Source organism: Rousettus aegyptiacus, unplaced genomic scaffold (assembly GCF_014176215.1).
Source record: "Rousettus aegyptiacus isolate mRouAeg1 unplaced genomic scaffold, mRouAeg1.p scaffold_m13_p_7, whole genome shotgun sequence".
NCBI lineage: Eukaryota > Metazoa > Chordata > Mammalia > Chiroptera > Pteropodidae > Rousettus > Rousettus aegyptiacus.
This window is the reverse complement of record NW_023416310.1, coordinates 105,052,814-105,174,709: the sequence shown is the minus strand read 5'-3', so window position 1 is coordinate 105,174,709 and position 121,896 is coordinate 105,052,814. Positions and strand designations below refer to the sequence as shown.

Here is a 121,896-nt window from a genome sequence, read left to right as displayed (position 1 = left end):
GTGGAATCCAGGGCTTATGACTCCAAGTCCAGTTAGTTTCCCTATGATGCTTAATGTATCACATCCTATTAACATTAAACAGTAACTCTTTGTTTCTGGAAAATAGGAAGCAGGTAAATTGTGGATTGTAAATGGTTAACCAAGAGGATTGTATTTCTTCTATGGTACATGATAAATTTGAAATAAATCCAAGAGGGTCAGAGTTGTTCCAATTCAGCTTTTACATCATAAAGGCGACACAGAGCCAGTTATTCCTTCCCACTGTTCTTTGTTGCTCTACCAGCCATCCCAACATGCTGAGTCCAAGCACACAGGCACCCAGCCAGAAGGTGACTAACACCATCTCTTCACACCCAAACCATGTACATTAGGCAAATAGCTCCTTTAAAACCTTGCTAGGCAAGTTGGTATCAGTATCATTAAACTACAAATACTCCTTTGTAATGCAGTTTTAGTAAAAAAACAACAAAAAACAAACCAAAAACAAACAAACAAAAAAATTGACTGAGAGGAGAGAAATTAACAGTATTTTGAGCCAACAAGGTCAGACCATTTGGGCAACAGTGATTAACCTCAACAGGGTTACGAACATTTTAATTAACATTTTTTTCCTCAAAGAAGTACTTTTGTAAACCACCTCATCTGTTTTCCCCTCAGCTTCAGTCTACTGACAAAGGAGAAAGTGACATTTTAAGATGTCAAAAAAAAACCTGATTTTGATCAGATTTTAAAAATATTTATGTCAACACAAAGGAAAAATACAAACAAAAATAGTTGTGTTGGAGTGGTAGGATCATTTTTTCCATTCTTAGGTTTTTAATTTTAAAAATATGTTAATAAGTAATGTATAATAAAACATAAATACTACATAGTAATATATATGTAGTTTATATTATATATTTACATTATATTTTTAATTTAAAATTTTAGATTTATATGTCTGTCTTGACAGAATGGGATTTAATAGATCTTTGGGATTTAAACAACTAGTTATGGTTTAATTTTTCACTTCATGTGCATCAGTTAAGATTCTTCCATTGCGAGCAACAGAAACTAACTCTAGCTACTTAAACGAAAAGAGAATCTACTGGAAGGGTACGGGAGAGAGTATAAGACCCAAAGGGAGGCCTTGGAGAAGCAGGGAGCAGGGAGCCACTGAGTGTCCACTCCCCTGATCGTAAGTCCTTGCCATTGGAATAAGTGAACACTCACGAACTCTGTGTCTTCTGTGCTCAGTTCCTGGGTTTAAGGTGCAAAATGCTCAGTGAGATTCTGCTTGGCCAAAGATGTGCCACGCTAGGATGTCCTGAGTTGAACAAAGGAGGAAGTTGAAAGAAATCTCCCAGATCCCCTTGATTTTTGTGTGGGAAAGCAGAACATGTTGAGGATCCCTTCCTACCATACAACACTCAGCAGTGGGCAGATAGTCACCCTAAAAGGAGATGAGAATACTGATCGGCAGGCCCAGTGTCCACTAAATAATAGATTTATTCTCACCACTGGATGAGAAGTTTGTGAGAACACAAACTGCCTTCCAGCAGTATTTTAGATGGACACCCACAGCTTTCCTCCTCACCTATAACAACCAGTGAAGACATGCTTTGGGCCTGACATTTTGGTGTGATGCTCTATGTATGGGGTCCCAACTCCTAGGTTGTGGACCAGTAACAGCCGGCCGGCCGTGGTCTGTTAGGAACCAGGCTGCACAGCAGGTGCTGAGTGGCAGGTGAGGGAACGAATCTTCCTCTGTATTTGCAGCTGCTCCCCAGTGCTGGCATCACCTCCTCAGCTCCACCTCAGATTATAAGGTATTAGATTCTCATAGGAGTGCCAGTTCCTGGTGCCAAAAAGGTTGGGGACCACTGCCGTATATAACTTGACCTAATCTCTACACTCAAATTATATGAATCCATTATCAATACCTAGTGCTGTGTTTCTAGGTCCTTCCCATCCCAGATAGTCCTTCTCCTTTTTATTCCCTTTTGATGGCCCACACAGCTTTCCCTGAAAACTGTTCTGTATTAACTGGCATTACATGAAAACGAAAAGGGAAGGAAATCCCCATGTTTGATACTGGTTAAACCAAATATACAAGTCAAAGTCTGTCTAGATCACTACAGATCATTCTATTCTGTTTTGAAGATCTTACTTTGAGATCCTTAAAGGCAACCATTAAACCACATATTCTTAGGAGGTGAAATGCGTATTGCTTTAAGACACAAGTGGTTTAACCGCATTTTTGATAGAAGTGAAAGTGTCGAAAATTTTATTACTATTCAGTTTAAAAAGCTTTATACCAGGACACAGGAGTGCTGCTTCTTAAAGAAGTTAACCTTTAGGGTTTGATCCTTGGTTCAGAAGCTGTGGAGCTTTGGTATTTTTTTAAGTACTTTAAGAATTCATGATCTTGGTCCAGGTCTGGCAATAGTGTGCCATTTTCTTCTTCCTTCAGGGGAGAATAGATATTGTGACCCTTTCAGGCTCTCAACACATTATCACCACACAAGTGACTCCTTAACCTCCTTAACATCTTCTGTGGATTACACTTTGCTCTAAATTGGCCTCAAGGCTCCCTCAAAGGAAAGACTGAAGGAGGGAACCATTGAAATTTCTCAAGATGGACCTTAAATGCAGTGTTTTTGTGTGTGTGATAAAACATACATTATTATAAAATCTACCATCTTCGATCATTTTTAAGTGGAGAGTTCAGTGGCATTAAATACTTTCACATTGTTGTACAACTGCCATCATCCACCTCCAGGATTTTTTTTTTCTTTCCAAAGCACAACTCTGTGCCCGTTTAATGACTCCTCACTCCCCTCGCCCTCTCAGTCCTTGGAAACCACCACTCTACTTCCTGTCTCTATGAGTTTGACTACTCTAGGTCCCTTATGTAAATGAAATCATACAGTATTTGTCTTTTTGTGTCTGGCTTATTTTTAAATGCAGTTTTGATACTCAGAACACTAGCCTTACAGTGAGTAAGGATACAAGTAGGTATGGCTGTTACTTCTAGATGAGTCTCCAACCTGGATCCCTTATACAATTCCTATGGACCTGAACCTCCTTATTTAATAGACAGGTCTCCTAATTATAAGGTTTTCATAGAAGCTTTAAATTCAGATGATACTAATCACCACTCTGGGTCTTCTCTGCTTTGAGAGCATCCTTGGTCCCAGACCAAGATTAGCAGCTGCTGGTTAGCAACAATCACCACCCTGGTCGCACTTACTGTATGGCTTTGAATTTTGTTGATGAGTCAAGTTTGACACCTAACAGAGTATCATTCACTCTTTAAACCCCTAACCCCATGTTTACCTGGCCACTTGAGAACTTTGAGCTCACCTTCCTTATATAAAAATATGTAACACAATGTAAATTAAAACCACAATTAGATACCACTTCACACCCATTAGGATGGCTATGATAAAAAAGAAAAACTATCATTGGTGAGGATTTTGAGAAATGGGAACTCTCGTAAGATGGTGTATTCACTATGAATAAAAGTATAGTGGTTCATTGAAAACTAAAAACAGAATTACTATATGATCTGGCAATTCTGCTTCTGAGTCTACACCCAAAAGAATTGAACGTGGAACTTGAGGAGACATTTGTACTTCCATGTTCATAGTAACGTTATTAACAATAGCTAAAAGGTAGAAATAACCCAAGTGTCCAGCAATGCATGAATGGATAAAATGTGGTATATCCATACAATGGAACATTATTCAGCCTTCAAAAGGGAAGGCATTCTGACATTTGCTACACAACAGGGATGAACCTTGAAGACATTATGCTAAGTGAAATAAGCCAGTCACAGAAAGACATATACTATATGAATCCACTTAAGTGAGGTAGTTGGAGTAGTCAAATTTACAGACACAGAAAGCAAAATGGTGGTTACTGGGGACTGGAGTGGGGTGGGGAGTTATTGTTTAATGGATACAGAATTTTGGTTTAGAAAGATAAAAAGTTCTGAGATGGACAGTGGTGATAATTGCACAGCAATCTGAATGTAAATACCACTGAACTGTACACTTTAAAAAAACTGTTAGAATGGTACATTTTGTTATGTATATTTTACCACAATAAAAGAGAGTTTAAAACAATGTCTAAGGTTATTTGATCATTATTCCCTGCTCCTAGAGTTTGTCCCCAAACATTATATTCTAGAAAGACAAAATGCAGTGAGTAGCAAAACAATGTTTCCAAACCTGGCCTGCCTCAGTTGTTTGTATTTTTCAATAACAAGTCACTTTAGCATCATATCCCCTCCCATCCTACTCCCCACCCCAAAGAATGCAAGTAGGGAAAAGAGTGCAAAATTTGAAACCAGAGGCAACATAACAAGCTTCTATGGGGCTAGAACAGGTTCCAGAAGCCTGTTCTATGAAAGGGCAGCCCACACAACACGGGGAGGGAAGAAACTCAGAGCTGTCACCAGAGAAGCCCATCTGTCCCTTCATGCACCTCACAGTGGCAGTGCAGGCACCTGCCAGGTGATCACCTGTTGAGGTGGCCCACCAGGAGGTATGGGCACTCCTTTACACTCAGAAGTCACCTACCTCACCAAAGTGGTTCTCTATAATGCTCAAAGCAGTCAGGGCAATGTGTTGGTTCTCATGAAGTTGCAAAGCCTCGATTCTGTCAACCCCACCAAGTTCTTCGATCAGGAGACACAGGTTTTCTCTCTCTGAAAGCTTCTCTGCTGCCTGGGGGTGGGAGAGAGAAGCAAGATTCTGGGCAAAAGCCCGAGGGGATGCAGTTTGGCCCATGGGTCTAACCAAGGCTCCCGCGCCAGGACAGGCAGTCTGGGCTTCACTTTTCCTACACTGACATGATTATCTTCCCGCTTTGGATATTTATGTTATGTGTACTTAGGTTTCTTTTCACCACACAAAATACACCATTTTTTTTTTCTGAATGTGCTGCCATCCATAAATATATCACTATTGCTATTTAGTAGCTATCCTCATTCTAATTAATAGAAATTGTTTTAAATAACAGTTTGAAAGAGTGTTCCAGCAATGCTATGTAAATGCAGGTGTTTTGGCCCTGCACTCTGAGCGCATTGAGAGAGAAGCCAGGAGGCCCTCAGTAACGGCAGCTGCACCACAGCAAACTGTGAAGTCCCTGGAAACAATGTGAGAGGGTTTAATTCAGTTCTGGTCATCAGATTTATCATGGGGCCTGCCTATCCATTCACTCCAACATGTGTCTATATGCGATAAGTGAGGCATACAAAACTAAAAATACAGATGTGATTTAGAGAAGGCCTTTTGTAACCCGCAGAAAGTATAATCTAGTAAATTATCAGAGGTTTACATTAGAGAAGATGTGCCCAGAAGCCTTGGAAAGTAACACAAGATCTTAATAAGCAAGGCTGTGCCAGGTTGATCATAGGATGACATTCTCAGCAGAAGGACCATAAGGACAAAGTTTTGAATGAGTAAGTGCTGTGTGTTAGGAGAAGAGGGAGTAGTTCTGAGAAACAGCATATATGGGGGAAGTGGAGAGAGATAAATAAAAAACTGTGGTGTCGTATCTGGAAGGCCTCTGCTCGCTTTTTTTATGAGTAGAAATAAAAAACCTCCTGTGGATCAAATTCATCCTTCTTTGAGCCATACTGTTTACCTGATGACAGTCTATACTGTTTGTCTAAGCCTTGACACCTTCTAGGTCTATCTGTAGGTCCAAATGAGTTACTGGTTTTGAGGAAAGAAACTAGGGCAGGAATCCACACGCTAGGTTAGCCTCAGAAAGAAGACTGGGCCATGGGGGACCACCCAGGGCAGCAAAAGCCCTGAAGAAGGATTTTGGACCCTAACAGTAAATGCCCCCAAAGTTACTTCAAAGAACCCAAGCTACACTCTGCTGCCCATTTGAAGCTTTCTGTCTCAGCTCAATCTTTCTAACGTACTGTCCCAAGTGCCTCTATCTTGGACTTCACTGGTCCATCAGATGTGATTTGCTCAGACTCTGCCCAGAAAAAAATCCCAAGTGTTTAATTTAAATGAAGCAGATGAAGTTACATTTCTATAGCTCGCAAGTGTGCTTTCACAAATTTGTTAGGTCCAACTTTGTCTACAGGTTGTCAAGTCTCTACTCTTTGTCTGTGTGATGTGCTCAAAGTCTCAGTGTCTAGTTAGTTGGGCTGTGTTTCAAATCTGTTCTTGACTCAGGTCTATTCTTTCCAAGACAGTTACATGAAAAGGGTGCTTCAAGTGGGCTTTCAAAAGGAGTTCCCTGGTGTTACTTTAAAACTTTTCTAAAAGACCTTAACCAAGATGGCACCAGATGGTCCCTGCCTCCTGGTATTCACGCCTTTGTGTAGGCATGAGAGTTGAATAGGGCTGACCTGTGTAATCAAGAGGATATTGTTGAAATGACACCCTTTATAGGTCCTAAAAGACATGGGGAATTCTACCTTGCTTTCTTAGACTATGTGCTCCAGAGGAAGCCAGATAACATCAGGTGAGGACACTCAGGTAGTCTTATGGAAAGGTCCATGTGGTGAGAATAACTTGCCAACATGTGAGTGAGCCATCTTGGAAGCTGATCCTGGAGACTCTATCAAGCATTCAGATGAGACTGAAGCCCTAGCTGACTGACATCTTGAACCTCATGAGAGACTCCGAGCCGGAACCTTCCAGCTGAACTCTCCCCTGATTCCCAATCCCAGGAACTGCATGAGATGATGTTTGTTTTAAGCCACAAGGGGTAATTTGTTATTTAGCAAAATAGAACTGACACAAATAGTACAAAAATATTGGCTTAACTTAACTTAGTTTCGGAAGTAAGGATTTTCTAGACTTCTAATTCAAAGCTTTGTAGTCCGTTTTCCTGGCCATATAGTTGAACAGAACAGGAGCTCCAGCATGGCCCCGAGGATCGATCCCAGCTAACTTCCTGCTGCTCCTTCAAGTGTATCCTGTTTTAGCCTTCTGAAAGGCTTAGCTGTGCGGCTTGCTGACTACTTTTTTTCTTCTTCAAACCTTCTCACTCAGAGTAAGTGACAAACCTTATGGATTTGGCCCCTGGAGCCTTGAACCTGACCCCCCCCCCCCGCCCCCGTCCCCACCAACCTTTCCTTTGCTCTGCTCTGGCCACACCCTCCTCCTGCTCTTCCTTTCACCTAGAATGTCCTTCCCCAGATACCCACAAGACTTACCCATTTCTTTGAAATCTTTGCTTTAGCATTATTCCTTAGAGAAGTTTCTCCTGACTATTGCATGCCAGAGATCACCATTCCCTCCTCACTCCGAGCCATCACTGACTACTTCTTTACCAGATATAGTTACCTACCCCTCCCTACCTGATGTGTCTGTTCCCCTCCTCACTACCACACAGCCCTATGAGACCAAGGACCCTGCTCTGCCATCTCCTGAGCATCTAAGCACTGCAGGACACAAAGACACTGTTTGAAAGGCCTCTTGCTACTGTTATCCATAGAATGTGTGGTCAGGGAAGGGATAGGGGAGTAGAGAGGAAAGATAATTCTACTTGGGTTTTAAAAACCAAATTGTTTACTTATGCCACCACCATTTACACACACACACATCCACACACACACACACACACGCACACACATCCACGTCAATGACAAACCTTAGTAGTCTTTCAATTTTGTTACTAATGACAAGTCAAAAGCCAATTTGTTAGCTTGTTTTTTTGAGTATGTTGTTGTGGCTGTTAATTGTTTGTTTGGCTTGGTTTTTACAGTTAAAGACTCTCCATTGAGAATTAAAAGCAAAATTTACCAATGTCAAAAAAAAATGAATGAAAAAAAAGAAAAACAAAAGAAACAAATTAAATGCCTTAAGTTTAGAGATTGCTATTTAAAGAAAGCAGCCTGTTCAGAACAGCTCACCTGGAGGAGAAAAGTGATGATGTCAAGGATGATGATGACAATTTTGGTGTCTTGGATGGCAAGCAGGTTCACCAGTGGCTCCAAGACTCCAGAGCGAACAAGCTGGATCAACTGGTCCACAGTACCCCCTGTTGTGAAGTTAGCCACTGCCCAGATGGCCTCTTTCTGGACTTTAAAATCTCCCTGCAAAAAGAGGACATTTACATTCTTTATGGAGCCTGAAGAACTCAAAGTGATGCTAACTCAGTTCAGTCTCCAGATAGGCTGACGATGGCGAGGACTATATGTGAAATTTGCACAGAACACCTTGGCAACTTGCCTCTAGATCTTGAGCAGAAGACAGTGTCTTTGAGATGCCAAGAAAGAGGCAGGCAGACTCATTCGGGCTTTTAGAGGGATGTTCTAGGTTCAAACAGACTCGTTTCCTTAAGTCAGGTTATGGGAAGAATAGAACCAAGGCAAACCAATCCAGGGAATTGATATAGATTAGAGATTATGTTTGAATTTGAGGTTACAGAGACCTATGTCTACATTTCTAGTCTTTCTGCCCCAGTAACGCTTTGGGCCAGAAACTCCATAGCTATGAAGTTGAACGCACAGATGTGATCTTGGGGACTGAGACAGCACAGAGGTGACAGAGGAAGGCCACTGAAATATCACTCAATTCATCCCTTGTATTTGTAAAAAGCAGTTGGCCCAGAGATATGGGAGTAATTTATCACAGATACTTCTATCTCTGGACAGAAGAATTATTCCCATTTTGTGGCCTGGGAAAATTGTGACCTCAGTTAAAAGCAAAAATCAAAAACCAAACAACTTAAGGCTCTAAGCAAGCTATAGTTCAAAAAGCACAGTTTGAAATAAGAGTATTTCTTGATTCATGACAGGATGTTTCTGATTAGAATATGTACAGACTCATAGTAGAACACAGGATAGGAAGTGTCTAATTAATTGGAAAATGCTGTGATTTCGGTTGCATACCTGGCCTAACTTTTCATAGTTAATGAAAACCTGGGGCCCACTACCCAACCCCAAGCAGAAATGCCTAATCAGGAAAACACAGCTCATCCATTAAAAGGTGGCGATTAGAAATGCTGGATTTTCTGTGTATATTATCACTTTAATCAAGGTGATTTTTATGCACAAAAGGCCATCTGCCTTCAGTGTATAATATCACCATAACTAGATATGTTTTTCTTCCTTCAGCAAAACAAAATCTTTTTCCTCCTTCGGCAAGTAGAGAGTGGATGGCACATTCTTTTAACACTACATACAGATAAGCCATTTTACCAGCTCAAGATTTTTCTGGATATTTGAGCTGTGGGGCCACCCTTTCATTGAACAATGCTTGTTTAGTTCTCTAAATTTTTCATGAGTTATCCAAAACGAGATGCCCTTACCCCTTCCTTTTTAAGGGAGAGCTAGAAAACTAACGTTTCATCGCTTTGTTGTGATCTCAATTCATTTGCTTCTTAGCCTGTGTCTGAATTCCTGAAGGACTTCAATACAGGGCCAGTTGGAAAGTAGCCTTTTGTGGTGGACACTGAGTGTGCCACTTACATTTTTTAGCAGAGCCACCAAGGGAGGCAGTATGTTGCAAGTGATCAGCTGCTGGATGTGCTGGTGGGGTCCTGCAGCAACATTGCTCAGGGCCCAGGCTGCCTCCCTCTGGATGAAGGACTTAGGGTGCATCAGGAGCTGGGGCAGCACGCCCAGCACTCCCGCGTCAATGGCCACCTGGGTCTGGTGATCTGTTCCAGTGACGATGTTCCCCACTGTGCGGAGGGAGGGGGTCTAGAAGAACAAGATTAGAAGTGTAACTGAATATTGCAAATTTATTACAGTGGAAAGTGACAATCACACCAAGATCTGTGCCCTCTCAAACATGAGTCATGCTATGCTTATGGCTGTCTGGAAGCCTGTGAACAATGATTACATCCATGACCCTTATTAATAAAGTACACTTATGGCTGTTGATATGGCTTAAAGGTACTTGACAGCCTCCCAACAGTTCTGGCTTGAGTGAGATAGAGGCCAAGGGATATCTTTATTAAGAAATATGCTGTCCCTTCTATATTCTTACACTGAGAAAACTGTGAAGTTGATTGTACTGTTTATAATGTAATAACATCTACTGAACTTATATTTATCACCAATCTCAAGTTTCTATTGTATATTTAATTGGAGCTAATGAGATCCCAATGGCATTTGTTGGTATCTTCACAACCCCCCTCTCAATAACTCTGAAGGTCCCAGGATGGGTCTACAAATGGGCTCAAGATATCTGTCCTAGGAGGAATGACTATGGATTTATTTCAGTTTCTCTGTACTGTAGTGGCAGCTCAGCACGGCCCATCAACAGTTCTAGAGTTTTCCTAGCCTATTATGCTGTAGTGAGTATCTTACTACTCAAGTGAGAAGTGGAAGTAGTGCCATAAGCCAATCACAGCCTTGCCAGGATTGGCATATTGGCCCCAAGTCCTCAGAATAAGCAATTTGTAGAGTTATAAATATGGGGTTATAAATGTGAACAGGCTCTGTTCACACTCTCCATGCCACCAGCACTAACCCCCAAACTAACCTTGATATCTGAGGACTATTATGCTAATCTCAGATTAGAGTATCACTGAGGCTGCATAATAATATACAGTATTAGGCACGGAAATCAAAAGGGGCACCCACATTTTAAATTATACTTTCAAGAAGTATATTATGTAAGCGACATGTTTTATAACATAGCAAAGCATTTGATACTGGTTTTACTTTTTACATATATCTGAAGTAGTCTTAGAGAACTGGGAAGAGGATAAGAAGGAATTTCCTTTTATATTTGACTAAGAAACTCAAACGTTACAAGAGCTTTACATTAATACACATACACACACACGCGCGCGCACACACACACACACACACACACACATTCTGTATTAGCCAATTTGTTAACTACTGGCATAGACCATTAGGAGGAAAGACCTCAAAAGAAGAGTTCACTGGGTGGAGGGATTATAGGCAATTTTAATTTGGTGCTTTTCTATATTTTTTAGTTATCAGATTAAGAAAAAGTGTGTTACCTAATACCCACTAGTATTTTGGATCAAAATAGACTCAAGAGTCTGGCTTAGAGAGTAGCAGAGACCAGGGAAGAGTAGACGACAAGCTTTGCTCTAGGTGAAGGATTAGGGCTGAGTGTGGAAGGTCTAGGGGTGGGGAAAGAGCAGAGCTTGCTGAAGTGAATCCAACTCACAACTCTAATTGGGATGCCCACACAGACAAATGGGACCTGGGATGTTTACCAAGACGTTGAGTTCTGAGCTGGTCATGAGATCAACCAGCCTGGGCAGGACTCCTGTGTCGACCACGTGGCCAATGCGCTCGTTGCTGCCATCGGTGAGGTAGGACAGGGCCCAGCAGGCATCAGAGAGGACCTCGCTGTCTTCGTGTTGCAGGAGGTAGGATAGGATGGGCAACATTTGCTTCACTGCCTTTTGGCAAGGGTACGGGTTCTTGTTTCGGCACAGGTTGGACAAGGTCCATGTGACGTTCCGCAGAAATGTAATCTGTAATGAGAAACTGCTTCAAGCATCAGGTGCAGGGAAGAAAAAATGCAAACTGCAGTATGTCCTTGCCATCTTTAATCAATATTATTGACCAGCACGAACCAGAGCATCTGAGCTTCAAACAGGAATTTTTTCTAGGTCATGATGTATACTAGGAACACAGAGAATGACCTTTATGCTTTCTATTCAAATGTTAGATGGAGGTTTCCTTATATTCTTCAAAATGTCCTTTCCAACTCCACTCAATTGATGACCTCATTTCATTTTTCATTGGCAAAACAGAGATGAATTGGGAGTTACTTGTTCTTCCCACCAGTCTATAACCAACATGTCATAACTACACTTCTGATCTTCTATTCAAGGATCAAGAGAATCTTACCCTGCCTGTGGATTCCATCGCTTTGTGCCCTTAAAAATTCTGTCCCCAGGATGACCCCTCTTCCCTGGATCACTCCTACCCATATAAAAACACCCTCTGCAACCTCAACCTTCAACTGTGACCATTGGCATCTTCCCTGCCATCACCCCACTTCTATTTTTCAGGGTCCATCCTCAAGGAGCCATCTGTATCCATCATCAACCTGTGGCTTCCCATCTGCGCTTCTGCCCCATTTAGTCTGGATTTGGCCCTTACTTCTTTGAAGTTGGTGATGAAATCAGCTCCTTCCAAGTCACCAAATCCCAGAGCTGCTTTCTAGTCCTAAATTTACTGTCCCTCTCAGTTGCATTTAGTAGCATCTATGACACCAAACCTGGTTTTCTATTGTTGGATGGGCTGTTTCTTCTCAATCTTCTTGGCAGGTCTGCCTGACTTCTGAAGGTCAGAGCCCCCAGGACTTGGTCCTGGGTTCTCCTCACACTCTAGGTCAGGGGTTGGCAAACTTTCTGTAAAGGGCCAGATAGTAAACATATTCACCTTTGCAGGTCCAGAGAGTCTCTGTTAGAACTAGTCAACTCTGCCTTTGTAACACTACAGAAGCCACAGATGATATATATGTAAATGAATGGGCATGGCTGTGCTCTACTAAAACTTTATTTACAAAAGCAAGTAGCTGGCCAGGTTAGGTTTGCTGACCCCTGCTCTAGTTGATCTTGCTCAGCTGGATGATATATGTGGTGCACAATTTTCTAGACCTTAAAATACACTGATGTTGCTGCAATGGTACCTCTCACTCACTTTGATTTAATATGTATGACTAAGGCTCTGATTCCTTCTTCCCTCCATCTTCCTCATTTCTCTAGGGCAGTCATCTAAATAATCTGACCCAGAACCTGGGGCATCCATGCTTTTTTTTCCCCCTCACTTCTGTATCTAGAAGAGTGGTACCCACGATCCATCTGCTTCACCATTTCCCTCTGCTATAATCCTACAACAAGCAGCCAGAAGGGTCTTTTTGAAAGATCAGACCATTTCACTTTCTGCCTAGAAACACTCTAAAGCAGGAGTCCCCAACTGGTAGTGGTCTGTGGCCTGTTAGGAACAAGGCCACACAGCAGGAGGTGAGTGGTGGGTGAGAGAAGCTTCATTTGTATTTGCAGCTGCTCCCCAGTGCTAGCCTCACCACCTCAGCTCAACCTCAGATCATTGAGCATTAGATTCTCATAGGAGTATCGGTCCCTTGTGCTGAAAAGGTTGGGGACCACTGTTTTAAAGGGTTCCTTGTGCCACCTGGATGATGTCCAAGTCCCTTGCCCTACTTCCCATCTTACACTACTTTCTCCTTGAAAACTCTCTTGGTCATGCTGGCCTTTTCCAGAATCAATCATATAAGATTTTCTCTCACCTTGAGGCTAGGTGTGTATTCCCTTGGCTTTTGGAAGCTACCTTCTCTTCATTTTTTGTTTGAGGCAAAGCTAGAACTCAAATTTAATTTCTAATCCAGGGAGTCCTCTCTTGTTGCTACATCAATCAATTTTGACTCTAAGGTTCAAAACCTAGACCCTGTTATTTAGGAAAAGAACTGGTGAGCCACTAATTCTATCTGTGCCCCTTGAATAGAGAGCTAAGTCACCTACTTTTGTAGGACTATAAGCTTAGAAAATCCTTAATGGACTTCTTCCAATGTTGCTAAAAGAAAGATCAGCCCTACTGTTTGCTGAGGACAAATTTGGATCAATTTCTACCCAAAGTGATGTTCAGTCCTAGGACTTCTTTATAATTGCCATCATAAGAGGCCAGGCAGTAACCACATAGCTCAACATTGATTTGGAAGAACTTCCCCAATTTCTCAACTTTTACCTTACGTAGGTAGGTTTTCTAATTTAAAGACACTCACTGGTGTGGTTGATGAAACCAGGGCCAGTAGATGTGGGATAGCGTTGCTTGAGATAACAAAATCTCTTAATTCTGGGCCATCACCTACAAATAGATAAGAATATGACATTCAAAGAAGGAACAAAGAGAATCCTAGGGCAGGTGACTTATTTTTTAAAAGTCTGTATAAAGGGAGAGAGTCCCAAACTCATTCCTGCATTGGGCGTGTAGGCAGTATAGCCCTGAACTGGATCTTGGGTCTCTAACATGCTAGCTGGGTGGACTGGCCTGGTGTGGGAAGCAGGTACCACACAGCAGCAATTGCCATAAGCAGAGTCTGTGAACACATAAAGAAGCCAGCCAGCTGGGCCCAGACAGTGCATTCTAAATGCTGAGGGCATTTTACAGCATGGTTCTCAGGAAGACGAAGGCCATTGCATACCAAATTGTCTTCCCAGAAGATTTTGGCACAGGGCAGTAGCTTCCAAATGCAACTCAGAACAAAGTCTAGAAGATGGCTAGGTGTTAGCCATCAGCTATCTATGACTTTGGCTAAAATACCAATTTTAGACCGCTAGAAGTCACCATTGGGCAAGGCATAAGTTACATTATACTACCCAATTTTGCCTGTTCCTTACTGAATCAAGCAAGATAAGAGACAAAGTTTCTGCAATAGGTGCCTTATTTCTGAAAGCATTTAAAAAGCAGACTGATTTTATATTCTGTTTGTTAATCCCAGTATCTGAAGTCCTTGGAGGTCTAATCATACTATTTGTTTTTGCTGACTCAGTCACAGTGGGGTGTTGATTCTCTGAACTTGAAATGCTAATATTTGGCTGATATTATTTTGTCAAAATCCTGAGAGACACAACTGAGTTAGTTTCCCCGAGGGAGCATTGTATTAATATTCAGCCAGAAATCCGGGAGCTTCCAACCTTGCAGCACTAACTTCAGCTTGTGGTTTCCTGGACCACACAGGGAATACAGCATCAAGTCCCAAATCTACAAGGCCAATTTTAGGACTATGTAGGCAAGACTTTTACCCCAAGCAAATAAATTGTTTTGTATGTTCCCTTGGCAACTTTCACTAGAGGGAGAATTCTTTCAGGGTCCTGGGTTATGTAAGGGTCTGTCATAAAGCATACACTGCATGAGCCAAAGCCTTGTGTTTTGTTCCCTGAGCCATTAAGACTTTAGGCTGTAGGACCTAGTACTGGCAGGTGATTCTAGGCAACCTGTAGCTTAAATATGCACTGTATTTTCTGGTTTCATCTTCAATTTCTGGGCTCTGAACTTGACTCTGAATTTTGGAAAAGCTGGTTGTATTTTTCTCAGCATTTCTAGGCATTTATACTTAAAATACCAAGTCTGAAATAATATGTAAAGGATGCCCAGCCCACTGTTGTCTTAGCTCCCTGAGGGGATAGTCTCACCTGCTATATTTCCAAGGGCCCACACTGCCTGCTCACACACAGTCATATGCGGGGAGGACAGGAGCCCAACCAAGGGCTGGATGGCCCCTGCTTCCACAACAGCCCGAGTCTGCTCTGAAGTCCCTGAAGCGATGTTGGTGAGAGCCCAAGCTGCTTCGAACTGCAGGCAGGGGTGAAGTGATGACTTCAGGAACTCCACCAGCCTGGGAATGAGCCCCACTTCTACAATCAGTTTTAGAGGAGGGTTCCTTTCTCGGGATAGTAATTTCCTTTGCAGTGAGAAAGAAACAAAACAAAACAAAAAACAAAAAATAAGTCACGCGAATCAGGTTGCTAGAACCTCCTTTCTGGATGTACTTGGCATTCCCAACTATCACGAGAGACAAACAGCTGGGTCAGAGCTACTTAATATCCTAGAGTTTAGCCTATAGCACTTTGCAGTGATGAAGCAACATTTTACCCTTCAGGCATTATCTATCACTGAGATTTCTGTAGAGGCCAATTCAAATTAAGCAATTCATCTCTGACAACATTTGTATATCTTAAGTTGTTTTCAAGGACAGTGTAGAGGAGATATTTTGTCTCACTTTTGGATGGAGTAGCCTTTCCTTATATTGTACGTGCATTCCGCTACTGTCAAGAAACCAAATAGGCCACTGGAGCTCATTTCTAGCCATGAACCTGTAAATAACAGAAGCCTGTTTAGCGATACCTGGCTGCCTGGGTGGCCGGGAAATATAGGTCTGGATCTGAGGCATTCACACCATTGATTATTTCTTGCAGGGTGAGGCTGACCTGCAAGGAGACACACATATTCAGGTCAGAGTTTCTGCTCAAAGGAACCATGGTGGTCATCTAAACTAGCCATCTAAATGATCAGAGCAAGCTGGCTTGAACAGTATGTCCCAATCTTCATGCTGGTCTATATTAGGGAAGAGAAGAACATTTGGTGGATTCATAGAACTCTTGAACACGTCTCGTGCTTTGGGAGAGAGGTAATATTTATCACCACTTGGATCCCCAGCACATTTTTACCACATGCAGTAAGAACATGCTAATGGATGTCAACAAAAATGATAGCGTAAGGACCTCCAAAAACTCTCTCCTCCATTAAAACAAGAAAACTAACAATAGTCAGACTCGACTTTTCAGAACTCTAGAAACTGACCAAAGGCTTGCAGCAATTTGTTTTATTCAAACCTAAGAGAGTTTTCCTATTTAAGAAAAATGTCTAGGTCTAAGTAAGAACAGTGAGCATTGTGATATTTTGCCTTATCTTATTCCCACCCACCTCCAGCTCCGTGGTAGCCTAGAAAACCAACAGCTCAGCAGCCACTGGGGAAGGCAAAATGAGTTGGATGCTCCCTTAAAATCTCATTCCCAGAGAATTATTATTTGACCTGTCCGGTAGTTTCCTGGGAGATCCCATTTGTAAGATTTTCTTTATTTTGACTCAGATCTCACACAATACAAGTCTTTTCCCTGAGGGTATTTGTCAAAAAACAAAGGAAGTTATTTAACTTCACAGCTGCTTGGGGAAGGGGGGGGGTGTGTTGAATAATAGTGGGGGCAAACAATAGACTAACCAAAAAACCCAAAAGGAAAAGCTAGAGAATGAGATGTTTATTGGGGCTTTGAAAGCTCTGACATCTTGAAAATCTAGAAGGCCCTATGCATATACATGGCTGTGTACTTGCTTACATAAAGCTGAGAAGGCCCTAAGCTCTCACCTCTGACTGGCTTTGATGCTACGTACAAACAGACAGTGAAAATTTAAAGCAGGGTTGTTAACTGCCTGGCTGAGTGTTGAAGGCATGCCATAGTATGCACACAGATCCCTTGGCAAAGACTGGTTGAACTTTTGGTTCCAAGGGTTTAAGGAAATCTGTCCAATCATTAACTGACCCCTAAGCTAACTGAACAGAGAACTCGGTGGCCACATAAGAATACAGACTTTACAAAACTAGTTCAGAAGTCACTGAACAAACAAATGACAACCAGCAACAACAAAAATCCTTGGGCCAAAGGGGATCTGATATCCCAAGTGGCCACATTAGATTACTGAAAATGACCAGTTGTCTAAGAAATCGCAAGACATGCAGAGTATGGCAGGTATACATGAAACAAAACAAAACAATCAATAGAAATGTCCCTGAGGAGCCCAAACATTAAACTTACTAGACGAAGACTTTAAATATGGTCAAAGTAAAGAAAACCATATCCAAAGAACTATAGGAAAGTGTGAGAATGATGTCTTGCCAAATAGAAAATATGATAGGAACTATAAATAGGAGCCAACTAGAAATTCTGGGATTGGAAAATACAAAAACTGAAATGAAAAATTCACTAAAGGGGCTCAAGGGCAGATTTGAACACAGAAAATAAATAATTGGTAAACTTAAAGATAGGTCAATTGCAATTATTCACTATGAAAAGATAAGTAAAAAAGAATAATGATGAAAATTAACAGATCCTTACAGATCTGTGAGACACCACCAAGTATACCAACATATGATACATAGTAGGATGGAGAGAGGGAACAGGGCAGAAAAAATATTTGAGGAAATGGTTTCCAAAAACTTACCAAATTTGATGACAAATTAATCTGTACATTCGAGTAGCTTAAAGAACTCTAAATAGGAAAAACCCAAGAGATGAAAACCTGGACACATCATAATCAAACTGTTGAAATCCAAAAACAAAGAGAGGGTCTTAAAATCAGCAAAAGAGAAGCAACACATCACATATAAGGCCTCAGTAAGATTGTGAGCTGATTTATCACCAGAAAATATAGAGACCAAAGAGCAGCAGGATGACACATTCTAAATGCTGAAAGAAAGACTGTCAAGCAAAAATTCTATATGCAGCAACCTGTAATAATACAGTGAAGGAGAAGATAAGACATTCCCAGATAAACAAAAGCAGAGTCTGTTATTAGGAACCCACTCTACAAAAGAGTTCTTCAGGTACTAGAAATAAGACAATAATTCAAGTCACGTTAAGAAATAAAAAACACCAGTAAAGATAAATATAATGGCAAATACAAAAATTATACACAAATATAAATGTTTTTGATTATAACTCTTTTCATATTATTTAAGATGACTGCATAAAACAACAATCATAAATTTATATGGATGGATACACGATGTGTAAAGAGGTAACTTGTATGACAATAAGAGCAAAAGGAGGTAGGGGAAATGAAGCTATATAGGAGAAAATTTTTTATACTATTGAAATTAGATTAACATTACTCCAAACTAGGTTGCTTTAAGATGTTAACTATCCGCAAGACAAAAACTAAGAATAATTTTAAAAATATAGCAAAAGAAACAGGGAAATTAAATTATTAAGCTAGAGAACATCTATTTAACATAAAAAACAGTAATGGAGGAATAAAGGCAAAAAAACCCCCCATAAAACATAGATAACAGCAAAATGGCAGACATAAGTCCTATTTTTTATCAGTGATTGTATTAAATGTAAATATATTAAATACTCCCAATAAAAAGCAAGAATTAGCAGCTTAAATTTTTAAAGCGTGACCAATTACATGCTATCTACAAGAAACATACTTTAGATTCAAAGGAACAAGTGGGTTGAAAATAAAAGAATTGAAAGCATTATGCCGTACAAACAGTAACCAAAGAGAGCTAGAGTGGATATACTAATATTATACAAAACAAACTTTAAGACAAAGACTGTTACTAAAAATGATGACATTTTATAGTAGTCAATTTATTCATCAAAAAATACAATAATTATAAACACATATGCATCTATCAACAGTCCTCAAAATACATGCAGCAAAAACAGACAGAACTGAAGAGAGAAATTAGGAATTCAACAATGATGGCTGGAGACATCGAATCCTACTCTCAATAATAGATGGAACACCTAGATAGAATATTAAGTTAACAGAAGACTTGGGCAACACGGCAAATCAACCAGAACTCCACACTACGGAACAGGAGAATACATATTCTTTTCAAGGGGATGTGGAATATTCTCCATGATAGGCCATGTGTTAGGCCTTAAAACATGTCAACAAATTTATGAAGACTGAAATCATGCAAAATATGTTTTCTAACCACAATGGAATAAAATTAGAAACCAATAATGGAAGAAAATTAGAAAATTCACAAATATATGGAAATTAAACAACAAACACCTAAATAATAAATGCATCAAAGAAAAAAATCACAAGGGAAACTAGAATATAGTTTTTTTTTTGAAACTAGAAAACCGTTTTTGAGATGAAACAAAAACATAAAAAAAAACTTGTAAGCCATAGCTAAAGCAGAGCTTAGAGGGAAATATATAGCCATAAATGCATACATTAAAAACATAGAAAAATCTCAAATCCATCATCTAACTTTATACCTTAGAAAAAAACCTAGAAAAATAAGAGCAAACTAAATTCCAGCAGAACAAAAAAATATTAAATACTATAGTGGAAAGAAATGAAACAAAATGGAAAAATGGTGGTGGTGTGGGAGAGGGGATTGTGAAACCAAAAGTTAGTTCAAAAGATCAATAAAAATGACAAATCTTTAGCTAGGCTGACCAAGAGAAAAAGAGAAGGCTCAGGTTATTAAAATGAGAAATGAAAGTGGGGACATTACTACTAAACTTACAGAAATAAAGATTAGAAACTAGAGGAACAAAGTATGCCAACAAATTAGGTAATCTAATAAGGGGCAAATCCTAGAAACACACAAACTAGCAAAAGTAACTCAAAAAGGAATAGAAAGGAAAAAATATTACACAAAGAGAAGCATAGGCCAGAAGCATAGGCACTAGTGAGTTTTACCAAACATTTAAACAGGAATTAATAGTAATCCTTCTTTGCAAACTCTCAAAAAATAGAAGAGGGAACTTTTTAGCTCATTTTATGGGTCCAGCATTACCTTGATACCAAACCAGACTAAGATATTACAAGAAAAAGTACAAACCAGTATCTCCCATTTTATTTAATGGTAGAAGACTGAAAGCTTTGCCCTTAAGATCAGGAATGAGAAAAGGATGTCCAGCTTTATTACTTTTATTCAACATAATATAGGAAGTTCTAGAAAGGTTAATTAGGCTAAATTAAAAATAAATAAATAAATAACAAACAAATAAATAAATGGCATCCAGATTGGAAAGAAGTAAAACCATTTCTATTTGCAGATGACATGTTTAGATGTAGAAAATCCTGAGGAATACACACACACACACACACACACACACACACAAATTTAGAACTAATAAATAAGGTTTAGGTAAGTTGCAAGATTAACATACAAAAATCAATTTTTTTTATACATTAGCAATGAACAACACAAAATTAAAATTAAGAACAATTTTATTTACAATAGCATTTACAAATCAACTATTTAGTAATAAATTTAACAAAAGTGTAAAATATGCTGAAAATCTCATAAATAAATTTAGAGAGGATCTAAATAAATTGTAAATCATCCTATGTTCATGAATTGGAAGACTTAACATCATTAAGATGGCAATACTCCACAAATTGATCTACAGATTCAAACCAATATCCGTTAAAATCTGAGCTACATTTATTGAAGAAATTGACAAGCTGGTTCTAAAATTCATATGGAAATATATGGGATCCCGAACAGCCAAAATAATCTTGAAAAAGAACAAAGTTGAAAGACTCACACTTTCCAATTTCAAAAGCCATCTACAAGGATACAGAAATCCAGTCTGTGTTGTGCTGACATAAGGATAAATACATAGATCAATGAAAGAGAATTCTAAGTCCACAGATACACCATCACATTTATGGTTAACTGATGTTTGCCAAGGGCATTAAGACTGTTCAATGGGGAGAGGATAATCTTTTCAACCAGTGGTATGGGGACAACTGGATACCCATGTGCAAAACGATGAAATTAAATTAATTCAAAATTTGAATTCAAAATTCACAAAAAATTAATTCAAAATGAACCAATAACCTAAATATAAGAGCTAAAACCACAAAACTCTTAGAAGAAAATCTTCATGACCTTGATGGATTCTTAGATATGATACCTAAAGGACAAGCAACCAAAGGAAAAAATAAATTGGACTGCTTCGAAGTTTAAAACTTTTATGCTTCAAGGATCCTATCAAGAAAAGTGAAAAGACAACCACAGAATGGGAGAAAATATTTGCAAGTCATATCTGGTATCAAGGATATATAAAGAACTCTTACAACTCAACAATAAAAAGACAAATTACTTGATTTAAAAAATGAACACAGCATTTGAATAGACATTTCTCCTAAGAAGATAAACACATAGCCAATAAGAATGTGCAAAAATGCTCATCATTAGTCATTAGAAAAACATCAAAATCATAATATAGCCCTTTGCACCCCCTAGATAGCCATAATCCCAAAATGGGCAAGAACAAGTGTTGGTAAGAATGTCAGAATGCACAATGGTGCAGCTACTTGGGAAAACAGCAGCGTATCTGTTTCCTATTGCTGCTAAAAAAATTGGTACAAATTTAGTTTAAAAGAACACAAACTTATTCTCTCACAGTTCTGGAGGTCAGAAGTTCATAATCAGTTAAATTGGATTAAAGTCAAAGTGTTGGCAGGGCTGGTTCCTCCTGGAGGCTGAGGGGAGAATCTTGTTTCCTTGCCTTTTTCAGCTTCCAGGGTGCCCGCCTGTGTCCCGTAGCATGGGACCTCTCCCTCCATCTTTAAAGCACAACATACTAATCTCTGCTTTTGTCATTATATCACTTTCTGCTCTGACTTGTCCTTCATCCTTCTTATTATAAGGATCAATGTGATTACATTGGACCTATCATATAATCCAGGATAATCTCCCCAATCTCAAGATCCTTAATTGTGTCTACAACGGTCCTTTTTGTCATAAAAGGTGACAACCGTAGGGTTCTGGGGATTAGGAGATGGTGACCTTGGGGAGCTATTATTCATCTTACCACAGGCAGTTCCTCAAAGAGTTAAACAGAGTTATCATGTGACCCTATTCTATTCCTAGGTATGTACCCAAAAGAATTGAAAACATGTTCACATAACATCTTGTACACAAATGTGTATAGCAGCATTATTTATAATAACCAAAAATTAGAAACAACCCAAATGTCTATCAACTAATGAATGGATAAATAAAATGTGTCATGCCCATACAATGAAACACTCACTATTCAGCCACAAAATGAATGAAGCACTAATAGATACTACAACATGGCTGAACCTCAAAAACATGATACTCAGTGAAAGAAGCCAGACACAAAATATATATTACATGATTCTATTTATAAGAAATATCCAAAATAGGTAAATCCATAGGGACAGAAAGTAGATTCGTGGTCACCAGGGGGAATAAGGATGGAGGGGTGACTGCTTAATGGGTATGGGTTTTCTATTTGAGGTGATGAATATGTTGTAAAATTAGCTAGTGGTGATGGTTGCACAACCTTGTGAATATACATACTTCGAAAGGGTGATTTCTATGGGACATGAATTATATTTTAGTTTTTTTAAAGGCATGCTAATAGAGGATAAAAAAGAAAACAACTCCTTCATTTTGTAGTTTCATCTTCCTTGGGCGGACTCTGAGGGGCTATTCTAGACAAGTGAAGCCAAGTAGAGATATGGTGCAGAGACCTACAGCATCTCGGAATGGTTACAGCTCCTCTATTCGATGGCCAAGAACACGTCAGGTCCATTTGCCCAGATTGAACCAATCGCTGCCCTCTAAGCCTGGCGCGGTGGAGTGATGCACGTGGATAGTGAAAGGGGGACACAGACAGTGGTTGATCATAAAAGGCATGACGATACCATGCTACTGGAGTGCTGAGAAGGGGAACCTCCTGGTTAGGGCATTCTAGAAAGGACTCGCAAAAACAGTGTTGGCCAGGAAGTCAATCCGGGATTTGTACTGAGTGAGGTTAGGGTGGATGGAGAAGGCTGACGGGGGGAGCAGCATGCAAGTCCCCTGCAAGTCCTCACATGTCAAGGAGATGCCTCTTAAGAGAAACTTCATGACCCCTCATTTCCTGTTTCTGGCTAAGTGGTGGCAAGTGAATTTTCCCCGTTAGAATACAGATCCTAGACTCACAACCACAAAGATAAGGACTCTTAGCTTTCTGACAAAACCAGTTTGACACTAATCATGATCTCTTCACCTCTTTCCTTTAAGACCCTCAATCGGAGCTTATAAATTCTGAACCAAACATTTTCAAGTCAGAGAAACTTACTAAGGATGTTATTTTACACACAAGTGCTCTAAATGCCATGTTCCAACATACCCCTTTGGTTGGTTGTTCAGAAGCAGGGTCAGGAGAGAGGCTGGTGATATTTCTTCTCTTTAAGGCCTGCTCATCCTTCTTGGCCTTCCGGAGCTGCAGGCTGACTACTATCCGCTGTTGCCGCCTTGCCTAGTGAGGGAAAGAACTGGCACATTTAGGGCCGAGAAGCCAGGCTGTTGTCATGATTAGCCTTTAGAACACCCTGTAAAGCATCTGATGTCATTTTACAGATGCAACAGGCTGGAAGAGTTATGCTCACACAGCTTGGTTTACCTCCTCTGCTTTTTCCTACTACACCATAGATAGGAAAATAGTCAAACTTCCTGAAGTAAAGATCACATAAACCCACGGCAGGCCAAGATTCTCAGCTGTACAGACATCTGAGCAAAGCATCCATGCCCTGAGTCCAAGCGCATCTTCACTGGTGCTGACCAGCTCCTGGAGAGCAGGCCTGGGCCTTCCGCCTATGCGCTGACAGCTGGGCCTGTTAGGGAATTGCTCTCTAGGTCATTCAAACCTTGATCCAGTCCCAAGAGTTTTACTTGGAGACCAGAGTGAGGGAGATTAAAATTAAAAATATAAACAACTCTCTTTATACTAAGTGAAACTCAGACCTTACAGTATTGAGAATCCTGGGGAAATGATCTAACCTATGTGGATAGACGAGTTTTAGGTTGAAGGCTTTTTTAAGTGTTAATTTAAGGAAGTTTATATATATTAGCTATTCTGGTTCCTTACACAAGCCATGTACTTCTTGCTTGAAAATAGGGTCACTGTGGTGTTATCTAACAAGGCGGGGACACCTTCGGGGCCCACTGAGCCAATTGTACTGCTGCCCCATCACTAGGTGGTCCCTGTGTCTTCTCCCTTCTCATCTCCTGGTCCTTCCCTCTGCTCGCCACAGAGGGTTCAATTCCTTTGTTCTAATTGGTTTCCTTTTATCTGTAGTGGTCTTGGGAGCCAGACAGTGACGCTTGTCTGAAAGGGTATAACAGTGATTTGGCCGAGTGGTATCCTAACTGGCCAGCTGTGACCCTGTGCTTTCTCATCCTTGGCTGTCCTTTAGATTCCCAAGGCATACTCAACCTTCTATGATATAACAATCAACATACACAGATGTGAGACACAGAGCTAGAGCCAGAAAACTGAAACCTGAGAAACTGAATGAGAGTTAGAATCCACATACAGCACAGGCTCCCTGCCCCAGGCCCTTGTGGTTGGCCCAGCCGGAAGAACAGTCTGGATGTTTCAATTCCAAGTTCTATTTCTGGAAGTCACGCTTGCTGACCATACTGTATTGCAAACATTTTAGCTCCTTGGTAAGCCTTCTTGACATGAGTAGCTGCAGCTAAGCGTTTGATACCAGGCATTTGGCGCTGCTATACATTCCCTAAGAGGAAGTTATCAGCTCTGTTTCATAGATGAAAAAACTGAAGCTCTGCATAATAGTTTCAAGATCACATGGAGACCTTGATTTAAGCCCACAGTTGCCCGACTCCAAAGTCCTTGAACTTTCGTCCCCCTCATCCTCAAGATTTTAGTATAAAAATCTCAAACACACAGAAAGAAAATTTGAAATGAACATTTTGCTGTATTTGCTTTGTCACCCCCTTCTCCCCACCCTCCACTCCATTTTTGATGCATTTCAGTCACATGCTTTTTACTGTGCTAGTCCTTGACATAGTGAGGCAGTTGCTTCATACTTACAGATGCATCTTTGCCTCTGTACTTAAATTTTCTCAGCCTCTCTTCTGGAGCTTCTAAAGTCGGCATGCTGACTGGAATAAGTAAACCACCTGTCGGCAGGACAGTTGCAAAGAGATATTCAGTATCCAATATGTGGGCTATTATGTTATAGCCAATGAGCTCTAAGTCCTTAGAGGACTCACAGGGGGATGGAGAGCAGACTCAGGAAGTCTGCTTCCATAGGCGTCAACATGTCAGGCCAGTAGGTGATGAGCACCGTGGGAACTTGGAGGGGAGCAGCCCTGGGCTGCAGGAGTACAAGAAACCTCTTAAAGGCAGTGTAGTCTGAACTAGGCCTTTGATGGCTCGGGCAGGCTGGAAGTAAAGCAACGAACCTTCCATGTGGCTGAGTCCAAGGAGTTAAATACAGAGCATATATGCAGGACAGTGAGTCTAATCAGGCTACGAGAGAAAGACGGCTCTCTCCTCCCACACCCAATCCACTGGGACACTGGGTCAGGACAGGCTCAAGCGTGACCTACTCCTTTTAAATTTTTGGTAGACTAACTCAACCCTGGACCAGACCACCAACTTTCACCCACATTACTGCAATTGCCTCCTAACTATACCCGCTTCTTCACCATTGCCTTATTCTAATATGTTCTCTCCACAGTAGCCAAAGAAAAGAATCTGATTGTCATTTCTCTCACTTAAAGACTCTCCACTGGAGGCCTACTGATATTAGAAGAAAATTGAAACTCCTTGTGATGCCTTGAGCATGCTGGTCCCAGCCCACCCCCTCCCCAACAACTCTTTCTCACCTAAGAATCCAAGTATCTTCCCACTTGGTTTGTTTTATTTTCTCCATAGCTTTTACCACCACCCAACATTTTCTTGTGCATCTTCCTTCTCCCACTCCCAATGACAATGGGACCATGTGTGTCTTAGGTACAACTCCTTTGCCCCTTCACAAAGCATGGCATAGTGTAGGTACTCAAATATTTATTGGATGAGGGTGGTGGGTGATAAGATCACAAATTGCACTGGCCCTCAATTAGAGGAGGTTATTCAAATCGGGCCAAGTTAAACTTTCTACAAAGTGGCAGGGAATGACATTTTTTACATGCACTCAATGAATATCTGTCTGTTTTCAAGTATATGGAATGGGCCAGACTCCATGATAGAAAGGAGAAAGCTGGATCAAGAAGACCATTCTATTGACTCTATTCTTGAGTGCATACAACTGAGAATAATTTGGATAAGAAAGACTAATCTAGACCTATTAATTTGAAAAAGACAGTGTAAACAACTTGGAGAATTTTGTGAATAGAGGGCTAAGTCTGATGTCTCAAGAGGAGATGAACTCTCTGTGAGAATAGAACAAGAATTGAGCCTTGATGACTTTATATTAGGACCCAAAAGAACAAAGACTAGCAAGAGGCTATGAGAAAGAATGGAATCTGAGACAGGACAACAGTATATAGTTTCAAAGGCATTGCCGGAAACAGCAGCTACCAGGCCAAGGGCAAGTCCCCAAACCAAAGCACCACAAACCAGCCACAGCAAGATAGGAGAACACATCAGCTGAGGCTTCATTGTGGTGACTTTGCCTGTTTCAAAGCATTGATTTCCTTAGGAACTTGGGCAAAAAGAGCCTATAACTACAAATCTGCAAATGGGAAATGCAAATTGCTTCCTGGAGTTGTCTACCTGCCATGACCCCTGGAAGAGCCCAATCTAGAGAGGTGGAGAGTGACACAGTGGTTCAAAGGAACATAGAGGAAGCTCCCAATCATTCTGTTAACAAGGTCGTGTTGGTCGCCTCCTATGTAAAAGGGCCTCAGTGATACCTATAGTCCTTCAGTTTCTGTGTATTTAGCAGGGACAGTACCTCATAGAAGTTGGCTTAAGACAATCTTTGGCTTTAGATTAAGTCAATGAAAAGTTCAAGCTGGAGGCAGCTTTACCTCCCACATCAGAAGCCAGCACATCAGAAAGAGGAGAGACCCTATAATGCAGGACAATCTCAGCCCTGGAACCTCAGGTTAGAGTAAAACCATGTCCTATCCTTTCACCTACTTTTAAGTAATCTCATATTCTGCCTCATTAGGAAAAAAAGAGTTGCATTTTATGTTCAGAGTCCCGAGTGCTAACCATTACACTATGGAACCTCACTGCTTTTTATGTTCAAAAGATAAATCATTGCTATTAATTATAACACCCTTTAATACAGCATCTCAAAAGAGTTTTCCAGTTGCTATAATAACCAGTTTCAAGAGGACTATCAGTTGGAATTGAGGTTTGGTTTTAACCTCCAAGATAGGACATGCGGCATTTTATAGGTCTTGAGTACACTAGTATTATGGGCCTATTTCAGGCCCAATGGCCAAAACACATTGACTACATGCCAGGAATGTTGGATACTCAGTATTAAATGAAGCAACATTAATAGTAAGGCTGAGACAGTTTCTGTTTTACAGGTGGGGAAACCAGCCCAGACGCTATTTTCCACAGAACCCGAGTTCCCACAGCCGTTACACATCAGACCTAGGACTTCAGCTTAGATTTCATTCCTGGATCCACACTTTGGATCACTAAGCTTTGCAGTCAACAATCTAACAAGGTCTGATTAGAAAAACACCAAGTCACCACCATGGCACTTAACATATGGGGTAAGATGCTGGAACATAGGAAAGCCTGTGTTTTAGGCAATGGAGACAAGGGAGGCCATCTCACTGCTGTCTCACCCACTAGAGTGAGTCTGTCTGAATGTGCATAAGAGACCAGTTTAGTACAAAGAGAGAAAATGCTTTTGCTTCTGGGAAGACCCAAGGCACTGCCTAATTCTAGGACTGTGGGAACTATTCACCGTTCTGCAACATCCCAGAAGGTATGGCCATGAGGAACCTTGGAACATGGATCCAGGGTTTCAGATGGCTGCCATCTCCCTTTGAATCGAACATCAAGGGGAAAGCTGGTATGGCATGCTATAAGCAGAGAAAGCCCAATCTCAGATCAGATAGGGTCCTCCCCTCTCCCTGAGACATCTTGGGGAAGCAGTTTGAAAGTCATGGATTTGGCCAGACCACTTTATGTGGGGACATTCTGCAAAGCCAGCTGCAAAGCAGATCCTTCTGGCTTTCACAAGTCACAGCTCAAAGTGTGCTTCCCTCTGCTCACATTGCTATTTGCGGCATCCAGGAGAGCTGAGTACGCTGTCATCCTCACCAGTAGCTTCTCTGAGTTTGAGCTCCAGAGAAAGCCAAACTGGTTAATCAGGCAAACGTCACTAACTTAGGGGCTTTCTCTACACACACATCCCCAGCCTTAGGCCAGCTCTGCTGCCCCCCACATACTGAGACCACTGCCCTGGGTGTCAGGCGGCAGAGCCCTAGCTAAGGGATTCGGACCAAGTCTTATTAATGGCCCTGAGTCGCTTTCTCTGGTTGGGGCATTACAGGCCATTTTGGGTTTTTTTTCTATACTTTTCTAGATTTAGCCAAGCTTTGACTGTGAGCATCTTTCATGCACTAAGAACTGTGTTAAATTAAGATATAGATCTCGTCATCCAAGAGTTGGCTTCTCTAAAGCAGTATTTTTCTGATTTTAAATTAACACCCTTCAGAAATGTGTTGAGCATTAACTCCCAATAACCCCACTCCTCCTCCAGGTTAACCTTTAAATATTCATACCACCCTCTGCAGGCCCCAGTGGCTGTGCACGTGCCGAGGGGCTAAATACAGAAGGAATCTTGATACATGGTTTTAGGACACATTTCTCCACTTAGCCTGTACCGCGGACATCTTTTGATGTCAGTATGTTCAGACCTGCATCACTGATACTTCTTCAAACAAAGCGGGATTTGTTTTAAGCTAAAACTACACATGGGGTTGGAGTGAGTGAGGCTTAGTCTCCAGAAAGCATGGAGCTGACCTCTGGTCCAGGGTGCACAGGTCAGCAAGCAGGCACCGCCAGGGCAGGCTGGGACCGTGGGGTGGGGATGGGGTAGGGGTGGTTACGGGCCCCACCTGGGCATTTTTGGCTCTTCGAAAAGCTTTACCAACATGAACAAGACATGTTGGTTACAAGGAGGTACACAGCCAGGCCTCCCTCCAAGGTTCACGTTGGCCTAGATGGGAGGCAGGTGTCACAGCAAAGAAGGAGGCAGGATACCCAGTTCTTTTCCTGGTGATCCCACCTCCAAGTCTTGAGAGGGCTTTGTGGGAGGGGGGAGAGTTGGGTGGACAATTCCCACAGGTGAGTATGTCCTGAGGGCTGTTTCAGAGCGAACACAAGCAAAGGCACAGGGCACAGAGTCCATAGGTTGCTGTGCGGCCACACACAGCTCCACGCACCCTGTAAACTCTCATCTTGGCTCTGCAGAGTAAACGGACACCCAACTTTTGCCACATCCTCCTTACCCCTCCTGCAAATGAGCCAAGGACCCCTGAGCACAGTTTTGTAAACCAAGGCCGAAGTCAACAAGGAGACCCAGCTGAGGCTGTTTGGGAGCTCTTCTTCCCTGAAGGCTGCTGGCTTTGGGGAGGACAAGACCACAGCACCTCACCAGGGCCCCTCAATAGCTTCATGGTCATTACCCAAAAAGAGCAAGGTATCTGGTCAATACCTAGAGAGAGGGCTCCAGTGGCCACAGCCACACGGGAAGCCCCCAGCACCCTCCCGCACAGGAAAGGGCCGCCACCGCTGTTACTCACCTGGCAGGGAACCGCAGCCTTCAGCCCCCTCTGGTTGGCCTTAAATGCCCTCAGCAGGTGGCAGGTGTTTCAGGGCATTTGGCCCTTCCCCGTAGGGTGGGTTTCTGACATAAGTCAACAGTGCTTAGCCCTGGATGCACATTGGAATCACGTGAGGACCGCCAGGTTCTGCAGCTGCGGCCTTTTGAGATCCTCAGATGACCTATTAAAAGCAAGAGGCAAGGGCAACCCCCTTCAGGAATGGTGTGCATTCTGGGTGTTTTAAGGCTTCTGGGATCTAGTTAGATTGAGAGGCCTCTTCCTAAAGTTGGAGTACTAGCCTTAAAGCTGCTCTTAAACAGTTAACCAATGTTTATTTCCATGGAAGGCATGAAGATAGGGTTTTGGGCCTGCTTTATATTGAAATAGAAATAGAGAACAGAAGAAGAAAAACAAAATTTCATGTATTTATTCAACAAACATTTACTGAGTCCTCACTGTGTTCTAGGCCCAGATATGCAACAGTGAACAAGATGCTGGTCCCTGCCCTTCCATCAGGAGCAGAGGTGGGACCTCCCAGCAGAGTGGGAGCAAGACAGCAATTGAGACAATACAGAGCAGGAGAGGTCAGGGAGGGCTTCCTGGAGGAGGTGGTACTGCAACCAAATCCTCAGGAAAAGTAAGAGTTAGCAGGTGAAAAACTGTGAAAAAGAACCTCCAGGCAGAGGAAAGAGCATAGGAAAAGGCACTGAGGTTAGAAAAGTGGCCACAGTTCCCCTGGAAACACAGGCTGTTTGGGATCGGCAGGGAGAAGTATTTATTATTGACATCACTGATAATGGCCAGCACAAGGCAGTAATGAAAGCAGGCTGATTTCTACTTAGTTTTCATCAGTGCTTTTAAATTCTTTACAGTCAACGCACCCTCTTATTGCCCATATCCCTGGCCAACTGCTTTTTTCATCATCTTCCCAACTTGGTACTGAAGCTGAGGGTCTCTATGACTTTGATTCAATTTAGTTTTAAATCTGAGCTCTAGAAATCACAACCCCTCCCCCTGCTCCCCCTCAGAGACCCAGCCTTTCACCCTGATGATCAGTGACTCCCGAGGCAGCAGAAGTAGCCCAGACCTGACTAATGGTCACAGAGTCTGGACCTCTGGCAGAATAAAGACTAACATCTCGGCCTAAGTTCTGTTTCAGCTCCTGAGCCTTTAGGTGGGAGGACCCCCTGGCTACTTTCCCTTGAGACCTGACAGAGGGAAGCTGAACAGACCTCAGAACTGTCCTCAAGACCTGAGAAATGATTCATTACCTTCACCTCACCTCCTATCAATCAGCTCCCAGCAGGACCCTGAACTCATAACACATGGTGTCTTGTGATTTTTGCCCCGAGGATTCTGTAAACTACAGGCATCAGGGAGTCGAGTCTTCAGGGCATAAGCTCCCTTCTCTGTGTTGAACAATGCACTATTAAACTACTTCTCTTTCTATACAGCAAATGCATGTATTTCTCTGGGCCAGTGCATGCAGGCAGCCAGACTCGTTAAAAAAAAACAAAAATTGGGGTCCTGGTAACAGCACATCACTGGTTATTTATAAATGCCTATTCATCACATTATTAATATAAAAAGTTAAAAAAAAAGAGAAAAAAAGAATCCCAGAATTGAAGAGTTGATGTCACAATTCCTTGGGGAAGATTTTGTTCTCAAGGTCAGTCTTTGGGAGTCCACTGGCTCCTACTGAAGGTGGTGAAGGTGGCTGCCAACGCCTTTGGCCTCTGCACAGCAAGCTTGTGTGTGTGTGTGTATGCTCACATGTGTCAGATAGTCCCCAGGGTCTGGGGGGCTTTAAATTCCCAGATGCCAACCCTTAAAGAACTAATATTAGACGCTTGGTAGACACTGTTTGGTGCAGAGCCAGGGATGAGGAGGAAAGGGGACACTAAAGGCGAGTGGGAAGACAGCAAAAGACGGCGAAGGCTGATTGCTCCAGTAATATCGGAACCGGAATCCCTCCATATAGTAGTAATTTCCTAAAAATGTGTTGTTTATGGGCCAGTTCAGGGTCATCACTCCGTTTTCTCACCTACCTGATTGTCCTAAACATTTTCTTTTCTGGAGGTATGGGGACAGTCTACAGAATTTTCTTGTCACTGGGGCCTCTGAGTAGCGGAAGAATAAATTGCTCCCAGAATCCAGAGTCCTTCTCCTGACCTTCTCCTGACCTTCTCCTGACACCATGTACCTCAGAGGAGTAGAACCATGGACAAGGCCCCAACCAAGAGCAGCTCCTAGGCTCCTACTCAGTGCAGAAGTGAACCAGACAATGTCCTTGCTGTCAGGGAACTTAGAACTCATAGCAGTCGTCACTTGAGTGCCTGGGCTCTCATGATGACATAGGGCCTTTTGTACACTATTATCACCTCACCTTTGTAATAGCCCGATGAAGAGATGGTATTATCACCCCAGATAAAGAGCTGAGGTAAGTACTTAGAGATAGCACTGTGTGTCCAGCATGATGTTCTCGCTCCCTGCGATGGCTCCGTGGGGGATATGATATCTTCAAGAGTGCAGGAGAATAAGGCCAACGTTCACTCCAGCCTGCTCCCTGGCCCCAGAGGGAGCGCCATAAATACATGCTGGATGGATAGATGAATGAATGGATAGATGGATGATGATGATGATGGATGGAAAGATGATGGATGATGAGTGGATGAATAAGTGAATGGCACATGGATGAATGATGGATGATGGATGGATGAGTGGATGGTGGATGGATGAATGATGGATGGATGGATGATGGATGGATGAGTGGATGGTGGATGGATGAATGATGGATGGATGGATGAGTGAATGGGTGGAAGGAATAAGAGATTACCCAGCTGAGTCGGCATTTGCATTCACTGAGCTTTTCAGACACTGAGCTTTATTGGACCTTAGGAGAGTCACGGAAAATTAAGAAACTCTCTCTTTTGGGAAAAAAGTATGAGAAAGAAAGAAAAGCAGCTGGAGAAATCTATCTTCAGCATCCTTGACCACCATATTTTTGAAATCTCACAGAATTCACAAGTAATTAGGAAATCTCCAGTTGGCTTGGATCACAGACTTTCCAAGCTGGGCTGAGTTTGGAGAACTCCTTGTCCAAGTGCCAGCCTATTCCTGCCCCAACTTCCAGAGCATTCTGTTCAGAGGGGCCAGTCCTAGGCCCCATCTCCTATTTCGGAGCGTATGAGGAAGCTTCTAGCAGTGGCCTGTTGGGCTTTCCCTGCCCCGACCCAATGGAAGTTTAGGGGTCTCTGAGGCAAGGGGCTATTTCCAGGCCCAGGCTCTGTGTCTACGTTAAGTCTCCGAGGAGCAAACTTTCCTGTACCTGCCAAGGCCTCACCGCACCTACCCTAGGAGGGCACCCACCCTCTTCTTCCAGGGTGGCAAACAACATCAGCAAATGCAGTTTCTGGAACAGGACAGGAAGGTCCCTCCAGCTACCACCCTGGGGGCCGAAAACCAAAGGGAGCTGCTTAAGACACACCCAGACACTGGTTTCCTTTTTTTTTCCTAAAAAATAATTTCAGATCCTTAAAATACTCCTCGTTGAAAACAACTTCAGGCAACACTGATACAAAATCATCTCTTGAAATCCCACTGCCCAGAACTAATGAGTTCTTGGTGTCTCTGTTCACAAAATGGGCTTGCACTGTTCTATAACTTCTTTTTTAAACAAACAACAATGACAACAACAAACAAACAAAAAGAACAAAAAACAACAACCTAAATAGTATGCTGTGGGTCTTGCTCCATGTCAACACATATGAATTTACATGGTCAGTTTAAAAAATATCCGTCGTTCCTTTATTTATATTTCCCACTATTAACTAATTCCCATAGATGGATGTTACAGTAATCTGTGTGGAAAATATGATATAATTTCTTGTGTGTGTGTAACCCAGATAATACAACCCCCCCCCCCAAATGTAAAAACCCAAGTGTGACTCAGTAAGATAAACAGACACCCGTGCGGCTGGTTGATAAGACACCAAAGACGTCATCATAGAGTATAGAGCAAAAGGGACTCTAATGCAGACTTAGAGAGCATGGTCCCTATCCTCCAGGGACTATGTTCCTCCATCTCTTGGTTCCTGACAGCTCTGCTTTGAAGAAGAGGCCTCTGCTGATGGACCATCGCAGTTCGACAGCATCCGAGCCAGCTTCGACCGGTCACCGCTTAATACGTGTCTTGTCTCTGCCAGCACCGCCGGGTGGTCTACTAGGACTGAAATCCATCAGGGTCTGGTATGATTAAACTTGTGTGATGCTCTGACAACTATTTGTGTGTGTGTGTCGTCCTTGCTTAGTTGATTACTCGCTGGGCTCATTATATATACGTATCTCAGACAAAGTGCTCTCTGATGCTCGTACTGGTTGGGCCTTAGGGAATGAGTTAAGCCACCTGTGCACATGTCCATGGAGAAGTTGGACAATGGAAATTTAGGCCCTTTCCAACTTTTCAGTCTCACAATTTGTTAGACCACTCCAACAGTGGTTTCCTGCAGAATTTCCCGCTCTGCTCCCTTCTATGGAAAGTCAGCTCAGAGTTGCTTGGAGGAAGGAGGGAGAGAGAGGAGAGAGGAAGAGGGGAGGGAGGAAAGGAGGACGGCCTTTGGGCTTCTAAACAGGTCCCCCAAAGAAATGAGGCAGGAACCTGGGGTCAGCGGTACCTGGTGAGGGGCTGCTCAGGGCCCAAGGCTGGTGGCAGGGCTAGAAGCCTTAAGCTTGTCTCAGCTTCTCTTCTCCAGATCAGTGGGTACCAGAGCCTGAAGACCCTAAGGTGTGGGTCTAGCCCGCCCTTGTCCCAGCAGCCTAACAATAACCTACCTGTCCAAACTGTGTGGAATGTGGAAGTGGGATGGGTAGAGAGGTGGCGATGGGATGCTCCCCTGGGGAGCCGGGGGTCAGGCTTAGCACATGACCCTGCAGACTCCTGCAGAAACTGGGTGAGGGCCACCGAGGCCTGACAGATCTAATCTGATTCTGTTCTCGCCAGCCCCGAGCCAAGTCATCAGAACTCGTGGCTCTACTCCTCAACCTTGCTCCAGGGAGCCTGGCATCTCCAGGGAAGCACAAGTGAATGGAGGTGCAACTTCTTGGCATCTCCATTCTGAGTCATTCGGGGGGACTCTTAACATGCAGGTAGCGTATTACCACTTAGAAGCATTTTCAACATAAGCCGCAGACCAGGAAAAAATATTTACACAGCACATATCCCACAATAGCCTTGTATCTAGAATATATAAAGAACTACCAAAATTCAATAAGAAAACAGAATACTTGATGATAAAAAATAGTAAAAGAACTGAACAGAGCCTTCACCAAAGAGGATATGTGGGTGGTGAATAAGTATATTAAAAGATGCTCCCCTAGCTAGCTGATGATGATGAGTTAAAAAATTTAAAAAGTATTTTCAAGTCCATAATCCCACTTGATCATTATTAGTTTTGTGAGGTCAGTAATTATTATTATTACTATTTTTATTTTACAGCGAAGAAATAGAGGCTCGTGGAGGTTAAGTGACTTGCCCAAGGTCAAAGCTAGGACTCAAAGCACTTGGGAGGTTTTTGCATTCTAAGGATGTTCTGGAAGCCAACACTTAGTATCCAATGGACAAGGCTACACTTTTCATTTTAAGCAAGGAGAGAAGACCACCCCTCACCACCCCAACTACCCTCTACCCCTGACCCCGCCACCCTGACTAGCCTCATAAGCACTGAGACCCAGCATAGGCTCAGCCCCTATGGGTGCATAGTAAAATGTGGAGCAAGTGACTATTGAGTGGCCAATAGCAGGAGGTCTTGTAGGCTGGGAAAGGCCTGCCCTGGGACCTTCCACAGCTAGTGCTCTGCTTTGTAGAAAGGGGCCCTTTTCCAGAAGCACCTGGTCCCAGCCCAGGTTTGGCACACAGCTAGAAATCCGCATTTGGCTTCCTGGCCTTGGGATCTCTGGACAGGGATCTGAAGTACTTTGACTTACCTTGACTACGAACTTGGTTCCAGCTGAGGTTCTGGGCCCTGATTCTGGCACTGGGGTCCCTCCAACGACACTGAGTGTCGGAGTCTTCAGGCAGACAGAAGGAGCAGAGGGCACGGGATTGATCACGGTGCCACTCCTCCACCTTTATGTACCATATCTCCTCTGCCCTCCTCAGTGCTGGCACAGTGTTTCCTGCCAGAAGCCAAGAGGCAACACTGCAAACTCCATTAAGGCAGAGAAATGTCTAGTTAACTAGATACACTTGCTAGGGTCTAGCAAAGAACTTGGCACAGAGCTCAAGGAACTGGGGAAAGGAAGGAAGACGTGGCGAGGTGGGGAGAGATTCACACATAGGGCCAACAGGCCTATTTCCTAAGCTGTGTGTTTGAGGGCAGGGCCCAGCCCTCTGTGTGTTCCCAGTCTGGGGTCTCTGGCTGTGGATGCCAAGAATAATTCCCATCTCGACTACCACTCGAACAGAATACTGTGTTGGCAGCCATTATTCCCATCACATGGTCCTGGCTTTCATTCATTCAACAAAGACTGACGGATCAGCTAGTAGATGCCAGGCATTTTACATATATGAACTCATTTGATTCTTATAACAAGCCTATTTGGTAAGTACCACTATTATCCCCATTTTACAGATGAGAAAATTGAGGCATGGAATGGTCACAGAGCTAGTAAGGGGCAAACCCAGAGAATTTGGTTTCAGAGTCCAAGTTCTTGACCATCACACTCTACCACCTCTCAGTAAAGAAACCAGGCCAAGAACCTGCCCTCACCATCCTTACAATCTATGAGGGAAAGAGCCCATAAATCATCTGGTAGTTCTGTAATGTACCTTTGGATAATAGTAAATGCTAGAAAGAAAAAGAAGCCATGTCTCAGATGATGACTTGCTGTGTGTCTTTGGGCAAACTGCTTTACCCCTCTGGGCCTCTGTTTCCTTATCCACTAAAAGCAGGGCATTATCCATCTGCCCACCCACCTTCTCAGGTTGTTGGAAGGATCAAAAAGAGCTAATGGATGAGGGAGCCCCTTGTTTTTGTTTTTGTACAGACACCGACCCGGGACTTCAGGGAATTTTTTTCTCTTTGGGGGATTTAAGTCAGCTAGCTTTCACCAGAAAGGCATCACTAGCTTTCCCTGGACACCTTTACGAGCCAGATGGTTTCACGTCCCGTGAGATTCTTACTGCATTTTCAAAGGCAGAGAGCTTTGCCTGCCTACTCTTGGGAAGTAGCGGTCACCTGGCAGTTACTTTGAGGGTCTTCCCCCGACCAAATATACTTACTGAAATAGAACTTTCTGGAACACTGACCATTAAAAACTCCTCACAAGAAGCTGAAACCATGAGAGAATAAGGGGCAGGTGCTAGACATCCAACATTTGCTCCAGATCCATTTGCCACCCTTCACCACCCTGCCCTGTGTCCCGGGAGGCTGACCTCCACTGGCTGCCTTCGCAGGTCCCTGCTCTCTGGCTTCTGGTTGGGTTTGACCAGAGGAGATGTGGGAAGATGGGCGAGCAGGCAGGAGAGGCAAGTGAGCCCCTGGCCCTGTTGGGTCTGGTTGGGCTGTAGCTACACCATCCTCCTAGGGACACACCTTTCCTACAGCCATATCCTGGGTGTGGTGGCTTTCTCATTGCCTCTCCAGGGGTGAGAGGTGCCTCACTGTGCTCTGTTGGTTTCCCTTGACTCAGCCCCCTTAAACTTTGGGCAGTGACCCCATTGGAACATGACCCTCTTTCCTGCTTGGGCCTGGACCTCCTACTGGGAACATCCCTTCCCAGAATCACGGGGTCCTGTTTCTTCCCACAGGTCCCAGCTCTCATTAGCCAGAGGATGAAGACTGTGTGGGAGTAAGCCAGAGCACCCAGAGACCCAGGCTCTGGGTAGCCTTTTCCAACGACAGACTCTTGGCCAGGGTGACCAGGGGAAGGCGCCTACTGCAGCCTCTCCTAGATACCTGGGCACTGACCTCAAAGTTCCCAGGGGAGGCTCCTCTCCTACTCTACCTGGAGAAGCTCCGCTTCTACGTTTATGACCCAAACTCCTGCACAGAACCTGCCCATGACGAGTTCTGCTGCTGAGGAATTAAAACAACCCCATGAGAATCTGGGGAGCAGCACAGTGGTGAGCATGGTGCTTCAGTGGCATTTGACAACAGCCACACTTTGAGGCACCTCAGCCAAAATCTTATTTTAACTTTGGGGAAACTGAGGCCCAGCACGGGAGAAGTGAGGTTCATCCTCAGGTGTGAAGTATTCGGGCATAATTGTTCATTAATCTGATTTTTCATTGTCAGATTCCAGTGGTCAGGGTATGAGAAGATGCCATAGATATCCAAATATAAAACAAAGTACCTGGAAAACATTAATATGTGCTAAATAAAAGGTTCTTTGGGTGTAAAGTAGCTTCTTCCCAGGCAGAAACCTAGAGAGACCAAAAGGAAATCAGCTCTGTGCTTAGGTGAATTCTTTAATCCTTTAAGAGTAAATTGAGGCATCAACAACTTAAATTTAAAAACTAAAATCATACAACTCTTACAAGAAAATACGAAGGCAAGTGTTCATGACCTTGAATTTGGCAGTAGTTTCTTAAATATGACAACAGAAGCACAGGCGACAAAAGAAATAAATTGGACTTTATTAACTTTTGAGCATCAAAGGACATTAACAAAAAAGTGAGAAAGCCTGCAGAATGGGAGAAAATATTTGTAAATCATATATTTGATGAGTTTAATGCCTAAAATATATACAGAACTCTTATAATTTAATAACAGAAAGGCAAAAAACCCAATTAAAAGTTGGGCAAAGGATCTGAATAGACATTTTCTTAAAGATATACAATGACCCACATGAAAAGATGCTCAACATCATCACTCAATGTCAAAAAACGCATGGGAGGCCACAGAGGAATCAGAGGCAGGGCTTTAGAACTAAACGCTGGCACTGCACCGTGATGCCACATGGCCTCTGCTGGCCACTCGTGGGCTGGAGAGGGCCCACAGCCATGATCAGGTGAGTGACGTTCGAGCTCATACTGGCCTTCTAGCCTGAGCATGTGAAAGGGACAAAGTCATCAACCAATTGGCTCTCCGGGCTCATCCATGTCCACCCTCTTGAGAATCAGCCCCCTCCAGGAATGTAGTTACAGCTTTAGGAGGTAAACTCATTAGCCAGATGTTCTGTTTCTGCACACGGCCTACACCCCTTGGCTGAAGGCATCAGTTTCCCCACAGGGCCATGGGAGGAAGGCAAATGTCCTAGAATTAGAGCATTCATGACCCCCCTGCTGGACTGGAGCATCCAGTCAGCGCTGGATGGTGAGGCTAGGTGAACCACTGGAGCCCTGAGTGGTTCTTTTCCTCTTTCAGGTTTTGTTGGCTCAGACTCATTGTGGGCAGGTATCAAGGGGGCACCTAGTCTCTTCCAGTGTGGTCTCAGGTGGGTACCATAGGGGATGCTGGCAGAGATGGGAAATTGGTGGGGGCTGCCATGGAGGGGCCACCTGAGGAAAGTAGATGTAACAAGAGATGAGCAAGGGGGAGCAGGGTATAAGCATTTCTTGAGCACCTGCCTGCCCTGGGGGCTGTAGAGTGGGCATCTCATTCAATGTTCCAAGGGACCTGGACCTACTGGTGCCAAGAGAGCTGCCAGGACTCATGCTGCGTTCCACATCAGGCGGGAGCAGCTGGGATTCGAACCCGGAGCAGCCCCACCTCACTGCACCACCCACCTTCCATGAAGGGAAGGAGGGGTTGCTGGATTCACACTGAGTTCAATTCCAGCCTGCCCTTTCCACACTCTGTAATGCATCTCTTCCCTGCGTGGACCCTTTTAGCTTCTGCATTCAGCGAACTAAGCTTTTCCCCCTATGTTTTGTGGTTCATGATTTTTAAAAATGGGTCTTGGTTATCAAAAATGCTTGGAAAGAGCTGTTGTCAGGGAGACAGCAGTGGTTTGGATGCAGGGGGGCCCGGGAGCGGGGGTCATAAATGAGCAGGAGGCCAGGACTATAGCAATGATACCTTAACTTGTGCTTCACGGCAAAACCACCATTAAAAATAGTACAAGCAGCCATACTGGAATAAACAAAAGAGAATTTCTGGTCCTTCCTCCCCCATTAGAACAATGAAACACGGGCAGTTGTTTTGTTTTAATGACAAATCTAATACATTTTAGTCTGACTTGAATGATATTTGCATTTTCTTTTCATTTGGATTTTTGTCTCATCTCCCTAGTGACTTCCATCTATGTAAAACAGAACTAGAAAAATGAGACAACAAAAAGACAATGCAATTGAGCTGTCAGGGACAACAAATGAAAAAAAAAAAAAAAAAGAGAAAAAGAAAAAAAAAGAAAGTTTATGTTGAGCTATCATACCTTCCAGAAAGAGGATGAGGTGGCCCAAGGAGGGCACTGAGCTGCCCAGGGTGATCTGTGGCAGAGCTGAGTGAGACCCAAGTCTCTTGGATGCTGGATGAAGTCTGCTCAAAGCTATCAGCAGAAACCAAGGACTCCTCAGCGACAGGTGTCAGGAGGGAGTGAGCAGGGTTCTTACCCTAGGCTCAGGGGTCTTCAGTGGGAAAACATTCCCACAGTGATTTTCACTTCCTTTTACTGAAACATAACCATTTCCTTCCCCTTTTAACACAGGCAACAAATCACAGTCATCTTAGCAGTACCTGCAACTTTGTCAGAAATGGAAGTCGCCAATATTCTCATAGCAGAGAGCTCAAAAGATGGTTAATAACAGCATGTGAGCATATAATTATATAAATTATATATATAAATTTTGATTAAATTTATTGGAGGTAACATTGGTTAGTAACATCATGGGAATTTCAGCTGTTTGACTTTGTGACACGACATCTGTACACCTCTATTTTGTGCCCACCACCTGAAGTCTAGTCTACCTCCATCACCATATATTCGACCCCTTTTACCCTCCTCGTCCTCTTCCCACTCCCCTTTCTCTCTGGTAACCACCATTCTGTTGTCTGTGTCTCTGAGTTTGTTTTTTTTTGTTTATTTATATGTTTGTTTTGTTCATTCATTTGTTGCTTTTTGTTTTACACCCCACATATGAGTAAAATCATATAGTTCTTGTCCTTTTCCATCTGACTTATTTTGCTTAGCATAATACTCTCAAGATCCATCCATGTTGCTACAAATGACAATATTTCTATTTTTTATGGCTGAGGAGCATTCCACTGTAAATATGTACCACATCTTCTTTACCCAATCATCCACTGAAGAACACTTAGGTTGTTTCTATGTCTTGGCTATTGTGAATAGTGCTGCCATGAATATAGGAGTACATATATCTTTATGGGTAAGTGTTTTCAGATTTTTTGGGTCAATACCTAGAAGAGGGATTGCTATGTCATATGGTAGCTCTATTAATTTTCTGAGGAAACTCCATACTGTTTTCCACAGTGGCTGCACCAATTTATGTTCCCACTGGCAGTGCACGATGGTTCCCTTTTCTCCACATCTTCTCCAGCACGTTATTGCTTGTCTTATTGATAATTCTTAATGGGTATGAAGTGGTATCTCATTGTGGTACTGAATTACGTTTTCCCTATAACTGGTTATGTTGGGCATTTTTTTTTTTTCATATATCTGTTGGCCACCTATATGTCTTCTTTGAAAAAAATATCTGTTCAGGTTCTCTGACCATTATTTTATCAGATTGTTTGTTTTGTTGAGTTCTATGAGTTCTTTATATATTTTGGCTATTAACCCTCTATCAGGGGTATCATTTGCAAATATCTTTTCCCATTTCATTGGCCACCTTTTTGTTTTGTTGATGGTTTTCTGCTGTGCAGAAGCTTTCTAGTTTGATGTAGTCCTGTTCATTTGTTTTTGCTTTTCCTTCCCTAGCCTTTGGAGTCAAGTTAACAAAAACTCCTCTGAGACCAAGGTCCATACGTTTAGTGCTCTCATGTTACCTTGGTTGTTCTGCCTGTGTATTAGAGGTAGTGAACACTTTTCTTGTTTAGATACTGTTCTGCTCTCAACAATTCAGAGGTTGATAGGCTGGGTACTTTTTCGTTTTCCAGTTATATTAATTATAGTAGAGGTTTTTGTTTGTTCTTACCTATTTGCACCTCTCGGATCTCAGTGGAGCAGCATCTTCAGTTAAGGAAGATGCTGCATATCCACTGGGATGTGGGATATCCCCTGTGACCAGCTCACCTCGGTTACAGGGCACTACCACTGCAGTGGGGGTATGTGGCAGGTGGTAGAGACTAGTTTTTCTGAGCTCCGAGCACTACCTCTTTTTTACTACTGGTCCCTGGCCCTACTGTGTTTGGGAGGTGTCTCCGCTGCCTCTTCCAGGCTGTTGAGATGGGTGGGACAGGGTGGGCAAATTGATGATTTCGCAGCCCCTCTGTACTGTTTAAGATATCTTAGTTTTCTCTACCTGGATCTGTCAGGGTGGGTGGGTCAAGTTCAGGATCCCGCAGCTCCACTAACCCTCCAGTAACAGCTGTCAGCATGCTGTGTTGTTTTAAGCTTCCCAGCTACCTTAACTGGGGTCTGCAATGGAGAGAGGGAAAGGGAGATGCCTTTCCTTGGGGGACCACTGCTTCTGCCTCTATTATGCTCCAGGCCACGATGTGAGTGCTGCAGCCTGATTTTTCCACTGCCATTGCACTCGCTGGAGCCTCAGTGGGCACCGAGTGGCATTTGTGGCACCAGCCTCATCCTTCCCTTGTCCCGCCTCTCCTACTTGTTCCAGTGCATGGATCTTTTGGGCATGTTTGTGTGTTGAGCAGGGGATCCTTTGTTGCGTTATATTTGTCTGACTTATAAATTTCAGGGGAGAAACACAGGAGACTTCTCACTTTGCCATGGTGTTTATGTCATTCCCTAGTTTGATTTTTAAATGTATTTGTTAAAGACTATATCAGGCCATGAAATAGGCAATGACATTTGGGATGCTTGTATTTCAAAATGGGTTTAGTTTTGAAAAAAACAGAACCCTGTAAATCAATAAAAGATAAATGGTGAAGAATTAAAATTGTTACGATAAGATGAAATCTAAATGTCTAACAAAAATATGAAAAACGTTTAACCTCATAATTAATCAGTAAAAGGCAAATTAAAACCACAGAGAGGTATCATTAGACACCAAAAAACTGGCAAAAAAGAGATAAAAGTCTGTGAAATAATAGGCAAAAAGTCATGGAAAATTGAATCTCATATGTTCCTAGTAGAACATAAACTCAATAAGAGATTAATTTGGTGATATTTAATAAACCTTGGTTTAATTTCACTTCTGACAACATACTTTAGGGATTGTTTGCTAGGAGTATGACAAGTTTGATGTCACCAGAAATACAATCTAGACAACTCTTTCCTGGGTTCTAGAGGTTACAGAAGAAACTTTTAAAACCGGGATGGGGAATTGGGGGTACAGGAGTCTAGCAAGCTATTCTAGAAGGGTCTGTCTTGAAAATTAAAAATGATAAGAGGTATCTAGCTTGTCTACTTCTTATTGCCACCTCAAACATGGTGTTTTTTTAATGGCTTGATTCAAAGTTCATTTGTTCAGCAAATGCCTCAACTGCATACAGTTTATACCCTAAAAGCCCTGCACTTAAAGTGATTGTGAATATATAAGATGATAAAGTACACGATGGAACAAGGAGTCCTGCCAAAGATGAAAAAGTGGGGAAATTCCATGACCTAGGAATACTGCCTTTAAAGGAAAAATCTCTTTTCATTTGACTTCTATCTTGGCACACTCAGTCTGGAGAATTCTATAGAAACTTTTTTTTTTTCACTTACAGTGGCAGCTAGTTTTTAAGGTCACAAATTTCCTGGGTTCAAATTCAGACATTGACACTTGATGACTATATAATCTTGGGTAAGTTGAATAGCGTCTCTCTGCTTCAGTCTTCTCACTGGCAAATGGGGATAATAATAATATTTATCTCAATGAGTGGATTTAGTGAGTTAAATGTGTAAAATACTACAGTAGGCTAAATTGTGGCTCCCAAAGATATCTGGTCCTAGTCCCTGGAACCCGTAAATGTTACCTTACATGGTAAAAAGCATCTCAGATGTGGTTAAGTTACGAATCTTGATTTGGGGAGATTATTCAGGTGCACCCTAAATGCAATTGCATGGATCCATATAAGAGAAAGGCAAAGGGAGATTTAACCACAGGCAGATATAGAAGAAGGTGATGTAAAGATGGAGACAGAGATTGGAATGATGTGACCATAAACCAAACAATGCCAGCAGCTACCACAAGCTGGAAGTGGCAAGGAACAGATTCTCCTCTGGAGTCTCCAGAGGGAGTATGGCCCTGCTGACATCTTAATTCAGCCCAATGATACTGATTTCAGACTCCCGGGCTCTAGCACTGTGAGAGAATAAACTGTTGTTTTAGTCGTCTAGTTTGTGGCAATTTGTTACAGCAGGCAAGGAAAAATAATACAAATACTGAGACCCATGCTTGTAACATACAAAGTGTTATGAAAAGTGTATTAGTATTCTAAGAAAATGGCCAGAAGTTCACACTCTGAAATGCTGAGAAGTGGACAGCTCAAGGATCATTAACTGTATTTGTGTCTGAGTACAGAATGTGGTCCAGACAGAAGTATATTCTGATGAGGGAAATGAATAGAAATACCATTTGGCAGTCCATCCTCTACCAGCAGACCTTTTAATCAGGTGCAATAAGGGAGCAGAGACCCCTGTAGCTTTAGAGGGAGGCAGTGGCCATACCCCAAAGCCTTCTCCTTCTGCTTAAATAAGATATCCTATTTATAGCCCAGGCAGCAAAATCACCTGGAAGGGAATGTAAGGTATTTCTCAAAGCCTTGAAAACAGAGATCCTAAAGAGTATCTGGTGGTAAAATTTGCTCCCCAAAGAATGACTCAAGTCTGGGAAGGTGGTTTACTATAGTGATTAAGAGCCTTTAGAATAAGATAAACTGGTTCCCTACTGAGTCCCTACTCTGGAGGTACAAGTCACATGAGCCCAAGAAGCCATTTCACCTCTCTGGGACTCAATTTCTTTGGGAAACTGTGAGGGGTGTGAGGTGGTGGAGAGGAAGAAAACATTGCCTCATTGGATTATTGTATTAATCAAATTAAATACATATAAAGTGCTTATTCTTGGACCTGGTGAGCAGTAAATATTCAATAAACAGTCCAAAAAGGGTGAAGCCAAAACACGCATTCTTTCGAAAACATGGAGAATTAAGTAGACAATTGTTTTAAATAGAGCTCGGGGAAAGTAAAAAAAAATCTGTGCACAAAAAGTCCTTCAAGTTTTTGTTTGTTTTAGCCCCAAACATTGTTTTCTTTACTCTCTAATGCTTACAAATCCAGTAGCACAATGTTTGGGGGTATCATATTAGGATTGGAGAGGTTGTTCCTGAAAAGAAAAATAATAAGAGATAGTCCAATTTTTTAATAAAATTAAATTGGGGACATATCTTGCCTATGAAAGTAGATGCTGGCATCGAAGCAATATTAATTACAGACATCTTCTTTTTGCCAAGTTTTAGCTCTAGAGAGGAGGTTATGAGAATCACTTGGGCTCTTTATAGCTAGATTTAAAAATGTAATGGAGATGAAAGAATTGACCATATGAAGTGGCTACAGAGGCTACACAGACATGTATTATCTGAGTGCAGAAAGGACAAGGCCTCCCTGTTTGCTTCAATCACAATGCTTGTGTGTTGAAAAACATCACGAGATTGTGAGTAGAGTAATGGAGTAGAAACTGAGGCAACTGCCATCTGCTGCCTTCACTAAGCAAAGCCCAAGATGGAAGGCTGAATTTGGCTAGAATATAGCCCTTATTCTCTTTTCTCCACCAGAAGCCATTCCCTCCTTCTTCCTTAGTAACAAAATGCCCACTTTTAAGTCTAAGGGTGGGCATGTAGCCCACTTCTGGCCAATAACATGCCAGGAGAAGTGTGCCTAGGGGTTTCTGGAAAAGATATTTCTTTCTTCAATAATGGCAAGGGAAGCTTATCCTGCTGCTTCCCTTGCTTCCAGCCACTGAAGACAGTCATGTGATGCTTAGAACTGCAGTGCCTATTATGGGACCATAAGAGGAAGGATGAGAATCAGAGAGAAGCCAACCTTAAACTGTGCCACCGCTGAGCTGCTGCCCACTGCAGCCACCACCCTATTCTGGACTTCTAGTTACATGCAAATGTAAACTATTTGCCAGCCATTCTGTTTCCTGCAAGTAAAAGTATTTGTAATGGATACGTACAAATAAATTCAGATTGTCAATAGTTTAGGTTCAGGGACCTTGGAGTGCACCAAGATGTAACTACAGTTGGTCCACCCCCCCCATCCACAGGTTCTACATCCTTGAAATCAACAAACTGTGAATCAAAAATATTCCAAAAAGTAACCTTGTTGCTGACGTGTACTATGTAGTTTGGCTAACAATGAGTGGTTATATCTGTACTGAACATGTACAGACTTTTTTTTGTCATTATTTCCTAAATAATGCAGTATAACCACGATGAACATAATGTTTACTTTGTGTTAAGTATTATAAGTAATCTAGAGATGATTTAAAGTATACAGGAGGATGTGTGTAGGTTATATATAAACACCACACTGTTTTACATGAGGGACTTGAGCTTCCGTGGATTTTGGCACCCACAGGGGTCTTAAAATCAATCCACGTGGAGACTGAGGGATGACAGTACTTTACAACATATTTAAGGAGAGGGTGGGAAATGACTTTAAATTACTCAACCGGAGAATAAAAAGAATGTTAAGGAGAAAGATAAGTTAAATTTAGTTATTCTTTGATTTGTTCAAATATTTATTGAGTTTGTATTACTTGACAGGTACTGTGCTACAGGGAATATTTTGATGAAAGATGTGGACAAAGTCTCTGCCTTCATGCGGTGTGTACCTTTCATAAATAAACTTATGAAAAAAGATGAATACTGAATAGAAAGATAAATTTTGGCAACAGTGGGAGTTATGGGTTTAGGAAAGAGTTTACATTTTTGCTTTTTTCTTTCCACTCCAGGAGTCCCTTTATTGAAAAAGGAACCAGACTAAGCATTGGACAGAAACTTGTGATGAGATACATTGAAATCCTGAGATACAAAATGTAGTAAATTATAAACACCTTCTTATCTTCAAAAGATGGTCACGACAAAGTGAATGTATTAAAATAGAAATATGGCCTGAAAGTATGTTCTTTGAAAATAAAGTAATTAAAGATAGAGTTAGGAATACCATACCAGGCCAAAATTATAACTGCTTTTAATATAGCAATATATATCTAAATTATACCAAGAATTAAGGATAATAGACATTTAAGAATTATATACAAAGTTGTATAGGATAAAGAAGAAAATATAATTAGACAACTCTCTTATTTTCTTATTCAAAAGTTATTAACCTGCATGTATGTTTACCCAAATTCTCTGCCTTTCATTTTAACAAGTGTCCTTGATCCTACAAAAATCCCAGACCCCCTTAAGTGCTCGGGATTCCATCCTTTTCAAGGACTGTACTTTAAATATCCTCTCTCCCACTGCAGCAGAAATCTTTGCATCTGGTTTATTAACTTTCTTAATTTATTACATTTCTTCTGGTTAATTCTCATCAATATAGAACAACGATCTAAAATTTCTAGCATTTTCTATCATTAAAGAAATTCTTCTAAACTCCAATCCCTCTTAATCTAAAGAACTGATTGACTCATTTCTTGCTACCAATTTTCTCTTTGATCTTACTAAAACTAGGCTTTTATCCTCTACATTCCACTGAAACTGCTCTTGTCAAAGTCACCAAGAGCCTTTATGTCCGCATCTACCCCCCAAGCTCATTCTTATCAAAATTGTTCTCTCAGTAGTATTTGACACAGCTGGCCATTCTTTCTTTCCGTGAGGTTGAACCCTATGAAATTTCTGGTTTTATAGGTCTAAAATGAGGTAGGCAATTTCCTTCGACTCAATAGAATAGTAAGACTTTTTGTAACTTTCACGATTCTGGTGTCCAGGGTTTTTTCCCTACGACTATCCCTTATAAATCTCATTCTTATATTCTCCACCTTTACTTAACCTTAACTCTTTGTCATAGGCCCTATTTTCTACTCTAGCTACCCTCTCCCTCCAGGTGATCTCACCTACTCTCATGGTTTAAATACCTTCTTTGTGCTGATGTCTCATATCGTGAGCTTCTTCTCCTATGAGGTCCAGACACGTATATGCAATTACCTACGTACCATTTACTTTTGATATCTAGGAAGTATCTCAAACTTAACATGGCCAAAATAGAATTCTTATGACTTGGGGGAGAGGCACTGGTGAACAGTAGTGGATGGCATTGGTATCTAGGCTGGCTGCTTATGTAGTTCATTTGTTCTGTCTAGTCTTGCTTGTTCTTGATTCTATATGGATTACTCTAAACTTTCTGTGGATTTCTTCTGGGCCTTTGTAACCTTGGTTCATGGTGGATCTGACAGAAATCAGCTCAGGGTGGGCTGTTGCATGAGCATGGTCATTTGATGTCCTGTCAGAACATTATAAATTTCTTCTGCAGATGGCATGGCCTTGTTCCAAAATTGTTGGTATCTGCATTGTGATTCTTGCGTTAATTAGGGTTTGTCATAAATCTAATGGCTCTTTTTGTACCACTGGTATTTCCAGTACTATAGGATCTGTCAGGTTATATTGCCTGAGAGGCAGGGCTGTTTGCACTGCTACCTAGATCTACTGTGAAACCATTTCAACTACTTTGGCCCCCACTCAAAGATGGCAGCATTTCTCGTCACACAGAATGAAGTCTTAGCATTATTCTCAGTAGTGGAATATACTGTCTCTATGATCCAAAGAGGTCTTCAGCACTGTGCTTCCTTCTTCATGGTGGAAAATGCATGTGTAAGAAGCAATAATTTGGCCTGTACTTTGAAGAGGATGACTTGGAATGCCATAGGACATTGAACCCTAAAGTTTTACTGTGATGGGCTCTCGAAACTTCTTAGAGGTTCTGTTTGTCCTCTGGAGCTCTGTGTCTTACCAAGGCTTTCCATGAATAGATTCTGCGATTGATTTAGGATATGGTCCCTATCAGGTGCAGTACATCTGTGGCCTGGTTTTGTGGTTACATAAGCCTATGTACTGGCCATGGTACCAAGAGGGAAGATGGGGGGAAAACCTGGGGGAGTTCAAGTCTTGCTGAGGAAAACCTTCTGCACAGTCTTCAAATAGTGGGGGGATGTTAGTTATTAAAAATCTGAGGGCTCATGATTTTTGGTGTTGTCAACCCCATCCCATGTGTCACAGTCCCTTTTCCAACAAGGGCCTTGACCTTGGAATAGAAAGTATGCATTGTTTAAGAATTTCACCTTCTTTGGAGCTCTGATACTCTTAATATTAACTCCCAGTCCTCAGCATTCACTGAAGGAATTGAGGGCCTCTCTCAATGCTACCAAAAAAGCCTTCTGGCTTTCACACTTAACTTTAAATTGACAGTTATCTTTTTCTAGAACATCAATCAAGCTTTGCCATTGTCACCTAATTCCTTTATTTTTATAATTAGCATTTCCACCATATTTTTTAAATGACTAATACAGTTCCACCAGTATATGATCCCAGTTCACCACTGGTGAAAGTTTAACAATTGCTGGTGGCTATCCATGCTTCACCTTCCGAAAGTGGTGAGGTATTCTTTACTAGCAGTGGGTGTTCTGGCTCCTGAATTCCATCCACGGTGACTTTCTTGGGTTGTTCCTGGCAATGAATGTCACAGGTCGGTTTCCCTGGAAGCAGACTCTGAGATAAATATGAGCATGCTGAAGATTTAATGGGAACTGCTATTTTGGGCCATTATTTCTTCGAATATTCTTTCTGTCCCACTCTGTCTTGCCTCTCCTTCTTGGAATCAAATTACACATATTTCAGACCACTTGATATTGTCCTACAACTCACTAAGGCGATCTTCATATTTTTTAAATCTCTTTCTGTTATGCATGCAAAAATGAAATTAGATCATTTTCTTATACCATGTGCAAAAATAAACTCAAAATAGATTAAAGACTTAAGACCTGAAACCATAAACTCCCAGAAAAAAATATAGGCAGTAAAATCTTTGACATTAGTCTTAGCAATATATTTTTTTTGCATATGTCTCCTAGGGCAAAGAGAACAAAAGCAATAATAAACAAATGGGACCACATCAAACTAAAAAGCTTTTGCATTGCAAAGGAAATCATCAACAAAACAAAAAGGCAACCTATCAAATGGGAGAAGATATTTGCAAATAATATATCTGATAATGGGTTAATATCCAAAAATACATAAATAACTCATACAATTCAACATCAAAAAAATAAACAATCTGATTAAAGAATGGGCAGAAGACCTGAATAGATATTTTTCCAAAGAGGACATACAGATGGCCAACAGACACATGAAAAGATGTATGGAAACATCACTAATCGTTAGGGAAATGCTAATCAAAATCACAACGAGATATTACCTTACACTTGTCAGAATGGCTAGTATCAATACATCAACAAATAACAAGTGTCAGGAAGGATGTGGACAAAGAATGCTTGTGCACTTGAGTGAGATTGTAAATTGGTGTAGCTACAGTATGGAGGTACTTCAAAACATTAAAAACAGAACTACTATATGACCGAGCAATTCCATCTCTGGTTATTTCTCCAATGAACTCATAAAATGAATTCAAAAAGATATATGCACCCCTATGTTCACTGCAGATTTATTTACAATAGCCAAGATATGGAAGCAGCCTAAGTGTTCATAGATAAACGAATGGATAAATAAGATGTGGTATAAATATATGATGAAGTATTACTCAGCCATAAGAAAGAATGAAATCTTGCCATTTATGACAACATGGATATACCTAGAGAGTATTATGTTAAGTGAAATAAGTCAGAGAAAGTCAAATATGATATGATTTCACTTATAGATGGAATCTAAACAACAACATGAACAAATAAAACATAAAGGGACTCATAGATAGAACTGATGATCTCCAGATAGAAAAGGGATTGGAGGAGGGATAGACGGAAAAGGTGAAAGGGATTAAGAATTACAAATTGCCAGTTATAAAAATAGTCATGAGGATATACAGTACAGCATAGGAAATATAGTTGATAATACTTTAATAACTATGTATGGTGTCAGATGGGTACTAGACTTATCTGTGGGATCGCTTTGTAAGGTATATAAACATCTAATCGCCATGTTGTACACTTGAAACGAATGTAATATGGTATGTCAACTGTAAATAAAAAATGAATTTAAAATTATACTAACAATAGAGATAACCCCCAAATCTTTCTGTTTTATACTAGATAATTTCTATGAATCTGTTTACAATTTCACTAATCATTTCTTCTGTACCTATAATCTGACGTTTAGACTATCCAGTGAATTTACCATTCCAGATATTGTACTTTTCAGTTTTAAAACTTACATTTGTTTATTTTTGTCTTTTTCATTTTTCTGCTGATATTCCCTGTCTGCTCATTCTTATGACCATCATTTACATTTGTAAAGATACTTATAATAATTGCTATAAATTTACTTTCTCTTAATTCCAACATTTGGATTTTCTTGAGGTGTGTTTCTATGTACTGGAGAATTTTGAACAGAAAAATGATGTACTCTGATTTTTTTTTAAAATACTATACTCTCATCGCCAGTTGGTAAATGAACTTTAAGGGCACAAAAATCAAAGAACAGGCATCATTTAAGAAGATGGTGTTACAGTCAGATAAGGGGTGATGATTGATTGGTCTTGGGTGGTAGCACTGGTGTGGATGAGAGAGTTCTGACAATCAAGTCTTGTAGACAGATTGGAAGGAACACTTTGATAATTATTCCACCCATATGTACCTTTTATAACCAGTCGGCCTAGAGGAAGTACTTTTCTCATATTAGCACAGATTTGCACATCTGCATACAGAAGACTTTGCAGTGGAGTGGTATCTGCCAACATATCATTTTGGCTTTGATGGATTCAGACAATAGACATAAAGGACTCTCAAAATTTTGATGAGAAGCTAGAAAACAAGGCTATTTTCAGAGCTTGAGGACAAGTAAGTAATAAAGACCAAAGAATGGTCTTAGCATCATTTTAAAGCAGTGGTTCTCAACTGGGGGCACATTTACCCCCTGGGGGATATCTGGCAATGTCTGGTAGCACTCTGTAGTGTCAGGACTAGGGAGGAGTGGAGTGCTGCTGGCATCTAGTGGATAGAATGTAGGCACGCTGCAACATCCTACGAAGGCACAGGACAGCGCCCCCATGAAAAAGCCGTATCCATTCGAAATGTCTCCTGTTGCGAAACTCAGCGTTAAAAGTTATTACTTTGCAAGAAGAGGAAACCCCTAATACCTAAAGTCTAATTTTATTTTTGGACTTAGGCGCCTATCTCCCCAGGAGCTGGTGTTAAGAAGACTTTGTTTATAGTGTATGCATACCTAATTCCAGTTATAGTGTCTTACTCTTAAACCTCTTTACATTTTGCAATTCCCAATCCAAGTTCTCCCGAAAATTGGTTAAAATAAAGAGAGGCCAAGATCTCAAACCTGTTACTAGAGATATTGTGTTCTACGGAACTGAAAAAAAAAAAAAACGTGAAATTCTGAGCCTCGGAAGCATTTTAAACTCTGCTGCTCCAAGAATATCAGCCTGTCCTACTGCTTTGAAGGTTCCTGCTGGCACCGTCGAGGAGGACTACATGCCTCTGCACAAGGCCCATAGGTAAGCGCGTCCCAGCCTGTTCAGCCGGGCAACCCCGAGTCCCCAAGCACAACTCTAAACAACCCGAGAACACCACTCATTTGAAGGTGGAGGGAGCGGGGTGGAAGGGGTGTCTAAACCTCGTCTGTGGACTAGAGCACTGGGTCAGGGGTCCGCGAGGTGACCAGCGGTCAGGGCCCGTCGTGGGGTAGGAGGCGGTGCGCGGGGAGCGGCAGCCGCGGGGTGGGCCAGAGGGTGGGCACAGGTTCTCTCCCGCTTGCGCGCTCACCCCGGCGCACAGCCTGCACTGGAGCCGCGGCCTCAGGACCCGCCTTTGGCCTTACGGAGGCCCCGGCGCGGCAGGGGGCCCCGGGAGCGCGGGGTGGCGGCGACAGCCGGCGTGTGTGCCCCTCGGCTGCCTCCGAGCCCGCAGATGCTCGCAGAACCTGGCGGAGGCGGCGGGCCCGGCGCTCCCCAACCGCGGCGGCGGGGGCGCGGGGGCGCCGTCCGTGTGCTCCTCTGCTCCCCGGTCTTCGCGCAGCCCTCGTCGGTGCGGCAGGGCGCGGGCTACCCGCCGCTTGTCCAGAAGCTACGTAGCCTGTGCGGCGGCCAGCTCGACGTGCACCGCAAATTCGTGGTGCAGCTCTTCGCGGAGGAGTGGGGGCGGCGCGTGGACCTGCCCAAGGGCTTCGCGGTGAGCGAGCTGCAAGGTGTGCCTCCTGCCGCCGCACATCCAGGTGGGTCCTGCGGGAGGGCCGCGCGCCCCGCCGCCGCTCGCGGTCCTCGGGCCTCCCTTTACCCGCCGCGCACCTCAGGTGCCCCGCGCGCCTTGTTCGGTTCGAAGGACCGCGCCGCTATCGCAAGCCTCGGGGACGGCACAGAGAATGTGCCCGTCCGAAGGTGGCGGTCGCCTGCCGTCTTCGGTCGAGGCGGGGGGCGTGGGTTTCTCAAACTGGCGCTGCGCGCGCGATCGCCCTCATGTGTGTGGTCCTCTGCCGCACGCATCCTCTTGGTGTGCCAGGAGCAAGTCCCAGCCTGTGGTGACCAAAGGGCTGTGCTATAGTAGCTGTGTTTTTATGTCGGGGTGGCGCGTGACTGGGGCAGAGCGATTGTGGGAGTATTGGCCTTGGGGTTTGTTCCCCGGAGGTCCGTTCACCAAAGGTGGAAACACAAATTTCTGGTCAGCCCATACCCCCACCTCTTCCCTAGCTTTCAGTTTCTTTACCTTAAGTAAAACAGCCATTCATTTAGCCTCTTCCTAGTAACTGTCACTGAATCTGTTTTACACACTCTCTGACTACATTGAAAAAGTCTTTAGTACTGCTAGACCTTCTTAAATGTCAGCTTTAGCTAGACCACGATTTTCTGGTCGTGCTGGCTGAGAAAGTTGTCATTTCTGAGGATTATTTTATGGCTTCACGTTTTTTTTTAAAGAAGCCATGCTCACAAACCTCTGAGGATTGGTCCCACTCTCTTTTTACCCTCAGAAGATTCACTGGACTATTTACATTTTTAAAAAGAAAGTATGTAAGGTATAGTTTACCATCAATATTTTTCTCTAGTACAAATAGTACCCACCTCATAGGGCTATTTCAAGCATTAAATGAGCTTCCTGTGATCAATCAATCAAGTATGAGGCTCCTGTAATGTCCCTCATGTAGGAAACATACCATACACTCTGAAGTTCAGCACAGGGTAAAAAAAAAGTTTTCTGTAATGAGATTTAGTTCCATTTACTACTAAGATCCCTTAAAAAATAAATATATATAGAAATACTAATATTGCCTAACTCGTTATGTTAACCTAGTCTGCAGAATTGAGAAAATGATTCATAAAGTAGATTTTCAAATGTCACCAAAAGACTTGCCATTACATGAAACAGGTTTGGGACTTTTTAATTCAGGCTGCAAAAGATTTATTTCCACCTGCTCCTTCCAGCAAGAGGAGCTGATTCCTTTCCCTCTTCTTTCCAAACCCCGCCTTCTCTCCCTTCCCACCATGAACTCTAAGGTCCCTTCTAGCTACCAAAGGTTCATGCCCCTGTTTAAAGTTAGAATAGTAGTAATAAACTTCCAAGAAAATAAAGGCTGAACCTAATCCCTTCCCAATTAACCATCTCGAGAAAGGTCAAAAGAACCTGCCCAGGGAAGCCCTTGTCTTTTTCCCACACAGCACTGCTAGAGCCTTCCCTCCTCCATAAGAAAGCGAAATCCTCACTGATGTCCTCCTCACAATATCCACTTCTTCCTCTCTTCTATTTGGGCTCTGCCTTCCCTGGTGACAAGCTGGAAAATGTACTGGTAGTGGTATGACATCAAATTTAAGGGAGTTAGTTTCCAGAATTGAATGTTTCCATTAGTTAAAACTTGGGAAATACCTCTTGAAAGTTAAAACTTGTAAGTCACAAAATGACCTAAATCCCCATTCCATAATTCTCTCATCTACATTTCTTTACATTTCTTTCCCTGTATCTCAAAATTCCTCAGACTTCAAGTATCTGGTAAAGCTAAAGACACAAAAGCCATGCTTAAAATAAGAGCTGTCTTCAGCTACCTGAACTTTCAGCACACACTTGGTCACTTTGACAGATATTTCAGAAAGGAAGACATTAAAAAGTGACTACAGCCTAATATTGGCAACGGGGGTCTTAAAGGCCAGTCCCCATAAAACTGCTAACCAATCATGGTGCAGACAGTGTAGCACAAGCAATCATTGTGTTTTACAAGGTCACTAGCAATGGCCGTCAGAACAAGCGTAAAAGCAAACTCAGACCTCTGTGTAAATGAAGAATATATTCTAGAATATACAGTATGAGAGCCAGGATCACAGAATCTCTAAGGCCTATAGTTGGAGAAATAACAAGTCACATTATTTAAGCAGTGACTGCATGTGGCCAAGCTTAAGCTCTTTGTCTCTTCCTCTGGGAGAAGAGGCCTATCATCCCAGGAGCATGGCCTCACTTGAGTCTTCCCAAGTGACAGGCATCTATTCAAAAAAAAAAAAAAAAAGAACAGCATCAAAACAAATAATACTACAAGTTCAAGTCTGTGGCTCATTTTCCATTCTGCTTGATATTTTCAGTCAGCATAAAAAAAGAACAGGGAAGACCTCCACATGCTTCGCTAACTCCACCATTACAGAAGAAACTTAGTCAATTCACCATGAGAGTTGTTCTTCTGCAAAATGAAAGAGCTTGATTATTAGGTAAGGAACATGAACTGGGTCTTATCCATGTTAGCATTTACTGTGCTAGGCACTTATAGCTGCTGCTCAAATGCCTGTGGAATGATCTCTATGGTCTCATCTAGCCCTAAAATATCTACATCTCTAGGATTTTATAGCTGGGTTCCAAAAATATGTAGTAAAATGAAAAGAAATATCTTTTTCTTCTTAGAGTATATGCACAGGTATGTGTGCATATATACATATACATAAATATATATCTTCTCACATAGATATAAATAGGTATCAGGATAGGTATATGGATATACATGTGTGTGTGGGAGGGTGTATGTGTGTGTGTGAATTCCTCCACATTATCTTTTTAAGCTGGGGGAGAAACCTGGCTGAAGAAATCAAAGTATTGCAGTTATTAAAATGAGATAATATAAAAGACAAATATTTTAAAATATATAATGTGTTATATAATAGATACTTATGAATTCTTGGACTATTTAGTGAGAAAAATAACATATTTAAAAAGATGAAACACAATAGTGCTATTATTCTAATTATTTTAAACATCATTACAAAAAAACTGTATTTTAGTTCCTATACCAAGCAAAATTTTTCAAGTCACTGGTAATCTGAATTATAGAATAACTTTTGAGACTGTACATTTCACCTATACACGTATATAGTATTTATTTCTAGAATGTATAATTAAAAAGAGTTATCAGACCCAGGCCTTGAATTTTTCAAAATAAAAAAATCCTATTTTGGGGGAGAAAAGCCATACAGATGATGTGTGTGTGTGTGGGGTGCTAATTTGGCATCACATCTTGTTAGGTACCAGCCCCCTCACAACCCCCAGTCTCACAGCAAATCATCACAAAGAAGTCTACCTCCTCAGAGTAGTTCCAGACCTCCTCAATTAGTATTTGGAGTCTTGTCTTAATTAATGGATTTGTCAAAGGTGCATCCAGCTTCTTAGGTATTTTGGCAACAACAATCTAAATAGACAAGGAAGGATGCAGAGAGGTGGCAGCCATGAAAACTCTTGAAGACAAAAAAATGAGGAGTAGTGAATACTTAGAAACCACAATTCTCCAAAATCTCCAGATGGACAGCAGGGCAAATTCTGGGGTATCAGAGACCATCTACTTCCCTCTAGGCTCTCCAGGAGTTGACAGTAGACTCTTAAAGTCTTTGTCCTCCAAACACAAGACTCAGGTTAAAGTACCTGCTTTGGAAGCTTCTGTCATGGGTGCTGGGATGATAGGCAACATGACCAATTCCACATTTGACTATAGCTGGGGGTAAAAAAAACAATGAGAGAATAATCCGCAGAAAATGACACTTGAATATTAAAATGTCTTCTAAGCCCGAATCCCACATTTCAGTTTGGTCTTCCAAAGAAATGGCTTTGTTACAGATTAAGAAACTGCTGTTTGGAGATGCTAATGATTTGCCTCATTTCATGTAATTGAAATGAGTGAAATCGAGATTTGGCCTGAGATCTTAATGTCCACAGCCTGTGCTGCATAGATAGGGAGCCTCGTACCCTGGGGGAGTCACATCACACAGACCTGTTTTAAGTGAGTCACTATTGGAGCTGGGGCTTACTATAGCTGTGGTGATAAGATTTCCTTGGAAACACTCCTAAGTGAAGTAATGATGCCCCATGTCCCCTTCTGGACTCTCTCTCCCAAGCAGATCATGCCCATTTTGTGACTATAATAGACTACCAAAATTTTGAAAATGTCACATTTACAATTCCAAACTTGAATCATTTCTAAAGATACATAGTTTACTCACTGTAGTAGTGCCCTAGGGGGCTGCAGTAACAAAGTACCACAAACTTAGTGGCTTACACCAGGGGCTGCGGACCAGTACTGGTTGGTGGCTTGTTAGAAACCGGGTCACACAGCAGGAGGTGAGTGACGGGCGACAGAGAGAAGCTTTATCTGTATCTACAGCCTTTCCCCAGTGCTAGCATCACCACCTCAGTTCTACCTCAGATCATCAGATTCTCATAGGAGCACCAGTCCCTGGTCCACAAAGATTGGGGATGCTGGCTTTCACAATGGAAATGTATTATCTCACAGTTCCAGAGGCTGGAGATCAGGGTTGGTTCCTTCAGAGGCTGTGAGGAATACCTTTCCAGGCCTCTCTCCTGACTTTTGGTGATTTGCTGGTGATCTTTGGCATTGCTTGCTGTTCAGCCCATCACCCTGATCTCTGCCTTTGTGCTCACGAGGCCTCCTCTGTGTCCCAATTTCCCCTTTTTATAAGGATGCCAGTCATTTTGGATTAGGCACCATTCTATTCCAGTATGATCTCACCTTAACCAATTATATTTTCAATGACTCTGTTTCCAAATAAAGTCACTTTCTGAGTTTGGAATAAACATATAAATTTAGGAGGACACAATTGAACATTACTTTTATGGAGAGAACAGAGCTAGTGCACGGTGCATCATAAGCAAGGCCAGCCACCCTGTGTGCCCCTGTCCTGAATGACCAAGGGCACTAAGCAGGGGAGGAGCAGAGTCCTCGCAGATGTAGCAGCCATTGTTAAAAAGTGATCACAGCTCATGTGGTGGTGAAGGAAAATAAATACTGTCACGATAATGGTAATACTGGAACTTGGGGATGAAAAGTTGTTGTGAGAGACGCCTGCAGTCCTAGCAGGATGCCTGGTGTTTGAAGCAACAAGGTCATCAGAAGTGGGTGTGGACTTGCACACAAGCTCACACTGCAGGGAGGGCTCACAGGCCTTACCTATTCTGGGACTTCTTGCTCTAGGCACAAGGATAAGAAAAGGAGAAGAAATAGCTGATAACACGGTGGTGGCCTTGAGGCTGAATCTGGGAGTTGGCTGTAGTTTGTAATTACTAACCTGATAGTAACTAATAATAATAACAAAGCCAGCTTCCTGAAAGAGAATAAAAAACCACGGAGACAGGCTAGGATTGCCATTCATCTCCTCTCCCTTATCCATGTTAGTGAATGCATTTCCAGACTCCTAACCGTCTCCGCAACAAAAGTCTTTTGAATATAAAATCTATGGTCAAATCCCAGCTATGACAATTCTTAAGAAAGTGGACAAAAAATTTATACTTGAAATTGATCCCTTAAACTCTTGCTTGAGGAAGCCAGCCATTGGCTGTGATCAACTTTTTGTGTTGAAATATGTATGTTGAAATACTTATTCTTTATGTGTGTATATGTGTAGGGATCTCTGTAGATATATGAACGTATGTATATATACACACACACACACACATAGGGATCCTTATAGATATATGAAGGTATGTATACACATATATATATACATGTATCTATTTTTATATGTGAGTTCTTCATGCTTCTTGAATATGCATTGATCTGTATGTAACTGTTACACATTTACTTTTGATGGCATTTGGTTAAGTCCACTTGTAAGTTGCTGTCTTGTAGTTGCAACATGTAAATGCAACATGTAGCATTTTTAGTTATTTACATGGTTTTGGCTTAAGAAAGTCAAAAGTCAAACAAAGAAATCCCTGAATTGTAGAGTCAGCATGTAATTTAACAAAAGCTTATTCATGTGAATTTGTGGGGGTTGAGGGTTGGGCATGGTTAAGAGTTTTTTCAGGGTGTTTGGTTTGTTTGTGTGTCTGTTTTGTAGCCCCACAACCTCCTCTTTTGACTTGTAAGGAATGGAGGTTATTAGTAAAATAGCAACTTTTCCCCAACTACCATAATGTGGGGGGGGGGGGAGGCATTTTTTAAAAATGATCTTTTTATTTTAGAATAGTGTTAGATGTACAGCAAAGTTGAAAATATGGAGAGTTCCTGTATAGTGTACCTAGATCTCCCTCTTGTTAACACATTCCTATGGCATATTTGTCACAACTGAGGAACCACCACCATTAGTACAGCACTGTTAACTGACCTCCACACTTTTTCCAAATTTCTCTAGTTTTCCCTGATGCCCCTTTTATGTCCCAAGATCCAATCCAGGATGATAACAGATTTAGTTGTCATTAGGCTCCTCTGGGCCACGACAGTTTCTCATATTTTCATTGTTTTCAATGACTGTTTTGAGGAGTACTGGTCGGATGTTTTGGTAGAATACTCCTCAATTTTGGCCTATCTGATGTTTTTTTCACACTTAGACTGGGGATGTGGGCTTTTGAGAGGAAGATCACAAAGGTCATCCTCATCACATTATATCCAGGCTACATCCTATCAACATGACATCACTGATTACCTTAATCTTGGCTGAGGCAGTGTTTGCCAGGTTTTTCTACTGTAAAGTTACCTTCTTCCCTCTGTACTCCGAGGAAGCAAATACCAAATGCAGGCCAAATTCAAGGGGATGTAGGGAGTTCAACTCCAACTCCCCGAGAGATAATATCTAGGCATTTTTGATTCACTAAGTTATTAACAATCATCTGTGCATAAAAAGGTGCCTTGCCACCTTATCTCTATGGTTTCTCTCTTTGTTTACTGAAGGTTTATAGATGGTGAGTTCCTAGACTAGAAAGATTTTGCAGGGTGATGAGGATTTTAGGGCTGCATTTTCTGACCTCCATTGGTGTCTAATATGGCATTCATCTGATGTGCCCCCCTTGCCCAGGACAGGAGAGCTAACAGGTGAAATGAGGTAGAGGGAAGCACCAGGTAACGGGAATCTCAGGAGAGCCATACCTCTGAATATTTAAGATTTCCTTCAAATATCCAAAATATTTGAATATTTTGACCACTTTATGTTATAGTCCTGAAATACACAATTTAATATTTTTTAAATGAGTGCTAAAATGATGTTGCAATTTATAAGTGATGTATAGCTGGTGACTCATTCACTAGAGGTCTAGATTGTAGACCGAGTTGAATTTTGATCTGCTTTTATTGTATTTTGGGTCTTTTCTATGTCGGCTATCATTTCTTGCTGCTATCAGTTTGCCTGTCTCCAGCAGTTTCCTTTCTGATTTGCTGTTTATAACCTTTGGTGAATTTAGAATCCAGACAACCAGATTTGTTAGGAATACAGTGTTAGTCAGTATAGTCTGAGATTAGATCTGTGAGCTCAAGATCTCAGCAAGTATAAGCTGTAAATATGTTAGTGCATGGCTAACCAACACATTTATACAGCAACCAGGAGTTTTATTTTGCATGCTGGCTGGTTTTCACCTGTGGTAGAAAGGTGAAATGGCTGAGCTGCTTTACTGTAATTTAAAACAGGCCAGATAAACTACTTTTCACAGTGTGCCCTAAATACATTGTGAATGACTAGGGACCTACGGTTCTATCTATCTATCTATCTATCTATCTATCTATCTATCTATCTATCTATCTATCTCTTTATCTATAGGTGAGGCAACCCTTGGTTGACCTCACGGATTGCAAGGACCTTGTCAGCTTACAATCTCTAATTTTTTATTTTATTTTTTTATGCCTATAGCACCTTGTCTTCTTAGATGATCTCCCATCCAAGTACTAACCAGGCCTGACCCTGCTTAGCTTCTGAGAACAGACAAGGTCGGGGTGGCATGGCTGTAGACCAGTTCAAATTTATAAAAAGAAAATCTATAGATTTTGAAACTTTGTAACCAAGATTTAATGTTTTCTGAGAATTTAAAATACATAGACATAAATAGTGATTCTTTTACAAATAATACCTTAAGTGTCCATATACATATCATACTCACTGCTTTGGAGGTGTAATACTTGCATTAAAAATTTAAGTAAGGAAACAGCCAAAGATGGAATATGTAATTTAAGATACTTGAATATTCATTTTAATCGTACGTTATTGGCAAAGTAGGAAAACCCTGTACATAGTGTTAGAATTACAGTTGGCACTCATTCTGACATGAACTTGGTGTTGGGTTTTACATGCTGGATCAATGCACATCTGTAGAGTTAGTGCCAGAGGGAGATTAAAGTGCTAGAGTCCCTCAGACCAGGACATAGATAATTAAAGTGCAAACTGATTATAACAGTCATGCTATTAAGTATAAAAAACTCCTTTGAATGATTTACTGAATTCCTGTAGTAATTGTTTCCTGAGAGTACGCTGTGAGCAGAAGGACTAAGGCAGAGTCTAGGGCCAAGCTGGTGGCAGAGCCACTACCATGTAATAGGGACACAGGTTCCTCTAGAAAATTATTAGTAACTATCATCTGTGGGTGGTTTCAGAGAGAGCAAAACAGGATAAGTAAAGAGGAGGTTTCAGGGGTGGCTAGTCAGAGTAGTGGTATGAGTTCTTCAGGACTAGACTGAGTCTTTTACAGAACTTATTGTAATTTGGGAAGGTAGAGAGGCACCGCGGACTTTGAAGAACATGGTAATATTAAATTCTTGTATTCAACAGTGATTTTCACTTTTTAGAATATCCATATTAGGCCCAACTTGTTAAGAGTAGATCAGCTACAGCAATTCATGTAAATCTTGTCAATCTAATATCCAGTTTTCATCTTAATTCATTGACTTTTCCTGATTGTGAAAAATGTGTTTAGGAATGCAGAATGTCTGTTTAATAGTGGTGATGTGCTTGGCATCATTTCATTGCATTTTTTTTTTTTTGAACTCTTAAGAAGTTAGTTTGGGAAATAACATCTTAATATTTCTGTTTGTTTTTTTAATTTTATGTTCCATGGTCTCTACTACAGATTATTTCAAATTTTACCATGTATTTGCTAGCAATGCCATCATCATATTTGTTTTTTACTATTGTAATTTTTTTTTTTTGTAAAAGTAATATAGGTTTTTAAATAGCATTTGGGAAAAGTTTTTAAATAGCACTTGAAAACTATAAGAAAGGTATAAAGAAAAATGTTACCAACACTCCTATCTGTATAAACACTTGTTATTATTTTCATTTACTTTTTATTTGTATTATTGCATTATGGAAATATGATTAAATTGTGCTGTTTTAAAAATTAACATTAGGTTATGAGCATTTCCTCTTAGATGGTATAGATTCTTTGAAAACATATATACATATGTTATTTTAATGGCTAAAAGTGTTTTGTCATGTGAATGGTAAAATTTGTAAAGTCATTTCTATATTTTTAGTCCTTGCTAATTTTCATTATGTAAAGCTATTTAGTAAGCGTCTTCATGGATAATTTTTTTCTGTAATTTAGATTATTTCTTTTGGGTAGTAGCTGTAGAAACTGACTTATTTGGTCAAGCAGTAGGAACATGTTTCTTCCCTTATTGACTTCCCTGAAAATAAATGTCATAATGAGTGCTAAATCATTCCTTTTTCTTTGTTTTCCAGCTCACAACCCTGGGAAATCTTATACCTTCAAGCACTGTGTTTTTTTGCTGTGACATGCAGGAAAGGTTCAAACCAGCCATCAAGGCCATCAAGAATTTTGGAGCTATTATTAATATGGGACAAAGATTGGTATGTAATTTTTAATGATCTTCATCATATGTACACAGATATGTGCATTGCTAATTACTGTGTGTGTGTGTGTGTGTGTGTGTGTGTGAGAGAGAGAGAGAGAGTGTGTGTGTGTGTGTGTGTGTTTCCAGTTACAAGGGACCTAGATTTTAGGAATTCTGGTTATTGTAACAGAACAATACCCTAAAGGCTTTAGAAGCACTGTTCAAGAAATTGATTTAACAGGTGTAAATCTGGTACTTGAAAAGACCAAGGCTTCAATGACATTATCAGAAGTAGAAGCGGCATTAGCAGAGATGCCTGGAGTCAGGAGTGTTGTTTGGAGTAGAAGTAAGTACCTGTTATGTTTTGGACATAACATCATTTGTAGAAAACTTGATATTTCCAGAATACAGTTTTGTATATAAAATACCATGTAGGTGGTAATCATGATGAAAAATAGCCCGTTTAGTCAGTGTTGACTATTTGCATGGCACTAATCTAAACTCTTATGTATGTTAATTCATTAAACTCTCAACAGCAGTCCTGTGGCTAAGTACTCTTGCTCTCCCCATATTATAGATGAGGACATGTCCAAAAAATATAAGCATTTATTCATAGCTTTTAAACAACTATTTTAAAATGATAAAAAAATGTAAAAAGAATGAAATCCAAATACTGTTGATTTGATTTACTCACGTTGTTTTGATAGTAGGTTTTATAATAGTTGAATTTAGATGTTCCTTAGATATCTCTGTGTTTTGACTTCAGTAGTGACAATGTAGATGAAGCCTGTCTGCATAAATATGTCACACTAAACGCTGTTGCTGACTTGCGCACTTTTTTGTTCATTCATCATTATCAGACCTCATGTCAAATGAAAATCATCTATGAGCAGTCCTCAAGTGCAAATTTTAATGAGATGTCAGTCGGTAATTCTCCAAAGCTCTTCTGTCCTGTGAAGATAAAGTTGGCTTCATGGCATTATTGAAATCTGCTTTCAGTGGTTATGTAATCCAGTTATTGTTGGAGCATGTTTTCACTCTATATTCTCTGCTAATGAATTGTTACGAGTTACTGCTTACAAGGATGGAATCTGTATAGTACATTTGCTGGTGATACATATTGCTTTTTTTTTTTTTTTTTTTGCCTGTGTCACAAGTTGTTTTTGACCTGGGTGCCTTGGACCAACTCAGTTTTCCCAGAACTGTCTCAATCAGCAGTACTGCACACTCATTCTTTGTGTCAGGCACTTGGTGTGAATTCGGAAATAAACCCAGTGGCAAGTGGCATCCAGACTGAGTGGTGGTAGAGTCAGCTGTGTGAAGGCCAGATGACACAGATGAAAGTCTCCAAAAAACTCTCAAAGAGCTCTAAGAATGTGTCCAAGATTCCTGGTACAAAGAACATTGACATCATCTGATTCCTAATTTTTACAGAGAGGAAAGCAAAGCCTGAGATGCTGTTCATGTTCAAGACCGTTTAATGCCTTAGAAGCAAAACTAGAGGTAAGCCATGGTCGTTGACCTGTAGTACTTTTTCTACTTGTTATGTTGGTGCATATTTGTAAAATGCTTTTAGTTTGCTATGTTATCATCTGTGATTTTTTTTTTCTTTACTGCTAGACTCATGCATGCATCTAACAAACAGCTCTGAAACTAGTTTGCTGAGGTTTTGAGGTTCATATTGTTGCTGATGCTACCTCATCAAGAAGTGTGATAGATAGGATGTTTGCTCTTGAGGTAAATGTCCTGCTTTAAAGTAAATCATTTGTAAAGTTTTCCAAATAAATTTAAAGAATACTGAATATTTAACAGCAATGAAAGATTTAAAATCTGAGCATGGTCGGACAATGTCAGACTCCTTGATTTCCAGAGTCTGGACTGTGCGCTGAGTGATCTTTGAAGCCTCACCACCGAATTCTTTTATACCTTCTGTCTCCTTAGATCTAGATTTCTAGTGACACCAAAAGCTCCTTTGCATCTTTTGTCACGACTTTGCTATAGTTCTATGCATGGGCTAAGAGGTATTCCAACAAGCTCAGTATACCATTTAGAGATTTGCAGATTAAAAACAGCTCACCTAGGTTTAAGTCAGCCATGATTTAGCCAAACCTAGGGCTTTAGTGGCCTAAGCCTGGTTCACCCTCATATTAAAATTCCTCAGACTTGAGTTTCTGGGCAGAGGAGGCATATTACTGACTGGGGACACCACTCACACACAGTGTTTCGTGACTGTCTGCCACTAGAGCATCACACGATGTACCACAGAGTCAGAGTCAGCGCTTTTTATTAATGTTGCATAGCGTTAGTTAGTCTTAACTTAAGCATTTTCTGTTCCGAGACAATCGAAAAGCAAACTGCCACCTGATCCTTTGAAACATTCATTCCATATCGTGGCTCTCTCTCTTTCTCTCTTTTATGTTTAATTCTAATTCTGTAAAAATTTTAGAGTAACATACATATGTATTGAGTTGCCAAGTTCTTTAACTGATGATTTTTAGTGAGAACGGGAAATAGAGATTTTTTTTTTGAGACCCTCCAGTGCTTCTGCACAAGCTGGCCTATGAACCACTTTCTCTATAGGATTGGTAAATGATCTTTTGAGCCTGACGTGTTCACTAGGATGCTGAGGGGAGGCATGTGAGAAAGAGTCAGAGGAAAGAAAGGAGAGGGTAAAGTCAGTGGGTGCGCCGATGCAGAAGCAGGCGGGGAGCTGACAGCACCGTTGTTTAAGGTCCTGTTTGGTCATCCTTCTCTGTTATTCCTGAAGCAGTGAGTCCTGTTTTGGGATTGCATGTGGAAATAGTTTTATTTATTTTGTTTAATAATTTTTAAGCCCATTTGGACAATTGGGTTCCCTGGTAGTTAGGTACTAAATGTTGCTTTTTTTCTCTCAGGAAGAATCTTTAAACTATTCTTACAGTCATGAGTTAATCCATTTCCGCTTTTCAAATTTCTTTAGTCATCTGAGTTTAAACACTTGCATTGTCAGACCCTCACTGCCTTGGCAAGCAGCTCTTTCCCTCTGTGGATAATTTATCTTTATGGTAATGCTGAGGTCTAGAACTTGATGCATTTCCAAGGAAATGAAAACTAAAAACTTACAAAAACCTAAACTCTTCCTTGCTTATAAAGACATTTCAAGTGTTTTGTTCTACGCTCATATGTTTTTAAGACATGTTTTTATTGTGGCATTTATTTTGGAAGATTTCGATTGTTGCCATTTTTGTCTTCTCATAAGACTCAGAAAAAAACATAGTCAGCTATTTACTATTTGAATCTATTCTTTGAGAGGTAGACTGTAACCTCAGAGGTCAGGAGTCCCAACAGTGGAGAGATAATATGGATTTGAATGCAGGTTCTGGCATTTTGTAAATTTGTGTCCTTGGACAAGTTATCTGATATCTATGCCTTAGAATTATCATTGGTAAAATGGAAATAATAACAACTACTACATGGGAAAATTTGGGTGAGATAATGTGTTGATATTGCTTGTACAGTGCCGGACACAAAAAACACTCAAACATAGAAATTTAACTATGGGAGGTGAACACACAGTGTAAATATATATATGCCTTACTGTTAAAAACAAACAAACAAACAAACAAACAAACAAAACAAATAAAACCAAACACTCAAATGTCAGCTGCTGCTTTTATTTTTATCATTGTTAGTTTTTGTTATTGTCTTTATGAGGTTAGTCTTATCAGAAACGTATAAACATATATTATTTAGCTTCCAAGACCCAGAAGGGACTAGTCCTGAGAAGTTTTGAGGAGGGAAGGAAAGAATATGGTCTTAGGTGAATTTGGAAGAGCCTGGAGGAAACAAAGTTGCCTTGGGTTGAAGTGTTAGGGTTGAAGGGGAGAAAAAGAGTCACGTCAGGTGGCGATAAGGGAGATGTTCCCCATTTTAGAGTTTTCATCTTAGTCTGAATTCAATATGGAGATGTTTTAGTTTGTCCCTAAATTATGGGGAGAAATGTTAAGTTTTTTATTCTCTGACTGCGAAAGTTAAATAGCAATCTGCTATTTCCCCATCTTCTCTATTTCTTTAGAATACAACTCCTGAAGGTAATTCCTGAGCCCACTATATTGCCTGTTATGATTATTGTACTAATAAGATTTATAGTTACCATGTTATTGAAACTTCTGTGCCAGTGTCTGTGCTGTGTGCTTTATTCAACAAATTTTTTTGAGTACCTACTATCTGTCAGGCATTGTTTCTTTCAACCAACTTGTAGAGTAAATGCAGAATAAAATAGAATAAAGCCCTGTCTTGAACGTGATGTCCTTGTACTTCTGGGGAATCGGTAGTGTTGCTTGGAAGTGTAAGGGGTTTGCATTTTTCCCCCCTGCCCTGTGAGGCTGTTGTGGTTTTGTGCTCTTGCGTTGTTCGGTTTGTGGGTTAGAGTAATCTTTCCTTTCTTTTGGACTGAGTTTGCAAGTGTGTGGGAAGAACTTCAGAAACCTATCAGCCATGTACCCAGAACAATTTTAATTGTTCTTTTTTGGGCTAGGTAAGCAAGTTAGTTTGGGACTGGCATTTTAGATGTCCTCGTAGCCCAGGATGGTGGGCTGGAGCCCACCAGCATCTGGCAGAGCAGCTGCTTTTCTCTCTCTGCCCATGAACTCTTTCGGGTTGGGCTGGGTAGGCACTGTGGGAAGATCTCCAAGCCCGATCTAAAAACTTTGCATTTTGCTGAGCCATGACTTCCCTTAACACAGGTTCTTGGTTTGAGTATTTTTAATTTAATCAATATTGGCCATAGCTCAGTCTTGAAGCTAAGTCATATTGTGCAGGTTTCAGTTTCCTGAAATGTGTTTCTGTGCCTGGAGGGTGCCAGCCTATCGCTGCCATGGTGACCTGACCCGCAGCATCACTGAGGATGGTTGGCCCGGAATGGAGCTGGGTCTGGTCAGCAGAGCACTAGGAAAAGCTGGCTTCTTCTTGAGTCATCAGATTCCTTTCCCAGACCTGGGAACAGATTTCTGTCTTTCCTGCCTCACTAAAGAACTAGAAAGATTAATGACAACTGACCTTTGTTGGCTTTTTGGAGTATATAAAGCACTTTTGCAGACATTGAAAGTGTGTAATTCAGATTCAGACTGAATCACCGGAAGTTCATTGATTCAACAATGAGCAGAAGGAAGACAGGGCAGGGCAGGGCAGCCAGCTGGTGAGGGCGAGAGCTGGTTTGAATGACTGGACATTCACACAGCTGAGCTGCAGCTTGTCTTATGTTTATTCCCCGCCCTTCTGTCCGAAGCAAGCACACAGCCCTTCGAGATTTCTAAGGGTTTTGATATGAGAGTCAGGAGTTGACTGAAAAGCAAGGAGGAGGAAATAAATTTCCGGAAGTCTTTGAAAAATCTGGGGTAGCTCACAGTGTAGTACTTGTCCCGACATAAAGGACACTAGCAGCCTCGCCTTTTCTTCCACTTTGCTATGTAACTGTTTTATCATTTCTGGAGAGTTCTGGTCAGATGCTCTGCACATTCTCCTGTGCTGGTCGTTGAGGTCCAGGCTTGCTTTCTGATGAGTAGGCTACAGTTTGTGCTCCCTTCTGTGTCCTTGGGGATAAAAAGGAAGAGTCTTCCAGGGATAAGGTTGGGCTTGCAGATCCAAAACCATCTGAAGGAGGATTTGCTTTCCTTCTCGAGGGTTGTCCTAGCTATTCAAGTGACTCCTTCTTTGTGACGAGACACTGATCTGGGTCTTGGTCTTTCCTCTGACTTGCCTAGGAATTTTTCTAACCACCTCATCTTCCATGGTTCTTACAGGGGATGTTTCCTGGGATTAACATTGGCCTTTTTATTTGCCTAGAGTTTCTGATGAATACATCCAAAGGATGAATCCAGAATTTTCTTCTTGCCCCCCTCCACCCCTCCTCCACTTTCTCCTCTTTGTCTTCCTCCCTCCCTCCTCCTCTCCATCCCTCCTTCCTCTTCGCTCTCCCCCCTCTTCCTCCCTGAGATTTGGGTCCTTAGTTCTTTGTTATGATTCTACGGAGCAATTTGGCAAAGACATTCTTCGACCTGTCAGCGAAACTTTATACAACCTTCAATTTTATACTCTGGTTTAATGATTCTAAAAATTTTATAATGGTGGCAGTGGTGGTGGTTCTTTTGTCATCAGGGGCACATTCTTAAACCCCAGATGAGGCTCGTCTACCACCAGTTATTTCTTTTGGGTAGGACACACAAGCTATACGTCAGATGCTTGGAGACAGAAAAAAAGATGAAAAATCATTGATTTACAATCATTAGCCTTGATTTTCCTTCTATTCCTGGCACATAAGTCATAATACTGGCTCCATTTTTTTTTTTTTTACTTGTTTCTAGTTCATGTTACTAATATTGAGAATAATCATGATGGATTTGTGGTGGGGTTGGTTAGAATCTTTCCCTGTCACTGAATTTGATGGTACAGTGAAGGACCATGCTTTTAACAGAGGGCACTGATTACTATGTCCCAGCATACCTTTTGCTGTTTTAACATGTTCATTCTCATGCTTCTTGATTTTTTTAAGCATCTCGCTCAAACTGGCATCATAGCGACTATGAGTGGGGCTGTTCTGTTACAGTTGGTGGCTGATAAAGACCATCCAGAATTCAGAGAAATTCAAAATCTAGTTAAGCCAAGGGCTTCAGTCCCCAGTCTACTTTCCAAAGTATAGGACATTCAAAGGACTAGTGGATTTGTATGCTACCCACATCAGGTGACAGGACTGTAACCAGACAAGTTCTTGTCTCTATTAGAATTAAGAAGTTAGTCAAAACAGGCTCTTTTTATGCACCTCTTAATAAAATTCAATCAGTTAGGCTGTTTGGGTACCAGCATTTAGTTTGAAATGTCAAAGGCTTCAGGTGCTACTTACCTTCTTTTTTTGTTAATGTGCTTTTGTTTATTAAGAAATATAGCAGTGGAGGTACCTGTTTTGTCCAGATTGTATAGACATGACATTGATCATATAACTTTCAAAAGAGCACACACACTCTTGTGACGTTTTCTTAAATCATGGACTGTAAAGAAAAAGATGTATGGAAAATGGTATGTTATAATATTAATGCAGATACAGTGCTTTTACTTTACAAGTGATTGAAATAGGATTATTATATGAAAATTTAAAAACAGAACTCTGCTTGATGTTACCCTCTCCTTTACAAGGCAGGCAACTTACTCGTTGAGTGAGTTGCATTGATCTAACCAAAGGAAATAATGTTGAATAATTATATATCTTTCTTGATTATGCTAATTTTCTTATTCTGGTCACCATCACTAATTCACTGTTAAAGTTCTATTTTCCAGTTGAATCTTTTACCTAGAAAGACTCATTGGATCATTGCTCATTTTAAATTTGTAAACAGATGAGGTGATTTGCAATAGCATACAATTACTGGAGGGCTGTTATAAAATCTTCGAAGTATTACTTTAGCTGGATATGTTTATAGCCATCTTGAATGTATCTTCTAATATGTACAAGATTTAGCAAAAAGAGAAAGCCTGGATAAAATGTACTTTTAGAATGTCCATGTTTTTGTTTGGTATTTTCTCCGCCTACCCTCCAATTATTGTTAATATGAAAGACATTGTAAAGATTTGGTAGTATTCATTTTATAGTTATGGCTACCCTGCAGTGAGTTCATTTTCATCAAATACTTCTTAGAGGGTCTTACAGTTTTTAAAAATATTTCATGAACTACAGAACAGTGCTGCCTTTTATATTAAAGTAATTAAAGAAAATGTATTATATGAATGAAATTATTTTGTTCCCACAACATGACTCTGAATACTATTCCAGGAATTCTAATATTTGTTTAAAGGTATAAAATTTTTGACATTTATAATATTTTAACTCATGGAAATTTTCAAGAAAGGAATGTCTTTTGCAGGAATGGGCAAATGGATTTTACTGACGGGCCTTCTTCATGATTTAAGAGCAGTAGAAATGTTTGTTCTTTTGTCAGTGGTAAGAAACAGCAACCTAGCATTCTCCTTGTAGGTGTGTTTACAGATTTCTTTCCAGCAAACTTGTATGTCAAAGAAGACGAACTAAGCAATTCAATTGAGCAATTCAGTTTATTTAACTTTGTGGGGCATGCTGGAAAGCTAATTCACGTGGGTGAGCCTGCAAGCCTGCAGTCAAGTGTACTTTAAGATTCATACTAAGGTTCTTTGGTCACAGAGGCCAACAGGTTACACATGTTAATTTATCTGTGCCATGTGCTGCAGTGGTTTCCAATCTTTCTGTTATAACAGAAATGAAAAAGGAAAGCTAACACCTTGGGGTACTTTGGAGTAAACAGACACAGCCTGTCTAGGAGAGACAACCTGCAGGATGCTCTGGCTGCTCAGAGGCAGGGAAGGATCCTTTCTGGCGCCACGTGGATGCCAGTCATCTGACCACCTGCGCTGGGACTCTATGGCGCCCCCTTGAGCACTCTATGGCATAAGGCTCTCAACGAGGCTTCGTCCAGAGTCGCTCAGCGCTTAGCGTTTTATCTTCTGCTTAAGTCTTCACTTACAGAAAAGTAAAAAAAGTTCTTGCCTTGTAGAGCTTACATTCTGGTGGTATCTCAGCTTCCATTTTATAACAATGGATCTGATAACCTAGAAACCATTTGAAGAAAATGAAAATACTGGATCTTTTCTCGCTGAAGTTATTTCCAAAAGCCTCATTGGATATTGTTTATTTAGTAATTCAAACTTTAAGATCTGGTAGCTGCGAATATAGAAAAACTGAACCAAGCTATGAAAAATGAGGGCTCATTGCTTATTGTTTATAAAAATGTAAACTTATAGTGGGTATGAGACTTAACCACAGTGATCATTTCGTAAGGTGGGTAAAAATCTAATCACTACGGTGTATACCTGAAACTAATATTGTATGTCAATTATAATTGGAAACTAAATTTAAAAAGATATCGTTGATGATCCAAAACACCATCCCAGTATAGGATATAAGGTATTTATGCTGAAGCTGGAAAGTCTGGCTTCTTTTGAGTTTGGTGTTTCCTGGTTGAATGTTAAGAGAACTGCGTACCTGACACCCCCACCCACCGATATAAATGTATAAATTAGAAAATTAGTTTTGAATTAGCATGCTTACTATTTTTAGCTAACACAAAGCATGTACTCTTTGATATAAATTCCTGAGAGGGTCTTAAACTACTCATTTGTGTTCTTCGGAAATGCATAAATTTGACCATCTGTATCTAGTGCCTTCTCTGCATTGTGAATGCAGTGAAGCCTGAATATGGAAGTTGCAGTGTAGGGGAGAGGGAACAAGTGACTGCAATAAAGCTCCATTGCTCTGTTGAGAGTTTTGCTAATCAGACCTAATCGTTGGTATTTTCTTGTGCTTTCCAACCTGATTGTCTTCTTCCCTTTACTTTAGTCAGAAATCTGACTAAAAGCGAACTAGATAGGGCTATTTTTTCTTTCTCTTGGCTGTGTACTGTCTCCAGCCACTCTTCTCTCTGCAGATTCATTCTTTCAACATTGATTTTGTGTGTGTGTGTGTGTGTGTGTGTTTTCTACATGTTAGATGAATTCTGAGCATACAAAGACATAATAAGCAATGATCCTACCTTAATGTACTTGCTTGCTCAAGGAAATTCAGATTCATCTAAGAATTCAAGTAAAGCATCCATAATTCCAACTAGCAATCAGTAATGCCATATATAATAAAAACTTAGTTTTTCACTCAAATATTTATTGAAACAATTCTTCACTTCAGGTATTCAGAAATATGTTATGATTTTTTAAAATGGAGTTATAGACTGTATCAGTATAGGAAATGCTAGGAAACATCATAAATTCAATCTGATAAAGAGTTTTGGCAGAGCCATAACACAACAATGCATTTTTAAATTCAGCAAATTCTAGTGTTGTTCTGTGAGCTCAGATTATTAAAAACGAAGGAACACCCTCTTTACACAAAATTTAGGAGTAATATTCTGAGAAAATTCTTTAAATTTTATAACAAATAACATGTATGCATTATTTCACCAAATTATTGAAACCAAAGTGAATTTTCACCATACTGAATCAGACTTAATTTCTAGGTAATTTTAAAAGCAAGACAGGGATAATTCTTGTTTTTCTTTAAAAATAAATTTTAACTGAATTCAGCTGGATTCTCATGATAGTTGATTTTACTGTTAATCCAAAAATAAGGACAGACAGAACTGGTAAATTCAGGGAAATATAAACGTACATCTATAGCCTCTAAATATAGTGTTTGTTTTCTCTCAACGAACCACACTCAGAAGTTAACTGACAAAGCAGACTGGGCTCAGATTGAAGTTCATCCAAATGGCAGAAGGACAGAAGCAGGAGATTGAGAATATCGATCAACAAGGAAGATTTGAAAAGATGACTACGACCAGAAAATGAATCGTCATTTTCTAACCCTACCATATTCAATTATAAGGAAGAGTAAACGATAGTAAAATATTATTTAAGGGCCACATTTAAAAAAATATTCTAAATAGTCATAACTTGTATTCCTTTTACCAAATGTATTAACTCGCTAGATGATCATTTTTTTTTTACAAAGTTCTTATAATTTTAAAGTTATGCAGAACTTTATTCATTTATTCATAACTTATTTAATACTGTCAGTCAGGTCACACTTCCCAAAAGAGATACCTTCACCAAACTGAACTCTTCTTTAAACAAATGGTCTCCCAAATGTAATGAGCAGATATGCACCTTTGACTATTTTAAGCTTACCTCTGAGTTGAAAAAAATCATAAGAAAATACTAAGAAATGTGACTGAAAAATAACTAAAGTCTTATATTGGACAAAACTCTGTAATGTTAAAGGGCAAGCATCAACTGGGGAAAATTCTGCAGCATTTAATTAAAAAGAGCTTAAATTCTTTTTAATGTAAGACTTGTTACCATTTTTAAAAATAACACCTTTTTTTCCATGAGAAATATAGACAAATAGAAAATCACCAGGCATTTACCAAAAAAGAATGCGAGTGACCATAACATAAAAATATTTCAAAGTTATTATCAAAAAATACAAATAAAAATAGGAAACTACCACTATTCACAATACTTGCAAAAATAAACAAAAAGGCAATCTGATTTAGCTTTGGATATGAGTTGGTACAAACTTTTCAGAGGGAAGATGGTGAGTTAAAAAAATATATTCTTTAAATTCTATAACAATTTCTCTTAAGGAGTGGAACATCAAAGAATACTTATATAAATGGATGTTTATGAGGGGGGAGACATGGATGGATATAAATAGTTGATAGGAAACTTACCAAAATATTAATAATAGTTACCTATTTCAATCACATTAAGCAAATATTTATTGAGTAGTCAATTTGACTAATACCAGGAGCCAGTTAAATTAATGACTGTGTGTACAGTGATGCCTGAAGCAAAAATCCCTGCTCATAGAGTTTACATTTTGGTTAAGGCTGATATTCAGTGTCTTTTGTTTTACTCTATATGCTTTTCAGTATTTTCCAAATTACTCCAGTGAATGTACTAACCTTATCAGAAAGACAGGTTACTTAATTTATTCTAGTTAAAAGATGAACATTCGTTCTTTTTAAGTTTATCAGGCTGAAATATTTGACCACATAAGATTCTCTGCTGTTTTCCTTAGCATTTTGATGTTACCTATTGATTTGGGCCATAGAGGCCCTAGCTATATACAAAATGTATGACTGTATACTAACTTTTTTATTTACAGCCATCATCATGTCGAACGAATAGTAGACTTTCTAAACATCTGACAATGAAGTATTTTGAGAATTCTAAGAATGAAAAAACTTATGAAGAGGATGTGGAGACATTTCTCTTATTACTGATGACCCCATATTATAACAACATTGAGCTTTACCTGATGTGCTTACCTTTTTCAATCCATACTAAGTCTTATGGGTAGTGAGGAGGAAGAAATAGGGATACTTAGGAGACACTGTTGCGTCATTGCATAATTACCTGTTGAGCCTGAATGGGAGTGCATTTGAATGACTTGAGGAGCATACTGTAAAGCAGATTTTCAGGCCTCTGCTCAAGAAATTGCGACTGGGGCTGGGCCATGCCTCTGTTCTACCAAGTTGTCTCAAGTGCTTCTGATGGCAGTGGCCACATACTTGAAAATGCTGAGAATAAGCACCCTAAGGCTTGAAGCATATATCCCAGTAAGCTTTAGTATGTTTAATTTTTGTCTCTAAGGAAACATTCCCTTTAGCCTCGCTCTCAGATATGCCACTTCTGTAGTGGCATTAAGTCCTCTGCGCAATGATATGCCAACCCTTTCTTGAGAGTCTACTTGTGGAATTCTCTTTTTCTGCAGGGAATAGATTCAGCCTGAATGCAGATGGCTGTCACCTCCAGTATGAGTAGTGTTTCTTTGTAGATTTTCCTACTGAATCTTTGTGTCTCAAACTTGAGCCGTCCATACTAGGGAAAAATCTTTTAGACTTAATAGACATCCAGATACCACTGGACGACAAATTCTTGCCCAAAGAATGAATACATTCTTCTCTGAAGATGTCTCCCAAGTGGAGGCATCACTGCATGTGGTGATTGTTGGCTTTTCAGTTAGCAAAACAAATTTTCATTGCTTCCGGCATGAGAATGAATACATGAAAATTAAAAACTCTCAATTTAGGGAATCTTAAATATATGTGCACATCCTTAGTTGCTAGATAGAGGTATATTTAAATGGTGATACTTCTTAAATGGTGATACTTCAAGCGTGGTCATGACCTAACATTGCAGATCAAATTGTGAAGTAGAGCCAGGTGGTCCTTCCTCTCTGCTTTCTGATACTGCTCTATCTTGGAAAGTGTGCATTTCCACCTTCCTGTGGCACCAGGTCCTGTGGGAGCTCTCTGCTATGTGTTCTCAAACTTGCCTTTCTTAGCTGCTAACAGTAACTTACGAGCAGAAGTAGATGTCTTACTCCTTTCTGGAATTTTTGCATTTCACAAATGGAAGATTTTGTGCTATTCCAGAGGGATATTGAATCTTAGCAAGAGTGCAGAAAACATTTATGGGGGCTAAAAGGTTTCCCCTGAAATTAAGATGTCTGAAACTATTTTTCTTCCTGTGAAACCTCCTTGAACTTTGAGATTCCTTCATTAGTGTTTTGATAATATGTAAAAATACCATTCTAATCATGGATACTAAAATGTTTCCGAGTATATGTCTGTTATTTTTATTTTCCCTTTGCAGTTTTTTGAAGCAAATTAAACACATGAATATGTGTTTATATAAATTCACAGGAATAAACTGTATATATGAACATATTCCATATTTCCTGTAATTGCCACAAAAATGGAAATTACTTTCAAATAACGGGTTTTGTATAGGCTCTTTAAATTATTGTACAAGATACAATTATTGTCTTGTATCATGGAGACATAGGGCAATGGAGACATTTATATCATGCTGAAAATATGTGCTAGGCTAAAACAAGAAAACAGCTTTGAAACAAATGCTAATGAAACAGCAGAGATTTGTTTTGGAAATTCGGTTATTGGTGCACTTAAACGATTTTTATTCCTCAAAGAGTTTTGCTTTTCTTTTATTTTAAAAGTTTATATTGAGGAGAGAGCAATGGAAGAGATAAGCCACTTTGAACAAGTTCTAAATATGTTTTTAATTCAGAGGTTAGCATGTTGTTTGGCATGTAATAGGCCCTCAGTAGGTATTTGTTGATTGATTTAGGGAGTGTTTGGGATCTACAAATTTTCTAAGATGGCAGAGTGGAAAGTGTACTGGCAGGCTGTATGAGACCAAGACAGTTATTTCACCCAGAGTCACACACTTATTAAATCATAAGTGTACCCAGCTTGCCATTATTCATAAAACTGCATAGTTGGTAGAGAAACCGTATTTACTGGTATCACCCCCTCTTTTACAGATGAGGAATGTGAGCCCCACGTGTGTAAGATGACTTGCTTTAAATAATTAGGAGCAAAATTACGTCACTAATTCTCGTCCCAGCTCTTAACTGTATGATTTCACTACAGCCCTGACATTTCTATAGAGTGTAACATGATTCTGAGCTCACGTTTTATCCCCTCAACTCTGTGTGCCTGGAACTTAATAATACCCCCATTTGACAGATGTGCAAACAGGGTTAGAGAAGTGAAGTGACTCATTCAAGGACGTGTGTAGCAGCATGTTTCCTTTCGTTCTCATGGTATTGCCTCTTACTGAGTGTGCAATGTTTCTACGTCTCTCACCTGAACTATTAAGGTTGTCTTGATGGAAAATGTTCAGATTTACCTTTTTATCTTTTGAAAATAAAGTGAACTTCCATCTGGTCCTAAATCTTGAGGAGAGTTATTTTCTTAAACCTGATCAACTGGACAAAAAAAAAAAAAAAAAAAATTAAATAAAAACAAACATTTATTCTTAAGTAGTTAAAACTAATAAATAGGCTTTACTATGCTGGAATTTTTTTAACTGGACATTTTAAAGTTTGTGAGTGTAATCGCAAACTATCAGTTTTTTTTATTTTTAATTTTTTAAATTTTTAAATTTTTTTTTTTGTGGAAAAAGTGCTGACCAGTTGATTTTTAAAACTTAAAATAGATTGCTTGGAAGAACACAAAAGAAAGAAAAATTTCAAATTATAGGCCAAAGTGTTCAAAAGAAGTCAGTTCTTGAGTGAAGCTAATTCTTACTACCTTCATGTAATGTTTTCTCTTTCCCTCCAAAAGATACGCGATTGGGCCACAAGTCTTGGGGGTAAAAGTCCAAGAGTAGCTAGATGACTTGGGAAGCAAGAAAGACTGCACTTTCTCTCCCAAAATATGAAGACTCCCAGCCACCATGAGGCAGAACAGACGTTTTTTTTTTTCATGGCAGTGCTTACAAATTTATTTTATATGAATGGTAGGGCGTAAGCTAATTAATTGTGTACCCAAGCATATGTACTGAAGATCAAGTCTCACCCTCCATGGCAACGCTCTTATTTTACTGTTGAGGAAACGAGGCTTTAGGGAGAGCAGTTACCTTGTCCCAAATTTTACACACACAGGAGCCAACTTGGAGCTCAAAACCTGCTTTCCTGGCTATTTCCTGTGCTACTATGTTACTAAAACTGTATTCATTGAGAAAGTAATCAGTAGTCATTGAATAAATGTCTGGAATAATTTCCCATGCACGATGGACAAAACTGTGTTTCTGCGAAAGATCATGACTCATTCAGGTCACAGATGCCATTTATAATCATCAGAATGACGTGTGCTTTCATAGAAACTTGGGAAATAAAGGTGGAATAGTCATCTAGATTGCTAACCTGTCAGTTTTAGGATCAGCTAGTCTGTGAGGAGGTTGTCGAGAGGATGTGACCCCCAGTTGACCCCAAACTGAAACCGGAAATCTGAGGCTCCTCACCCTGTCTGGTCTGGGCATGAGTGTTCTGCCCACGGTTCCTGCAGCTGGAGACGGTTCTAAAAAGAAATTTTGAGAGAGTAGGTGTCAAACACAGTCGAGTGAAGACATGACTGAACCCAGGTAAAGCCTCTAGAGCAGGGGTCCCCAACCCCCGGGCCACAGACCCCTCTGGGCCACAGACCGGTACTGATCTGTGGCCTGTTAAGAACCTGGACACCCAGCAGGAGGTGATTGGTGGGCAGGCCAGTGAAACTTCATTTGTATTTACAGCCTCTCCCCTGGGCTAGCATCATCGCCTCTGGTCCATTTCAGATAATCAGGCATTGGATTCTCATAGAAGCACCCACCCCTGGTGCCACTGCTACCTATAAACTTGTAAGATTCTGGCAGTGAGTGTGGGGATTTACCCACTGCCAAGACAAGCCTTTTCAACTCCTGGCTTATTGTAACTGCCACCAGCCAGTCTGGAGTAGTCTGCCTCTCTTTGGTATCTTTGTGCCCTCTGTGTATGGGGCCAACTTTTGAACCAACAGTATGATATGGTGTTTTAGGGTGAATTTAACAGATTTTTAAACCAGATGGCAGAAATTTGGGGACGGACACACACACACACACACACACACACACACACACACACACACACGGTGTAGTCTCTGGTTCATTTACCCAAGAAAGCTGAGCTTTTAAACTGTTGAAGGCAAAAAGGAATTTCTATTCTTTTAAAGATCTTTAGAGAGGAATTATCTTTGATAACTTGCTCTAATATTTGACCACATGTATATTAGGACTTTGAAACCCAAAATACCACATGATAAGGTTAAGCCTATTCGATCCATAAAATCAGGGTACATTAGATTCTTTCTTCTTGTTACTCTTTAGTACTCCTGTCTCCTTTCATAACTTTTTTCTAGAAAAGTTATTTTTTAAGACTTTATTTTTTAAAGCATTTTCTGATTTACCAAAAATTCAGAGGGCAGTACAGAGATTTCTCATATACTCCCCTAGTAGCTTCTCTCCATTATCAACAGGACTAATGGGACATTTTTTTTAACCAAGGATGAACTGACATTGACGTACCATATTTGCCTAAAGCCCGTAGTTTACCCTAAGGTTCTCTCTTGGTGTTGTACATTTTATGGGTGTGGAAAAATGTTAAATTACATGTATCCATCATTATAATATCATACAGAATATTTTCATAACCCTGAAAATCCTCTGTGATCTGCATCTTCATTCACTGCCCTCTACACCTACCCACCCCAGTACACACTTCTTGAGCCCTGCAACCACTGGTCTTTGCATAGTTTACATAGTTTTGCCTTTTCCACAATGTCATATAATTGGAATCATACAGTGTATAGCCTTTTCAGATTGGCTTCTTTCACTTAGTAATATGCATTTAATATGCATTAAGTCATTATAGGCATCCACGTATATGTTTTTGTGTAGTCATAAGTTTTCAAGTCCTTTGGTAAAGACAAAGGAGCATGATTGCTGGACTGCATGGTAAGAGTAAGAGTGTGTTTAGTTTTAGATGAAACCTCCAAATCGTCTTCCAAAGTGGCTGTACCATTTTGTATTCCCACGAGCAATAAATGAGAGTTCCTGTTGCTCCACAACTTTGTCAGCATTTGGTGTTGTCAGTGTTCTGGATTTTGGCAATTCTAATAGATATATAGTGGTTCCCTTCATGTCTTTAAGTCAAACACAGATGAGTGTTTATTTTCCAAGTTACATGTTTTAGGCTGGATATAGAAGAGTAAACCAGATAATCCCTGGTCTCTGTTTAAAATTCAAATTTTATAACATATTTTAAAAATAAAATAGCATAAATGTTAACAATAAAAAGCAACATGCCTATCCCATATTTCCTACTCTCATTTCTAAATACCACTCCCTTAAAATAAAATCAAAACTTTTTTATAATGTATCTCCAGAAAAGTGTGCAAATCATACCTGAACATGTCAATGAATTCACACAGACCAAACTCAGGTAACCAGGAAATTAAGAAATATAACATTTTTTTTTTCCACTTTGCCAACCCCCGAAAAGTACATTCTGTTCTGACTTCTAATACCATAGATTAGTTTAGCTTGTTTTTGGTCTTGATCAAAATTTTTATTCATTGTAATATTAATGGACATTTGTGTGGTTAAAGCTTTGGACTGTGATGAACAGTGCTGCTGTGAACAACCTTGTATGCACACATTTATTAGGTATATTAATAGGTGGAATTACTAGATCATAGGTTGTACATTTATAGAAACTGCCAGATAGATTTCCAAAGCAGTCATGCCACTTTACATTCTTGTCAGCAGTGTATAAGAAGAACCAATCACTCAGCAATTTCTGTTTTTACTTCTATGCAAGTTGTTAATTTACTTCTAGTTGTTAATTCCTCTAACTTGCATATATATATATTATATATTATTATTACATATATATATTATTGACATCTTGTATGTTCTCTTATACTGTACCCAGCTTGTCTCTCTTCATCTTCCTCTCCTAACTGTGATGAAATTATCTCTTCTGTTGCATACGTTTATAACTTAACTTGATATTATTTTATGTCTTTCTTCTCGCTGTCAGCTTTAAGCAGTTTCCCTTGCCTCTCTACTGTTAGATGTAAATACTAATGCCTCTCTACCTCTTTCTTAATTTCTGACATCTGTAACATCAATTATTTTTTATTTCGTATTAATTTTAGATTTACAGAACACCGAAATGATAGTACAGTTTCCCCTACTAACTTTTTACATAACTACGGTACTTTATCAAAAGTAAGAAACAAATGTTGATACATTACTATTAACTGAGCACCAGACTTTATTTGTATTTCAGCAGTTTCTCTGCTGCTCTCTCATTTCTGTTCCAGGTTCCAGTCCAGGATACTACAATTCATTTATTCGTCATATTTCCTTATCTTCCTCTGTTCTTGACAGTTTTTCAGCCTTCTCTTGACCTTGAAAGTTTTGAGTACTGCTCTGTATTTTGGAGAATGTAGTATATTTTTTCCCCCATGATTATACCGAGATTCTTGAGATTCTGAAAAGTAGTGTCCACCACACATTATGTCGGGGGATATATGACATCCCTGGTGATTTTAACCTTCATCATTGGTTAAGGCAGTGTTTGCCAGATTACTATTCTTTCCTGTTCACACTCTGTTCTTTGGAAGCCAGTCACTAAATTTAGCCCACATTTACTTTTAAATAGTGTGGTTGGCAGAGTTCTAAAATGATCCCTGAGGTCCCCCCCCCCCACCCCGGTATTTATATCATGTATCATCCCTTCCTCTTGAGTGAGGGTTGAGTGTGTGAATCTGATAGGTTAGTGACAAGGTGATGGGCTAGTCCCTGCTACACAGTTGACTAGAGGGAGATTCTTTTGGTGGAACCAAAGCAGTAATCCCCCCATATTGTGAGAGGGCCACATGGCTATGACCTGAGAGTGGCCTCTCAGAACTGAGAGATTTCAGTTAATTTGTTATACAGCAACAGGAAATTCCAAGAATTATAGGAAATTAATACAGATACTTAAGATGGGCAAACTTCACATTCTTTTTGCTATCAACATTATCTTTTATGCCGCATCTATAGATTAATTCTAAACATAGGAAAGCAATAAATAACATATTATTATGGTTATATATACATATACATATATATATATGTACTCTACTACAAAATTTAAATAAATGCTATAAACTCATAGAAGTCAAATGAATTTTCCTTTCTCCTACTACAGTGCTCAAAAATCATGGCACACTTTAATTTGCTTTTAATTTAGTTTGGTAAATAATATTTTAAAAAATGTTTATTATTTTTCTTAGAAGAACTAGACAAAATTTTTTTTAGACATTTATTTCTGGTTATTGAATAGAGCCCTCGTATTCTTTATTTGAAGGCAGACCTCTTGCAGCCCAGTGATTCCTATTCTAATTTGGACTGTTTGAATTCTAGGCCCAATGAACAGATATCATCTTTTTGGTGAAATATAATCTAAGATCTTTCTGCGATGCTTAGTAACCTTCTTTCAAAGTCCCTTTTTGTCCCTGAATTATTTGTTTATCAAGATTGGTTCTGTTGATCTTGTTTCCTTTGCTGCTGCTCTCTTCCTATGGCCAATAATCAGTGTTGTTTGCCCATATTTACGAAAAAAAAACTGTGCTGATTATACCAAGCACATGGGATGGGTTTCTGATGTTGTACGTTTATGTGTGCTTTACTCGTAAGGCTCTCGCCTGACTGACAAGGCTGATGGTAAACTCACTGCCTTTCCTTTTCTGACTCTTGTTGATGAGCAAGTTTTCAGTGAGAAGCAGAGAACTGCGTTATAAGTTAGAGTGTCCCCATGTCCTAGAATGAGAACTCCTTCTGGGATGTCCACGCCCACACAAGTACTATAGTTGTCTCTAGGCAGCTCTTTACAATTTTTTTTAGAAGACGTTAAATGTGTTTTATGATGAGAAGAGGGAGGTAGGCACAGTGTGTGTGTGTGTGCGTGTGTGTGGGTTTGTGCGTGCGCATGTGTGTGTGCGTGCGCAGGGTGTGTGTGTGTGCGTGCGCAGGGTGTGTGTGTGTGTGTGCGCAGGGTGTGTGTGTGTGTGTGCAGGGTGTGTGTGTGTGTGTGAAGGGTGTGTGTGTACGTGTATTTGCGCATGTGTTCACTCTATAGAAAGACATTCAATGAAAACTCCTGTTTTATTTTGCTCATTTTTACTCCTATGATCTATGTCTATACCCACTGAGCTTAGTCCATTCTGGGGTTCGGCTAGGGAATGCGGTTTCCCCCTGGTCTCATGATCAGATTTTCACGAACAGTTAATGACATTGGTAGGTTCTACAACTTAAAGCGAAATGCCGGATAATGGATCCAATTTTACTATAGGCTCATTGACATAAATGAGTTAAGTTCCCACAGCATCTCTTTTTCATTAGAGAGTGAATGAAAGTAACTTTATTCAAGGATCTGCTGTACTTTCAGACTTCCAGAAAATGTAGTCTTTAATTCCCAAATGACCACCTACAAATCTCTTCACTGGTATATGTTTATTCATTTCTGTGTTCCTTTATCGTTTCCGGAAGGAGGAGGAGAGGCAGGCATACTTGTATATTTTTGAATGAGCACCAAGGAGCCCCCTTTTAATCCCATCTTTTCTCTGCCAATCTCAGGTCAGCTCGTTCGTCTCACATCTCCATAGTTCTTTATCCTCTATACCCCCTTATAACTACGTTTGCGTAGGCAGGGCTTCCTTACTGGTAGTAGTTGAAGCATCAGATTCTTAGGTTTCAAACTTGGCTCTGGAACTGTCTGATGCTTTGTGTTAGGAGAGTTGCTTAAAATTTGTGCTTCAGCCAGGACCCAATCAAGATGATTACTCCACTTCACAGAGTAATCCGAGAATGACTTCGTGTATTTTCATGCCCATAGCATTCCCAGAACTGTCTCCTGACTTTAAAATTACCTACTCTGGCATGAAAACCATAAGTAGACACAGCAATGCCAGCAAGCAGAGATACACTGAGTACATCCCAATGTCCCATCAACACATCTTGAAAGTTCTTCATTTTCACTGGTGAGCGATGCCTGACCAAGATGCGGAATGCTCTGCTTAGGGGCCAGCAAGGGAGAAAACTGGCAATTTAACTTTCAAAATCTTACCCCTTGGTAGAACTTATTGTCAGTGTTGATTTCATTATGATTTGTTTTTTTATAATCCCCTGACTAAATGAGAACTTGATGAATCATCGCATAATTAAATAACCATGAAACAGCAGGAGTGCACTCTCTGGTCTCTCTCAAACAGGCGAGACCTGTTTGCACTTTATTTGATTGATAGAGTAAAGGTGACTCTAAGGAGAAATTTTTTTCTTACTACATTTTTAGTATATAAGACATGTATAGAAAGAAGTAGAGGACTTCCATCTCAGACATCAACGTATATATTTTTAAACTTTTACAGACAATTAACCAAAGAAGGGATATAATATTTAAATGTGTTTTCAGGGTTTGGATTAGCTAAACGAATCATTTCCATCTAGGTCTGAGCTCTGTCTGGCAGAGACACCAAAAGACTGTTGTGGGAGGGCTTGGTTATTATCCTTGCTATTAGTTTCAGAAAATTTGTCGAAGAGCCCAAATCCTCAGATTCCCTTAATATCTCATTGAGGATACCAACACACACACACACACACACACACACACACACACACACACCTAAAACTTTGTATTTTTAAGTTTTTTTTAACAGTTGTTACTTTAGGGAAAAACTCTATAATCCTGTTACTGCTTATGATATAGTTCTTTTATTTATTTATTTTTTTAAAGCACTGTATAAAGCACAGACCACGTGGTTTGTGACAGTTCTTGTTCCTTTGCCTTCCACGTATGTCTTCTTCATGACCACTGTTCTGTATCGGGTTCAGGTGTCAGAAACCCTAGACATGGGTCACCTCGGTTATGATTGATGATAGGCTCTACAGTTAGAGCCCCCTCTCTCTAAATATATTACTGCGTACCTTAACTTGACCTTACCTGGAATATTCCTGTCTGTCTCTATAAACTTTAGTGCATGACCCTCATTAGTTTGGTATTTCTGTGTCCAGAGATGTTTACTATGGCCACTTGCAAACTTAAATATTAAGTAAGACTATATCTCACACTGATCCCGAAGAGACACTGTTCTCTATGCTACTCCTGAAGATGTGCCTGCCTGCCTGTTTATATATATATATTTTAATTTTCAAAGAACTATTTTTGTGTCAATTAGTCATAAAAAATGTCTTCCCATTCTCCATGTTACAAGTTCGTAAGAGCCGTTACAGGTAGGAACTTGTTACTGATTTCTGAAACCAGAGATTACTACCATGGCTCCCTCACATTGCATACCCCACCCTCCCAAAGATTCTATTTAACTGATTTATGAAATTGCTTGTTTTCCTGGTAGATCACATTTACCAAAACCATTGAAATTCTTTTTCATTAATTAATGAAAAGACAGGGCCAGAAATTGGCAGATGAGGATGGAAATAGAAAATCTCCTTGCAAAATCGTTTTGAGAAGAAAGGATTTTCTTTTAAAAACTTAGTTTCTCATTACCCCTTTGAGTCTAGGAACCTTGGTTTGTCACTTAAATCTCCTGACATTGGGTAAGGCAGAAAGACCTCTTCCAATTTAAGAGAATATATCTCTTTACACACCTAAGAAGTTCTTCCAGTGACTGGGATTTTGTTTACATAGAGTCAAAGCATATATAATTTAATTTCTAATAGTTGTATATTAAATTTGCTTTTATTTAAGTAACTAATTAAACATAAAACTTATCTATGTGCTTTTTGTAGTCTCTCTTTATATGTAAATCTTTTAAAATTAGAATGAATTATGAGCACATGTTTGAGAAGAGTACTTTTAGAATACTACTTGTGATCAATACACTTTTAGAATGAACTATGCAGACCATGTTCTTATGCCAAGAGAGTATATGTATACTTCATGGAATTTTAAAACATTTAAATACTGTATGTGTGGTGCCTTATGATACCTAGCAAGGTGCAGAACTTATTTTATTTATTTATTTATTTATTTTTTACAATAAACTAGCTGGTATTTTGTCTAATCTGCAGAAAATTAGCATCAGCCTTTTGAAAAGGAACATTAGATGATTGAGGGATTACTCGGGTCATATAATCAAGCATTTTTATTATTTACTGTCTCCTGCGTGCAAAGCACAGTGTTGCCTGCAAGAATTTAGGAGATAATTTAACATTATCCTTGAGTTTAAGCTGACTACAGTGCAGCAAAAGAAACAGTAATTATGAGGTAAAAGAGGAGGACTTTGTAGAGGTACAAATTTCCATGGAAACAATGAGAGAGGTCATATTAATTCCATTTGTAGTGATTCCCAAAGCTGTAAGGAGCCTACATTTGAACTAAATTTGTACTTCTCTCTTAGTAGTCATCTCTAGCTTGGGGAGGTAGAAAGAGGAAAATACATTTTTTTTTGTCTTCTCTCATCCGCCATCTTCTAGTCTAGTTTCCACCCTAAGTTTCCTGCCTTGTACAATTAGTCCTAAAGAACTCATTTTGTACATCTGGAATTCCTTGCCAAACTGGACACAGGATGTAGAGGATAAGACAGGTCTTAAACTTTTTATACTTTGTGGGCAAGACAGTGAATGCCTTTGCCAGTCAGCCAAGAGTACGTCATATTTTTTTAAAGGAATTTTTTGAAATGAACATGAAGAACATTAACATTCATGATTTTGACAAAAGCACTTAGATTTTTAACTTGAGTTGACAAGTTAACCTCACATCCACTTACTGTGAAGTTAAAAGTGACAGAAGAGTGATGATCATGGGTGTGCTCCCTGTGACCAAGACATCGGGAAAAGGCACACCCGCAGTTTGCTAGCTACACAAAATTTCTGCTCTCTTATGCTTCATTGTCTTCTTCTTCCCTGATGGCCTAGTCACCTTCGGTCCCGTCAGGTTTCATTTTCATTACTTAGAGATGTAGAGGAAGGCAAAATTAAAACTAAATAAACAAGTATGAAGAGTGGGGGTGGGAGCGAAGTGGGAGGAGCCCACATTTTCCTCTGGTTATTGGTGGAGATGGCAAGCTTTTTATGTTCTGTGAGTCTTATCTACTATAATTTTCTTTTTTGTTTTCCTAAATGTTTCCATTATTAAATTTTAGGAATTTCAATAATTTTTCTAAGGCTCTGGAGACTTTTCATGTGTTGTGAAAACTCTCTTTTTAAAAACATTCTTTACAATTGCTGAAGCTACCTTGAAGCCATCTGAGCATGCTGGGCTGTGGAGGGCAGTAAATACTAATGCTTGGCTTGCTTTCCCTTTGCAGACATGTTTGGGAGTGTCTAGGGTCAGCCACCCTCCGGCCCCATATTACAGTATGAATATTCCACTGAACTGTCACTTTTAGTCACAACAGCTATTTCTCAGAGGGAGTGGGCCTCTTCTCTGGTAACTAAAGCTGACTTTGGACAGGCAAATTATTATTTCCAGGGAGTATTCGTATCTACCTCTGTTCTTGGCTGTTTTGAGTCAGTGAGCCAGTACTAATTATGAAGCAGGGGTAGTTATGTCTGAGCCACTTCAAAGTCTACTCAGTTTTGTGATTGAAAGTTCTTGAGTGCTGTTAAAATTAAGGTATTAAACTTTTATACCCATTGACCATTTTAAATTTGCCAGAATTGACTAATGTGTACTAAGATAAATTATAATAATAAATCAGAATATTTATACTCATAAATAATATGTTTATATATCATAATCATATTATTTAATCCAAGGTTAACCTTCTACTTTTAACTGTCCACTGGATACTATCTTGTAATTTCTTGGTTTCTTGAGCAGAGAAATAAATGGTGATAAAATTTTAGCTTGAACATTTCACGTGAAAAAAGATTCCTAGAAAAATAAGTTATAGATGGCCTATGGTTTTTGAATTGGACTGTTATTGTGACTATTTTAATGACATGTTATGAAAAAAATCAGTGGAATTTGATTCAAATGGAATTCCAAAGGAATTGGCGATTCAAAGGAAGGTTTATTCTGTAATAAACCTTGGGTCAGAGGGCACCTATAGCTCTGGCATTCTTAACATAGTCTTTATTTAAAATTTTCTTAGGAATAGATATTTAAAATACGCCATGGGAATTTGAATTATTAAAAATATTTATTTTAATTTATACTTTACTATTCTGGTGTAAATATTGTTTTAATATTCTGTGATTTTTTTAAAATGAGATAATCTTGGCTCCTTTATATTTCATGCTAACATTTTTTGAAATTAATTTATTTAGTTTCAAGTATACAGTACATTGGTTAGACTTCTGTATAATTCATAAAATGATCCCTCCAATTGTTTCCTCCCTTCTCTGACTCTCCACCTAGCCAACGAATTAATGCTAACTGCGTTCCCTATGCCATGCTCCCCATCCCTGTGACCATCCTTCAGCTACTAATTTGTACTTCTTCAACCCTTCACCTCATTCTCTCAGCCCCTTAAACCCCCATCCCCTCTGTCCGTCACCAAATCGTCCACTATATTTGTGAGTCTGTTTTTGATTAGTTTGTTTTTTTATTCCTTAGATTCCACGTATAAGTGAAAGCATATAGTGTTTACCTTTCTCTGTCTAAATTAAATACCTTCTGAGTGCATCAAAGCAATATCTTTTCCCATCCCCTTCTTTTTAGTCTGTGTGCATCTTTTAATCTGAAGTGAGTCTCTTATAGGCAACACGTAGGGGTCTTGTTTTCCTTTCCATTCATCTACTCTATCTTTTGGTTGGAGCACTTAATTCTTTTCCAATTGCGGTACTTATTGATAGGAATGTACTTGTTACCATTCTGTATTCCTGTTTTTGATATATGTTTTTTCTTCTTAAAAAAGTCCCTCCAACATTTCCTGTAATTTTGGCTTGGGGGTGATAAATTCCTTTAGCTTGTTTTTGTCTGAGAAGCTCTTTATCTGTCCTTTGACTCTAAATGATAGCTTTGCTGGATAAATTATTCTTGGTTGTAGATCCTGGGTCTTCATCCTGTCGAATATTTTTTGCCAAGCCCTTCTGTCTTGCATAGTTTCACTTGAGAAGTCAGCTGCCAGTCTTATGGGGGTTCCCTAATAGGTAACTGTTTTTCTCTTGCTGCTTTCAATATTCTTTCTTCGTATTTAACCTTTGGCATTTTAATTATGATGTGTCTTGGTGCGGGCCTCTTTGGATCTCTGATATTTGGAATTCTCTGAGCTTCCTGGGGTTTTATGTCCATTTCCTTCACTAGATTAGGGAAGTTTTTCCTCATTTCTTCAAACAGCTGTTCAACATCTTGATTTTCTTCGGTTACACTGATCAGAAGGCTATTTGGACCCTTAATTGTGTCCCATATTCTCCTTAAATCATTTTTAAAGTCTTGGCATCTTATCGCTTGCTGTTCTGATTGCATATCTTTGGCTTTCCCGTCCTCTAGATAGGGCATGTGATCCTCTTCTTTATTCACTTTGTTTATTCTTTTGTTTATTTCATTTAATATACTTTTCATCTCAGATAATGTGTTTTTCATTTCAGACTGGTTCCCCTTTATAATTTCCATTTACATTTTTATGTTTTTTATCTGTTTGTTGAAATTCTCTTCACTTCCCAAACGTTCATTGAGCATCTTTATAACCAGTGTTTTGAACTCTGCATCTGTTAGATTACTTGACTCCATTGTATCTGGATCTCTGTTCTGTTCTCTCATATAGTTTCTGCTTCTTTGTCCCCCCATTTTGGCTGTCTTTCTGTATTTGTTTCTGTGTCCTAAGCAAAGCTCCTAAGTCTCCTGGTCTTATTGGTATGGGTTTGTGAAGTAGGTGTCCAAGGACACCGTCCTGAGGAGGGTTCAGCTGCAGGCCAAATTTAGCCCAGGCCTCTACCCCTCCAGGGCCACCTGTTAAGATTCAACAAGCAATCCACAGATGCTGTGCTTATAGTTGCCTCAAAAGGCCACACCAGAAACCATGGCCAGCTGCCTGCAGTGTGAGTCTAGGCACTGCTCAGCAAGGAACACCTGATCCGCTGGACCTGGCTTGGATGGGGTTTTAAGCTGAGGTAGGCAGGGTTTCAGGGAATCCTCTGGACCGAGCATCCTTTGTTATCCAGTTTGATGACATCATGGCCATAGCAGCACTGTGTCTCTGGCTCACTGGTGGGGGAAGGGCTCAACAGGGAATAATAGATACCACCTGCACTTTCGTACAAGTGAGTCTTGCCTGGGCCCTCACTCCGACAATATTTCCCTATAAGTCCCTGGTGCCCCCTGTGTGCCGCCTTATTGGCAATGGTGCTCAGAGTGAGCAGGTCCATCACTGTGAAAATCCTCTTGCAGACACAGCCCCTTTAAGAGGCGTCTGGTGCTGCTGCAGCCTCCGTCTCACAACTGCTTGAGACCAGGTAGGCCCACGTTCTCACCTTGTCCTACCTTCTGCTTTTGCAGGGTGATTTATTGAATTTCTCCCTAGTTGTACAGCTTGTTGCTGCTGCTCCTTGTTTCCGTTACAACTTTGATTTGGTTGCCGGAGGGATGAACAGAGCCTCTATCATCTATGCCGTTATTTTTTCTCTCCATGATAACATTTTAAGGAAAAGATTTATGACAAAAAATTGGTGATTTATAGACTTCACTTTTTACTCAACGGTTGATATTTTTATTGACATCAATCAGGTTCTTTGTTTCCTCATCTAGGGCCCCCAGAATGTCTCTCTCAAAGATCTCAATTGTATTTCTCTAGTGATACTTGACAAGATACAGAGAGATTTCATTGACTATAAGGTATATTGCTCCAGAGAAAAATGAGAAATTTATTAATATTCACATGAAAATACATAAAACAAATGGTCTAGTGTGCATATACACACATGCGTGCACACATACTTTTTTTGGGGGGGGTTAAGGGGGGGCTCTGTTCAGCCTACCTGACCTTGGATACCTTTCAGCTTTCTCCACAAGAGGGCTGGGAGGCAGTCCCAGCCTGGAGCAAAGGGTGGAGGCAGAAAGGGGAAAACCGAGGGTGTGAATAAGGAAGAGCAGGGGCAAACGTGCAGGTGGGGCTGCTCTGTGGGGACCAGATTGAGGGGTTTGGATTGTATCTTGGATGCCAGCATCCTAGGTCATTGGTACTCAAAGTGAAAGATGCCAACCCCGGGGTCTCAAGCATTGCAAGTTGGAAAGGTCTCGACCTCCAGATGCTCAGCTTCCCGCGATACTCTTTCCTAAAGCCCTTCACTCAGCATGCTGCCCCTGGCTTCACGCTAACCCTTTTCCTACCATAAGAAAGCAAGATATGCCCATATCCTTTGAGGGATGTGAAGCTTCCCAGACTATAAACAAAGGGAGGCCTATTTTAAGAATTAATCAAGCCACTCAAACATCCTACATCCCTTCCTGTTAAAGGGTGAAGCCTGGCATTAGAAATGGACTCAGGCTGGAATATTCTGAATCCATATATATAGAAGAGTGCAGTGGTAGGAGTATAAACAATTTTAGTTTAATAATGTTAACTTTTCTGTCTCTCAACTATAACTGTAATGTTTCCAGAGACTGTCACATTTTTTAAGATACACTAAAAAAAAAAATGTGGATAAAACTTAAATTCTTTCCCCATCCCCCATCTCCTCCTCTTTGAGAACCATCAACTTGTTCTCCATATCTATGGGTCTGTTTCTCTTTTGATTATTCATTAAGATTTTACATATAAGTAAAATCATATGATATTTGTCTTTGATTTATTTCACTTAGTATAATACCCATGTTGTCACATAATACCCATGTTGTCACATAAAAAGATTTCATTCATTTTTATTGCTGTATGTGTGTGTGTGTGTGTGTGTGTGTGTGTGTGTGTGTATGTGTGTGTCTATTTGCCACTTCTTTATCCATTCATCTATTGATGGGCATCTAGGTTGCTTCCATGTTGGTTATTTTAAGTAATGCTGCAAAGAACATAGGGGTACATATAGCTTTACGAATTAGTATGTTGGATTTCTTTGGATAAATACCCAAAAGTGGAATTGCTGAGTCATATGGCAGTTCACTTTTATTTTTTTGAGGAACCTCCATACTGTTTTCCATAGTGACTGCACCAATTTACAATCCCCCCAACAATGCCCTAGAGTTCCTTTTCTCCACATCCTTGTCAACACTTGTCATTTGTTGATTTATTGATGATGGCCATTCTGATATCTCATTGTGGTTTTAATTTGCATTTCTCTAATGATTGGTGATATTGAACATCTTTTCATGTGTCTGTTGGCTATCTGTATATCTTCTTTGGAGGAAGGTCTATTTAGGCCCGCTGCCCAATTTTTAATTGGATTTTTTTTTTTTTGGCTTAAGTTGTATGAGTTCTTTATTTATTTTGGATATTAAACCCCTATTGGATGTGCCATTGGTAGATACCTTCTCCTATTCAATAGGTTGTTTTTTCATTTTGTTGATGATTTCTTTCACTGTGCAAAAACTTTTTATTTTTATGCAGTCTCATTTTTTTTCTTTCGTTACGCTTACCTATGGAGACATATTCAAAAAAGATATTGCTAAGAGCGGTGTCAGACTTTACTCCATGTGTTTTCTTCTAGGAGATTATGGTTTCAGGTCTTACATTTAAGACCTTAATCCATTTTGAGTTTATTTTTGTATATGGTGTAAGAAAGTGGCCCAATTTCATTTTTTTTGTATGTATCTGTCCAGTTTTTCCAATACCACTTATTGAAAAGACTGTCTTTACCTCATCATATGTCCTTGTCTCCTTTGTTGTAGTTTAATTCACTATATACACAAGGATTTTATTCTGGGCTCTTCGTTCTGTTCTATTGATCTATATATCTATTTCGATGCCAGTACTGTGCTATTTTGATTATTGTATCTTTGTAGTATAGTTTGATATCAGGGAGTGTGACACCTCCCACTTTGTTCTTTCTCAAGATTTCTTTGGCTATTTGGGGTCTTCTGTGGTTCCGTATAAAATTTAGGATTAGTTGTTCTTCTGTTTTCACTTTGGATGGAGCAGTTCAGTGGAGTCTTTTAGTAAAAAGAAAAAAATGATTGGATTGCCTGCTGCGTGAGACTGTCAGTTCCGGGTCTGCTATTCTATCACTGCACATTCTCTCAGGTGAAAACAGGTGAGACTGAAAGGCAGCTTTGAAGTCAGGTAACAACAGCTGGGGATGTGCAACATGCAAGGGAGGATAAGGAAGAGGATTTTTTAATGACCAGGTGAAGGTGTGCCTTTGAATAAAAAAACCTCAAACAAGAAGAGCTGGAGAAGCCAATTCTTAACCTCTTCCTGGATAATCTGCTTGTTTCCTGCATGGAGGGTTTCACTCTCCATGTGAGACCAAGTGCTGATGAGTCTGAGGACAAAGGGGTAGGGAGCGGTATTCATAGAATTTCTGTATTCTTATCCTTGATTTCAATGAGTCACAGATAGTTTCACACACTAGGGGACCTTGCATATTGCCAGTATTGGTTTTACAAGTTAATACTGGAATAGCTAGTAGGTCTGTAAGGCACCTAATGGCTTCCTCTCCCTTTTCCAAGGTCAGTCTGTCCTACACCAGCCTCCATTTCATTCTAAAGTTGTTCGTTTACATGTCCAACACTCTCCAAGTGAGGCTAATTTTTCATGAATTTTCTCCTAACTGTGGGGCTTTGGATTTCAGCATCTGGAGTCTGTTAGCTAATGCAGTTACAGCCAGGAATCTCTTAACAGTTTCTTTTGGTTGTTATCTTTCTGTTCTGACATTGTTCAGTTAGACTCTGAGTGGGTAAAGGATTATAATAAAACATCTAGTTCAAAAACTCTTTAATTTTTATTTTCCTAAACGCACTGATATTGAGTCTTTTTTCTTTTCTCTCTTTGTTTTGTAAGGCTAACATGTGTGTGCGTGTGTGTGTATGTGTGTGTGTGTGTAACACTTCCATGGTACAGTGGGGTAATTAATTGGAAGTACTTCATTGCTTACTAAATACTTAAACTTTCCCCAGTGATCTTGTTTGTGAAAATTCAGTTATCACACATGGGTTTGCCTTCCATAGATCAATTTTATGGCTATCTGGCAGTTTTTATTTTCAAAAGACGACACCCACAATGGAAGCTTCTTAGAGAATATCTAGTGATTGGATTCTTTGACAGTCTCCATACTTCTCTTAGGAAGAACTGAGTTCTAGAAAGTTTCTTTGACCTGATCAGACTCACTGAGCCAACTGTGGGTGGAGCCAGGATAAACCGTTTAAGTCAGTGCTTCGCAACTTTCTCATCATGAGAATCACTTGGGGTGCTCATTAAAAATCAAACTTTCTTTTTCCTGACTCCATCCCAAAAATGACAGAATATTCAGGAGAGAAATCAGATGTATTAGGGTTCTCCAGAGAAACAAAATTAATAGGATGTGTATGTTGGGGGCGGGTGGTGGTGGCGGATGGGGGTGTATGTGTATGTGTGGAAATTTATTATGAGAAATTGGCTAATTTGATTACGGAGGCTGAAATTCCCATAATCTGCCATCTGGAACTTAGAGAACCAGGAAAGCTTGTGGTGTAATGTAGTCTGAGTTTGAAAGCCTGACAGCCATAGTAGATGATGATGTAAATACAGATCTGAGGGCCAGAGAAGATGAGATGGGATGTTCCAGCTCAATCAGTGAGGAAGGAAAAAGGGGGGAAAATGCCTCCTTCCTCTACCTTTTGTTCTATTCAGAATCTCAACAGATTGCGTGATGCCCAACCACATTGGGGAGGGTGATATACTTTACTGAGTCCACTGATACAAATGCTAATTTCATCCTGAAATGTCCTCACAGAGACTCCCAGAAATATTATTTAATCTAATCATCCAGTGGCTCCCTCAAGTTGATATACAAAATTAATCATCACAAGTCCATCTCTTGTCAACTTGGCACCCATATGCGTATCTCCTTAAATCATAATTAATCTTTAAATAAAGATTGGCAGAACCATAATTCTGCCTATCATGAGACAACTATGCTGTGTACAATGGAAAACGTACTCCTTCCCTAAAAGAGGTACAGTCCTTGAGGGATGTGTACTCTTCTCCACAAACTCATCTAACTTAGACTATGATGTTAAATTAACAATATTAAATTACTATGATATAGAGCCGGTATATCTTTTGTTACTTGATAAGGGAATAAGAGAAGAAAGAAAACAAATGTGTGCGCGCGCATGTGTGTGTGTGTGTGTGTGTGTGTATGGAAAATACAGAAACAGTCTGACTTTCTGTAACTGGTCACATGGTCGTAGCTGGCATTTATAACCACATTTTCCAACTACCCATTCTGCATTCCCTTTACCATCAGCTAGCACCTCAGCTGTTCATGGTTCTTTAACTGCTGGGGTGACCCAAATCGGCATTCCTGAAGGGTCTAGGCCATTTCAAGTCCTGCCTGGATTGGGTTAGAAGTTTTCCAGTGACCTTCACGATAGAACATGGTGACTTAAATGCTGCCTTAAGGAATCATCTGTATCCAGACCTAGTCCTCCCTGCCTCCACCGTGGAGTAGCAGCCCACTCTCCTTTTGGTCTAAACCACGCTGACACTGAAACTCCCTTCTTTGTTTATTCAGAGGCACGAAAAGCCCAAAGTGGCCAGCCAGGTGGCAGACTTAACTTCCAGTTCATCATCGTGTCTCCTGGTGAAGCACATCTTTCTCTGGAACTAAGACCTCTAGGCCAGCAGAGCATAAAGTCTCAGGGACACAAGGCAACAGTTTTGCTTGTAGGGAGCAGTGTAATACTGAGTGTTCCCACTTTCATTTCCACCCCTTGATTCCTGCACCTGTGAGTCCTGGCTACGGGAGAAAAAAATGTAATATGTTGGATACTGATTCAGAGCATATGCGGCCTTCCGGAGAACCTTGCCACAGACCTGCAAGGTATTGCCACCTAGTTGGTGCTGTACCTGAGTCTTCTAAAGGCCATTCCACAGTTTTGTCAAGTTAGCTGCTTCATGATGGTAGGGAACATGCTAAGATTGGTGAATCCCACAAGCAAGGGCCCATTATTGCACTTCTTTTGCTGTGAAATGAGCTTCTTGATCTGAAGCAATGCTGTGTGAAATACTGTGAGGATGGATAAAGCATTCTGTAAGTCTATGAATGGTAGTTCTGGCAGAAATGTTGAGTGAAGGGAAGGCAAATCCACATCCAGAATGAGTGTCTATTCTCATAAAGACAAAACCTTGCTCCTTCCAAGAAAACAGTCCAATGTAAATCAGCCTTCTGCAGGGTAGCTGACCGATCACCTCAGGGAATGGTGCCTTATCGTGGGCCCAGACCTGGTCTCTGTTGCTAACAGATTGGGCACTCAGTGGTGGCAATAGCTAGATCTGTCTTGGTGAGTGGAAGCCCATGTTGCTGAGCCCATGCATAACCTTCATCCCTGCCACCAAGACCACTTTGTTCAGGAGCCCATTGGGCAATGACAGGAGTGGCTGGGGAAAGAGACTGATTACTATTTATAGAAAACATTATCCTATCCACTTGATCATTAAAATCCTCCTCTGCTGAGGTCATCTTTTGGTGAGCATTCACATGAGACATAGATATCTTCATGCTTTTTGCCCAGAGAGATCGATCCTCATACTTCTTCCCCAAATTTCCTGGTCATCAATTTTCCAAACATGTTCTTTTCAAATCCTTGACCATTCAGCCCACAGCCCATGAACTGATATACAATTGCATGTCTGGCTATTTCTTCTTCCAAGCAAAGTGCACAACTAGATGCCCTGCCCACTGGGAGGATGTTCCAGAGGGGAATATAGTGCCACACATCTGTCCACATTCAGGTGGTGCCTGCATGTTGTGCTGAATCATTTGTGAACCGGGCTTCCATCTTCCATCAACTGATTGTAAGGAAGTCCCCATGAGGCTCTAGATACAAGCTGGGAGAGAAAAGGCAGTACAGCAAGAGTGGGGATCATGGGCATTTGAGCCACTTCCTCATGTAACTTGTACCTTCAGGGCCTGCTTGTGGCTGATCATGGTATGTCCCAATTCAACTTGATTGTGGAATATTGCTATACAACCCCAACTTAATGGCTTGGTGGGTCAGGTAACACCAAGTCTAGGCTAGTTGCTATGTCTTGCTCACTAGGTCCAATCAGCATAATTGTCCTCAATGTAATAGACTGGTGTGGTATCTTGTGGAAGGGAAAGTTGATCAACAACTCCGTGAACTAGATTATGACATAGGGCTGGAGAGTGTGAAGGTGTACTGCTGACCTTGCCAGACGAAAAGAATAAACCCAAACAAAACCTGCTTCTGGTGGACCTTAAGGACAGGAATGGAGAAAAATGCATTTACCAGATCAATACCTGCGTAGTAGGTATAGCAGTAGGGGATGCATTAATTTGCTGAAGCAATGAAATTGCATCTAGTACAGTAGCTGTAATTACCTGCTTAAGCTTATAATAATCCCCTGTCATTCCCTAGGACATCTGTCCTCTGCACAGGCCAAATAGGAGAGTTGAATGGGGATGTGGTGAGAATCACCACCCCTGTATCTTTCAGTCCTTGATGGTGGCACTAATCTCTGAAGTCCCTCCAGGAATGTGGTATTATTTTGGCTTCTTATTTTCCTAGATAGGAACAATTCTAATGGCTTCCACTTGGCATTTCCTATCATAATGGCTCACTCCACAGGTCAGGTAACCGGCATGGGGGTTCTGCCAGATGCAATATGTGTCTATTCCAGTTATGCATTCTGGCACTGGGGAAATCACCACAGGCTGCATTCAGGGACCCGCTGGACCTGAGCTAAAACTCCATTCATCATCTGACTTGCATAAACTTCTACACTGATTTGTAGGCCACATTGGTGACGTTTGGGCCTCCTGGAATTAATGTCGGTTCAGAGCCAGTGTTCAGTAGTCTCACTAAAATCTGATTATTTTATTCTCCAGAGTACAGTTACCCTAGCATGAGGCCATAGGTCTCCTTGGGGAAGGCTGGGAGAAAGATGAACAGTATACATTTCTAGTAGTGTATTTGGGTCCTTCCTCCAGTGGACTGGGCCTCCCCTAAGTTCAAGGGGTTTGGATCTGTAAAGTGGCATAAGTCTAGGAATTGACTGAATAGCTGTGATTCTCTATTTTTAGGATTCAGTTTCGACTTTTGTCTACTTAACCTATCACTCTTCCACATATACAGATAAAGTAAGAATTCAGTAAGCTTCCTATTTATTTCACTTCTCGGAACACCATGACCAACTAACCAACATCCTAATTTGCATAAGTCACACTGTTCTGATTGCTGCTTTGACACTGCTATCTGTTAGAGTAGCCACATTCATGATCCAATTACTCCCATTGCATTCAGGCATCCGGGTTCAGTGACTGCAGTTCCCAATGTGAGGTCTGGCCTACTGAGAAGAGTGACCACAAAGCTCTTCAAGGATGCTGGGACTTCCCTCACAAATTTATTTCCCACAGTCTTGGTAAAAGGTATTTCTGGACAAATACCTTTGGCAAATCTGTTCTCACATTTCAGTCTCCCTAGGTCTGTGAATCTATTCTTTTTCACTAAAGTAAGGCATGTGCTGCATTTCTAGTTCGATCATTGTGGGCCACCTTTTGGTCCGTGTTTCAGCCAACCAACCAAACTGTTAGAGCTTTTTTCTAACTCCTTGAGCTGCCACTTACATTGCAGAAGCTCTGCAGAGTGAGCACATGTCGATAATTTCAGCCTGACCCAACTTTATGTTCCTTCCACAATTATTTCACACTCTCAGTAACCATTTCACACATGTTCCCCAGATTTCTGTCTGCATAAATTTAAAAGTCAAGTAATTCTTTTGGAGTGTAGCATATCTTTCTCTTTATGGATCACACATCATGCCTCACTTTTAGGGGCCAGCCGGGACTTGCATCTAGTTACAGGTCTAGAAGAAAAGACGGGGTGGTCGGGTGGGTCCTGAGGAGAATCAGGAAACCATTACAGTCTTGTCAGGCAGTGCAGGTTTAATCCCCTCAAATGGAGGTGGAAAGGCTGCTGCCACTGGTGGTGGGGAGGCCACTTCCACTGGCAAAGAAGACTCACCAGAATTTAGGGGCTCAATGTCCCCAGCTTTATCAGAGTTTTTCTACCTGTCCCAGTGCAAACATACAGCATTCCATTCTTTCCCAGTCAGTACCCTCAGAGTAGACATCTTGCAAGGCTGGAGTTAAACTTTCACTGTAACTCAGCCAGTTGCAGGATGAGATCTCGCTTTCCTATTTCAGCAATTACAGCCAGGAGGCTACTGGCGGTCAGGGCCTTCTTCAGGGCACATGCCCAGCTCTTAGGTTACTGAAGCTGAGCCTGAACTGGGAATTCAAATCCCTGAGCTCATCCTTTTCCTGCATCACTTTGTCCAGGGTCATTAGGAGCAACCAGCCAATATCATTAAATTCATAATTTCTGAAAACGTTAGAAAGTGTCACACATGGAGTTACCCAGCTCCTTACTTATAAGTCATTGATTAGGAGTAGCCAGTGCAGATATCTTGTGTATCTTTATTGTCGGATAATGCCATGAACTGTCAGTGCTCCCTTTATTACTGGAAATAGAGTCATTAGCACCTTTAGATCTGATCCAATCAGAATATCAATTCCAGAAACCCCAGAACCAATAGGGGATATATAGATCTATATAGATATGATTTCTCTGTATAGATCATCTCTCCTCTCTCATCATATATCATACATATGATATATATCAACATATATCACATATGTCTCACATCTAACGTATATCTCATGTACATATATGTATATCTCATGTATATATATGTATATGTGTGTGTGTGTATTCCTCATATATGTAATGGAATCTGGTAGAAATTGACTCATACAATTATGGAGGCTGAGAAATCTGGGGATTTGTAAGCTGGAGACCCAGGAAAATTCAGAAAGAGTTCAAACGCCTGAGGACTAGGGAGCATGAGGTGTGAATCTCAGTCTCAAAGCAGGAAGAGTTGAGATGAAATGTCCCAGCTCAATCAGTGAGGCAGGAAAAACAGGGAGGGACATTCTCCTCCTCCCGCCTTTTGTTCTTTTCAGGCCCTCATTGGGTTAGTGATGCCCAGCCAGGTTGGGTAGGGCAAGCTACTGAGTCCTCTGATTCAAATGCCAATCTCATCTGGAAACAACCTCACAGAAGCACCTAGAAACAGTGTTTAATCTGGCACCCGGTGGCCCACTCAACTTGACACATAAAATTGACCTTTACACATAGAAGTCTATGTTTCTAAGTAACCTCCTCATCAGATGAGTTTTATGTGCACACAAAATTGGAGATTACTGGTTTACATCTCGGTAGGCACCAAATTTGATATCATATTATATAAAAGTTCAGTAAAATGTTTTCCCAAATATGTATGTTCTAGAAAGTGGGAAAAATTTAATGTAATTATAAATTCTTAAGAAAAGAATTCGATGTTTAGACATTTACTCTTGCAAAATTTATTGGGCTATTTGATAAGGAAGTGCTTAAGCAGCTGTGACAGACAATAGGAAATACAATTAGAGAATGTAGTAGATAAATGTAGTTGTAATAATAAATCGGTTATCCTTTTATTTATTTTTCTATTTTATGATTTGCTACAATGTGAATTTTTGGAAAACTTACCAGCAGGTGGTAGCACTGTTTAACAAATATACCCTTAGATCTCTAAACAAGCAATTGTGAATGAATTATTGGCTGTGAATACAGCAACATTCAAATATGTCAGAATATTGGATTGTAATTCAGAAAGCCTGACTGCTGGTCCCAATTGTATGACTTGTTGGCCTCATCACTTTGCAGAAATAATTTAATCTCACAGTGTTTATAACATTGTAAATAAAATTGAGATAATAATAAAAACTGTCCTGGCTCGTGTTGTTTTCAGGGTGGAAACAGAATGACTGTGAAATTATTATGAGAAGAGTAGAATGCTATGTAAATGCAAATATTATTTCTCTCTTTTTTTCTATTTATTTCTTGTTATTCAGGCATTTATTTTAAGATGCTTCTTACTAGCAGCAATGGTCATCGTCATGTTGGACCTTATAAGGACAATATTCAAATGTTAAAATATTTCCTATTGCTTATATGTTCTACTCTTTTTCGACCATTTTCAATTCTCTTTTTTTTCCATGTGGTGTAAGAGGCCAAGACTCCACATTTGCTGGGTCCAAGGAAATGTAGGGCTAGCTTTTGAGTGCTTTTTCGTGCACAACCACTGCTTGCATAATCTTTAGTTCACATTCATGGACTAAAGAGGAAAAGTCTAAGAGAACCCAAATAATTACGAGAATTTTTTTTTTAATAAAGAAATAGGACTTATATATACTGGCATATTTAAAGTGTAAGGAGTACAGTGAACCAGCAGTTTGCCTTTACTGAGTATTTACTATGTACAGAGAAGTGTACTAACCACTGAGAAGATTCAAAGATACAGAACTTCCATTTTTTGTTTTTGTGTTTTCTTTTTTTATTTGACAGATATTTGTTGATCGTGTTCCAAAGACTAGGCCCTTTACCAGGTGCTGGGATTGCAGGCTGTACAAGACGTACATAATTCTCAAAGCTGCAGTTTCTGCAGATGGATGGCAGACCATGTGTAAACAAGAGCAAACAGATACGGTACATAAGGCTAGAGACAAGGACCATGAAAGGGACTGCATGGCTGTGTGACTCACCTGAAGAAGAATGAAGGAGAGGAGAGATTCTAGGAGGAAACAACACCTACAAAGGTGAGTTCCTGATGTGGAGGCAGTAGAATATAATAGTTAAGGGTATAAGCTTTGGAGTCAGAATGGTGTAGAAACTGAGTGACCTGTGGCAAATTACTTGGATTTTTTTGATTCTTGATTTCTTCATCTGTAAACTGGAGATGATGTTAGTATCTATTTTATAAGTTTATTGTGAGAACCATATATGAAAATTGATGTAGAGTAAACTCTTAGTGTGGAAAGCAAACAGATGTTTTTGAGGTATAAAGATATACAGAAAAGTAGTTGATACAAAGCACTGAATTCTGGACACTGAAGTTTGGATTTATTATAGCAGACTTCGGGAAGTGTAGACTCTTGCACAGAAAGAAGTGTCAGTGAAAAGATATTTAAAAGTGTTATAGCAGTGTGCCTGCCTGTTTTACAACAGAGAATGAATGGAGGCAAGAGAAAGAATGTCATCTCAGGAGTACGGATATGAGGTAATATGAACTTTAATTTGGGTAAAGCATTTGGAAAGACTTGGTGATGGATTGGATATGAGATCAAGGGGGAGAAAGGATTAAACAGTTATTCCAATAATGTGAGCCTGGGGACCTAGGGGGATGGTTGTATCTTTGGCAAAAATAAGAGGCGTTTAAAAAATATGTGAGAGCAAAGCAAATATATTTATTCTTGTGGGAAAAAACCAGTAAGAAGACACAAAACACCAGCCAGAAGGGTACAGGATCAAGCCTGAACATTTCAGTTGGGAATAATCTGTTGACTTTCAAAGTTTTCATTGAAACCAGCTGCCATAGGGTGGTTGAAGGTAGTAGGAAAAAAAGGCGAAAGAAAAATCACATAAGTATATTCCAAGAAAGAATATCCTTGGAGGCGATAGAACATTTGAGAAAGTGATAAACTTACCAACTGTACAGCAGGCCAAAATCTGTTTACATGAACTTGGAAGAGCAAGTGTCCCTTCCTGCACAGGGTTTTCCCCCAAGTCCTTGAAGTCCCATTCTCCTTAAACAATGTCATGAGTCGAACTGAATCAAAATTCCTAATACAAACATACTGTAACTAATTTAGTGTCTGGCCTAGGGCATGTATGGCAATGTGAAATAGCAGGTATCTCATAGTCTATTAAATTATCGTGTTCTTTAGAAAAACTTAGTTTCCTCGGGTTTTCCATGTAAAGAGAATGAAGTGTCTCTCTGGAACAAGCTGGCCACCCATAAAACAAGTAAAATGATGGAACAGTAAAATCTCTTTCAGAGTCTGGGAAGACTTTCCTGAGATCCTGTCCCCACAGCGGTGTCAGGCAACTACCCTCAATATTGGAATAATATGCAGTGTGTACTCTTTTTTTTTGGTCTGATTTCCTTCACTTAGAATCATGCTTTTAAGCTTGATCGATGTTGTTGCATGTATCAGTAATTCGTTCCTTTTTTTCTTTATTGACTAAACTCCACACTTCATTTGAAATTCATTCCCTAATGTCTTTTTCCAGGATCCAATCCAAAATATCACATTACATTAAGTTGTTATAGCCCAAAGGAGTCTAAAGAGACATAACTGTTTCCTCAAACTTTTTTTGGTTTTGATAATTCTAATTTTTTTGAGAACTGGTCAGGTATATTTTAGACAATGGTCTTGTTTTGGTTTGTCTCATGGTTTTCTTATGGTTAGAGTATGGTTGAGGGTGCTTGATCATGTTGTAAAAGTTCTCTTCTGTTTCTAATTTGCTGAGATTTCACAATTTGGAATAGATGTTGGATGTTGTCAAATGCTTTTTGTGCATCAATTGAGATGATATATATTTTCTCTTTTTAGTTTGCAAATATAATTAATTACATTTGTTGACTTCTGAATGTTAAATCAGCCTGATATTCCTGGAAAAACTCTACTTGGTCATGATTGTTATCCTCTTTCATATTGCTTCATTTGTTGAAAATTTTAGAGTTTTTGCATTAATGCTCATGAGGGATTTTAGTCTGTCATTTTCCTGCAATGTCTTTGTCTGATGTTGGGATCAGGGCTTCATAGAATAAATTGGAAAGTATTCTCCCTCTTCAATATTTTGGAAGGTTTTTCTACAGAAATGGTATTAATTCTTCCTTAAATATTTAGTAGAATTCAGCATTAAAGTAATCTAGGTGTGGAATTTTCAATGTAGGAAGATTCTTAATTACAAATTAAATTTCTTTCATGTATATAAGGCTATTCAGGTTATCTCTTTCATCTTTAGTGGGCTTGGGCTTTATTTGTTTATATATTTCAAAGAGTTTTTCCATTTCATCTAAGTTTTGAATTTATTTTCATACAGTTTTAAAAATAATATTTCCTTCTTCTTTTAATATCAGTAAGATATATCTTGATGCCATATCTCTCATATCTTTTTTTTGTATTTCATTTTCTTTTATTACTTTTTAAAAAGCCAGTTTATTTATTTTTTTCATACTATATATACATAATTTTTTTTTTAACATTTTATTTTCCCCCTCCCCACTCCCTTCTGGTAACCACTAATCCACTGTCCATGTCCATGAGTCTCTGTTTATTTGTCCTGTCCATTTGTTGCTTTTAGATTTATATTCCACATATGCGATATCATGTGATTTTCAACGTTTTCTGTCTGGCTTATTTTGCTGAGTATGATAATTTCGAGGCATATCCAGGTTGTTGCAAATGGAAGCATTTCATCTCTTCTTATGGCTAAGTAGTATTCCATTGTATATATGTACCACAACTTCTTTAGCCAATCATCTATTGTAGGACACTTTGGTTGCTTCCATATCCTGGCCACTGTGAATAATGCTGCTATGAACATCGGTGTGCAAATATCTTTTCTAATATGAGTTTTCAAGTCTTCGGGGTAAATATCTAGTAGAGGGATTGCTGGATCATATGGTAGGTCAATTCTTAGTTTTTTGAGGAACTTCCATACTGCTTTCCATAGTGACCATAATAATTTTCAGTCCTATTTTCCACATCCTCTCCAACATTTGTTATTACTTGTCCTGTTAATTATAGCCAGATGCGAGATGCTTTCTCATCGTGGTTTTGATTTGCATTTCCCTAATAGCTAGCAATGTTGAGCATTTGTTGACCATTTGTATGTCCTCTAGGGGGAAGTATCTGTTCAGGTCCTCTGCCTATTTTTTTTATTGGATTGTTTGTTTTTTTGTTGTTATTAAGTCGTATGAGTTCTTTGTATATTTTAGATATTAGGCCCTTATTGGAGGTGTTGCTTGCAAATAAATTTTCCTATTCAGATTGTCTTTTTACCTTGTTGACAGTTTCTTTTGCTGAGCAGAGGCTTTATAGTTTGATGTAGTCCCATTCATTTATTTTTGCTTTTACTTCCTTATCTTTGAGGTCAAATTCATAAAATCCTCTTTAAGCTCAAGGTCATTGAGTTTAGTTCGTATGTTTCCTTCTATGCATTTTATTGATTCCAGGCTTATATTCAGGTCCTTAATCCATTTTGATTTAATTTTGGTGTGTGGTTATAAACAATGGTCTAGTTTCATTTTTTTGCAGATGGCTTTTCAGTTTTCCCAGCACTATTTATTGAAGCGGCTTTCCTTTCTCCACTGTATATTTTTGGCGTTTTTGGACTTTCGATTCTGTTCCACTTTTCCATGTGTCTATTTTTCTGCCAGTACCATGCTGTTTTGGTTATTGTTGCTTTGTAGTATAATTTGAAATCGGGCATAGTAATGCCTCCAGCCGCGTTCTTTTTTCTCAGGATGGCTGCGGCAATTCAGGGTCTTTTGTGCTTCCATACAAATCTGATGATTTTTTTGTTTTATTTCTTTAAAAAATGCTGATGGGATTTTGAGGGGGATTGCATTAAATCTGTATAATGCTTTAGGTAATATGGTCATTTTAACTATATTGATTCTTTCAGTCCATGAACACGGAATATCATTCCATTTCTTTGAATTTTCTTCAATTTCTTTTAATAGGGTCTTATAGTTTTCATTTTATAGATCCTTCACTTGTTTCATTAGATTTATTCCTTGGTATTTTATTTTTGTTGCAATTGCAAAAGGAATTATTTTTTCCACTTCTTTTATTAAGGTATAGGAACACTATGGATTTTTGACCGTTGATTTTGTATCTAGAAACTTTACTGTATTTGCTTATTTTTTCTAGTAGTGTTCTTGTGGAGTCTTTAAGGTTTTCTATATAGAGAATCATGTCATCCGCAAATAGTGACAGTTTGACTTCTTTGTTTCCTATTTGGATGCCTTTTCTATCTTTCTCTTGCCTGATTGCACTCATTAGGACCTCTAATGTTATATTGAATAACAGTGGCAATAGTGGACAGCCTTGTACCCCTTTGCAAATTTGGATCTTTGAATTCCCCCGTTTTTAGTCATTGTCTCAATTTGTCTCTATGTATGCTGAATGTTCATTACTATCTTGCTACAGCAAATCTCTTCTTATTTTAAGCTTATAATACCCTATTTGTAGTAAGGGTTGCACTCTTCTGCTTTTATCAGCCTGCTAGTCACTTACTCTTAATTATGCATTTTTTTTTTTGATCATTTTGTTTTAAGTGAGCTGACCTCTGTCAGTATCCTGTAGTGCTGTAGAGAATTCCCTCAATTTTTGTATGTCTGGAAAGGTCTTTATTTCTCCTTCATATCCAAAGGATACATTATTCTTGGCTGGATACATTATTCTTGGCTGGTAGTTCCTTTCATTTAATAGTCTGAATATTTGATTCCACTCCTTTCTGGCTTGTAAGATTTGTGCTGAGAAGTTCAATGATGATCTAATGGGTTTTCCTTTATAGGTTACTGTCTTCTTTTCCCTGGCTGCCCTGAGAATTCTGTCTTTGTCATCGATTTTTGATAATTTTAATACAATGTGTCTTGGGGAAGGCCTTTTTGGGTTGAGATAATTGGGTGTTCTATTGACTTCTTGAATCCCAAGCTCCAGCTCATTCCTTAGATTTGGGAAACTCTCATCCACTATTTGTCTGAAAATGCTCTCTAATCCCTGCTCCTTTTTCTCACCTTCGAGAATTCCCATTATTCGTATGTTCCCTCTCCTGATGGTATTAGCTAGTTCTTGTATTTCTGTTTCATTATTTTTCATTCTTCAGTTTCTCTCTTCTTCCTTCAAATGTATTTCTAGATTTCTGTCTTTGATATCACTGATCCTTTCCTCCTTTTGCTCAACTGTAGTTCCCAAACTCGTTATTTCATTTTTCAACCCTTGCAGTGTGTTCTTTATCTCCAGAAGGTATATATATATATTTTTTTGAGGATTTCAATCTCCTTGCTAAAGAACTCATTTTGGTCATTTAGTTGTTTTTTCAGTTCCTGAAATTGTTGATATGATTCGTTTCAAATCTCATTGATGTTTTTCAGAAGTACCTTCCTGAATTCTCTGTCATTTAAGTTGTATATTTCCATGTCTGTAAACTTATTTTCTGGAGATTTCTCTCTTTCTTTCTGAGATACCTTGTCACCTTGGTTGTTCATGGTGTTTGATGGACTATTTCTCTACCTGAGCATTAATGGAAGTGCGTTCTGTTTTTTTTTTCTCAAAAAGATTTATTTTATAATGGTCCCTAGCCTGTTGCAAAGAAGGTGTTCTTTTGATTTCCAGTAGGTGGTGTCTCAGCCTTTTGGATCTCTGCTTTATATAAAGTGTTAATAATGTCTTTTTTTCCCTCATAGATGTTTTATCATGCTCACTACCCTCAATCAGTTCCCGTCGGTGTTAGTGACAGTTTTGGTGGTGTTTGCTCAGATTCCCCTGGGGCTCTGCAGGGATCCATCTCAGAGGGTATGGGGGGAGGAGCCTTCTGGGTTGGGGTTGGAGTCTGTGGCTCAGCCTCAGTTTTGCACTGTGGCTGGTAAAAATCAACTGTTGTTTCTCTGCCATCCCCACTTTTTTTGTTGTCCTTGTTTCTCTGCTTTCTGCCTTGATGATTGGGCACTGCTGCTGGCTGCACGGAGCTCACAGCACTCTCAGGCAGGGATGTTCAGGGAACTACTGCTCCTTCTCCCCTCCCCTTCCTTCTACAGGGAGCTCCGGCTGCAAGAGGCAGCTTCTTTGTTTCTCCCAATCCACCACCCAAAACCCAGGACTCTGACCTGTGGTAGTTCTTATACACAGATCCACGCTCAGACATGCTGGTGTGCAGTTTGGGTGTTTTTTTTTGTTGAGTTTTAGGTGTTCAACTTATTGTTGTTTCAAGGGGAGAGATCTGGGAATGTCTCTCACGCTGCCATGTTTAATCCAATCTCCCCATATTGCTCATTTCCGATCTTGGTAAATGTCTTTCATTTTTTTCTTGCTCAGTCTGGCCAAATGTTTTATTAATGTTATTGAGCTTTTTCAAGGAAACAACTTTTGGTTTCGTTGATTTTTTCCTATTCTTTGTTTTCTATTTTATTGATTTACTCCCCTACTTCTAACATTTATTCTTTTCTTTAGTCTTCCCAATCTGGGTTTAATTGTCTCTTCTTATTCTATTCTTTAGCTGGATAACCTTCTTCTTTCTAATGTAGGTATTTACTGCTATAAAGTTTTTCTTTAAATACAGCTTTAGCAACATGTCACAGATTTTGGTATGTTGTCATTTTATGTTCATTCAGAAAAAAAAACTTTCTAATTCTCTTTTGATTTCTTCTCTAAACCATAGATTATTTAGAAGTGTTACATACTGTACATGGCATATGTACCATAAAATTCTCCCATTTTAAAGATACAATTCGATGCTTTTTTGGTAAGTTGACATAGGTATGCAACCATCACCACAATCTAGTTTGATTGCATTTTCATCACCTGTAAAGATTCCCAATGTTCCTTTGTAGTAAATCCTGGTTCTAAGTCCCAGGCCCAGACAACCACTAGTCTATATTCTACCTCTATAGCATTGCCTTTTCTGGGTATTTCATATCAATGGAAATATAATAGGTTATTTAGAAGTATGTCGTTTAATTTCTAATATTCATGAATTCCAAAATTTCCTTCTGGTATTGATTTGTAACCATGTGCTTTGCATTGTTTTAATCCTTTTAAATGTAAAGAGGTATGCCATATGGCCTAGGATATAATTTATTCTTGAGACTGTTTCATCTATACTTGAAAATAATGAGCGTGCTGCCGTTTGGTGGATGGAATGTTTAGGAGATATCAATTAGATCAGGCTGGTTGACAGTGTTGTCCAAGTCTTCTGTATCTTTGCTGATTTCCTGTCTAGTTGTTCTTTCCATTATGGAGAGTGTGGCGTTGAAATTTCTAATTATTAATGTTGAAATCTCTCTCCCTTCAATTCTTTTTTTTTGTTTTTACTTCATGTATTTTGGGGTTATAGTTTTACACTTTCCTGTTGAATTGACCATTTACCATTTTTTTGGTATGAAAGTATATATTTTTTTTCTGATACTAATATAGTCTTTCCAGCTCTCTTATGGTTATTATTTGCCTGATATAGCTTTCTCCATTTTTTACTTTGAGCCTCTTTGTGTTATTAACATTAAAGTTTGAATCTATGGATAGAATATGGTTGTAACATATATATGTATGTATATATTACTTGTATAATTTTGCCAATCTCTACCTTTAGATTGGGGTGTTTGATTCATTTACATTTACTGTAATGATTGGATTTAAATCAGCCAGTTTGCTATTTACTGTTTCTCTTTCCTCCTTTACTGCCTTTTTTTTTTTTTCATTAAATAGATCTTTGTTAGGATGTCATTTTAATTCCTCTTTAAAAAATTTTTTTGGTGTTTTTTTAGTGGTTCCTTGGACATTACAATGGACATCTTAATTTAAAATACTCTGCTTCAGATTAATGCTAACCAAATTCCAATGAAATGAATTTTGCTCTAACATGGCTCCCTCCTCTCTTTTATCCTTTTGTGCTATTATTGTCATGTATATATGACATCCTTAAATATTATATGATAGAGGTTATAAAATGGTTTTATATTTGCTTTGTGCTCTTTTATATCAGTCAAGAGAAGAACAGAGGAAAATATATTCATACTTTCTTTTATATTTAAGTAATTATTTTTACTGATACTCTTTTATTTTCATGTGGATTTAATTTTCTGTCTGTGATGTCATTTTATTTTTGCCTGAAGGATTTCCTTTAGTATTTCTTGTAATAAGACAGGTTTGCTAGCAATGAATTCTCTGTCTTTGATTATTTGGACATGTCCTTATTTCACCATTTTTGAAAAATAGTTTTACTGAAGAATTATTGATTGCCTTCTTTTTTTTTTTTACATATCATTAGTGTTGCTACGAGGATCTGGCCTAATTCTCACAAGTAGTCTATGATATTCTTCTATTGAATGTAATAATTTCACAGAACACTAGCGTCAGGAAGTCACTTTGTCACCATAATGGATCAGGACAAACAAAACCATGTCTGAACACAGATGAGAGAGAAGATTGCACAAACCACAGATATGCTCGGATACACTCCTGCGAAGATTAAGATGGTTACTCTGAGTGGACGCTGCTGTGTTAGGTTAGTCTTATTTCATTCTTCTTTCATTCATTCTTTATTCTTAAAGATATAATCACAAAATTTCTCCCACTTATGACATCGCCTAATCCTTAGCCAAACTGTACTCCCTTGAGCACTCTTCCAAATCACCTAACACAAACCCAAATCCTATAACACCCTCTTACCAAGACACACTTTATGGTTCCTCATGGCACATGGTCTCCCCCATTGCAACGAGTTATAAACCCAACTTTGTTCAACTATAGGTGACTTTATGGTCTCTTTGGCCGAAGAGCATTGACACCTGAATTACAAAGAATGAAAGTTAGGGTGGGAAAAGACATAGCAGTGAAATGCAACCAAAACTAAGTTATGGATCATAATATTAATATCAGAAAAGTTTTAATTCAATGCCAATCATTAAATTAGGTTAATATAGCTAAATAGCAAAGGATAAAATCTATAATAAAGATTTAACTTGAAAGTCTGTAGGTACTCAAAAATGGCATAAAAAGGAAAAAAAGATTTTTTGGAATTTCTCTTGTTCTAGGTTAGAGAGTAGCAGGCTTTTTCTGTAAAAGGCCAAAAGGTTAATATTTTTGACTTTGCAGACCAGATCTCTGTGGCAGCTACTCATCTTTACAATTGTAGTGTGAAAACAACCATAAACAATACACAAAGGGACGTGACTGTGTCTCAAGAAAACTTTATTTGTAAACACTGAAATTGGAATATTTATATAATTTTCATGTGGCACAAAATATTATTATTTTTTTAATAATTAAAAGATGTAACAACAATTTTTAGCTTAGAGGATGTACAAAAATAGGTGATAAATTCGAGATGGCTGTATGCCTTGCTTACTACTCCTTTTGTAGATAATTGTATGGCGCATGGTCTCACGTCTTTACTGTAATGTCACCTTCTTGGTAGGGCCCTTCCCTGATGATCTTTTAATAATAGCACCTTTCCCTATTCACTTCTCTACCTTTTGTTCTCCTATTGGACTTAAAATAACCAAACAAGCAATTTTTTATTCATTTGTTTATTGTTTGGTTAGAATGTATACTCTAAAAGTTAGAATTTTTGGTTTTGTTTACCATTTCAGCCCATTGCCTACAGAAGTGTTTGATGTGTATAATGTACTTAGTAATACCTATGCAGTGAATAAATTAGAACCTATGGGAAGAAGCACACAGTAGCAGACGACAATAGTTACCTGGATGAAAGGCTGGTCATATTTTAATGTCTCCAGTTTGAAGAGACACAGGGGAGATACTTTTACTTTGCAGTCGTGAGAAAATGCAGGAAACATCTGGGGGGAACCAAAAGCAAGGGCACAAAAACTAAAAAACTGGCATTTTATTCAATAGTCTGAAATACTGGAAGAGATTGTTTAAATGAGGAAATTCAGCCTAAAAATCCAGGTTAGATTAAATTTATTTTTTTCCTAATACCTAGTTGATGAACATTTTATAAGGAGTATTATACCAGCTACAGATGGAAACTACAATTTTATTGTCTCTGAGTTGTTGTACAAGTAATTTCTTGGTCCTGCTTTTAATTTTTTAAAAAGAAAAGCTTCTAAAAGGGTAGAAAGAGTACATTAGTAGTGGGTGCCTTACAGGAGGAGAACCAGAGGTTTAACTGAGATCACTTACTTTTCATTTGGATTGTTTAAATATCATTTAAGGGAAAGATCCAGAATTTCTGTATGAGAGAGTCTTAGAATGCTAATTTGTTTTGAAGTTGGGGAGGCAGAAGGATTCTTTTGGATATGTGTTTGCATAGCAAACAGTTATGGCTTAGAGCAGTGGTCCCTAACCTTTGTGGTGCCAGGGACCTGTGCTCTTCTGAGAATCTAATGCCTGAGGATCTGAGGTGGAGCTGAGGTGGTGATGCTAGCTCTTGGGAGTGGCTGCAAATACAGATATAGCTTTGCTGGCTCATCCACCACTCACCTCCTGTTGTGTGGCCCAGTTTCTAAGAAGCCACAGGTCTGCAGTCGGGGGTTGGGGACCCATGGCTTAGAGGATTGCCTTGGGAGGTATGATGGATATCACAGGGGCCTAAGCCCACTTCAAGTCACATTTAGGTTTAGATATAACCATTTGCATGTTTTCTTTCATTTTCAAAAGAAATTAGAATGTCAGCTATCCAGGAAAAATGTTTTCCAATGATCTGTGTCTTTATTTGTCAACCAAGAGTACAGTGTGTTCGTTCCTAAAGTGTTCTTCTTACTTGCTTACAACTAATAAGTAAGCAAGGTAGTTTTGAATTTTTATTGCAGATCTATTGTTAGGCTATAGGAGACATTCCAAGTGTACACACTCCTGGCAGTGGTCTATGCCTGGGAACGAGAGGGCCAAATTCTGAGGCCAGTCTTGCTTCCTCTTTGGGAGACACTACCTCTGATTTTCGGGTTCAGAACAAACAGAATTAGGCTGGCTAATCAAATACATCCAGAGAGAAGTCTGTTAATACTAATGCAGGGAACACTGCCTGCTGTAGAATGAGGAGGATCAGGGGAGTGGGTGGCACCGTGATCAGGGGCACCACAAAGCAGAAGCACAGCAGCCATTCAGTAGCAGTTAGTTGGCCGCCCACATGTCAAAGAGCATTCAAAGCATGGACCTGATTGCGCCAGTTTTCCAATTTCTTAAGAGAAGCTAGCTATCTAGATTCGTATGTGAGGTTGATCCAATTTTTAAATGTCAATTGGCAATTCAGGAGATTTTTAAATACTATGTAGATCTAATAAAATGCCATGTTGCACTTAATTCTTCTTGCTTCTGGCTTGATGGGACCTCTGAATAAGATGACTGATATATATATATATATATATATATATATATATATATATATATATATATATATATATAATTCCCCCCCTCCCAAATTATATATATAACTTGCAGTACAAAGTTTATGGTTTCTGGGAGTTTCTTTCCCATTCTGTTCATAGACTGCCATTGCTGAGAAAGAACAGAAAAAAAAGTGAGCTGGGATATGGACTTGAGTACATTTGCATTCCCGGAGTCTTAAGCTGAGATTCTGAATATCTAAATAAACAGAGCGAGGTCTAGGTATAGATACAGATAAATTCACTTCTTTGTCTTATGAATCATCTTTCTTGGTAATGGCAGTCTGTTAGCTGGATGGGAAAAATAATTTCAGATACTGTAACCTTTATATCACAGTATATCTCCGCAATTACATCAAAGAAATAGATATTCGAAAAAGAGTTGAGTAGTAGATAACTGTAATTAAAAGTGACATTGAAACTATTAATATAAGTTAATATCGGTTAAATATGGATTAAATATAACTTATATGTGGTTAAAGGTTAACCACATTAATATAGGTTAAATAGACTTGAAAACTTGCAAAAGGAATGAATCTCAGTCACAGCATGGTTTCTAATATAATTAATTCCAAGTACTAAACTATTTATATTTTAAAGAACACTTAAAATACAGCCCTTTGGATAAACTAGAGCTCGCTTGTCTGTGGTACCTCTTCCCAGAGAACAAGATTTGGCTGCAAGGAATATTTTCATCACTTTTGGAGCATAGTGTAGCTATGGCACCAAGTTTCTTATAAAGGAAAGAAAGGAAACATGAGCTGTGGGGGTGGGTGGGCATACAGAATGCTACCCGGGCACCTTACAAACACAGGACTGTACTGAATGCTCTGAAGAGACTTGAGGTTTATATTTTTTGTTCTCTGTACCTTCTGATAAGAAACTTTCCTGTTCCTTTCAGGGATATTTGATCAGGTTCGGCATGAATGGACCTAACAGGGTCCCTTGAGCAGCTGACTAAATTCCACAAGCAGTTATTCCACCCCTTCCTGCTACGTATGATGCCTGGTTTGCCTCCCTAACTGCCACTTTCTGGAAGCTGAGAGAAGTTTTTAGTATTTGTCTATAGTCCCTAGAAATGTGTGTTGGTCTTGGATAACACTTTTCCCTAATTCTAACCAGTACAGTGTAGCTCTGTTGAATATATATGTAGATGTGAAGATAAATTTCTGTTTAATTTATGGCTGTTTCTCACTTATCAGTTAAGTCAAGACCATATCCTAAAAATTTAACCACACTTTAAAAAATTTTTTAAATTAAAATTGTTTTTTAATTTTAATTAGTTTCAAGTATACAGTACATTGGTTAGACTTCTGTATAGTTCATAAAACAATCTCCCCAATTGCTCCCTGCCTCCCTTGACCCTCCACCTAGCCAACGAATTAATGCTAACTGCGTTCCCTATGCCATGCTCCCCATCCCTGTGACCATCCTTCAGCTACTAATTTGTACTTCTTTAACCCTTCACCTCATTTTCTCAGCCCCTTAAACCCTCATCCCCTCTGTCCATCACCAAATTGTCCACTATATTTGTGAGTCTGTTTTTGGTTAGTTTGTTCTTTTTATTCCTTAGATTCCACGTATAAGTGAAAGCATATAGTGTTTATCTTTCTCTGTCTGACTTAAATACCTTCTGAGTGCATCAAAGCAATATCTTTTCCCATCCCCTTCTTTTTAGTCTGTGTGCATCTTTTAATCTGAAGTGAGTCTCTTATAGGCAACATGTAGGGGTCTTGTTTTCCATTCATCCACCCTATCTTTTGGTTCCTTTCCATTCATTCATTCAATTGCGGTACTTATTGATAGGAATGTACTTGTTACCATTCTGTATTCCTGTTTTTGATATATGTTCTTTCTTTTTAAAGAAGTCCCTCCAACATTTCCTGTAATTTTGGCTTGGGGGTGATAAATTCCTTTAGCTTGTTTTTGTCTGAGAAGCTCTTTATCTGTCCTTTGACTCTAAATGATAGCTTTGCTGGATAAATTATTCTTGGTTGTAGATCCTGGGTCTTCATCCTGTCGAATATTTTTTGCCAAGCCCTTCTATCCTGCATAGTTTCACTTGAGAAGTCAGCTGCCAGTCTTATGGGGGTTCCCTAATAGGTAACTGTTTTTCTCTTGCTGCTTTCAATATTCTTTCTTCGTATTTAACCTTTGGCATTTTAATTATGGTGTGTCTTGGTGCGGGCCTCTTTGGATCTCTGATATTTGGAATTCTCTGAGCTTCCTGGGGTTTTATGTCCATTTCCTTCACCAGATTAGGGAAGTTTTTCCTCATTTCTTCAAACAGCTGTTCAACATCTTGATTTTCTTCGGTTACGATGATCAGAAGGCTATTTGGACCCTTAATAGTGTCCCATATTCTCCTTAAATCATTTTTAAAGTCTTGGCATCTTATCGCTTGCTGTTCTGATTGCATATCCTTGGCTTTCCTGTCCTCTAGATAGGGCATGTGATCCTCTTCTTTATTCACTTCGTTTATTCCTTTGTTTATTCCATTTAATATACTTCTCATCTCAGATAATGTGTTCTTCATTTCAGACTGGTTCCTTTTTATAATTTCCACTTCCATTTTTATGTTTTTTATCTCTTTGTTGAAGTTCTCACTGAATTTATCTACACTTCCTGAAAGTTCATTGAGTATCTTTATAACCAGAGTTTCGAACTCTGCATCTGTTATGTTACTTGGCTCCGTTATATCTGAATCTCTATTCTGTTCTCTCATATGGTTTCTGCTTCTTTGTCTCCCCATTTTGGCTGCCTTTCTGTGTTTCTATGTACTAAGCAAAGCTCCTAAGTCTTCTAGTCTTATTGGTGTGGATTTGTGAAGTAGGTATCCAGTGGCACAGCCCCGAGAGGGGTTCAGCTACAGGCCAAACTTAGCCCAGGCCTCTGCCCCTCTGGGGCCACCTGTTAAGATTCAGCAAGCCATCCACAGATGCTGTGCTTATAGTTGCCTCAAAAGGCCACACCATGGCCAGCTGCCTGCAGTGTGAGTCTAGGCACTGCTCAGCAAGGAGCACCTGATCCACTTAGGATACACCTGGGGTGGCTTGGGTGGGGCTGTGAGTTGGGGGTTTTAGGGAATCCTCTGGGCGGAGCAACCTGTTATCCAGTGTGATGACATCAGGCTATGGTGGAGCTGTGTCCCGCACTGGGATTGGGGAGGACTCAACAGGGAACAATGGATACCACCGGCACTTCTGTACAGAGTGAGCCTCGCCTTGACCTTCTCTCTGACAATGTCTCCCTGTAAATCCCTGGTGTCCCTTATGTGCAGCTGAATCGGCACTCGTAATCAGAGCGAGCAGGTCCATCACCATGAAAATCTGCTTGCAGCCGTGGCCCCTTTAAGAGGCATCTGCCACTGCCACTGCCGCAGCCTCTGTCTCACTCAACTGCTTGATACCGGGCAGTCCCGGGTCCTCGTCCCGTCCTACCTCCTGCCATTGCAGGGTGCTTTCTTGGATTTCTTCCTAGTTGTATGGTGTGTTCATCTAGATCCCAGGCAATTTTTCCTTGTTGCTGCTCCTTGTTTCCATCACAACTTTGATTTGGTTGCCAGAGGGATGAACAGAGCCTCTATCATCTACGTCATTTTTTTTCCCCCTTAAAGCTTGTCCTGGATGGCCACAAAATGCCTAGATCTCTACACCTTTCTGCCAGAATCTTAAATTTTATATCTTTAAAAGTTTTTAATGTTTCTTCCTAGTTTTAAAGTGTTAAGTAAGCAATCATCCTTTAGCAAAAAAAACAAAAACAAAAACAAAAAAACTAAGTGCTTATGTCATGCTGTTTGCTATGTAAAAAATATCAAAATAATGAAGATACATATTATTCTTGCTTTACTACAGCCTGCAGGCTCAGAGAAAACACTAATGGGCTAGTCGTTTAAGAAGACAGAGGTGTCCGAATCTTCAGGCTCAAATTGTTTTTATAGTTATGACTCTGAGATACTGTTCTAGTTGATTTTTGGTTTCCAGACTCTGCCCTTCCACAGTCCTGGCATAAAGTGGAGGTAGATCCTATTATTACCAACTAGTTTAATCACATTCTCCTGTGCATCCAAAGCTGCCGCTCCTATAAAATATTTTCAGTCCCTTATTGGGAATTAAAAAAAATTAATTTATTTTCTGATTACAGTGACATACAATATTATATTAGTTTCCGGTGTACAACACAGTGAATAGACATTTATGTAACTTATGAAGTGATCACCCTGATAAGTCTAGTACCCATTTGACACCCTACATAGTTATTACAGTATTATTGACTATATTCCCTATGCTGCAGTTAACATCCCCATGACTGTTTTTGTAACTGGCAAATTTAACTTATTAATCCCTTCTTTTTTACCCATTCCCCCAATTCCTTTCCTATCTAGTGACCATTACTTTGTTCTATGCATCTATGAGTTTGTTTCTGTTTTGCTTGTTTTATATTTAGCATGTAAGTGAAATCATGTGTTATTTGTCTTTCTCTGACTTACTTCACTTAGCATAATTTTTTTAGGTCATTTATATTCTCACAATGGCAATATTTCATTTTTATGGCTGAGTAGTACTCCATCATATATATGTACCACTTCTTTGTCTCATTGTCTGTTGATGGACACTTAGGTTGCTTCCATATCTTGGCTGTCGTAAATAATGCTGCAGTGAACATAGGGGTGCACATATCTTTTCAAATTAGTGTTTTGGATTTTTAACATTTTTAGTCTCCAGAAAGATTTTGCTCGGTAGCCATTTTGGATGCTGGTTTCATCTCCACTGCCTGTCTTGTCTGCCTAGATCATTTTCTCATTTAAAATGATGTCTTCCTCTTCCCAAGAATACTTATGTCAAGAACATGCTTTATCTCAAATGCACTCCAAAAAACTTCCTGCTGAATACTCAGATTAGAAACTTCATTCATACATAAAGAATGATCCTGGGTAAAACTAGGCCTTAGTATACCATAAGAACTCTCCTATGAAGAGCAATGAGCCTTTAGTGTCCCCTCCTCTCTCTTTAAAAACAATTGCAGAAACAAAGTATCTACTTTAAGATTTGCCTGAAAATGCAAGCCAAAAAATGAACCCAAATAAAGGGTGTGGCAGGTAGAATCATGCCCCCCACCAAAAAAATATTCACGTTCTAATCCTTGGAACCTATATACGTGTTACTTTACTTGGCAAAATGGATTTTCTACGTGTGGCTAAATTAGGGGTGTTGCAATGGGAACAAGGTCCAGGTAGACTTAATGTGATCCCAAGTGTCTTCCTAAGTGAGAGAGGGAGGCAAGAGATTGACCGTCAGAGTCTGAGAGAAATTTGAAGAGACCGCTGACCTTAAAGATGGAAGAAGGAGCCATATACTAAGGAATGCAGGCAACCTCTGGAAACTGGAAAAGACAAGGAAACCGATTCTCCTCTGGAGAATCAAAAAGGAATGGGGCCTTGCTGACACCTCGCTTTTTGCCCAGTGGGACATATGTTAGACTCCCGACCTTCAGAAATTTAAAGAATAGATTTGTATTGTTTCAAGCTACTAAGTTACTGGTAACTTTTTACAACAACAATAGAAAACACATTAAAAAGGGGTGAGGGACTTTAGAATTCTCATTCTATCCTTAATATTCATCCTATTACTTACCCTCTGGGTTGTACATTGGAGATGAGAAAAGAGTCTGAGTAGCAGAGGGCCCAGAGGATGTTTAGACTTTATATACTACTTGGCGGGCAAGCTTCTTACAACAGGAATCATGTTATTTTCATGCTTGTACATCCCTTAAACCAATTTCCTGGTTGCTTGAGAATTTACTTGTGTTTTTGAAGGTTCTGCATTAAAATCCTCTGAGTTCATTCTTAATTTTAGTTATTTAATTTCAAATACTGAAAGATTTATCTGCTTAATACTAGAACTTAATTTGTGTACTTAACATTTGAAGCTTTTGCCTGACCTACATCCTTTTTCCCTTTGTGAGCTTAGCTTCTGTAATTCTACTTGATTTTAGTTGGGCTGTCAATCATGTGGCCCCACCTCTCTGGCTAGATGGGTGGGAGCATGAGCCAGAGTGATCAAGACATGACAGAGACTGGCCTAAGGAGTACTTATGTGCTCAGGAAAGAGAAGAGTTATTTTGGGAATTTTTATGAATATTGGGACGCTATTGCATAACATGCAGGGAGATAAGACAACATGCTGGAAAAGAGAAATAAGGTTATAAGTTAGCACACCAATCTCTCTTGGACTCTGACAATCAATTTGAGGAGTGGAAGAGGTAGTGTAGTGCTCTAGGACATTCATAGCGAAGTTACGAACTAGAGGGGTCAGAGAAAGTGTTAGGCTCCATCTAAGTTCTGAGGACCAGGAAGGATTTAGATGGATGCAGGGCGATCAGGAGGATATGTACAGTTAATGAGAAGCGGGGCTTCAGAGGAAGGAGGAAGTTCACATTAGGTCATTGTGCTCCGGGAATGCTGGCCGTGTGACTGAACTGACAGCGGTAGGAAAAGCCTGTGCTGAGGCTGCATTGTGACATGTGGCTAGGGGACAGGGGCAAAAATGCCTCTTTAAAACACAGAGCTCTCCACCACATGTGAGAAGGAGCTTTCTCCGGACAGTCCAAGCTTGCAAGTGTATCAGCAAATGTTTGTTCACCAGACAAATGAAAACCAGGGATGTTTTCTCTGCTTGGTAGTAGATGTGGATTTTGACTTGTTCAGTTATAATTTCTTATCCTCACAGACGGTATTTAGTCCAAGTAATATTTTAGTGAGTGAGCGATGGAGGGTAGGCAGAATGAACCAAATGAAAAACTAAGAGTGGAAGGAAAAGGCCCCAAAAGGAATGCCAAGAGCAAGTGTGCTTTCAATTCAGCAACGGTCATGTATTCCAGTAAAACTACTTTTAGAAAATGAGATTAAAACAAATGAGATTATGAGGATAGAAACCAAAATTTGACTTAGAATTTTCAAAAGGTCGATAACCTAATGACAATGGAAAGGAGAGCATTCTCCCTCCAAAAAATCATGAGAAGCTAAGTTCAGCCAGGAAAGTCAAAGTGACAGGGTGCTTTTTTTTTTTTTTAATTTTTAACAGAATGGGACTCTTAACAGTAAGTTTGAAGGCATGATTGATGAAGATGGGATAAGCATTTGCCATAAATTGCTTGAGTTTGGTTGTAATGAAATAGTATGTGTGGTCAGCTTCTGTGCTTGATGGTTGTGGTGCTAAAACCTTCACACTGTGAAGTTACAAAACTTTGGCTGGAGTCTAGGTAGGAGGCTCTTTAATCTGAGGTTGCTTGTGGCAAGCCTAAAAGGGTAAGTTGTGTTCTAGAGCTTCCATTAATTATGCTGCAAAAATTTTACATAGACTTAGCCGTTTATTTATGTTTTTCATATATGGTATTCTAAAGAGCAAAGCAGTGTTTATGATCACTTTCTAGTCTGTTGGAAGACATCATCTATAATATTTGTAATTATAGGTAGTAGCGTTAAAGAAGAACAGAGAATTTAGTTCGCCTTTAAGAAGATGACTCTTCACTCACATGGATTCAAGATATTATAAGTGTAGGATAGAAAATAACTCTGCTTCCATTCAATGAATGCAGATTTATTCAGCAGTGTCTACATCCTGCTCAGGCTATAATAGTTTAACTATTTGTGATATGAATTTGAACAAGGTCATATGTGACACCATTCATGATCTATGGTAGATATTGGCAAGCTTTTTCTATAAAAGCCAGAGAATGAATACTTTAGGATTTTTGCATCAGCTGGGTGGTCTCTGTCACAACTAGTTAACCCAACTGTTGTAACCCAAGGGCAGCCATAGACAATCAGTGAATGAATGGTGTGATTGTGTCCAGTGAAACTTTACAAAAATGGGAGGTGGGCCAGATTTGCCTGCAGATGGTAGTTTGCTGAATTTTGACCTGAACCTGAAATAGAGAGTTAAGAGGATGAAACAGAAAACTGGGTGGTTCAGAGTTTCAGGCCAGTTTCCATTATGCTTTTCTATTTTTGGTGCTAAAATGAGTATGTTTTTAAAATCTCTATGAATTAATTAAAGTGTTTAGAAAAAGCGCTCCATTGGAACTATATTTGCAAGAGGATAACTTCTTAAATATTAGTACTGTCTATTTCTTAGTAAAAAAAATGTGATTTTCTAGAATATGTATAATATATGTAAGCAGTTACAATTTCTGCAAATCCTAGCACTATCTTAATTTCTTATTTTAGTTTAAAATTGTAAGATGTGCCTTCATTATAAATTTAACACATTTTCCTGTATTCTCAGTGGAAACTGGGGGAAAAAATTTGGAAAAAGACACCAGGAAAAGGAGGGAAGGAAACACATTATTGAATGCCTTCACTGTTTCTGAGAATTGTGGGTAAAAAATTATATATGAAGTGAGTGGATTGTAAGTGGTAAAAGGTGGGTATGGAAAGTGAGGGGATGTTATGGTTTTTTTTTTATGGCAGGAAAGAAGAGAAAGAAATATTTTTGAGTGCATATATGACTTAGTCATTGCATTAGAATTTTTGAACCTTAAAAGCAACCCTGCAAGGTAGATATTTTTATCTTTATATTTGCAGCACAGAAAACTGAACCTCAGAGAAGTTACAATTCGCAAATAGCTGAGCCAATATCGAAACATGTAATTACAAAGCCTGCACTTTGTCCACTGCACTGCATTGTACAGATTTGATTCACTAAGGCAGTGGAATGGCTGAGGGAGACATCAGCATCTTTGAGAAGTTTGATGTAGGCTGTCCTCTGCCATCTGGATCGATTTAGAAGATGCACAACTTTCCTAGTATGA

General features: G+C 39.8%; 1 protein-coding gene and 1 pseudogene across 1 annotated transcript; one reads left to right on the top strand and one right to left on the bottom strand.

Moving 5' to 3' along the window:
• Positions 1 to 2,184: 2,184 nt before the first annotated feature.
• KPNA7 (karyopherin subunit alpha 7) lies at positions 2,185 to 25,188 on the bottom strand. Its single transcript, XM_016158276.2, has 10 exons — positions 25,096 to 25,188; positions 23,389 to 23,517; positions 15,827 to 15,909; positions 15,115 to 15,383; positions 13,704 to 13,786; positions 11,164 to 11,427; positions 9,431 to 9,664; positions 7,871 to 8,053; positions 4,566 to 4,712; positions 2,185 to 2,446 (listed from the first exon to the last, which is right to left on the bottom strand). Exons 1-10 carry the CDS (start codon positions 25,159 to 25,161, stop codon positions 2,336 to 2,338), a joined length of 1,569 nt encoding a protein of 522 aa, XP_016013762.2. The 5' UTR covers positions 25,162 to 25,188; the 3' UTR covers positions 2,185 to 2,335.
• Positions 25,189 to 52,533: 27,345 nt separating this feature from the next.
• Positions 52,534 to 69,758, top strand: LOC107517493 (annotated as a pseudogene).
• The last annotated feature ends 52,138 nt before the right edge of the window (positions 69,759 to 121,896 follow it).

Coding starts and splice junctions, on each gene's coding strand:
- KPNA7 (XM_016158276.2), bottom strand. CDS start 25,161: ATGCCGACTTTAGAAGCTCCAGAAGAGAGGCTGAGAAAATTTAAGTAC. Junction 15,910..23,388: donor CTGAACAACCAACCAAAGGG/GTATGTTGGAAC, acceptor GTCTCCTTGCAG/GTCAGCCTCACCCTGCAAGA. Junction 4,713..7,870: donor TCATCACTTTTCTCCTCCAG/GTGAGCTGTTCT, acceptor TCCCACCCCCAG/GCAGCAGAGAAGCTTTCAGA.